The following is a 144,179-nucleotide window of genomic DNA, read 5'->3' as shown; positions in this document are numbered from 1 at the left end:
GGCATTGTTCTGCAAATTCAGACTTCCATAATAAAAAATCACCCTCTGATAAACAGGCTCGAGCTATCTGCTTCCAATCAGAAGGACACAAAGCCTTCATAGAGAGAGATTCTAACATGGCTTGAGTAAAAGTTGCCATTGGCCCATATTGAGCACAAGCCGTTTTTATGACTATTCCCTTGACCCATTGTATATTACAACTTCGACGTTACTCACCACCACCACAAGTCTTCGAGCGCACTCTCTTTCTATTCAGTGGTGTCCTTCACTGGATCCTCAGTTTCAGAATCTCCCCATACGGGCCACCACCTGCCGGAGCCAGCCAGCAAGAGTATGGGTTCTGAAGAGAGGAGTGAGGATGAAAGAATATAACTCTAAGAATTTAATTCAAATAATATTTATTTTAACATGGAAGGATCGCCAGTCCACTCCAGGGTCGATATCTCTACTGGCCGATCATGGGGCTTATTCTCTTGTGGTATTTATAGTTTTTAGCTTCAGGTTACCCTGAGAAAAAATCCAAAGTCCAGGCAGGTCAAACAATACCCTGGTGCAACACAAACAACAATAAATCTAATCTTAACTTAGACAGAACAGTAGTATCATTAGTTCTGAGAGAATCTTAATTACTTTGAAACCTCCATGACCCCAAACCTTGTTGACTCTGGATGGAAGGACAGTCAGAAGTATACTTTTAGTAAAGATAAGGGGAAGACCTTAATGGCTCCCCACAGTTATACCACTAAGCCAAGCATGGGAAGAAGGGATGGGGAAGGAGTGGGGTGGGAATTGGGTAGTGACTAAATGGGCAAAGTGTACATGTTTGTCCACACAAGTTTCTTACCCCATTATGATGTATGAATACAATGCACCAATAAAAAAATTAAAGAAATAAAAAGGTAAAGTTATAACTATCAAGCAAATATAAAGTTAGTACATAATTTACTGATTAATACGGTAACCAGTAAGATGTTACAAGTGATTCAAAAAGAATCAAATAAACATACATATAGCTGGGCATGGTGCCACACAATTGTAATCCCAGTACTTGGTAGGCTGAGACAGGAGGATTGTAGGTTTGAGGCCAGCAACTTAGCAGGACATCCTGTTTCAAAATAAAATAAGGCTAAGGGTGTAGCTCTGTGGTAGATTACTCTTGGGTGCAATCCCCAGTGCCACAAAATTAAATAAATAACTAAAATAATGAGTTTATCTTCTATTTATCTTCTATTTTAATATTTGAAATATTTAGTTTATTCTTCCAGAACTTATCATTAATCTCTGATTCAACAGTCAGACATAAAGTTGCTACAAATCCTGAGAGACAAGTCCTCGTGAATTCCATTGAAAGGAAAATATATTCAATTAGTAACTATAAAGAGGATTAATTTAAGCTGAGCATGGTGGTGCACACTTGCAATCCCAGCATTCAGGAGGCTGAGACGCAGAGGATCATGGTTTGCAGACAGCCTCAGCTACTTAGTGAAGCCCCTTGCAACTCAGTGAGAGCTGGTTTCAAAATGAAGAATAAAAAATAGGGCAGGGGCTATAGCTCAGAGGTTGAATGCCCCGGGGTTTCATCCCCAGCCCCACTTAAAATAAAATAAAATAAAATAAAAATAAAATAAATAAATAAATAGGATTAATTTGAAAGACTGATTCGTTTTTTTCTCCTGAAAATATTAGAAATTGTGTTTTGAGCCTCCAGGAATTCTCTTTCAGATTCTATGTGCACTCTTCATGGCAGAAACTGAGCCTTTCAATCTGGAGGAAAATGCAGTTTAACCTAAAACATCAAAAGAAATATTTTGTTAGTCATTTTGGAAACAGTTATGTTCTAAAAAAATTCTTTATAGAGAGAATGAAAATCTTAAAATTCACAAACCCCACAATATTTCCCCAGTGCACTAATATATTCAAATAGTACAACTCTGACACCCAGTGGTGGGGGGAAAAAAAGCATAACCAATTTGATTTAAAAACATACTGTAGCCGGACATGGTGGCACACCCTTGTAATCCCCGTGCTTGGGAAGCTGAGACAGGAGGATCGCACGGGTTCGAAGCCAGCCTCAGCTACTTAGTGAGGCTCTCAGCAACTTAGTGAGACCCTGTTTCCAAATAAAATATTTTTTAAAAAAGGTCTGGAAGTATAGCCCGGAGGTAGAAAGCCTCTGGATTCTACCCCCAGTACCACTAAAAACATACTGTAAACTGGGCGTGGCGGTGCACGCTTGTAATCCCAGGATTTGAGAGGCTGAGACCAGAGGACCACATTTCTCGGACAGCCTCAACTACTTAGTGAGGCCCTCTACAACTTAGTGAGACCCTGTTCTAAAATAAAGAATAATAAAAAAAAAATAAAATAGGGCAGAGGAGGTAGCTCAGAGGTCAAATGCCTTTGGATTCCATCCCCAGACCCGCAAAATAAAATGAAATAAATGAAAATTATTTTAATACAGAATATTTGGTAAATAAATTTATAGCCTTTCAGTCTGTGTTTGCATTATCATAAGACTCATTATCAATACTGTTTCATATCTAATCTTTTTTTTTTTTTTTTTTGGCGATACTGAGGATGGAACTCAGGGGCATTCTACCTCCAAGTTATACCCCCAGCCCAATTTTTTATTCTTTATTTTGAAACAGGGTCTCATTGAGTTGCAAAAGGGCCTCACTAAATAGCTGAGGCTGTCCCCAAACCGCAATCCTTCTGTCTCAGCCTCCCAAATGCTGGGATTACAAGCAAGAACCACCACGCCCAGCTTTCAGTTGCCCATTTCTTGATTGGGTTATTTGTTTTGCTAGTGTAGAGTCTTTTGAGCTCTTTGTATATTCTGGATATTAGCCCTCTATCTGAGTGGTGGATGGTAAAGATCTTTTCCCATTTTGTAGGCTTTCTGTTTAGGTTCTTTATGGTTTCCTTTGATGAGAAGGAACTTTTTAGTTTGATGCCATCCTACTTGTTAATTATTGCTTTAATTTTGTATGCTTTGGAGGTCTTGTTGAAGTTACTGCCTGTGCCTATATGTTGGAGTGTTGAGCCTATGCCCTCCTCTAATAACTTCACAGTCTCTGGAATAATTTCTAAGTCTTTGATCCATTTCAAGTTGATTGCTGTGCGTGGTGAGAGGTAAGGATTTAGTTCCATCTTTCTTTCTTTCTTTCTTTCTTTCTTTCTTTCTTTCTTTCTTTCTTTCTTATTTCCTTTTTTTTTTGTGGTACTGGGGTAGAACACAGGGGCTTTTCTACCTTTGGGCTATACTCCCAGACCTATTTTATACTTTATTTGTCTCACTAAGTAGCTGAGGCTGTCTTCAAACCTGTGTGATCCTCCTGTCTCAGCATCCCAAAGTGCTGGGATTACAAGCATGTGTCACCACGCCCAGCTAGTTCCATCTTTCTACAAATGGATAGCCAGTTTTCCCAGCACCATTTGTTGAAAAGGCTGTCTTTTTCCCAGTGTACAAGTTTGGGCCCTTTGTCAAAGATCAATTGACTATAGATGCATGGGTTTGTTTCTGTATCTTCTAGCCTATTCCACTGGTCAGCCTGCCTGTTGTTGTGCCAATACCATGCTGTTTTTTTTTTTTTTTTTTACTACTATTGCTCTATAGTATAATTTGAAGTCTGGGATTGTGATGTCTACTGCCTGGTTTTTATTGCTGAGGATTGCTTTGGCTTTTCTGAGTCTTTTCTTTCTCCATATAAAATTCATGACTGATTTTTCTAGGTCTATGAAGAATATTGTTGGTATTTTGATAGGAATTGCATTGAATCTATAGATCACTTTTGGCAGAATGGCCATTTTGATGATATTTATTCTGCCTATCCATGAGCAAGGGAGATATTTCCATCTTCCAAGATCTTCATCAATTTCTTTCTTTAATGTTTTATATTTTACTGGTTTTGAGGTTATAGTGAATGGCATTATTTTCTTTATTTCCTTCATTGTGGATTCATTGTTGGCATAAAGAAAAGCAACTGATTTCTTTAAATTGATTTTTTTTTTTTTTTTTTTTTGGTGGTACTGGGGTAGAAAGGCCAGAGTGGGGTAGAAAGGCCAGAGGCTTTCTACCTCCAGGCTATACTCCCAAACCTATCTTATATTTTATTTGGAAACAGGGTCTCACTAAGTTGCTGAGAGCCTCACTAAGTATCTGAGGCTGGCTTCGAACCTTGTGTGATCCTCCTGTCTCAGCCTCCCAAGCACAGGGAGTACAAGCATACGCCACCATGCCCAGCCTTTTAGATTGATTTTGTATCCTGCTACTTTGCTGAATTGGTTAATCAGCTCCAGTAGTCTTTTAGTTGAGTTAGTTGAGTTAGTTGTTATCTATCTTATAGATAAAGGATCATGTCATCTTCCAAATATGGATAGTTTTAATTCTTCTCTTCCAATTCAAATTCCTTTGATTTCCTACTCTTGTCTTATTGCTCTGGCAAGTGTCTTGAAGATTATATTGAAAAGGAGTGGTGATAATGGGCATCCTTGTCTTGTTCTGATTTTTTTTTTTTTTTTTTTTGGTGGTATTGGGGTTTCTGGAAGCCCTTCTACCTCTGGGCTACTCTCCCAGACCTATTTTATGCTTTTTTATTTTTGGAAACAGGGTCTCTTAAGTCAGCACGGCTGGCTTCCAATCAGCGGGATCCTCCTGTCTCTGCCTCCCAAGCGCAGGGATTACAAGCGTGCGCCACCATGCCCGGCGTCTTGTTCTGATTTTAGAGGAAATTTTTGCAGTTATTCCCCATTCAGTATGATATTGGCTTTGAGTTTATTGTATATTGCCTTGATATTGAAATACATTCATTCTATTTCAATTTTCTGCAGTGTTTTAACATAAATGGGTGTTGGATTTTGTCAAATGCTTTTTCAGCATCTATTGATACAATAATGTGGCTTTTGTTCTCAGTTCTACTTATGTGGTGTATAATGTGTATTGATTTGCATATGTTGAAACAGCCTTGTTTTTCTGGGATGAAACCAACTTGGTCGTGGTGTCCAATTCTCTTGATATGGTTTTGAATGTGTATAGCTAGAATTTTGTTTAGAATTTTTGCATCTATGTTCATCAAGGATATTTGTCTGTAGTTTTACTTTTTTGAGGTATCTTTATTTGGTTTGGGGAGTAATGTGATACTGGCCTCAAAAGAAATTTGAAAAAATTCCACCTCTTTCAATTTCCCAGAACAATTTGTGAAGTATTTGGATTAGTTCTTCACTGAAGGTTGCAGAAATCAGCTAGAAACCCATCAGGGAGTGGGGTTTTCTTTGATGGCAGAATTTTTATTGCTGTTTCTATTTTATTGCTTGCTATTGGTTGGTTTAAGCTACCTATGTCCTCTTGGTTCACTTTAGGTACACTATATGTGCTTAGAAATTTATCGATTTCTTCCATGTTTTTCAGTCTATTGGAGTATAAATTTTCAAAATAGTTTCTGAAAATCCTTTGAATTTTCTCACTGTCTATGATGTTGTCTCCTTTTTCATTTCTGATTTTAATAATTTGAGTTGATTCTTTCTTTCTTTCTTTCTTTCTTTCCTTCTTTCTTTCTTTCTTTCTTTCTTTTTTTTTTTTTTTTTTTTTTTGTGGCACTGGGGTGGAACCCAGGGGCTTTCTACCTCCGGACTATACTCCCAGACCTATTTTATATTTTATTTGGAAACAGGGTCTCACTAAGTTTCTGAGAGCCTCGCTCAGTAGCTGAGGCTGGCTTTGAACCTGTGTGATCCTCCTGTCTCAGCCTCCCAAGCATGGAATTACAAGCATGCGCCACCACGCCCAGCAATTCTCTTTCATTTGGTTAGGTTGGCAGGAGGTTTGTTAATCTTATTAATTTTTTCAAAGAACCAGCTTTTTGTTTTGTTGATTCTTTGAATTTTTTGTTTTATATTTCCTTTATTTCTCCTCTAATTTTAATAATTTTCTGCCTTCTGCTGGCTTTGGAATTACACTGTTACAGTCTTCCTAGGTCTTTGAGATGTGTCATTAGGTTGTTTACTTGGCAACTCTCTGTTCTTCTTCTTTTTCTTTTTCTTTTTTGGTGGTACTGGGGGTGGAACCCAGAGGCTTTCTACCTCTGGGTTATACTCCCAGACCTTCTATTTTATATTTTATTTGGAAACAGGGCCTCACTAAGTTGCTGAAAGCCTCACTAAGTAGCTGAGACTGGCTTCAAAACCATGCAATCCAACTGTCTCAGCCTCCCAAGTGTGGGGATTACAAGCATGCGCCACCACGCCTGGCCTATTTTTTATTCTTTATTTTGAAACAGGGTCTCACTAAGTTGCAGAGAGCCTCACTGAGTATCTGAGGCTGTCTGCGAACCTCAATCCTCCTGTCTCAGCCTCCTGAATGCTGGGATTACAAGCATGCACCACCACGCCCAGCTTTTTTTTTTTTAATATTTTATTTATTTATTTATTTATTTTGTGGGTCTGGTGATGGAACCCAGAGGCATTTGACTTCTGAGCTACACCCTCTGCCTAATTTTTTATTCTTTATTTATTTTTTTTTTTTTGTTTTTTTTTTTTTTGTTTTTGTTTTGGTGGTACTGGGGTTCCTGGAAGCCCTTCTACCTCCGGGCTACACTCCCAGACCTATTTTTACATTTTCATTTTTGGAAACAGGGTCTCCTAAGCCAGCGCACGGCTGGCTTCGAACCTGCGCCATCCTCCTGTCTCCGCCTCCCAAGCGCGGGGATTACGAGCGAGCGTGCGCCACCATGCCCAGCCATTATTCTTTATTTTGAAACAGGGTCTCACTGAGTTGCAGAGGGCCTCACTAAGTAGCTGAGGCTGTCTGCGAACCATGATCCTCCTTTCTCAGCCTCCCAAATGCTGGGATTACAAGCATGCACCACCATGCCCGGTTTCTTCTCCCCTAATTTCTGATCTTACCCACTCATCGTTCAATAGTGTATCATTCAATCTCCATGCTCTTATGTAGCTTCTTTTGGGTTTCCTGTTATTGATTTTTACTTTCGTTCCATTATGGCCTAAAAAGATGCAGTGAATTATAATACATCTTTTGAATTTGCTTTTGCTTGCTTTGTGGCCCAGGATGTACTCTATTTTGGAAAGGGTTCCGTGGGCTGCTGAGAAGAATGTGTATTCTGTTGCTTTTGGTTGAAATATTCCGTATATGTCTATTAGGTCCATTTGGTTTATAGTTTTCTTTAATTATGAAGAGCCTTTACTCATCTTTTGCCTTGAAGATTGACCTAGTGGTGTGAGAAGTGTGTTAAATTCTTCCAATATTATTGTATTTAGGTCTATTTGAGATCTGATTCCAGAAGCGTTTGTTTTACAAATGTGGCTGCCCCCACATTTGGGGCATAAACATTTATTATCATTCTATCTTCTTGGTGGATTGTTCCTTTTAACAAAAGGAAGTGCACTGCTTTGTCTCTTCTGACTTGTTTTAGCTTAAAGTCTGTTTTATTGGATAGCAGCGTTGCTACCCCTGCCTGTTTTTGGTCTCCATATATCTTTTTCCATCCTTTCACTTTCAGTCTGTAAATGTCTTTGGCTATAAAGTGAGTTTCTTGCAAAGAGCATACATTTGGATTATGTTTTTTAATCCATATGCCAGTCAGTGTCTTTTGATTGGTGAGTTAAGTCCTTTGATGTCCGGAGTTATTATTGAAATATGATTTTTGTTTCCTGTCATTTTGTGTTCTGTCTTGTGTTTATATCCTGTTATTTCTTCTTTACTTAGATGTCCTGCTGATCATCTTCATCTCAAGTCTGCTTCCTTTTTCTTCTTTATGGTTTATTTCTTTAAGTATTTTCTCTAGTGTTGGCTTTAAATTCATGATTTTTTTTAGATTTTGCTTATCTTGAAACACTTGTTTCTCCATTAGTTTTGAATAATAGTTTTGCTGGATATAGCCATTTTGGCTGGAAGTTGTTTTCTTCCAGGGTCTGAATCACATCATACCAGTCTCTCCTGGCATTCATGATTTGGGTTGTATAGTCTGGGGTGATTTTTATTGTTTTGCCCTTATATGTCACCCATCCTTTTGTTGTCACTGCTTTTAAGATTCTTTCCTTAGCCTCTATGTTGGTCATTTTGATTATTATATGGTGTGGGGAGGTCCTTCTTTGAGCTTGTCTTATGGTGTTCTGTATGTCTCCTGGAGATGTAGGTCCAAGTCTCTTTCCATGCTTCGAAAATTCTCCGAAGTTATTTCTCTGAAGAGATTATGAATTCCCTTGGTCTGTACCTCTATGCCTTTTATCCATAAGTTAGGACATTTCATATTGTCCCATAGTTGTTGGATGTTTAGGTTTTGTTGCTGTCATGACTCCTGTATGCTGTTTACTATGTTTTCATGTTTTGTTTTGGTTTTTTTCAGGTCTGGGGATGGAACTCAGGGGCATTCAACATCCAAGCTACAGCCCCTGCCCTATTTTTTCTTTTTATTCTTTATTTTGAAACTGGGTCTCACTGAGTTGCAGAGGGCCTCACTAAGTAGCTGCGGTTGTCCGTGAACCGCGATCCTCCAGTCTCAGCCTCCTGAATGCTGGAATTACAAGCATACCCCACCACACCAGGCTTGTTTTCAGTTTTGGATGAACTGTCTTCCAACAGTGATATTCTACTTTCCATTTCATCTAATCTTCCAGAATATCTTTTTATTGCTGTCTTCATTTCATTTATTGACTCTCATTTCATTCCAGACCTCTTTCTGATTCTTTCCTAGTGTCTCCATTTCATCTTTCATTTTCTGTAGATGTTTTAAAGCCTTTAATCATATTGTAGATCAGGATTCAGAATTGTCCTTCTTGCATTTCTTGTAGGTCAGTATTCATGGTTTCTGTTGTCTCTTCACTATTCCTAGTTCTCTTATTTTGAAGGCTCTCAGGCCTGTTTTTCTGATGTCTTCACATCGTTTATGGGTATTATGTAACCCAATCTTAGTAGTACAAATTTAGAGGTGTCAGCAGGTAAGCAGTGATTTTTCCAATGGTGAGGGTTGGGTAATGGGGAAGGAGCTAGGGTGATGGGTACAGGATTTGGGTAAGGTAGAGGATATGATTAGGTTGAGTAAGATTTAAGTATAATTAGGTAGTATCTGGATGAGAATGAGATAATGTTAGATAGTAGGACTCTTGTAGTTAGTAGAGTAAGTATGGAGATATGAAATACCTTGAATATTAAACATGGAGATACAAAAAGGGAAAGTAAAGTTTTGAGAGAAGAAAGTAAACTAGTGTGAGGAAGTTTGTAAAAGGAATGGGGGGGGAAGGAGCAAACAAACATGAGTAAAGTAACAAAACAAGACACAAAAGCTAACAATTATACTTCGAAGACAAAAAAGAAAAGAAAAAAATGAATAAGAAAGAGAAAAGAAAAATAAATAAAGGACAAAAAAAATTAAAAAGAACTAGTGACAGTGTGAGACAACATAGCAAAACAACCAAAACAACAAAAAAACCAAATAAAAGAAAGAAAAGAAAAAAAGCAGAACAAAATACAAAACAAACAAACAAAAAAGTCCTACTAATTTACAAATATGGTGCTGAGCCCATATTATATCTATATATATGATCCCTGGTAGATTCTGGCATATATTCCAGTGTCTCTTATTTGCTCTGTACCCTATTGTCAGCTTTTGAACCCAGTCTCTGCATGATCCCTTCTCTCACCTCTGACAGCTTTGTGCAGAGGGCATCTAATATAGACTTGGCACTCCCCACTGTGATTTTTGTGCGAGTAAACACACTGTGAGCACCTTTCCTGTGTCTCTGTGAGGTTTTAACTGGTCTAGCCCACCTGGTCCCTTCTCTGGGCACACATGATTACCTGACTGCCCTGGTCCAGGTCACTGGAAGGCTTGCTGTGCTGCTGGATCCCAAGGCTTTTCTGGGTGCGCACAATTACCTGGTCCTCCTCTGGGTCTCTGGAGGACTGTGCCACCGCGGGTGCCACCTTTGGTGAGAACATGGGATTTAGGCTCAGCACAGTTCACCACTTAAGATGTTGGAGAGCTGGGCGTGCTGGTGAACGCTTGTAATCCCCGCACTTGGGAGGTGAAGATAGGAGGATCGTGCAGGTTTGAAACTTAAGGGACCCTGTTTCCAAATAAAAATAATATAAAATAGGTCTGGGAGTGTAGCCCGGAGGTAGCAGGGTTTCCAGAAACCCCAGTACCACCAAAAGATTTTTAAAAATTAAAAAAAATAAAGATGTTGGAGGTCTGTGGCTGCTTTCAAGCACTCAGATTATTTATCTGGATTTCTTGGGGCTGCCGCACTGGGGCTTGTTCTTCGGCCCGAGGCCCGCAGCCCGCAATGACACCAGCAGCCGTTCTGTAGCAGGTCAGTCATGTGCTCGGGCTTTTTGCAGTGGATCTCGCAGTTCAGAGTTATTGAATTCCTTCTGCCATGGTTCCTGTTTCTGTTTTGGTTTGCAAACTGTATTTATTTTGCTTGTCTAGACGCTGTCTTCTTGATAGATGAGCTTTATTTGTTTCAACTACTGAGATGTGCTGTGTCCCACAGTCACCATTTTGAATCCCCTCCTCATCTAATCATTTTTAAATAAAGAACATTAGTATTGTTCTATACATAGCATTTTGTAAGAAATAAATGAATAATGTCTGGCACTCAGTGAGTGATAAATGTTAATTCCTTCTGCCTCTTCTTTTCTCCTTCCCCCTCCTTTCTTCCTTTTAATGGTACTGGGGATGAACCCAAGGGTATTCTATCTCTGAGCTTTACCCCGATACTCCCAGCTCCCCCCTTTTTTTGAGACAGGGTCTTTCTACAGTCTCACAATATTGCTAAGGCTGTTCTCGAACCTATGATCCTCCTGTCTCAGCCTCCCAAATACTGCACCCCTCTATGTCAACTCTCCTTACTGCCTACTTTCATTTCTGCTAGGTGATAGGAACACAGAGCAAGCTGGTCCTTGTCCTCCTAATGCAGGAGTAGAGAAGGTTGAAAAAAATCCTAAATAATACAAAATGTTAACAGATATTATGAAAGACATTGCTTAGTAGGTACAGGGAATGCACTAAAAGGGGAAAAGTCAGTTCTTTCTGAGTGCTCTTTAAGAATTTCTCCTTGCCGGGCATGGTGGCACACACTTGTAATTCCAGCATTTGGGAGGCTAAGACCAGAGGATCGTGGTTTGCAGACAGCCTCAGTTATTTAGTGAGGCCCTTTGTGACTCAGTGAGACCTGGTTTCAAAATAAAGAATAAAAAATAGGGCTGGGGGTGTAGTTTAGAGGTAGAATGTCCCTGGGTTTCATCCCCACCCATACACACACACACACACACACACAAAAAAAAAAAAAAAAAAAAAAAAAAAAAAAAAAAAAAAAAAAAAAAAAACAGGCTTGGGAGTATAGCTCAGAAGTAGAATGCCCCTGGGCTCACTACCACAAACATAAATAAAATAAAAATTTGTATGTGTGTGATATGGGAGATTGAACCCTGGGGTATTCTACCTTTGAGCTGCACTCCCAGCCCTATTTTATTTTTTGGGTTGAAACAGGGTCTCGCTAAGTTGTTGAGGGCCTAAGTTGCTGAGGCTGACCTTAAGTATGTGCTCCTCCTATCTCAGCCTCCTAAGTATTGGGATTACAGTTATGTACCACCACTCCTGGTACACATACAAATTAAAAAATAATAATAAGTCAGGCATGGTGGTGCATGCTTTTATTCCCAATACTTGGGAGGCTGAGACAGGAGGATCGCAGGTTCTTGGCCAGCCTCAGCTACTTAGTGAGGCCCTGTTTCTAAATAATGAATAAAAAATAAGGCTGGGAATGTAGTTCAGAGATAGAATGTCAATGGCTTCAATCCCTGGTACTGCAAAAAAAAAAAAAAAAAACAATTAAATAAAGCTGGGAGCGGTGGTGCACGCTTGTAATCCCAGCATTTGGGAGGCTGAAGCTGGAGGACCGCTGTTCACAGACAGCCTCAGCTACTTAGTGAGGTCCTTTGCAACTCAGTGAGACCCTGTTTCAAAGTAAAGAATAAAAAATTGGACAGGGAGTGTAGCTCAGAGGTCAAATGCCTCTGGGTTCCATCCCCAGACCCGCAAAAGAAAAAAATCAATTAAATAAAAAATAATTTAAAAACATTTTACTTGTATTAAAATTATTCAGAAAATACAAAAGGCAATGTAACCGGGTGTGGTGGCACACAGTTGTAACCCCAGCATTTAAAAGGCTGAGACAGGAGGATCTTGGGTTGTGGACACCCTCAGCTACTTAATGAGGCTCTTTGCAACTCAATGAGAACCTGTTTCAAAATAAAGAATAAACAATAGGGCTGGGGGTGTATCTCAGAGGTAGAATGCCCTTGGGTTCCATCCCCAGTACTGCAAAAAAAAAAAAAAAAAAAAAAAAAGGGCAATGTAAACACATGGCTTCAGTGTATATGTAATACACACACACACACACACACACACACACACACACACACATACACACACATGTCAGACATGGTGGTGCATGCTTTTATTCCCAATACTTGGGAGGTCACAGGTTCAAGGCCAACCTCAGCAATTTAGGGAGGCTCTCAGCAACTTAGTGAGACCTTGTTTCAAAATTTAAAAAAAAAAAAATAAGCTGGGCATGGTGGTGTACTTTTCTAATCCCTTCATTGCTAAGACTGAGGATCTCTGAGAGCCCTGGAGAAGTACAGCTTCCCTCCTTCCTGTCCCTTCAACCCCTTCCACAGAGTTCTCAGGTATTTCCTACTTCGCACCTTAAGAGTGGAAAGACCTAATGCAGTCTGCAGCCGGCTGTAACCACTTGTTTCTGGGTATAAGTGGCACCAGGTTCAGAAGCTGGGAGGAGAGGCAGCAATCAAGGGACAAAGAATATGTTATTAGGGTGAGAAGTAGAAGATTTCTGAGACTTTCCAAAGTACTCAGATAGGAACGGAGAGAAGGTTTTAATTCAAATTTCCATGAGCTTGTTAATTGAATTCCTTTATACCTATACCTTTTCTTTTTTCTTTTTTCTTTTCTTTTTTTTTTTTTTTTTTTTTTTTTGGTGGTACTGGGGGTGGAACTCAGAGGCTTTCTACCTCCAGGCTATACTCCCAGACCTATTTTATATTTTATTTGAAAACAGGGTCTCACTAAGTTGCTGAGAGCCTCACTAAGTAGCTGAGGCTGGCTTTGAAACTGTAAGGGCCTCCTGTCTAAGCCTCCCAAGCACAGGGATTACAAGTGTGCACCACCACGCCCAGCTAAAGCCCTGTTTTTAATCCCCAATATAAAAAAAAATTGGAATATCTTTTGCAGTTGTATTTTAAATTAATTTTCTTTTCTGGTACTGGGGATTGAACCCAGGGGCATTATATCTCCAAGCTACACCACCAGCCTTCCATTTATTTATTTATTTATTTATTTATTTATTTATTTATTTATTTATTTATTTGAGGTACTGAGGATTGAGCCCAGGGGCATTCTACCTCCAAGCTACCTCCAAGTCCAGCCCTATTTTATTTTTCACTTTGAAACAGGGTTTCACTAAGTGATGGAAGGCCTCACTAAGTTGCTGAGGCTGGACTCAAACCTGTGATCCTTCTGTTTCAGCCTCCCAAGTACTGGATTACAAGCATACACCATCACACCTGGCTTTTATTATTTATTTACTTATTGATTTTTTTTTTTTTTTTGGTGGTACTAGGGGTGGAACCCAGAGGCTTTCTACCTCCGGGCTACACTCCCAGACCTATTTTATTTTTTATTTGGAAACAGGGTCTCACTAAGTAGCCGAGGCTGGCTTCGAACCTGTGCGATCCTCCTGTCTCAGCCTCCCAAGCACAGGGATTACAAGCGTGCGCCACCATGCCCAGCTTTACTTATTGATTTATTTAGGTACTGGGGGTGGAAAGGAGGAGCTTTTCTACCTCTGGGCTATACTCCCAGATATATTTTATACTTTATTTGGAAACAGGGTCTCAATAAGTTGCTGAGAGCCTCACTAAGTAGCTGAGACTGGCTTTGAACCTCTAAGATCCTCCTGTCTCAGCCTCCCAAGCGCTGAGATTACAAGCGTGTGCTACCATGCCTGGCTTTTATTTTTTATTTTGAAACAGGTTTTCACTAAGTTGCTGAGGACCTCACGAAATTGTCAAATCTGGCCTTGAACCCATGATCCTCCTGTCTTACCCTCCAAAATATTGGGATTATAGATGTGTGTCACATGCCTTTCACAAAGATACCATTTTAATTATTTAATTATTTAATTATTTATTTTGTTACTAGGGGTGGAACCCAGGGGAATTCTACCTTCCAGTTACACCCCCAGCCCTATTATTTATTCTTTATTTTGAAACAGAGTCTCACTGACTTGCAAAGGACTTCACTAAGTAGCTGAGGCTGTCCTTAAACTTTGATCCTCCTGTTTCTGCATCCCAAATGCTGTCAAAGATATCTTTTAAATAAAATACCATTTCCAGCCAGGCGTGGTGGTGCACACTTGTAATCCCATCACTTGGGAGGCTGAGACAGGAGGATCTTACAGGTGTGAAGCCAGCCTCGGCTACTTAGTGAGGATCTCAGCAACTTAGTCCTTGTTTCCAAATAAATTATAAAATAGGGCTGGGGGTATAGCCCAGAGGTAGAAAGCCCGTGGGTTCCATCCCCAGTACCACACACACACACACACACACACACACACACACACACACAAATGCTATTCTCATGTTAAGCCACATGGACCTTCTTTTGTTTCACTATTATTATAAAACGTATCTTAAATTCTGAATTAGTAGTGTCACTGAGTTTATAAAAATATGTATACTGAAGCTGGGTGTGGTGGCACACACTTGTTATTGGGAAGCTGGAACAGGAAGATCTTGTTTCAGGAACAACCTCAGCTACTTAGTGAGGCCCTCTGCAACTGAATGAGACCCTGTTTCAAAATAAAGAATAAAAAATTGGGCAGGGGGTGTAGCTCAGAGGTCAAATGCGTCTGGGTTCCATCCCCAGACCCGCAAAAAAAAAAAAAAAGAGAGAGAATAAAATATAGGGCTGGGGGTATAGCTCAGAGGTAGAATGCCCCTGTGTTCCATTCCCTGTTACGGTGAAATATGTTACGGTGTGGAAATGTTATGGTTTGGGGGAAACTGCCCCTGAGGACCCCTGTTAGGGTTCTGGACACAATTTCCCTCAAAACACACACACACACACACACACACACACAAAACAGAAAAACCGCGGGTGCTTGTCCTGAGCTAAGGATAAGTATACATAGCTCAAACATTTGAAGATTTAAAGAAGTTTATTAAAAACATAGAAATACAGAAAATAGTTACAGCCCCATGCAAATGGCATGGGGGGGAGTGGTTCAAGCCAATTCACCACCCACAGATACAGTGCCTGGACCAGACTTTTTATACCCATGACCTCCATCTTGTTTTTGACCTCCATCTACGTAATTCTGACGTAGTAAACGTTCCTGTAAGGTTCCTCCCCCAGCCAGGTGTGGCAAGGTGTCTCCTTTCACAAAGGTTGACCCCTCCTACCTCCCTGGCTAGATTGTATAGATCTGTCTTTTAGAAAGAGGAAGTCCTAGCTCCCCTTTCCTATTGACTTGTTAATTACTTTTACATTGGAATAGTTGCCTGCTTTTAGGCAGAAACCAAGTCCTTTCTTTCCCCAGGTCTGCCGCCATCTTGACACAATTATTTTTGAAATCTATCTATTAATAATCAGAGCTTTCTCAAATCTTCCTAGGCCATTCCCAATACTGGTACATTCCCAATACCACCCCCCCCAAAAAAAAAAGAATAAAAAATAGGGCTGGGGATGTAGCTTGAAGGTAGTATCCCCTGAGTTTCATCCCCAGTACTGAAAAAAGGGAAAAAATAATTATATATATATATATATCATACTGAAATCAGGGGTGTGTGTGTGTGTGTGTGTGTGTGTGTGTGTGTGTATGCAAACTGAAAATATAAAGGAAAAGCAAAACTAACTGCATTCTTATCTAGTATTTATAGAATGAGAAATCCTGTGCATGGTATTTTTTAGTATATTGACTGGAAAGAGAAATAATGTCCATTGTCTGGAGCTACCATAACCTGGATAAAAAGTCTCTCCAACCAATAACCTCCCTTTAAATGGGTTTCTATACTTAACTAAATAACATTATTTGGTTTCTTAGTTACTTCAGAATCAACAAATGGGTACTAGATAACCAATGTACATAATCTAGCTAATGTATTACTTTAGCCTGCATTTTCAGTGATGGTAATATTGTTCTTAAAATTATTAGGACATTGAGCCAAGTGTGGTGGCCCACGCTTGTAATCCCAGTACTTGGGAGGCTGAGACAGGAGGATCGCATAGGTTTGAAGCCAGCCTCAGCTATGTAGTGAGGCTCTCAGCAATTTAGTGAGACCCTGTTTCCAAATAAAGTATATAAAAAGTTCTGGGAGTACAGCCCAGAGGTAGAAACGCCCCTGGGTTCCACCCCAGTACCACACACACACACACACACACACACACACACACACACACAATTATTAGGACTTTAGCCGGGCATGTGCTTGTAATCCCAGCATTTGGGAAGCTGGGACAGGAGAATCACGGACAGCCTCAGCTACTTAATGATGCCCTTTGCAACTCAGTGAGATCCTGTTTCAAAATAAAGACTAGGGCTGGGGGTGTAGCTTGGCGTTGAATACCCCTGGGTTTAATCCCCAGGGCCAGGAAACTGTCTTATAAGATCTTTATTAAGCCAGGCATGGTGGCACGTGCTTGTAATTCCAGCATTTGGGAGGCTGAGACAGGAGGATCAGCTACTTAGTGAGGCCCTCCGCAACTTAGTGAGACCTTGTTTCAAATAAAGAATAAAAAATAGGGCAGGAGGTGTAGCTCAGAGGTCAAATGCCCCTGGCTTCCATCCTCAGACCCTCAAAAAGAAAAAAAAAATTCTTATTGATTCCCTTTTTTGGGGGGGAGGAGTTTGAGAAATAGAATGCAGAGGCATTCTACCTTTCAGCTACACCCTTAGTCCTATTTACTTACTTTTTTTGGGGGGGGTACTGAGGATGAAACCCAGGGGCATTCTACTTTCAAGCTACACCCCCTAGCCCTATATTTTATTCTTGATTTTGAAACAGGGTCTCACTGAGTTGCAAAGGACATCACTAAGTAGCTGAGGCTGGCTGTGAACCACGATCCTCCTGTCTCAGCCTCCCAAATGCTGGGATTACAAGTATGTGCCACCACACGAGGCTCACTTACTTACTGGTACTGAGGATTGAACCCAGTGGTGTTCTACCTCTGAGCCATACCCTCAACTCTATGTCAGTTTTTATTTTGAAACAGGGTCCCATTAAGTTGCTGAGGAGCTTGTTAAACTGCTGAGGCTGGCCTCGAACTGTCATCCTCCTGTCACAGCTTCCCAAATACTGGACATGTAACACCATGCCTGGCTGGCTGGCTGATTTATTTACTTACTTATTTTACTGGAATTGAACCCAGGGGCATTTCACCTCTGAGCTAGAACCCCAGTCCTATTTTCTGATAAGCTGGGTCCCTCCCCCACGTGATCTTGCAGCGGAACCCCGGAAGCCAGAAGCGGTCGTGAGACTCCAGGTGCCTCGAGACTCCAAACATCGCGAGACTCAGGATGTCCCAAGAGGATCGGCATGCCTATAAAACATCGGAGCCTCCAATCCGCCATGTGACTCAGCCGGCCAATCAGGACTATGCGCAACTCTCCAGATGTGTGGCCCATCGGTCCCTTCCCCCACGGCCGGCTGACTCTCTGGAGCGTGCCGGGTTCCGAATAAAACAGCAGTTTCTGATAACCCAGTTCGTATTTTTGCCTCCCTCCTAACCCCCCTAACTCTATTTTCAACTATTCATTATCTTTTTTATTTTTAAATAGGGTTGCACTAACTTGCTGAGAATCTCATTAAGTTGCTAAGGTTGGCTTTTTTTTTTTTTTTTTTTTTTTTTTAGTGGTGGTACTAGGGGTAGAACCCAGGGGCTTTTCTACCTCCGGGCTATACTCCCAGACCTATTTTATACTTTATTTGGAAACAGAGTCACACTAAGTTGCTGAGAGCCTCACTAAGTAGCTGAGGCTGGCTTTGAACCTGTGTGATCCTCCTGTCTCAGCCTCCCAAGCGAGGGGATTACAAGTTTACGCCACCACGCCTGGCTTATACTTTTTTATTTTGAAACAGGGTCTCTTAAGCCAGCACAGCTGGCTTCGAACCTGCGCAATCCTCCCGTTTCAGCCTCCCAAGAGTGGGGATTACAAGCGTGTGCCACCACGCCCGGCTAGCGCCTCATTTGGATGTCTCTGGAGTCTTGGAAGATTGACTACCCTATGTTCTCCTACAAATGGACCTTGAGAGTTTGTTTTGAGGTTCTAGCAGGGGAGTGCAGCTACTCGTACACCTTTGACCAAAGACCGGTCCTCCTCTATTCAGGGAAGGTCATCCTCTTTGACCAAATATGCAGCTTCCAGAGAGACGCATATGGAGTGGTGAGGGCAGAAGGGGACACCCGCCTAGGCAGCCAGATCAGCCAAATCAACCCTGGCAATCAGTGGGGTGACAGATGTAGCCGCTAAATTGCCCTCACAGCCTCTTTTCTTCCTTCCTTCCTCTTTTGAATTTCTTTCTGTACTGGGGTGTGAACCTAGGGTGTTCTGCTCCACCACCAGCCCTTCTTATGTTATTTATTTATTTATTTATTTATTTATTTATTTATTTATTTGAGGTACTCTGGGGTTTGAACCCAGGAGCAGTCTGCCTCACACCCAGTTCTATTTTTTTGGGGGGGTAGTACTGGGGATAGAACGCAGGGGCATTCTACCTCTGAGCTACACCCTCAGTCCTATTTTTTAGTCTTTATTTTATTTTTATTTTTCATTTCTTTTTCAGGTCTGGGGATGGAATCCAGAGGCATTTGACCTCCGAGCTACACCCCCTGCCCAATTTTTTAGTCTTTTTATTTTGAAACAGGGTCTCACTGAGTTGCAAAGGGCCTCACTAAGTAGCTGAGGCTGTCTGCAAAATGCAATCGTCTGTTCTCAGCCTCCCAAATGCTGAGATTACAAGTGTTAGCCACCATGCCTGGCTTAGTCTTTATATTTTTTTAAACAGGGTCTGAGTTGCAAAGGGCCTCATTAAGTAGCTGAGGCTATCCTTGAACTGTGATCCTCCTGTTTCAACCTCCCAAATGCTAGGATTACAAGCTTGTGCCATCATGTCAGGCTCCTACTTTTTATTTTTTATGTTGAAACAGGGTCTCATGGAGTTGCAAAGGGCTTCACTAAGTAGCTGAGGCTAGCCGCAAACAGCGATCCTCCTGTTTCAGCCTCCCAAATGCTGAGATTATAAATGTTCATCACCATGCCCAGCTCCTTTTATTTTGTATTTTAAACAAAATATCTCAAATACTGAGACTGGCTTCAAAATTGTGATCCTCCTGTCTCAACCTCCCAAATCCTGAGATTACAGGTGTGCATCACCATGTTTGGCTAGAAAAGATATGTTTAAAGAATCAACAATCTAGGTGTGAATTACGCTCTAAAAATTACAGTGCTGAGCCTGGGCATGGTGTGTGCCTATAATCCCAGTACTTGGGAGGTTGAGACAGGAGGATCGTAGGTTCAAAGCCAACCTTAGCAACTTAATGAGGTTCTCAGCAAGTTAGTGCAGGTTCGAAGCCAGCCTCAGCTACTTAGTGAGGCTCTCAGCAACTTAGTGAGACCCTGTTTCCAAATAAAATATAAAATAGGTCTGGAGTATAGCCTGGAGGTAGAAAGCCTCTGGGTTCTACCCCCAGTACCACAAAATAAATAAATTAATAAATTAATTAATTAATTAATTAAGAATCCAGGAGGATCACAAGTTCTGGGCCAGGCTCAACAATTTAGTAAGGCCCTCCACAACTTAGAAAGACCTTGTTTCAGAACAAAAAATAAAAAACGCTAGTTGGACCTGGTTGTGCACATCTGTAATCTCAGAATTTGAGAGGGTGAGACAAGAGAATCACAGGTTCAAGGCTAGCCTCAGCAACTTAGTGAGACCCTGTTTCCAAATAAAAAATCAAATAGGGCTGGAGGGGTATGTGGCTCAGAGGTAGAATAAATAAATAATAAAGAAAGAAAGAAAGAAAGAAAGAAAGAAAGAAAGAAAGAAAGAATAAAAAATAGGGCAGGGGGTATAGCTTGGAGGTCAAATGCCTCTGGGTTCCATCTCTAGACCCGCAAAAAATATAAACTAAAAAAAAAAAAATAAGTAGGGCAGGGGGTGTAGCTTGGAGGTTGAATGCCACTGGGTTCCATTCCCAGACTTGCAAGAAAAAAAAAAAAGGTAGGAAATGTAAAAAATGTAAAACAGAAGAGCTGGGTATAGATATGCAGTATTTTTTTTTCCAGTACCCAGGGGCATTCTACCTCTGAGCTACACCACCAGCCCTATTTTTTTATTCTTTATTTAGAAACAGGCTATGAGTTGTAAAGGGCTTCACTAAGTAGTAGCTGAGGCTGGCCGCAAACCACGCTCCTCCTGTCAGCCTCTCAAATGCTGGGATTATAAGCATGCATCACCACGTCCAGCTTCAGTTTTAGTACTCTAAGGTAATGCTTATCTTGTAGCACATATTTTTTTCTGAAATAAGAAGCAAAGACTTCTGCTGAGAGTGGTGGGGAAACAGTTGAAGTTTGAAATCATACTAGACATCTGAAGAGCATGTCAATTTGAGAAACTGTAGGAAGGCCAGCAGGACAGAGCTCCCTGTGAGGTGGCAGCCATGATGTTTAAATATGACTGAGGTAGGATAGAAGAAATAAAAGAAATAGGTAGAAAGGAAAAGGAAAAAACTGGATTACAGGCAGTGGTGCATGCCTGTAATCCCAGTACTTGTGTGGCTAAAATGGGAGGATGGTAGGTTCATGGCCAGTCTGCATAACTTAGAGAGGCTTTTTTTTTTTTTTTTTTTTTTTTGGTGTTGGTACTGGGGTACCTGGAAACCCTTCTACCTCTGAGCTACACTCCCAGACCTATTTTTTATATTTTTATTTAGAAACAGGGTCTCTTAAACCAGCAGGGCTGGTTTGAACATGTGTAATCCTCCTTTCTCCGCCTCCCAAGCCCGGGGAATACAAGCCTGCACCACCACGCCCGGCTTAGAGAGGCTTTTAGCAACCTAGTAAGAATCTGCTTCAAAATAAATAAAATAAGGCCAGGGATGTATCTCAGAGGTAGAATACCCTTGGGTTCCATCCCCAGTAGCACAAAAAAGGTAAAAAAAAAAAAAAAAAAAAAAAAAAAAAAAAAGACGAAAATAAAATTTAACACAGAAGTTCCACAGACTTTTAGACTTTTCCAGGCCTGTCATTCCCTAAGTCAGTCTCTCTCCCAGGCTGGTCACTCCCAAATTCCTGAGAAATCTATAAATCTTAAAGAGAACCAAAAATTCACTCACCTATGATAATTACCTTGTGTACTGTTAATTAGCACACCAATGCAGACATAAGCTATTTTGAGAAGCCCATAATTTAGAGAACTTTTCAGCATCATCTACTACTGATCAGATAATGAAGACCGGGTCATCTTGAGGATCCTAAAAATGACCAGGCCAGCGGGGCATGGTGGTGTACAACCATAATTCCAGTACTTGGGAGGCTGAGATAGTGGGATCACAGATTGGAGACCAGTCTCAGCAACTTGGTGAGACTCTCAGAAATCTAGAGAGACCCTGTTTCAGAATAAAAAATAAAGCCGGGTGTGGTGGCACACGCTTGTAATCCTAGCATTTGGGAGGCTGAGACAGGAAGATTGCAGTTCGTAGACAGCCTCAGCTACTTAGTGAGGCCCTCCACAACTTAGTGAGATCCTGTTTCAAAATAAAGAATAAGCCGGGAGTTGTGGTGCAGGCTTGTAATCCCCGCGCTTGGGAGGTGGAGACAGGAGGATCGCACAGGTTCGAAGCCAGCCGTGCTGGCTTAAGAGACCCTGTTTCCAAATAAAAGATATAAAATAGGTCTGGGAGTGTAGCCCGGAGGTAGAAGGGCTTCCAGGAACCCCAGTACCACCAAAAAATAAAAAAAATAAAAATAAATAAAGAATAAAAAAAAAATAGGGCAGGGGGTATAGCTCTGAGGTCAAATGCCCCTAGGTTCTATCCCCAGACCCATAAATAAATAAGTAAGTAAATAAATAAATAAATAAATAAGTAAATAAATAAAATAGGACTGATGGCGTAGCTCAGTAGTAAAATGCCTATGGGTTCAATTCCTAGTACCAAAAAGGAAAGACAACAACAAAAAAACTACCAGGTCACTATCAACCATGTTAAGATCACCAGAGTGATGTCATTTTTACATACTTTCCTGAATCCATCCATCAAACAGGAGCTGCGGTCTGGGGATTGTGGCATACATCTGTAATCCCAGTACTTGGGAGACTGAGACGAGGATCTCAGGTTTGAAACCAGCCTCAGCAATTTAGCAGGGCTTTTAGCAACTTTGTGAGACCTTGTTTCAAATAAAAAATAAAAATAGGTTGGGAGCTAGGCATAGTAGTGCATGCTGCAATCTCAGTACTAAAGAGGTTAAGTTAGGAGGGTTGTAGGTTCCAGGCCAGGCTCAGCAATTTGGCAAGACCTTGCTTCCAAATAAAGAATAAATTAGTGAGGCCCTTTGCAGCTCAGTGAAACCCTGTTTCAAAATAAAGAATAAAAAGCCAGGCGTGGTGACGCACACTTGTAATCCCAGCATTCAGGAGGCTGAAACCGGAGGATTGCAGTTCACGGACAGCCTCAGCTACTTAGTAAGGCCCTCCGCAATTTAGTGAGACCCTGTTTCAGAATAAAGAATAAAAAATAGGGCAGGGGATGTGGCTCGGAGGTCAAATGCCCCTGCGTTCTATCCCCAGACCCGGGGGGGGGGGGGATAAAAAATAAAAAAATAGGGCTGGAGGTGTCGCTTGGAGGTAGAATGCTTCGGGGTTCCTTCTGCATTACTGCAGAAAAAAAATTGTAAAAAAGAAAAAGTAAAAAAGAAAAGTAAAGAGAAAAAGAAAAGAAAAAGAAAAAAATAAAAAGATGGGCATGGAAGTTCACCTTTGTTATCTCAGGTTTGAGGACAGCCTGAGCGATATAGCAAGACTCAGCAAGCCAGTGAGATCCTTTAAAAAAGGGGGAGGGTTGGGGGTGTAGCTCAGAGGTAGTAAGCCTCTGGGTTTACTCTCCATTACCTTACCCCCCCAAAAAAAGAGAATCTGGGAACCCCCCCAAACTCATCTCTCTTGAGACATTCTACATTCTCCCTTAAATGCGTATCTGCTTTCCTAAATAAATCATTGTCTATGCCTCTGACTGGTTACATACTAAAATTATTTTGTGTGTGCATGTGAGTGTACTGAGGATGGAATCCAGGAGCATCTACCTCTGAGATTTATCTGTTATGTCTCCATTCATTTTTTTCTGAAACAGTCTCACTAGGTTGCTGAGACTCTCGCTACATTGCTGAGGCTGGTGTTGAACCTGTGATCCTCCCATCTCAGCCTCCTCCCAAGTACTAAGATTACAGGCATAACTAGATAAATTCTTTTTTTTTTTTTTCCACGTAAGCCAAGGACCTCTCTGGTCCTGAGTCAAGTGTCATCCTCCTAGGGAACTCATTGAGACCTTCTCTGAAGACATCTCTTGATCTCTTTTGCCATTCAGGACCACTAATCTCAACTGGATAACCTCCTTCAGCTGTGCTCGCCCCCTTATGACCTAGCAAGGGAGGCAGGCAATAGGGTGTATTCAGGGTAAGAGTTTAAAGGGAGGTGAGCCAGGGAAGGACAGTGAAGTAAGGCAGTGGACATATAATCAAGAAAGAGTAAATGAAATAATTCACCATGGAGTCTAAATTAGTAAAAAGTGAAAGTAAGTGAGAAGAGAAATCAATGGGTTTACATGAGATTGAAAATGTCATGAATGAGCCGGGCGTGGTGTCCCACGCTTGTAATCCCAACATTTGGGAGGCTGAGACCAGAGGATCGCGGACAGCCTCAGCTACTTAGTGAGGCCCTCTGCAACTCAGTGAGACCTGGTTTCAAAATAAAGAAAAATAGGGGAGGGGGTATAGCTCAGAGGTTGAATGCCCTCGGGTTCCATCCCCAGACCCGCAGGAAAAAAAAAAATGTCATGAATGAAATATCACAGTGGTTGCTGATATAGATGAGGTGTTTTTTTAATTTTAATTTTTTTGTGTGTGGTACTGGAGGTGAAACCCAGGGGCTTTTTCTACCTCCAGCTATACTCCCAGACCTATTTTTTATTTTTATTTGGAAACAGGGTCTCACTAAGTTGCTGAAAGCCTAAGTAGCTGAGGCTGGCTTTGAACCTGTGCGATCTTCATGTGCCACCACACCCACCTATATGAGATGTTTAATTTGAAAGAGTTAGCAAGGTCCTTTGCAACTCAGTGAAATCTTGTTTCAAAAAAAAAAAAAAAAAAAAGACTAGCCAGCCATGGTGGTGTAGGCTTGTAATCCCAGCGCTTGGGAGGTAGAGACAGGAGGATCGCACAGGTTCGAAGCCAGCCTCAGCTATTTAGTAAGGCTCTCAGCAACTTAGTGAGACCCTGTTTTCAGTTTTCATCCCCAGTACTACAATAAATAAATAAATAAATAAATGAAAGAAAGAGAAGCAGGCCCAGTGTGTGACAAGGGAATAAATGATCAGAGTGAGGTAGGAGCCTGGCTGGATCTTTGGAGCCACTTTTGGCTAGAAGCCTACAATTAAAAGGATAAGGCTTCTTCATAGCCCCTTCCCCTCAGATGTTCACAAGCAGACAGCTCCAGAGATAAGACACAGAACAGGCTCCTTCGGATATAAACAAAGCCAGGTTTCCCTAGACAGTTCAAGAGGTATGATCCAGTACCAGCTCCCTCAGATAGAAACAAAGCAGAGTCTCCCTAGGCTGCCTGCAGATAAGATGCAGAACTGAATGATATGCCACTAACCCCCATTCTGCTTCTGTCTCTCACTTACGCTAAGTAAAATAAGTTTCATGGATACCCTTCCCTTCCAAACCTTAGGTGAATGAATGTATAAAGGGACTTGTATGTTTAGTGTTCAGGGCTCAGACCCAAAGTCTGCTTACTGAACCTTCACTAGTGAATAAAGTAACCTGTTTCCCACCCCAGTCTCCATCTCCTGTCTTCAGTGACCTAGTTTCCTACAAGAGTAAGTGTATTTCCTACAACAAGCTGGGCATGGCGCCATATCCTCGTAATCCCAGCATTTGGGAGGCTGAGACAGGAGGCTTGCGGTTAACAGATACCCTCAGCTACTTAGTGAGGTCCTTTGCAACTTAGTGAGACCCTGTTTCAAAATAAAGAATAAAATATAGTGCTGGCATGTTGCTCAGAGGTAGAATACCCCTGAGCTCCATCCCCACTACTGAAAAAACAAAAACAAAAAAAGAGTATTAACAAAAAGACAGTCTAGTACTGGGCGTGGTGGCACATGCTTGTAATCCCAGCATTTGGGAGGCTGAGACTGGAGGGTTGAGGTTCGCGGACAGCCTCAGCTACTTAGTGAGGCCCTCTGCAACTCAGTGACACCCGGTTTCAAAATAAAGAATAAAAATAGGGCAGGAGGTGTAGCTCAGAAGTCGAATGCCCCTGGGTTCCATCCCCAGACCCGCAAAAAAAAAAAAAAAAAAAGAATAAAAAATAGGGCTGGTAGAGTAGCTTGGAGGTAGAATGCCCCTGGGTTCCATTGCCAGTACTGCCAAAAAAAAAAAAAAAAAAAAAAAGACATTAAAGAAGATATACTAGGGTTAATTTTTAAATTATTATTATTATTATTATTATTATTATTATTATTATTATTATTATTGTGGTACTGGGGGTGGAGCCCAGGGGCATTCTACCTCCGGGCTATACTCCCAGACCTATTTTTTATATTTTATATTTTATTTAAAAACAGAGTCTCACTAAGTTGCTGAGAGCCTCACTAAGTAGCAGGGGCTGGCTTCGAACCTCTGCAATCTTCCTGTCTCAGCCTCCCATAAACTGGGATTACAAGCATGCGCCACCATGCCCGGCAAAATTAAAATTTTTGAGTTGCAAGATCCTGTTTTGTTTTTCCTTTTTGCCAAATTTTCTTTAATGAGCCGGGCATGGTGGCGCATGCTTGTAATCCCTGCTCTTGGGAGGCTGAGACAGGAGGATCGCACAGGTTCGAAGCCAGCCTCAGCTACTGAGTGAGGCTCTCAGCAACTTAGTGAGTCCCTTTTTCCAAATAAAAAATATATATTAAAAAAAGGGTCTGGGAGTATAGCCTGGAGGTAGAAAGCCTCTGGGTTCCACCCCAGTACCACCAAAAAAACAAAAAAACCCCCAAAAAACAAAAAAAAATATTTTCTTTTTTTTTAATTTTTTTTAAATTTTTTATTGGTGCACTGTATTCATACATCATAGTGGGATACAAAGAAAACTTTTGTTGACATACACGCACACATCGCCAGTCAACCCCCACCTGATCCCCACCCCATTTCCTCCCCATCCCTCCTTCCCATGCTTGGCTTAGTGGTTGACATCTAGTATTATAGAAATTTATCCAAAATTAAAAATGATAATCTCACATAACAGTTTCATTTGTCTGATACTAAGCTTTTGATAACATAAAGATAATATTTCAATATATCTTTTTGCTTTCTTTCTTACCAGAGAATACTTTTTTTCTTTTTTTTTTTTAGGTGAAACTATCATATATTTATATATTTATTTTTCAGAAAAAAGTCTATCCTAATATGGAATATGGATTCTAGAATCCCAAAACGATCTCAAAAAAGAACAAAGTTAGGAGATGTATATTTTCTGATTTCAAACCATATAAAGCTACAATAATTGAAACAGTGTAGTACTGTTCTAAAGGCAGATATATAAACTATTGGAGCTAAATAAAAGCCTAGAGCTAAATTCTTCCATATATTGTCAAGTTATATTTGACAAGGTTTCCACGAACATTTGGTGGAGGAAATAATAATCTTTTAACTAAATAATGTTGAAAAATTAAAATTACATGAAAACATTTCAATATTTCTCTTTGCTTTCTTTCTTACCAGAGAACATTTTTTTCTATTTTTTTAGGTGAAACTATCATATATTTATATATTTATTTTTCAGAAAAAAAATCTATCCTAATATGGAATATGGACTCTAGATACCCAAAACGATCTTGAAAAAGAACAAAGCTAGAAGATATATATTTTCTGATTTCAAACCTTATAAAGCTACAATAATTGAAACAGTGTAGTACTGTTCTAAAGGCAGATATATAAACCATTGGAGTTAAATACAAGCCTAGAGTTAAATTCTTCCCTATATTGTCAAGTTATTTTTGACAAGGTTTCCACGAACATTTGGTGGTGGAAATAATAATCTTTTAACTAAATATTGTTGAAAAATAATACTTACATGGAAAAGAATAAGATTGGACCCTTACCTAATCCCATATACAAATATTAACTCAAAATAGATAAAAGACCTAAATATAAATCTTAAGACTATAAACTTTTAGGAGAAAATCTGGGTCATAAAACCTCACAACATTGAAATTGGCAGTGATTTCTTGGATATGATTTCAATGGCACAGGCAACAGAAGAGTATACAAACTCCCTAAAAAATGAAAAAATATTGTATATCCAAAGACAATGTAAACAGAGTTAAAAGTTACTGATAGAATGGGATAAAATATTTCCAAATGCTATATCTGAAGGTATATTAATATTCCAACTAGAAATCCTAAAAATTAACAACAATAAAGGCAAACAATACAATTTAGAGATAGGTAAAAGACTAACATAAATAATGAATCTCCACGGATAACCAATCTTAGTTGTCTGTTGGATGGAAAATCTTGTTTCTCTGGTTCTGGTGTGTGTTACCTATTTCTTCTTTGTAGTTAATCTCTTTGAGTATTTTCTCTAGCGCTGGTTTTGAAGACATAAATTCCTTCAGTTTCTGTTTGTCATGGAAGCTTTGTTTTTGTTGCCTTTAAGATTCTCTGCTTGGCTTCCACATTGGTCATTTTGACAATTATGTGGCGTGGGGATCCTCTTCTCCGATCCTGTCTAAAGGGAGTTCTATAAGTTTCCTGGACCTGTGTATCGACCTCTTGCTCTATGTTTGGAAAATTTTCTGCTATTACTTCCTTGAAGAGATTGTTGATCCCTTTGGTTTCACTTTCTTTTCCCTCCTCTATTCCAATTATTCTTAGGTTAGCTCTCTTAAAATGGGCCCATATTTCTTCAATGTCAGATTCCTGCTGTCAGATATTTTTTTCTAGATTAGAAACTATGCGTTCATTTTTGGAATGATCATCTTCTAAGAGCGAGATTCTGTTCTCCATGTGGTCTAATCGGTTGTTCATGCTTTGAATTGAGGCCTTTACTTCATTAATTGCATCCTTTATCTCTTTTTGGCTCTCTCTGAATTCTTTTCGAAGCACCTCTATTATTTCTACAGTTATTTTCCTGATTTGATCTTCTACAAATCTCTGATTTTCTGTTTTATCGGGTTTTGATGTTGTGGGGTTGTGGGCATTCATTGCTCCAGTATTATTCCTCTTTCCCATGATTTTGGAAGTTTGTGCCTTCTCTGGGTTCTTCCCTTGGGTCACTATGACTTCACTTAAGGTGCTCTGGATCTCGAGTCTGTAGTATTTCAGACCCCACTACTCCTTTACTGGGTTGTATCACAGAGTCTCCGACCCAGGGAGTCGATAGAGGCTGCTTTAGACTATGGGGGGTGCCAGGTTGCACGTTCTCCTATGGTGTGATATCTCTGCCACCGCCCCTCCCCCACTGGGTCAAGTCCCAGGGAGTACAGTACTGGGATTTCTCCTCTGTGGCCCGCAATTTGACTCACTGTTCTTGAGTACGCAGATATAGCTGTACTGGACTCGGTGAATTCACTGCTGCTGCCGCCGGTGGCAATATGGAGCCGCTGCCACGCCCTCGGCAGTGAGGCTGGCATATTTTTTCTTCTCTGGTTTTGAGTTCCACTCTGAGTCCCTGCAGCGTGTGCTGATCTCAGCCACTGGGAGCTTTAGATGCTCCCTGCGCAGAAAGATCCCGCCTGGCTGTTCCGTAGCGGCTCACCTCGGCTTGCTGTGGCCCTCCGGTGAATTCGCCGCTGTCGCCAGCAGTATGGCTCTGCTGCCGCGTCCTCGGGTGTGAGGCCGGTGTATCTCCTCTGTGGCTCTGAGCTCTGTTCTCAGTCCACTTTCTCTCTGGAGCCTGGTGATTTTTTTTTTTTTCCCTCTGGTGATGGTGTTTTCTGGCTATGAAAGGCGCTGATTTTGTGGTAATGGAGATTGGTTGTTAGCGGGGCTCTTAAGCCCCGCTTTTCTCGGTCGCCATCTTCCCGGAAGTCTTCAAAAAATATTTTAATGAAATAATTAGAAAAAATAAAATATCTTATTATCCACTGTAATTGCCCATCCAGTCAAACCTAAAGTAGTCTAACTTTTCCCCATTATGTTTATCTTTTTTTTTTTTTTTTTTTTTTGGTGGTGGTACTGGGGTGGAACCTAGAGGCTTTCTACCTCTGGGCTATACTCCCCGACCTATTTTATATTTTATTTGGAAACAGGGTCTCACTAAGTTGCTGAGAGCCTCACTAAGTAGCTGAGGCTGGCTTCGAACCCATGCGTTCCTCCTGTCTCAGCCTCCTAAGCGCAGGGAATACAAGCATGCACCACCACGCCCGGCTTATGTTTATCTTCTATGCCATGTTAACTTTTGTTTAATATGAAAATTAATAAGCTAGCTAACAGGTGAATGAAATTTGATAAATTTACATGTTAAAGATGTAAAGACATTGTAGATTTTTAATAAAATTTTACTGTATAATGGAGATAACTGGTTTTGTAATTACTTTTTTTTTTTTTAAACTGGGGATTGTACCCAGGGCCAATTCTACCTCCAAGCTATATATCCTGCCTTTTTTAATTTTTATTTTTGAAACAAGGTATCACTAAATTGCTGAAGTTAGCTTTGAACTCATGATTCTTCTGTTTTATCCTAGTAGATCTTGGCATTACAGGTGTGCACCACCATACCTGGCAATTAAGTCATATTTCTTTTTTCTTTTCTTTTTCTTTTTTTTTTTTTTTTGAGGTACTGTGGTTGGAACTCGGGGCATTCTACCTCCAAGCTACACCCTCAGTTCTGTTTTTTATTCTTTATTTTGAAACAGGGTCTCATTGAGTTGCAAAGGGCCTCTAAGTAGTAGGTGAGGCTGGCTGCGAACTGTGATCCTCCAGTCTCAGCCTCCAAAATGCTGGGATTACAAACATGTGCCACCATGCCCGGCTCAATTAAGTCATATTTCTGATATTCAAAGGCATTTTTTGTAATCTGAGCTTCAAAAATGTATATATAAAAACGAAGAGCTGTTAATTGAGAATTTGTAAAAATAATATATACTAAATTGCAAGAAAATGTGGTAGATTTGAAAACTTCTAGGCCCTCAATCCTGGATAATAAAACAAATATTATTAGTTCTTAGTTGAGCACACTCACCTAAAAAATAATAATTTTAGAAAATATCTTTAATGTATACTTGAATATGGGAACAGATAATTTCACTTATAATTATATATTCATAAAATCAGAATAACTGCTGGGCATGGTGGGGCATGCCTGTAATGCCAGAACCTGGGAGGCTGAGACAGGATGTTCATAGGTTTGCAGCCAGCCTCAGCTACTTATAGTAAGAGCCTATACTTACAACATGGTCTTACTTACAATGGTTATACTTACTTACATGGTTAAGTATGATGATCTTACAATGATCTCACAACTCAGTAAGACCATTTTAAACTAAAAAAATAGGGCTGGGGGTATAGATCAGAGGCAGAATGCCCCAGGTTCAACCCCAAATACCACATACATACACATACACACAAACAAATGAGAATAACTGTACTGAAAAGAAATTTGGGAATTGCTGAATTTTGTGGTTCTCAAAGTATGGCTTGAGATCAGCAGTGTCTGGATGATTTGGGAACTTGTTAGAAAGTTTCTCTGGTCCTACTCCAGGCACCTGACTCTAGAGGTTGGGTAATCTGTTTTAACAAGCCCTTCAGGTGATTGTTATGTGTGCTAGTTTGACAATCAGCTGGGGTGGGGGGGTGCACACTTTTAATCTCAGTACTTGAGAGGCTGAAACAGAAGATTCACAGGTTTGAGGGCAATCTCAGCAATTTAGCAAGGGCCTCAGTAACTTAGTAAAACCTTGTTTCAAAATTAAAAAAAAATAAATGATAGGGTTAGAGATGTAGTTCAGAGGCAGAATTCTATTGGTTCAATCACAGCACCACCACACATATACAAGTTTAAGAATCACTGGTTTAATCCATATCTTTTTTTTTTTTTTTGCAGGTCTGGAGATGGAACCCAGGGGCATTTGACCTCTGAGCTACACACCCTGCCCTATTTTTTATTTTGAAACCGGGTCTCACTGAGTTGCAGAGGGCCTAAGTAGCTGAGGCTCTCCGTGAACTGCGATCCTCCAGTCTCAACCAGTCTCAACCTCCCAAATGCTGGGATTACAAGCATGAGCCACCACGCCCAGCTTCCATACTTCTTTTTTAAAGTTGGAATTAGGGAGCCCCACAGATATTAGCTGAAATTAAAAATATTTAAAAATAAAACAGAGCCGGGCGTGGTGGTGCACGCTTGTAATCCCCGCGCTTGGGAGGCTGAGACAGGAGGATCGCATGGGTTCGAAGCCAGCCTCAGCTACTTAGTGAGGCTCTCAGCAACTTAGTGAGACCCTGTCTCAAAATAAAATATAAAATAGGTCTGGGAGTATAGCCCGGAGGTAGAAAGCCTCTGGGTTCCACCCCTAGTACCACCAAAATAAATAACTAAAATAAAATAAAACAGTGGACTTCATCTGAAAGAACCTAACTCAGCTTGCTTTTTGTGTGTATGTGTATGTTATTGGGGATTGAATCCAGGGGTATTCTACCCCCAAGCCACACCCCCAAGCTCTAGTTCATTTTTTATTTTCAAAGAGAGTCTAAATTTCAGAGGGCCTAAATAGATGAAGCTGGCCGTGAACCTGGGATCCTCCTGTCTCTGCCTCCCAAGTACTGGGCTTACAGGTGTGGGGCACCATACTCAGCTTAGTTTGCTTTAAAAGCATGTTTTATACAACTCTACATTGTTTCTCATTCCATGCATAGTAATTTTCCATGGCTACTATAGCAAGTATACAGGGAGTTTGGAAATTTACCAGACATCTATTATCTTACAGTTCTGTGAAGGCCAGGAATCCAGTATCTGTCTCATTGGTTCAAAATCAAGTTGCAGAAGCCGGGCGTGGTGTCACAGGCTCGTAATCCCAGCATTTTGGGAGGCTGAGACAGGAAGATTGCAGTTCAAGGACAGCCTCAGCTACTACTTAGTGAGGCCCTTTGACACTCAGTGAGATACTGTTTCAAAATACAGAATAAAAGCCGGGTGTGGTGGCGCACGCTTGTAATCCCCCCCCCCCTTGGGAGGCGGAGACAGGAGGATCGCGCTGGTTCGAAGCCAGAAGCCAGCAGCGCTGGTTTAAGAGACCCTGTTTCCAAATAAGTATAAAAATGGGTGTTTGGGAGTGTAGCCCGGAGGTAGAAGGGCTTCCAGGAACCCCAGTACCACCAAAAAAAACAAAACAAAACAAAAAAAAACCAGAATAAAAAGTAGGGCTGGAGTGTAGCTCCAAGGTAGAATGTCCCTGGATTTCAAGCCCAGTGCCAAAAAAAAAAAAAGATAAAACCAAGTGCTTTTTTGCCAAGTGCTTTCTTACAAGCGTGTGCCACCATGCCAGCCTTAAAATGTACTATTTTATAACATAAAAATGAAACAGCTGGGCATGGTGGCACACGTTTGTAATCCCAGCGCTTGGGAGGCTGAGATAGGATCACACAAATTTGAGGCCAGCCTCAGCTACTTAGTGAGGCTCTCTGCAACTTATTGAGCCCGTTTCCAAATAAAGTATAAAATAGGTCTGGGAGTATAGCCCAGAGGTAGAAAAGCCCCTGGGTTCCACCCCCAGGACCACACACACACACAAAAAAAAATGCAAAATACAATATAAAAAATAGGTCTGGAGTCAGTCGTGGTGGCGCTCGCTTGAAATCCCAGCGTTTGGGAGGCTGAGACCCTAGCATCACGGTTCGTGGACAGCCTCAGCTACTTAGTGTGACCCTCAGCAACTCAGTGAGACCCTGTTTTAAAATAAAGAATAAAAAATAGGGCAGGGGGTGTAGTTTGGAGGTCTAATGCTTCTGGGTTCCATCCCAACACCCCCTCCCCCCAAAAAGAAGCTGGGTGTGGTGGCGCATGTCTACTCCAGGAATTGGGAGGCTGAGACCAGAGGATCGCAGGTTCAAGGACAGCTTTAGTAAGTTAGAGATTCAGCAACCTAAGAGAAGTTTTCAAGTTAAAAAAAAAAAAATAGGGGTGGGGGTGTAGTTCAGAGGTAGAACGCCCTAAGGTTCAACCCCCAGTACCCCCAGCCCTACACACACAAAGAAAGAGAAAAAAGAAGAGAACCCACAGGATGGAGTTTCCGAATTTACTATCGCCTGACTGGTGTACGGACTGTTTTCCGAGGGTCAAGCACAGAAAAGTCAAAGCTCTTTTTTCCAGCACGGGTATCCAAAGGGCATGGGTGGCACGTCCTCGCATTACTGTTACCCTCAGGGCCCTGGGAACTGAACTTTCCCTGGTGCTTTCCGGTGTCAGCACGATGCGGTTCTGGTGGTCGTGACAGCCAGGCCCGGGCCCTGGGGGGCTCCCCCGGGCGCGCTCGGGTTCCCGGGGCGATGCCCTCAGCGACCCGCCCTCTGCGCCCCGAAACTTCTTCCAAACGAGTGTGCAGGCGACCCCCTTTCTAAACGTGTGTCCGCTCTCTTTTTCCTCACTTGGCAAATTCTAAGGCCTCCGCTCCGAAGGGAACTTGCAACATTTCTAGCGCCCGGGCGGGCCGGGGCGGGCGCGCTGGGCGGCCATGGCGGGCGGCGGCGGCGCGGGTCCGCGGCGGGCCGGGCCGGGCCGGGGCGGCGGGCGGCGGGCGGGGCGGCGGCGGCTCGGAGCCGGGGGAGGAGCGGCGGCGGCTGCTGTGGCGACCGACGCGAGGCGCGGCCGGCCGGGAGACCCACCCCTGTCCACAGGGGCAGTGGCGAGCGCCGCGGCTGGAGCGCCCGCCGGGCGGGGAGGCGGGACGCGGCGGCGGCGGGGAGCGAGGCGGCGGGGCGCCCGGCGGCCGCGGAGACGAGCGCCCGGCGGCGCGGCCATCTTACGGCCTGGGACGGAGGAGGCGTGTTCGAGCGCTCGCCCGGCCCTTCCTGCCCGGGCCCGCGGCGGAGGGGCGTCTGCGGCGGCCGCGGCGGGCGGTGGATGGGGAGTCGTGGGCCGCGGGGAAGCGCCGGGAAGCGCCGCCGCCGCCGCCGCCGCCCGCGCCGCCCCCGAGCCGCCCGCGGAGGAGCGCAGGCCGCGGGCCTCGCCGCCGCGCCCGGGCCCCGGCGCGCCTTTGTGTAGGCCCGCGTGGGCGCCGACGGCCGCGCCGCGCCCGCCACCCTGCGGCGGCCGCCCCGCGGCGGCGCGGCCCCTCTTCCCGGCGAGCGCGGCGGCCGTGCGGGCCATGGACTAAGGAGGCGGCGGCGCGGGCGGAGGAAGATGGCGGCCGGCAAGAGCGGCGGCGGCGGCGCCGGGGAGATGACTTTTCTGGAAGGTAGGCCGGCTTCTCCCCGGCGGGGAGCAGGCCCCGGAGCCTCGGGCTTTCCTGCGGCGGCGGCCGGGGCCGGGGGCGGCGGGCCCGGGGGCGGCCGTGCTGCGGGCGCCGGGGCTCGGGGCGGGCCCGGGCTCGCGGCGGCGCTCGGGCCGGCGGCGTCCGCGGCAGAGTCGGCGCCCCGGCCCGGGACGTTTCCGATCGAACGCGGAGGCCGGCGCGGCGGCGGCGGGAGGCTGGCGGTGCGGCCCCGCGCCCGGCCTCGCCGGCCTCGGCCTCCAGCCGCCGGCGCTCGGATGTTCTCCACTGAAGTGCTTTGCCGCCCGTATTTTCTAAAATGTATCTGAGGGGGGAAAAGTAAACAGAGATGAGGGTCGCTGTGACAGTTTTGGGACACTCGCCGAGGCCGGTGGAGAAAGTTTGGCCGTTTTCATTCCTGTGACTCGGGAGGGAGAGTTAAACCTTGCCCGCCCCAGGCCTGGCCGTGTTTTTGTTGGGATGGAGGTGTTTAAACTGCATTGGCTTTTTGCCGGAGCCTTCGTGCGGACCCCGGACGGACAACTACATTTCACTGTAGTTGTGGACCAAGAACTTAAATGTTCACACTGTATCTAGTTTGACTTTGGGGTCAGTGTTTGTACTGGTAATTGAGTTTATAAATAGGTTTAGGAAGACGAGTCTTTCTGCTAAACAGTGTTTTTTGTTTTTTTTTTGGTTAAAGGTAATTACTCTTTGAATAAAAGGTTTTTTTTTGCATACAGACATGTTTAAATGATAACTTTAAAATTATTTAGAAGATTTACTGAGTTTAGAAAGTAAAATTTAATTCAAAATAAAGTACCTCGGAGCGAGGCGTGGTGGCTCTCGCCTGTAATCCCAGTATTTGGGAAGCTGAGACAGGAAGATCGCATGTTCAGAGCCAGCCTCGGCAATTTAGCGAGACTTCTTATTTCGAAATAAAAAAATAAAATAGGGCTGGGGATGTAGCTCAGAGAATCCTCTGGGTTCAATTCCTGGCACATGCACACCCCAAAAAGAACTCAATTATAGGAACAGTGTAGGTAGTCCTCCATTAGCAGAGGCGGAGAAAAATAATTTAAATTTTTCCTACTTGTGTACAGTGAAGTGGAAAAAAAACCCCTCTTAACCTTTCTGTGCAAACCAACCTTAGACATTCCTAGTAAGAAGATAAACCTTGTGGTTCTTAGTTCATTACATATTGCCTCTGTTCTAATTTGGGCAGAATGAGACCTGGCAGTTTTTGTTACAGGCCATGCTATTTGTGATGTTTTTTTGTTTTGACTTTGGAAATTGAAAAGGCGGCTTGCTGGTGCTTGTTATATTCAGTGTGCAGATGACTTACTATTATACTTCAGTCTTACTGTGGTAAGATTGTGGCTTCCATAACCATCTGACTCAGGTTAAGTTCTGATTGGATGTACATAGGTTAAAAAGCACAAATAAGGCTCATGTGAATTTCAGACTGTTTTAGTTTATTCTAATTTAAGGTCTATGAATGTATAGGTGTAAGGAATTTGAGTTTCACCTTATCTCATGTAATTTTTTTATTTTTTTGCGGGTCTGGAGGTGGAACCCAGGGGCCTTCGACCTCAGAGTTACACCCCCTGCCCTATTTTTTTATTCTTTATTTTGAAACAGGATCTCACTAAGTAGCTGAGGCTGTCCGGTTTCAGCTTCCCAAATGCTGGGATTACAAGTGTGTGCAGCCACGCCCGGCTTATTCAGTATTTTTATGAAGAAAGTGAATGGTTGTTTATTTAGAACCTGAGCATAAGGGAAAGATTTTAGTTCCTCCTAATCAATTTTTATATACTGTATTGAATCTTTCTAAATAAATGATTTTCGGGGGAGGTACTGGGGCTTGAACCCTGAGGCATTCTACCTCCAAACTACAGCACCATTCCAATTTCATATTTTATTTTGAAACAGGGTCTTATAGGTTGCTGAAAGTCTTGCTATGTTGCTGAGTTTTTCCTTGAGCCTGTGATCCTCCTGTCTCAGCCTCCCAAGTACTGGGATTACAGGCATGTGCCACTATGACTGGCTTCCTTACACTTTTTTTTTCCCCCCCAGTACTGGGGATGGGACCCAGGGGCATTCTACCTCTGAGTTACATCTCCAGCCCTATTTTTTATTCTTTATTTGGAAACAGGTTCTCACTGAGTTGCAAAGAGCCTCACCAAGTAGTTTGCCTGAGAACCTTGATCCTCTGGTCTCAAGACTGCCTCCCTAATGCTGGGATTACAAGAGTGCACCACCATGCTTGGCTTTCCTTACACTGTTAATAATAAAATATTCCAACTATAATTTGCCAAACATTTTGTATTACTATGTTTTTATTTTATTTTATTCATTTTATTTTTTTGTGGTACTGAAAGTGGAACCCAGGGGCTTTTCTACCTCCAGGCTATACTCCCAGACCTTTTGTGTGTGGAGGGGTGGGGGGTGGGGGTGGGGGTACTGGGGGTGGAACCCAGAGTCTTTCTACCTCCGGGCTATACTCCCAGACCCATTTTATATTTTATTTGGAAACAGGGTCTCACTAAATTGCTGAGAGCCTCACTAAGTAGCTGAGGCTGGCTTCAAACCTGCGTGATCCTCCTGTCTCAGCCTCCCAAGCTCGGGGATTACAAGTGTGCATGCACACACACACACACACACACACACACACACACACACTCTCTCTCTCTCTCCCTCTCTCTCTCTCTCTCTCTCTCTCTCTCTCAGACCTATTTTTATACTTTATTTGGAAACAGGGTCTCACTAAGTTGCTGAGAGCCTCACTCAGTAGCTGAGGCTGGCTTCGAGCCAGTGCGATCCTCCTGTCTCAGCATCTCAAGGGCTGGGATTACAAGTGTACTCCACCATGCCCAGTTTATTACTATATAACTTTCTAAAATGCTTTCCCCATAGGTTTTTAGGATTTAATATTAAAACATCTAACATATAACACTTTCAGTCTCTCCAGCAGAGTTTTGGAAAAAAAAACTGGAGGTTTTCATTCACTCATCAAATATTTACAGCAGCCTACTCTGCTAGACACTGTAGCAAGGTACAACAGTGCAGAAAAGATCCCTGTCTTCATAAAACTTTTTTTTTTTTTTTGGTGATACTGGGGTTCCTGGAAACCCTTCTACCTCCAGGCTACACTCCCAGACCTATTTTTATACTTTATTTGGAAACAGGGTCTCTTAAACCAGCGTGGCTGGCTTCGAACCTGCGCGATCCTCCTGTCTCCGCCTCCCAAGTAAGGGGATTACAAGCGTGCACCACCATGCCCAGCATAAAACTTGTATTTTAGTGGGTGAAACTGTTAAAAATAAGTAAAAAGAAGCTGGGTGTGGTGGCGGCCGCACGCTTGTAATCCCAACATTTGGTAGGCTGAGGCTGGAGGATTGTGGTTTGTGGACAGCCTCAGCTACTTAGTGAAGCCCTTTGCAACTCAGTGAGACCCTGCTTCAAAATCAAGAATAAAAAATAGGGCTGGGGGTGTAGGTTGGAGGTAGAATGCCTCTGGTTCCATGCTAGTACCGCAAAAAACAAAAACTAAGAAAAACAAGTCAATTTAGAATAGTCTTACCCCAAATTTTCATATAGTTTCCTTCATTTTATTCTAGTCTACTCAGACATGACTGCCTACTTCAAATGTCAAAGTGTTTCTTGTGTTCATGCACACACAAACACATCACGTTACTTCTTTTTTGGTACTGGAGATTGAACCCAAGGTTGTTCTACCTTGGAGCTACACCCTCCAGCCCCCTTTTTATTTTTTTAATTTTTTAATTTTTTGTGGGTCTGCACCACCACACCCGGCTCTCCAGCCCCCTTTTTAAATGTTTTGAAACAAGTTTTTTTGCTGAGAGTCTCACTAAGTAGTGGAGGCCGATTTCCAACATGTGATCCTGTCTCAGCTTTTCAAGTACTGGGATTATAGGCCACACCACAACCAGCTTTTATGACATTACTTTTTTTTTTCCCCCTCGGGTCTGGGGAAGGAACCGAAAGACATTTGACCTCCGAGCTACACCCTCTGCCCTATTTTTTATTCTTTATTTTTTGAAACAGGGTCTAAGTTGCAGAGGGCCTCACTAAGGAGCTGAGGCTGTCTGCGAACCTCGATCCTCCTGTTTCAGCCTCCTGAATGCTAGGATTACAAGCGTGCGCCACCACGCCAGGCTATGACATTACTTTTACTGTGTTTTTTTTTTTTTTGTTTTTGTTTTTTGTGGTTCTGGGGATGGAACCCAGGGACATTCTACCTCTGAGGTACACCCCTAGTCCTGTTTTTTTCTTTATTTTTTTATATCAGTACTTTTCATATGATAAATTTATTTCTTCCTTTTTTTAACCCTACTAAAATATAAACTCTATGGAAGTAATGAATTTTTCTCTTCGCTATCCTGTTTTTTGAATCTGGAATGTATTTTTTGTTAATAAACCAGATTATGATTATGATAAAGGCAGTGGAAGAAATATACAAATTAAAAAAAAGATGGAAAGGCCATTTTGTAGTGTTCTGGTTAGGAAAGGCATCCTTGAAGTGATACCGAGTTAACACCTATAAGAGACTTGAGAGTGGGTAATAGGTATAGAGGGTTCAGAGCTGACAAATGGTGTGCATTAGAGAGTTTCCCTCTTCCCCCCTCCCATCCCCTCAGTGAGGTCACCTTATTTGCTCCTCTATAGGATCTCCTTTATCTGAGTTCCTCCTGTTACCCATATTAGAGAAAGCATCCGATTTCTTATTTCTTGTGGCTGACTAATCTCACTTAGCATAATGTCCTCTAGTTCCATCCATTTTCCTGTAAATGATGTATGATTTATCTTAATCATTTTTGCTGCTCTGGGTGGACTATATTAGAAAAGAGCAAATGTTAGAGTAGGAAGTTAGAGAACGTTGGAGCGGGCTCAGTGTGGTTTGGATTAGGATGGTGGCAGTGGAGATAGGAGAGAGAAGTAGTTAGAACATAGGTACATTTGAATGAAGAATTCCCGAGACTCATGGATGGCTTTGAGGGTCAGTAAGGGAGGAGTCATAGATGACTCCTTGGTTTGGGCTTGAGGTGTTGGGAGGTAGTGCTGTTTACTAAGGTGGAGTGGACTGGCCAAGGAATGAGAAGGAAGTTAGTAGCACTGCTTGGTCATATTAAATTTTGAGATGCCTGTTTGACATCTTTCTTCTAAAAGATGTTTTATATCCTTATAACTACTAAATGAAATTCAAATTCTTTTTCCTTTTATGACTTCTCTAGGGTAAAGGAAATTTACTGGCTACTGCTGTGCCTCATTTTGTATATTGTCACACAAAAATCGTATGAATTTCATTAGGCAATAGTTTGTGATTTTTTTTCTTTGATTCATTTCCTTTCCATCTGTTCACTTACTGTTGTCTCATATCTCTTTCCATTTGTGACAGCTTGGCAGGTTTCTCTTTGTTCATTCAACAGATATTTATTGAGCACCTGCTACATTATAGGCCCTGAGGCACAATGGTGAGGGGAAAAATGTAGTTTCTCCATAGATTCTTCAGAATAGTAAGAAGAGTCAAAAATCCAGCAATCAACTAATTAAATAAAAATTGTCAGCCGGGCTTGGTGGTGCACGCTTGTAGGGAGGCTGAGACGGGAGTGTTGTGATTCGTGGACAGCCTCAGCTACTTAGTGAGGCCCTCTGCAACTTAGTGAGACCCTGTTTCAAATTAAAGAATAAAAAATAGGGCAGGGGGTGTAGCTCGGAGGTTGAATGCCCCTGGGTTCCATCCCAGACCCCCCACACACACACAAATTAAAATTGTCATATATAAGTCGAGCGTGATGGCACAGGCTTGTAAGCCCAGCATTCCGGAGGCTGAGACTGGAGGATCGCGGTTCGTGGACAGCCTCAGCTATTTAGTGAGGCTCTCTGCAACTTTGTCATGTATAACAGAGGACAGCCATCTATGAGAATTTGATCTAATCAGAGTGGTGTGAAAGGTGGAGAGAAGCTGAGGAGAGACAGCTTTACATGCAGAGGGAATAAAAATAGGAGTGGGGTGTTTGGGGAACTAAAACAGGATGATGTGATGCCAGCAAGGACGCTGGTGCTACGGGAGGCTAGAGGGGACGGCATCAACCTCACTTGAAAAAAGGTCACTGGCTGCCACATGGAGAAGTCTTTAGAGGGTCTAGAGATTATCAGGGAAACCAGTTAGGAGAGCTGTTGCTATATAGTACAAAAATGGTGCACGCTTATTCTTATAACTTCAATATTCTTCCCCATTCTTTCTCCTCTGTGGGAGATCTAACAAATCTGATTATTCTCACATGTTTTTTCTTTTTGTCCTTGTTTATGGCTGGCTGGCTGGTCAGCCTGCCTTCCCCTCTCCTTCCCTTTCTTCTCTATTGGGGATTGAACTCATGGGTGTTCTTACTTCTGACCTACACTTCCTGCCCTTTTGTACTTTTTTTGTGTGTGTGTGGTACTAGGGGTGGAACCCAGAGGCTTTCTACCTCCGGGCTATACTCCCAGACCTTTTTTATATTTTTTTTTGGAAACAGGGTCTCGCTAAGTTGCTGAAAGCCTCACTTTAGGTAGCTGAGGCTGGCTTTGAACCTATGCGATCCTCCTGTCTCAGCCTCCCGAGCACGGGGATTACAAGCGTGCACCACCACGCCCGGCATGCGTTTTTGTTTTGAAATAGGGTCTTGTTAGATTGCTGAGTCTGTCTGTGTTGTAGACTGACCTCAAACCTGCAGTTCTCTTGTCTTGCCTCCCACGGTACTGCAATTGTCTGTGTGCAGCACTACACCTCGACCTCTACCTTTTTTTTTCTTTGCCCTTTTTTTTTTTTTTTTGGTGGTACTGGGGATGGAACCCTTCTACCTCCAGGCTACACTCCCAGACCTATTTTATATTTTATTTGGAAACAGGGTCCCTAAGCCAGCTAAGCTGGCTTCTCCGCCTCCCAAGCTGGGGATTACAGGCGTGCGCCACCACGCCTGGCTTCTTTGCCTTTTTTTCTATAATTTGTATTACTTTATTTATGCCCCCTCTTTTTGTGGGCCTGGGGATTGAACCCACGGACATTCTACTTTTGATCCGTACCCCCAGCCCCATTTTTTTTTTTTTTTTTTTTTGGTGTGTGGGTCTGGGGATGGAACCCGGGGCATTCGACCTCTGAGCTACACCCCTGCCCTATTTTTTATTATTTTGAAACAGGGTCTCACTAAGTTGTGGAGGGCGTCACTAAGTAACACTAAGATCCTTCCTGAATGCTGGGATTACAAGAATGCTGGGATTACAGTGCGCCACCATGCCTGGCTTTTTTTTTTTTTTTTTTAACAGGGGCTCACTAAATTGCAGATGGTCTTGCTAAATTGCTGAGGCTGGCTGTAAACCTGTGATCTTCCTGTCTCAGTCTCAAGTACAGGAATTACAAGCCTGCACCACCACGCCTGGTTCTTTTTCTTTTGATGCTTTACTTTGGAAATAACATCCTAGTATCATTCCTTATTTATTCCTTCGGTAAGTATGTTTATTTCCTGGTTTCATCCCAGTTGAAGTGGTAAATCTTATTTGATTTCATGTCCTTTCATGAAACAGGAGAGTAGAACCTCACTTAGAAATGAAAGTGAGCCGGGCGTGGTGGCGCATGCTTATAATCCCCTCGCTTGGGAGGTGGAGACAGGAGGATTGCGCTGGTTCGAAGCCAGCCTCACTAGTTTAAGACACCCTGTTTCCGAATAAAAAAAATATAAAATGGGTCTGGGAGTGTAGCCCGGAAGTTGAAGGGTTTCCAGGAACCCCAGTACCACCAAAAAAAATAAAATAAAAAATAAAGAAATGAAAGTGATTTTTAGTAGAAATGCAATAAGAGCATAAACTTAAGAGGCAGAATTCTGAGTTTGAACATCTGTTAGTATGTGATTTTGGACAGGTTTTTTATGCTGTCTTTGTTTTCTTACCTGTAAAGTAAGGATAATAATAATTGTAGTATTGTGTTAGGCAGCTACCCCTCACCATGACAAAATGTCCAAGAAACAACTTTAAAAAAAAAAAAAGGTTTAGCCAGGTATAGTGGTACGTGCCTGGGAGGCTGAGACAGGAGGATTGCAGGTTTGAGGATAGCCTTAGTAGCATAGTGAGACCCTGTTTCAAGATAAAAAATAAAAGGGCTAGAGGTATAGCTTGGTTACCATAGGTCAATTTCCAGTGTCCTCCCCCAAAAAAGAAGGATTTATTTTGGCATATGCTTGGTTGACCTGTTTCTTTTGGGATCATCGTGGAGGACATGATGGAGGAAGCTGCTCACCTCATGGTAGTTGGGGCATGAAAGAGGGAAAGAAAGGATAAGGTTCCTAATACTCCTGTCAGGGTCATGCCCCTAATGACCTCATTTGCTTCCACTAGGTTCTACCTGAAGGGTCTACCTCCTTGTAGTGCCACAGACTAGCAATCCTATCTTTAACACAGGAGCATTTGGGTGATGCTTATCCAAACTATAGCTTTTGCCTCATAAAATTGCTGTGGAGAGCCGGACGTGATGGTGCACACTTGTAATTCTAGTACTTAGGAGGCTGAGACAGGAGGATCTCGGGTTCGAGGCCAGCCTTAGCCACTTAGGCCCTCTGCAATTTAATTTAGCAAGACCTGTTTCAAAATACAGGATAAAAGAAAGCCAGGCATGGTGGTGCACATGCTTGTAATTCCAGCATTTGGGAGGCTGAGACAGGAGGATTGTGGTTCCCGGACAGCCTCAGCTACTTAGTGAGGCCCTCAGCAACTTAGTGAGACCCTGTTTCAAAAAAAAAGAAAAGAAAAAAAAATATATATATATATATATATGTCTGGGAGTATAGCCAGAAGGTAGAAAGCCTCTGGGTTCTATCCCTAGCAACACACACACACACACACACACACACACACACACACACACACACACAGAATAGGGCTGGAGGTGTGGCTCGGGTTGAATGCCCTTGGGTTCCATTCCAGGCATATTCAGGCAATAATAAGCAGTAGTATTGATGGGTATTGCTATCATTTTATTTAATTTCTCAGCAGGTAGAGAAGAACCTTTCCTTGCTCTCCCTTCTCTTCTAGCATGCCTTCTCTTGTTTGAATTTCAGTTTTCTTTCATTTACTGTATTTTCTTCTAGATAGTTACTGATCTTGATATTCTTGATTGGTATACTCAAAAATTAGTATTCTACATGTCTGATCTTATGTAAATTAATTGTTCCTCTTGCCATTATAAAATTATGCTGAAGCCAGGTGTAGTGTTGTCCTGTAATCCCCATATTGGGATACAGATACAGGAGGAGGTGGCAGGTTTGCAGCCAGCCTCAGAAATTTACTTAGACTCTGTTTCAAAATAAAAAATAAAGTAGGAGTATAGCTCAGTGGTAGAGCATTTGACTGCACAATAAAAAATAAAACAGGGCTGGGGATGTGGCTCAAGTAGAACATTCTTGGATTCAATCCCCCCACCACACAAAAAGATTGCTGAACACTGAGGAATTCAAAAGGCATAGAAGGGCCTGGCTTGGTGGCTCATACTTGTAATACCCCCTACCCCCCCAAGCTGAGACAGGAGGATCTCACAGGTTCGAAACCAGCCTCAGCTACTAAGTGAGGCCCTCTGCAACTTAGTGAGACCCTGTTTCAAAATAAAGAATAAAAAATTGGGCAAGGGGTGTAGTTCAGAGGTTGAATGCCTTTGGGTTTCATCCCCAGGCCCACAAAATAAAAATAAAAACAAAAACAAAAAATCAAAGTCCGCCCATATTCAAGGTGAGAAGAAATAGACCCCAACATTTAGGGAAGAAGAATGCAAGAATTTGCAGCTGTTTTAAATCTATACAGCCATCTTTTCTTTTCCTTACTACTTGCCATACTTTCCAGAAAATTGTAGTGCAGTAGTACCCTCTTACCATTAGCTTTCCTTGGTTTTGTACATCTACAGCCTGAAAATATTAAAAAATATTAAATGGAAAAGGTCAGGAGTAAGCAAATTTTAAATTGTGTTGTCTTCTGAATAGCATGATAAAACATTGTCTCTCTCCATCCCACCTGGAGTGTGAATTACTTTTCTTTCCCCTTTTTTTTGTAGTACTGAGGATTGAACCCAGGAATATTCTGCCTCTCAACTATACCTCCAGCTGTATCTTATTTTTTTCAATTTTTAAATTTTTTATGTGGACCACATTGAATGTATCTTATTTTTTAAAAATTTTGAAACAGTGTCTTACTAAGTTGCCTAAGTTGCGGAGGGCCTCACTAAGTTCCAGAGGCTGGCCTTGAACCTGTTATCTTTCTATCTCAGCCTCCTAAATAGAGATCACAAACTTCTGCCACCATGCCTAGTCCCCTGCTCATTAGTCAGTAAGTAGCCCTCTTGAATGTAAGATTTGTCACTGCACAGTAGACATGTGTTCAATATTAGTGATTCCAAAGTACTAAAAGAGTAGTGATGTTGGCAATTTAAGTATGCCAAAGAGAAGCCATAAAGTACTTCCTTTAAGTGAAAGGGTGAAAGTTCTTGACTTAACAAGGAAAGAAAAAAAATTATACTGAGTTTCCTAAAGTCTACCAGTAAGACTAAATGTCTGTTAAAAAGAAAAAAGAAAACTTTATGCTGGGTGCAGTAGCAGGCACCTATAATCCCAGTACTTGGGAGGCTAAGACAGGAGAATCGTAGGTTAGAGGCAAAGTCTTAGCAGTTTAGCAAAGCTGATTGGCAACTTAGTTAAGACCTAGCTTCAGAAATTAAGTAAGAGCTGAGTGTGGTGGTGTATGCTTGTAATCTCCATACTTGGGAGCTCAGACAGGAGGATCATAGCTCACAGCCAGCCTCAGTGACTTAGTGAGGCCTTTGCAGCTTTGTGAGACCCTGCACTCTTGTAATCCCTGCTCTTGGTATGCGGAGACAGGAGGATCGGGCAGGTTAATAGTCAGCCTCCCTGGCTTCAGAGACCCTGTTTCCAAATAAAAATACATAAAAAAAAATAGGTCTGGGAGTGTAGCCCGGAGGTAGAAGGGCTTCCAGGAACCCCTGTACCACCAAAAAATAAAAAAATTTAAAAAAGAATAAAAATAGGACTGCAGGTATATCTTGGAGGTACAATGCCCCTGGGTTCCATCCTCAGTACTGAAAAATAAATAAAAGAAGGCTAGGGGTGTAGCTCAGTAGTAGATTGCTCCTATGGTCAATTCCCAGTCCCCCCCCCTCGAAAATATCTAATGTTACATGTCAGACTACAAAAGTCAGAGCAGCAGTGTATATATAACAGATGCTTAATTAAAAGGGCAAGCCCGGTGTGGTGGCCGCACCCTTGTAATCCCAGCATTGAGAGGCTGGGACCAGAGGATCGCAATTCAAGGACAGCCTCAGCTACTTAGTGAGGCCCTCTGCAACTCAGTGAGACCTGGTTTCAAAATAAGGAATAAAAAAATAGGGCAGGGGGTGTAGTTCGGAGGTCGAATGCCCCTGGGTTCCATCCCCAGACCCATAAATAAATAAATAAATAAATAAATAAATAAATAAATAAATAAATAAATAAATAAGACTTAGATGGGTGTGGTGGCATGAGTTTGTAATCCCAACATTTGGGGAGACTGAGACCAGAGGATCACAGTTCAAGGACAGCCTCAGGTACTTTGGCCCTTTACAACTCACTGAGACCCTGTTTCAAAATAAAGAATAAAAAATAGGGCTGGAGGTGTAGCACAAAGGTAGAATGCCCCTAGGTTCCACCCCAGTACCGCAAAAAAAGGTGGGAGAGTAGGTCCTCAAATTACAGGGTTTGGTACTTTGCATTGTATCTACTGAGGGTCTAGGAACAGTCCTTGTGGATGTGCGGGTGGATACTTCCTTTCTCAGACTTGAAAATGACAGTTCTTGTGAAATAAAAAATTTGTAAATTCTGGTTTAGAAAACAAAAGTAGACAACACAGTTTGTAAATTCGTTTCAAAGGGATAAATAGTAGCATAAACATTCTTTAGTTTTACTTTTATTTAATCAGGACCTGATTGGCATTTCTGAAAGCTGGTAGGCATAAGTAAGAAGAAAAGAGAAAGTCTAGCAGAAACTTCCTGGCCTTTTTTTTTCTCCTTTCCTGCCCTTTTTTCATTCAGTGATGTTTAGAGTTGTTAATCTCTTTCTAGTTTTTATTACCTAAACTCTAGAAAACAATTATATAATTTGCAACATAGAAATTAGCCTGGTGTGGGTGCCCATGCTTCTAATCCCAGTATTTGGGAGGCTGAGACAGAGGATTGCACACTGTGAAACCTGTTTCCAAACAAAAAAGATATAAAGGGCTGGGGGCAGGGGTGTAATTTAGAGGTAGAATGTCCCTTGACACAATCCCTAGTACCATATACTCACAAAATTAAATAATTTAATTAAACAATTTTAATAGAAAACACAACAGTTAATGCACAAAGGCAAAGACAAACTATTAAATACCCACAATTACAACATGTAAGTTATATATTTAAGTCACATTTGGAGAGATGCAATAATAGATGGTCCATTGTGAACTACAAATTAAGGTTATCAGCTGTATTGGTTTTCCATTGCTATAATAGAAGTATCTGAGGCAGACTACTTATGAAAGAAAAGAGGTTTATTTAGCTAACAATTTTGGAGGCTACAATTACAAATAGCATGACACTGGCTTTGGCAAGGGCCCTGTAGCATACCGCAGAGCATGTGTAGGAGGAGGGATCAACTTAAAGCCAGGAAGCATGAGAGTCTGGGTTATCCCACCATTTCTTTGGAGGGCATGCCCCAACCACCAAAGAACATCTTACTAGGGTCCACCTCTTAAAAGGCCTACACCATGCTGAACAAATGGGTACAGGCCTATAATCTTAGTACTTGGAAGGCTGAGATAGGATTACAGGTTCAAGGCTAGCACACAGCAGTTTAGGAGACCCTGTTTCAAAATAAATAAAGCTGGGTCGAGGTTCATGGACAGCCTCAGCTTCCTAGTGAGGCCCTTCTCAAGTCAGTGAGACCCTGTTTCAAAAAATATAAAGACTAAAAATAGGACTGGGGGTGAAGCTTGGAGGTAGAGTGCCCCTGGCTTCCATCCCTAGTACTGCAAAAAATAAAAAAAATAAAAAGTTTATTCTTCATTGTTATAAAATCTTACTTGTGATAGTTTGAACCCTTCTTGCATTCTCCTCCTCTCCAGAGGCATTCTTTAATTTGGTAGTTTTCATTCCCATACATTATACTTTGCTTTTTTTTTTTTTTTTTGTACTGGGGATCAAACCAACAGGCATTCTACCTCTGAGATACACCACAGCCTTAGTTTATTCTTTATTTTGAAACAGTCTAACTTGCGGATGGCCTCACTGAGGCTGGTAGTGAACCTGTGATCCTCCTGTTTTCTTCTCAAGTAATGGGATTACAAGTATGCGCCACCACGCCCAGTTTATGCTTTACTCTGTATGTATCTCTGAACTATAAATATATATACTATATGTACCCAATACATGAATTTACATATATTTACAGTATACATAATTATATAGTCTTACATGTCATACTGTATTTGTTCTTCCATAGCTTGCTTCACTTTACAGCCTTGCTTAAGGGCTTCATCATATATTCTTTCTCCTTTGGATATATTATTTACATAAGCATACAGAAATTTTTTGAACCATTTGAACTTAAATTTCAGACATACCCATTTGCCCCTATTTAATTTTTTATCTCATCACCTAATCATTTTTTCCATTAAGGGGCCACATATTCTTTTAAATCACTACAAATTAATTATCAAATTAGAAAAGTAACATTGACATAATCTACAAACCTTTTCCTTCAACTTTTACCATGTGACTTAAATATTTCTTACTAGCGCGTGCACACATGTGCGCGCGCACACACAAATTCTGGTTCAGGATCCAGTGTAGAATTATGCACTCTAGTAGGGGTGTCACACACTTAAAATCTCAGTATTTGGGAGACTGAGACAAGAGGATCACAGGTCTCAGCCAGCCTCAGCTACTTACTGAGGCCATCAGCAAATTAGTGAGACCTTGTTTCAAAATAAAAGAGCAAAAAAAAAGGATAGAGAGGTGTAGCTAAGAGGCAGAAAGCCCCTGGGCTCAATCCCCAGTATCACAAAATAAGTAAAAATAAATAATTAAAAAGATGGGTGAGGAGCCAGGCGTGGTGGCGCACACTTGTAATCCCAGCATTTGGAAGGCTGACACCAGAAGATCACGATTTGCAGACAGCCTCGGTTACTTAGTGAGACACTCCACAATTTAGTGAGACCCTGTTTCAAAATAAAGAATTAAAAAAAAAATAGGGCAGGGGATATAGCTTAGGTCAAATGCCCTTGGGTTCCATCCCCAAACCCGTGAGGGGGGGAGAGATGGGTGAGTAGCATCTTAGTATAATTTTGATTTACATTTTCCTGATAGCTAGTAATGTTAAAAATCTTTTTATGTGAGCTTTTATTCTTTCTTTTTTTTTTTTTTTGGTGGGTCTGGGGATGGAACCCAGAGGCATTTGACCTCAGAGATACACCCCCTGCCCAATTTTTTCTTCTATATTTTGAAACCGGGTCTCACTGAGTTGCAGAGGGCCTCACTAAGTAGCTGAGGCTGTCTGCAAACTGTGATCCTCCGGTCTCAGCCTCCCAAATGCTGGGATTACAAGCGTGCACCATCATGCTTGGCGCGCGCACGCGTGTGTGCGCTCTCTCTCTCTCTCTCTCTCTCTCTCTCTATATATATATATATATATATATTTTTTTTTTTTTTTAATTTTTATTTTTTTTTGTGGTACTGGGGATGGAACCCTTCTACACTCTCAGACCTATTTTTATATTTTTTATTTGGAAACAGGGTCTCTTAAGCCAGCGAGGCTGGCTTTGAACCTGCACGATCCTCCTGTCTCTGCCTCCCAAGCTTGGGAATTACAAGTGTGTGCCACCACTCCCGGCTTTTTGGTATTTTTTTTAAAACCAGAGCATTTATTGCTTGATTAATTGTTGAAATTCTAAACATCGAACTGGATCCTCCAGTAGCAGCCCTCTTGGGTTTAGGTGTTGTTCCTTCATGGAATCTATGCTTGAATCTGCGATATACAAGTTTTAGGTGTAGATGTGCCTCCTCAGAATAGCCTCAGTAGCATTTCATCTTTTAGCCTACGTGCTCATTTTTTTCCTGTGCATGGTCAAGTAACCACATTTGCTACAGGTAACTAACTTCTGAATGTGATAGGCCTTAGAGCAATACCAGTGGCACAGTGTGGGTAACTTAACTGCAGCACTTGTGTGTGTGTGTGTGTGTGTGTGTGTGTGTGTGTGTGTGTGTTACTGGGGGTGGAACCCAGAGGCTTTCTACCTCTGGGCTATACTCCCAGACCCTTTTTATATTTTATTTGGAAACAGGGTCTCACTAAGTTGCTGAAAGCCTCACTAAGTAGCTGAGGCTGGTTTCGAAGCCATGCCTTCCTCCTGTCCCAGCCTCCCAAGCGCAGGGATTACAAGCGTGCACCACCACGTCCGGCTAACTGCAGCACTTTCTAAGTGATGACATTCCCTTTGTCTTCTTGCTTTGGCATCTGAGACCAAAGAGGAGGTGATTTTAATCATAGTTTTTTTTTTTTTTCCTTGTCAGGGGATGGAACCCAGGGGCATTTGACCTCCGAGCCACATCCCCTGCCCTATTTTTATTTATTTTGAAACAGGGTCTCACTAAGTTGCGGAGGGCCTCACTAAGTAGCTAGACTGTCCGTGAACCACAAACCTCTGGTTTCAGCCTCCCATATGCTGGGATTACAAGTGTGCGCCACCACGTCTGGCTCAATTATAGATTTTTCTAGGCTGTGTCAGTTGTGAAAATTCTGGTCTCAATCCTTAGTAATTAGGGGCTGATGGTTAGGAATTCCCTCATGTTCTTAGTCCATTTAGGCTTGTGTAACAATAACATAGACTGGGAACCTTTTTATTTTTAATACTTGTATCTGTTCATTGTTACATATCATAGTGAGGTTCTAAGTGATAACAGACATATGCACACAGCGCTTGGTGTGTTTTCTTGCCTTCAGATTTCATCCTACTCCCCCTTCCTTTCCACACATGTTAGTGAGTTTGGTATTGAAACCTTCATTTGCTTTATCATTTCTTTTTTTTCCATTCCTCACCTCCCTCTCTCAATCCCCTTCGGCTATTCTGCTGGTCTCTCTCATTTATCTGAAGTCCCTTTTGTTTCTTGTTTTGTCTCCAGCTTCCACATATGAAGAAAATATATGACCCTTAGCTTTCTGAGACTGGCCGATCTCAGCACAATATTCTCTATTTCTGTCCTTTTCATGAAAATGACATGTAATTTTGTTCTTTGTAAAGGCTGAGTAAAACTCCATTGTATATATATACACCATAATTTGTTTATCCATTCATCTGTTGACATACCTAGGTTGGTTCCTGATATGGTTTGGTGCCCTTAGAAAGAGGTAAAGCTAGAGCTTAGAGCAAAGCACCACGCCACAGAGTGACATAGTGGGATGACCCAAAACAAAGCCCCGCGTGGGCGCCAAATATGTTGCAGATTGGGAGAGTATGGTTGTGGGAAAACTGTTCCCTGGGACCTCTGTTAGGGTCCCGAACACACTTTCCCTTAAACCACAACAAAACCCAAAACAACCTAAAACAGAAAAAAAAAAAACATGGGTTCTTGTCCTAAGCTAAGAATAAATATGCATAGCTTGGACAGTTGCTGAAGATTTAAAGTTTATTAGAAAGATAGAAATACAGAGGATAGGTACAGCTCTATACCAGACTGGCATGGAGGGGTGACTCGAATGAATACACCAAAGGGATCACACATGGACTGGACTTTTTATACCCATGACCTCCATCTTGTTTGCGTAATTCTGACTAGTGAACATCCCTGTAAGGTACCTCCCCCAGCAAGATGTGGCAAGTTGTCTCCTTTCATGAAGGTTGACCCCTCCCACCATCTTAGCTAGCTTATCCAATCATGTAGATCTGTCTTTAGATAAAGGTCTAGTTCTCTTCTCCTAAGATCTGTCTTTAGATAGAGAAAGGCCTAATTCTCTCCTATTGTTAATTACTTTTAGCTAGGTTTATTTCCATTGGAATAGTTGCCTGATTTTAGGCAGAAACCAAGTCCTTGCACAGATTTGCCCCTCACCCAATTTTTAAATTATATTAATAATCATAGCTTTCTCAAATCTTCCTAGGCCATTCCCAATACTGGTACAGTTGTAAATTGTGTTGATTTAAACATGGGTATGCACGTATCACTGTAGTATTCTAATTTTAATTCTTTTGTAAAGATATTTGTTGTGGCGTATTCGGGCGAGAATAACTGTCCATAACCAATTATTAGTCCGTCAAGCCACACTTTATTACAGGTTCGAACCTGGACCCAAGCGCATGTGTCTCCACATAAAGCGGCAAGGGCCAGGACCGCCATTTGGGGGGGATTTTTATACAGTTGTACATCTTTCGAGTCATTCTGTTACATCATTGATGACGCTTTTTGAATTTGCAGCTTCCATCCAATAAGGTAACTTGTACAGACCTTTTTGGGATAATAGGGTAGGGTTAGGGGGTATCTTATCTACTATTTTTTGCAAAGTCATTCTTACTACATCAGCCTTGACTTTTTTTTTTTTTTTTTTTTTGGTGGTACTGGGGTTCCTGGAAGCCCTTCTACCTCCAGGCTACACTCCCAGACCTATTTTTACATTTTTTTATTTGGAAACAGGGTCTCCTAAGCCAGCGCGCGCGGCTGGCTTCGAACCTGCGCGATCCTCCTGTCTCTGCCTCCCAAGCGCCACCACGCCCGGCCAGCCTTGACTTTTAACATTTACCACTCTATACCTTAAAGCAGTTACACAAAGTGCACAGATGTTACCGAAGATAACAGGGTCACTTGAGAGAAGGTCACTTGAGAGAGAGGGTCTCTTATCTAAGGTATGCGACCTTGGGTTGGGCAGATGCTCTCAGGTAGGGTGGATGCCCTTAGTTTTTCCAGGAATTCTCCTGTAAGCCTTTTCCAGCTTAGATGCCTGCCCGCTACTTATAATTTATTACACACAATATTATTGATCAACATTATTCGTTTGAGCAATTTTTTAGCAACTACACCGCACCACACTCTCATAGCACTTTGTAAAGCTTTAACCTAAAACTTTAAACACAATATATTGAGGAGTGGTATAGCTAGGTCATTTTTTGGTCTCATTCCTAGTCTTTTGAAGAACGACAATATGATATAAGATCTCCATAGTGGTTGTACTAATTAACAATCCCACTAACAGTGTATTTCCCTACATATTTGCCAGCATTCATTGTTTGTATTTTTTTTTTATATTTTATTTGGAAACAGGGTCTCACTAAGTTGCTGAGAGCCTCACTAGGTAGCTGAGGCTGGCTTTGAACCTGTGCCATCCTCCTGTCTCAGCCTCCCAAGTTTAGGGATTACAAGTTTGTGCCACCACGCTCTGCTGAAACTGGGTCTCATTTAGTTGCAAAGGGCCTCACTAAGTATCTGAGGCTGTCCTTGAACCTCAGCCTCCCAAGTGCTGGTATTACAAGCATGCACCACCACGCCCTGCTTAGTCTTTTCATTTTTGAAACAAGGTCTTCCTGAATTGTCTGGCCACCTTAAGTAGCTGAGGCTGTCTGTGAACAATCCTTCTGAACTGCAATCCTCCAGGTCTCAGCCTCCCCAAGGATTTGTTTTAAAGTTGCTTATATATTATTATATATTCTAGATATTCCTTCATCAGAGGAGAAGCTGACAAAGGTCTTTTCTCCCATTCTGTAGGCTCTCTTCAGAAACTTATTAATTTGATGCTATCCCGTTTATTCCAGTGTTGGTTTTATTTCCTGCTTTTCTGGGGTCTTATTGAGGAAGTCTCTACCAGTTTCAAGAATGTTAAAGCATTGGTCGTATGTTTTCTTCTAGTAACTGCAAAATTTCTGGTTTAATTTCTAGATCTTTGATCTATCTTGAGTTGACTGTGGGTGAGAGATAGCTGTCTAGTTTTGTTCTTCTACATAATGCTGTTCAGTTTTCTCAGCACCATGTGTTGAAAAGGCTGTCTTCTCCAGTGTTTGCCTTGGCTCTTTTGTCAAAAATCAGTGAAGTCCTCCACAACTTAGTGAAATCCTGTTTCAAAATAAACAGTACCACTGGGCGTGGTGACACAGGCATATAATCCCCACGCTTGGGAGGCAGAGACAGGAGGATCGCTCAGGTTCAAAGCCAGCCTTCTGGCTTAAGAGACCCTGTTTCCAAATAAAAAAAATATAAAATAGGTATGGGAGTGTATCCCGGAGGCAGAAGGGATCCATCCCCAGTACCACCAAAAAAAAAGAAAAAAGAACAGTACTTGGCAGGCTGAGACAGGAAGACCACAGTTCGAGGCCAGCCTCATCTACTTAGTGAGGCCCTCTGTAATTTAGTGAGACCCTGTTTCAAAATAAAGAATAAAAATTAGGGCTGGGGATGTACTGCAGAGGTCGAATGACCTTGGGTTCCATCCCCAGTTTAAAAAAAAAATTATAAGGCTGCTGGGGGTATAGGTCAGAGGTAGAGTATCCTTATGTTCATTCCCCAGTAACACACACACACACACACACACACACACACACACACACACACACACACTGACTATAGCTGTGAGGGATTTGCTTCTGTATCATTTTTGTTGAAGTGTATCATTTTTGTTGAAGTGACTTATGGTTTTGTATTTGTTACTATAGCTCTGTAGTGTAATTTGAAATCAGGGATTGTTATGCCTCCAGCATGGTTTTCACTGCTCAGAATTGCTTGGCTATTCTGAGTCTTTTGTTCTTCCATATGAATTTTAGGACTCTAGCTGGGTTTGGTGGCACATGCTTGTAATCCAAGCATTTGGGAGATTGAGACAGGAGGATCGCGGTTCTCAGACAGCCTCAGCTACTTAGTGAGGCCCTTTGCAACTCAGTGAGACCCGGTTTCAAAATAAAAAATAAAAAATAGGGCAGGGGTGTAGCTCGGAGGTCAAATGCCCCTGGGTTCCATCCCCAGACATGCAAAAAAATAAAAAGAAAAAAAAATTTAGGACTCTTTTTTTGGCACCTCTGTGAAGAATGAGGTTGGTATTTTAATAGGGATTATACTGAATCTGTAGATCCACTTTTGATAGTCTGAGAACATTTTATTTATTTATTTATTTATTTATTTATTTATTATTTATTTATTTTTGGTACTGGGGGTTGAACTCCAGCCCCAATTTATTTTTTACTTTAAAATGGGTATCAGCCAGCTGTGTGGTAGCACATGTTCGGGAGGCAGAGACAGGAGGATCACACACGGATTGTGGACAGCTTCAGCTACTTAGCGAGGATCTTTACAACTCGATGAAACCCTGTTTAAAAAAAAATAAGACTAAAAAATATGACTGGGGAGTAGCTTAGAGGTAGAATGCCCCTGGGTTCCAACCTCAGTACCGTGAAAACAAAAAAACTGTCTCACTAAGTTGCTGAGGGCCTTGTTAAATTGCTAAGGCTGGCCTTGAACCTGTGATCCTCTTATTTTACAGGTATGGGCCATCAGGCCCAGTTTTTTCTGGGAAGTGTGTGTGTGTGTGTGTGTGTGTGTGTGTGTGTGTGTGTGTGTGTGTTTTACTGGAGGTTGAAACATGGGACATTTTACCTCTGAGCCACATCCTTGGCCCTATTTTATTTTTTTATTTTGAAACAGGGTCTCACTAAATTGCTGATTCTGACTGTGAACCTTTGATTCTCCTATCTCAGCCTCCCAAGTACTAGGATTACAAGCATGTGTCACCATGCCCAGCTGTCTGGGGATCTTTTAACCAACAAATTTCTCACAGTTATGGTAGCTGGGAAATCAGATCAAGGTATCCAATGTCTGCATCTGTTAAGATCCTGCTTTGTCATGGATGGCACCTTTTGATTGTGTTCTTCTGTGGTGGAAGGGTAGCAAACTCCCCTAGCTCTCTTTTATAAGGGATATTAATCTCATAAGAACTCTGCCTTGTGTCTCCCAAATACCCCCACCCCTTAATGCCACCAGCTTGGGGCTTGGGATTTTTTTTTTTTTTTTTTTTTTGGTGGTACTGGGGGAACCCAGGGGCGTTTCTACCTCCGGGCTATACTCCCAGACCTATTTTTTACTTTATTTGGAAACAGGGTCTCACTAAGTTGCTGAGAGCCTCACTAAGTAGCTGAGGCTGGCTTCGAACCTGTGCTATCCTCCTGTGTCAGGCCCAAGCGCTGGGATTACAAGCATGCAGCACCATTCCCAGGCAGGGCTTGGGATTTCAACATTTAAAATTTGAGGGGGACACAAACAGACCATAGCATTACCCTGAGGTAGATTCACTTTGTAGCTTAGTTCAAAACCCAGCACCACGGGTAAGACATCATGAGTATCCCTGCTGTCTTTATTTTAGTGAGTTCCTCCCTACCCTCACTCTGACTTACCTAATCAGACTATTGCCCTTTGTGTTGTCTGCTTTTTAACCTGGCCTTTTATCCTGCTAGCTCTAGGAAGGACATCAGGCTTTTGTCATGTGTTTAAGGTAGATGCAAGCTTTGAAATTTCATTTGTCTCTCTGGGTTTCTACTTTGTAGTTATTTATTACTTCGGGGGCGTTCAGCCATGTACTTAGTGGTTTTTTATACTCAGAATGAGCATCCTTGGTGTTCTGATATAGGGATTTTTTTGGTCATCAAATTAACTGTATTATCAACACAGAAGACCTTGTTTTGTTTTTCTTCTGTTAAAAGGCAGAGGTAACTGAATTTAAAGAAGAGGCTAGTAGTCTGGATATAATCCTGATAAGAAAAGCAAGCCATATAAATTAAGTTAATAATTTCTGGAATTATGAATCAGAGGTTGAGACTTAGGGCTGATTTTTATAAACTTCATATACCACATTTTTTTCTTGCTAATTAGAGCTTTTACTAGGAGAGACACACATATGCACATACACATGGATGACTGACTGTAAATTAGATGGAAAAACAGATTACAATGTGGTCTTCTCTTCGGAAGAAATAAGATACAAGAAAATAAAAGAGCAAGCAAGTTTTTAAAATCTAGAATAATGAAAGAGCTTGGGAAATGCTCAAATTTGTTTTATATTTAATAGCTCTATTAATGGATACTTATCTCAGTTTGTTTTTATTTCAGCTTTGGCTAGAACAGAGTCTAAGAGAGATGGAGGTTTTAAAAATAATTGGAGCTTTGATCATGAAGAAGAAAGTGAAGGAGATACAGATAAAGAGTAAGGAACTTTTTCCCTCAGATATTTTATAAGAATGAAACTTTTCATTAGAAGAACAGTATTTCATGGAAAGACTTTAAGTACGGTATTCTTTACTTAAAACTTTTTTTTTTTTTTTTTGTAGCAAAGGAACCCAGAGACATTCTACCTATGAGCTACACTCCTAGTCCCCCTCCCCCCTTTATTTTGAAACAGGGTCTCACAAAATTGCTAAATTGCTGAGGCAGGCCTTGAAGCAGCAATTTTCTGTCTGGCTTCCCAAGTACTGGGATTACAGGGTTGTACCACCACATGCTTCCAATACATGTAACCTTACGATTAAAAATTGATCATACAGCAGGGCATATTGGCATATGCTTCTGATCCCAGCTTCTTGGGAGGCTGCTGGAAGAGGCTATCAAGCTAAAGGCCAGCCTGGGCAACTTGGCTAGACCCTGTCTCAAAGTAAAAACAAAGAGCAGGGTGTGGTGGCGCATGCTTGTAATCCCAGCATTTGGGAGGCTGAGACAGGAGGATCTCAGTTCGCGGAGAGCCTCAGCGGCTTAGTGAGGCCCTCTGCAACTCAGTGAGACCCAGTTGCAAAATAAAGAATAAAAAATAGGGCAGGGGGTGTAGCTCGGAGGTCAAATGCCCCTGGGTTCCATCCCCAGACCCACATAAAATAAAATAAAATAAATAAAAACAAAAATAGCTGGGGTTGTAGTTTAGAGACTCTGGGTTTAATTCCCAGTCTCCTTACCCCCAAACTGACCAAACAACAGAAGATTTCAAATAAAGGAAAATATTCTTTTAAAAGGAGAAGAACATTCTATTTGGGCAGCAATTTGAAACACTATCATTTTCCAAATTAAGGCACTTAATTTTATATGAAAGTTTAAGTCCCATAGTATCTTTCTTTTCCAAGTATGACCTTCCTACCACCATTTTCATCTTAGATTAGATTCCCATCAGAGAAAGCGGCACTACTATAAATGATAAGCGTTAATGTTTTCCCAGGTAGAAGTTAAACAAAGCACTTATTATACCTTGTTAATGTCCTTGGAATGAATGCTGTGTATAAATTTTAATTAGTAGTTTTAATAGTGAAGGGTTGATATATCTGATTGATGGATGTATAACTATTTTACTATGGTGGTACCATTGGAATTACTTTCTTTTAATTAGCTAATTTTTTCCCTTTTAACAGTATGTTTCTTCTGTATTTTATTTTTCTGTTCTTCCCTAAATGTCAGTCTAAGACAGAAAGGAAAAATGAATGAGAACATATAAAATTCATAGCTTAAAAAAAATCATATGTTCATTTATAGTAGGATTCAATAAACTATGGCATATGGTCTCAAACTTGCCACCCATCTGATTTTGTATAATAATACTTTATGATAAAGAGTGGTTGTTACAGAAGTCATATGGCTTATAAAGCCAGATATATTTTATTATCTCATTCTTTACAGAAAAAGTTTGCTGATTTTCTGAATTAGGAGAGTATAAAGGATAAAACTTGTGAATTTAATGTATGCATTGTTAATGTTACTTAAGTTTTTTTTTCCCTTATTTTCTGTGTAGTGGGGCAAATCTACTCAGTATAGAAGATGAGGATTCTGAAACCTCAAAAGGAAAAAAGGCAAGTGTTGCTTTTTAAGTGTTTTTTTATTTTAAATTATATACTAAAATTATTACTTTAAAAGACTGTTTTAATTGTAAGCCCCAACTCCCCACCTCCCACCCCAGAGGCAAATATCACTTTGTTGTTTATGCATATGGGAATGTGTATTAGTCAATTTTTTTGTTATTGAACATATCTGTGTTAATCAGCTTAATCAGGAAAAGGTTTATTTTGGCTCCTTGCAGAAGCGTCCATGGTTGTGGAGCTCTGTTGCTTTGGGCCTGTGGCAGCACAATACCTCATGGCAGTGGGGAGTGGTGGGGAAAGCTGCTCACCTCTGGGCAGCTGGGAAACATGTGCCCTGCGAAGGCATTCCCTCAGAGACCTTACTCCCACCATGCCCCTCCACCTGAGGGCTCCACTGCACTCTGGTGCCAAAGTGGTCAGTACCTAGGCCTTTGGAGGGCACTGAACAAACAGTAGCACAAGATGTTAGGCAGTGTAAGACACAATTGTAATATACTGTACAGTTTTTTTTACATTTAATATACTTGGAGTCTGTAAAAACACTGATTCTTTTCAGTGGGTGTATAGTATTCTACTGTATTATGTGCTATTATTATGTGTGTTAGGCTGGTGCTGGGGCCAGTGGCCAGATGCTGTGAGGCAAGGCCGGTGCTGGGGCCTCTGAGGCCTGGATTGGAGCCTGCCGAGGGGTTAGGCCGGTGTTGGGGCCAGCGGCTGGCATCGGAGCCTTCCATGAGGCAAGGCTGCTACTGAGGCCAGCGAGGCCAGGATCAGAGCCTGCCAAAGGATTAGGCCGGTGCCGGGGCCAGCAAGGTCGGGATTGGAGCCTGCCGTGAGGCAAGGCCGGTGCTGGGGCCTTCAAGGCTGGTGCCGGGGTTGGCATCGGAGCCTGCCTTGTGGCAAGGCCGTTACTGAGGCCTCCAAGGCTGGGATCTGAGCCTGCCGAGGGGTTAGGCCAGTGCCGGGGCCAGCGAGGCCAGGATTGGAGCCTACCATGAGGCACGGCTACTACTAAGGCCTCCGAGGCCGAGATCGGAGCCTGCTGAGAGGGTAGGCCGGTGCCGGGGCCAGCGAGGCCGGGATCAGAGCCTGCCATGAGGCAAGGCCGGTGCTGTAGTCTTTTTATTTTTAAAACAGGGTCTCATTGAGTTGTGAAAGGCTTTGCTATGTAGCTGAGGCTGTCTGTGAACCGCAATCCTCCTGTCTTGGCGCCCTGAATGTTGGGATTATAGCGTGTGCCGCCATGCTTGGCTCTGTGCTATACTTTTATTTGACTGGCAGTGGAGGTTTTTTATAATATTATCAAACACATTATGATGGCTGTGCTGTCACTAAGTGATAGGTTTCAACCCTTATGTAACTTATGTGTATATGCATCTTATATGCAGACTGTCATTGATAAAAATGTTATTATGTAGCACATAGCATATGTGTGTGTGTGTGTGTGTGTGTGTGTGTGTGTGTGTGTGTGTGTTTTTCAGGGGCATTAGACCTCTGAGTTACATCCCCTGTCCTGTTCTATATTCTTTATTTTGAAACAGGGTCTCACTAAGTTGTAGAGGGCCTCACTAAGTAGCTGAGGCTGTCCATGAACCACGATCCTCCAGGCTCAGCCTCCCAAATGATGGGATTACAAGCGTGTGATTATATCTATCTATCTATCTATCTATATAATTTTATTTTTTTTAATCTTTTTTATTTTTTTTATTTTTGGTGGTACTGGAGTTCCTGGAAGCCCTTCTACTTTCGGGCTACACTCCCAGACCTATTTTATACTTTTTAGTTGGAAACAGGGTCTCTTAAGCACGGCTGGCTTCGGACCAGCGCAATCCTCCTGTCTCTGCCTCCCAAGCACGGGGATTACAAGCCTGCACCACCACGCCCGGCTATAGCTATATTTTAACCTAGTTTTTCCACTAGAATTTTTTTGTTTGTTTTTCTTTTGTTCTTTGCTTTAGTAGTTATTGCCTTGGAAAAAATATATTTTCTTATGTCAACAAATATATCTGTCACCTACTGGTCTTCTTTGTATTTCTTTTGGTTGTTTTCTTTGATACTGGAAATCTAAGCCAGGGCACTCTACCAGTGATCTACATTACTGGCCCTCTTGTTATTTTTTTATTTTTGTAGGTTTGGGGAGGGAACCCAGAGGCATTTGACCTTCTGGCTACATCCCTTGCCCAATTTTTTTTTTTTTTTATTCATTTTTGAAACAGGGTCTCACTGAGTTGCGGAGGGCCTCACTAAGTAGTAGCTGAGGCTGTCCACAAACCCCGATCCTCCGGTCTCAGCCTCCCAAATGCTGGGATTACAAACATGTGCCACCACGCTCGGCTTATTTTTATTTTGAGATTGACTCTGGCTAAGTTGTTTACACTGCCCTGAGACCTGACATCCTCCTGTCTCAGCCTTCTGAGTAGCATGAGCCATCACACTGTGCTGAATATATCATCTTGATTTTATTAATAGGAGTGCTCTAATCTGTGATATAATCTGCCATAAATTGCTCAATTTTTACTTATATCCTATTTGTTCCCATTAATTTGATATAGATTATTAAATAAAAACTATGAGGAGGAGAGAATTGGATGTGCCATGTGTTCTAAAATTTTTTTTATTATTGTGTGGGAAGGTTTTTTGTTTTTTGTTGTACTGGGGATTGAACCTAGAGTGATCTATCTTTGAGTTATACTCCAACTCTTTTTTTTTTTTTTTAATTTGGAACAGGGTCTCACTACTTACTTATGATCCTCCTGTCTTAGCCACCATGCTTTTTTTTTTCCTCCCCCTCTCAGTACTAGAGATTGAACACAAAGGCATCCTACTTCTGAGCCACACTCCCAGCCCTTTTTATTATTTATTTTGAAACAGGGTCTCACTAAATTGCTGAGCTGGGCTTGAGCATTCAATCCTTCTGTCTTGGCAGTACCCCAGCATGCCTGGCTGCAGCTTCTTTGCTTTTAAAATATAGGAATAGAGAGTTGTTAGCAAGTTTAAATAATATATGTTGGAGAGATTATGTTGAGAATAAAAATAGAAACTGGATGTGGTGGTGCATACTTACAATCCCAGCATTGGGCGGTTAATCACAGGTTGGAGATGAGCTTTAGCAACTTCACCAGGCATTGTTTCAAAGTAAAAAATAACAAGGATTGGAGGTACAGCACACAGGTATGATGTCCTTGGGTTCAATCCCGAGTATTCCTCTCCAAAGAAAAACAATAATCAAAAAATGAATAGAAGTAGGAAATTTGAGCGTTTTCTGGGTTGTCAGTACCTAGGGTCATATATTTGGCCTGGTGTTTTAGGTACAATTATTGTGTCTCAATCTGAAAAACCACTGGAATATGTAAAATACGAAAACTGATTTGGGCATGGTGTCACATGCCTATAATCCCAGCACTTGGGAGACTGAGACAGGAGGATTGCAGGTTTGAGGCTAGCTTCATCAATTTAGTGTGGCTGTCCACAACTTAGACCCTGTTTAAGAATTTAAAAATAAAAGCCGGGCGTGGTGGTGCACACTTGTAATCTCAGCATTTGGGAGGCGGAGACAGGAGGATTGCGGTTTGCAGCCAGCTTCAGCTACTTAGGCCCTTTGCAACTCAGCAAGAACCTGTCTCAGCGAGACCCTGTTTCAAAATAAAGAAAAAATAGGGCTGGGGGTTTACCTCAGAGGTAGAATGTTCTTGGGTTCAGTCTTCAGTACCTCAATCAATCAATCAATGGTCTCTGGATGTAGTTCAGAAACAGAATGCTCCTGGCCTTAATCCCAATACCCCCCCCCCAAAAAAAAAAAACCACGGAGATTGAATGAGATACTTCCTATAATGTAATTAGCATAATGGCACTTCATAGTAAGTACCTAAGAAATATTAGTTGTTGTAATAATATAGGGAGAAATAATATATGATCAGTATTTAATTGCAATCTTTTGCTTTTGGCATTCTTAGCAGATTGTATAGCAATATCAACTAAGAGAATAGTTCTCAAACATGGTGTATATCAGAATCAATTGGAGGATGGTGCGCGCCTGTTATCCCAGTACTTGGATGGCTAAGACAGCATCAGAAACACAGGGACCCTCACCAGACCCTATTTTCAGACCCTGTTTCAAAATAAAAAAAGGCTGAAGCCGGGTGTGGTGGCGCACGCTTGTAATGCGCACGCTTGTAATCCCCGCGCTTGGGAGGCGGAGACAGGAGGATCGCACAGGTTCGAAGCCAGCCTCAGCTACTGAGTGAGGCTCTCAGCAACTTAGTGAGACCCTGTTTCCAAATAAAATAGAAAATAGGTCTGAGAGTATAGCCTGGAGTAGAAAGCCTCTGGGTTCCACCCTCAGTACCATACACACACATAAATAAATAAAAATGTTCATAAGTGATCTAATATTGTTAGAGACTACACTTTGAGAATCACACTTTGATCTAGGGTACTTTTTTTAGAATAACCTGGGTATATTTATGGACCACAGTGTCTGGACAGGCCTAACTTTTCTCAACAAAATGCAGGTTAACTAATTATTCATGATAAAATAATTTGAAGAAATATGTTTTGCTAATTGTTACTGAATTCCTATTCCTGGGCTAGCTAGTGGATTGGGAGGGAGGGAGGGAGGGAGGGAAGGAGGGAAGGAGAGAGAGAGAGAGAAAGAGAGAGAGAGAGAGAGAGAGAGAGAGAGTGTGTGTGTGTGTGTGTGTGTGTGTGTGTGTGTGTGTGTGTGTACTAGGGATTGAATTCAGGGGGATTCTACTCTGAGCTACATCTCCAGGCCTATTTTTCATTTTGAAACATTGTCTCACTAAAGTTGCAAAGGGCCTCACTAGATTGCTGAGTCTGTATGGGAAAGTGTGACCATCAGGTCTCAGCATTCTAAATACTGGGATTAGAGCCCTGTGCCACCAGGCATGGTGGTTTATATCTTTATTTTTTTTTTTCTTTTGAGGTACTGGGGATGGAACCTAGGGCTTTCTGCCTCTAGTCTATACTCCCAGACCTATTTTATATTTTATTTGTAAACAGGGTCTCACTAAGTTGCTGAGAGCCTCATTCAGTAGCTGAGGCTGGCCTTGAACTTACATGATTCTCCTGTCTGAGCCTCCCAAGTACTGGGATTACAAGCTTATGCCACCACAACCAGCTTTATTAATTAGTATTTAATTACCCCAAGATTACAAGTAAAGGTACTTGACAAGAAAGACCAATTCCTAAGTCATTATATTTTCATGGTAATAATAGTACATTTTCTATATAAAAAGGTCACCAAAGCTGGTATGGCGTGCATGTAATTCCAGCAATTTGGGAAACTGGACAAGTTTGAGGTCAGGCTGGACAGTTTAGCAAAACCCTGTCTCAATATAAATTAAAATGAGCTGGGGATGTAGCTCAGTAGTAGAGTGCTTGCATAAGGCCCTAGGTTTGATCCAAACGCAGAAGTGATTGTATTCTCTTACTCAGAGAAATGAAAGAATGTTGATAACCTCATTATCTTTCCTCTGTAGTTCTGTTTCTATTGTCAGTTGTTTCTCTTGATTTTTGGTTATATATTGTGAGCTTGGTTGAACAATTGGTAGTGCATATGAAAGGTACCCATTAATTTGTGGCCTAGGATAATCTCTAGAGAAGATGTACATTTACTGGCAGGGTTAAACAGTTTGAATCATCTAGTTAATTCTAGTATACTCTAGAATTTGAGAACTACTGCTTTAATCAATCTGGAAGTTGACATGATTAGAAAGGATCTGGATTCCCATCTCTGAGGGCTATAATAGTTCTAATCACATGTGGTGGTAAGCTATAACACTATATTTTGAGGTATTTTGAGGTCCTTTGTGCCTGACAGAGTAACAACTCCAGTTTTTATCCCCCTGGCTATGGAAGTCTGTTAGAAGTTGGTTTCAGCTTCTCTGTATCTCCTGGAATCAATAGAAGCCTTGTAGGAAACAGTTCAAATATCAGCCCACTACTCTAGGTTTCTTGTATCCTAATAGTCTGACAACCCAAAAGAGAGTAGGTAATAAGGAAATGTCTTAGGAAGAGAGTGATGAGCAGTGTGTCTAAAATAGGTACTTTTAAGTTTTGGAATATAGTTATGCCAGAAAACAAGCAGTGCTGGCACAGAGAACTCTCTCCTCAGGAGGACTTTTTCATGGGAAATATTTCTTAAGGTACTATAGGGTATCTATAGAAATAATTAGGAGTCGGGCATGTGGCACACACTTTTAATCCCAGCATTTGGGAGGCTGAGGCAGGAGGATTGCAGTTTGTGGACAGCCTCAACTACTTAGCGAAGCCCTTTGCAACTCAGTGAGACCCTTTAAAAAAAAATAAAAAGACTGAAAAATAGGGCTGAGGGTATAGCTTGGAGGTATGCTCATGGGTTTCATCACCAGTACCACAAAAGAAAGAAAGAAAGAAAGAAAGAGGGATGTCAAGTGATTATCTTACAGGTTTTTTTTTTTTTAAAAACAAAAGAGTGATAAACATGCTTCAAGAATGAATTTAAAGTCCAGTGTGGTGGCGCACGCTGGTAATCCTAGCATTCAGGAGACTGAGACAGGAGGATCGCAGTTTGCGGTCAGCTTCAGGTATTTAGTGAGGCCCTTTGCAACTCAGAATGACCCTGTTTCAAAATAAAGAATAAAAAAATAGGGCTGGGGGTGTAGCTTGGAAGTAGAATGCCCCTGAGTTCCATGCACAGTACCACAAAAACAAAACAAAACAAAACAAAAGGATGAATTTAAGCTGGGTACAGTGGCACTTAGCTCTAGCTCTAGCTACTCAGGAGGCTAGGGCCAGCCTGGGCAACATAGTGAGACCCTGTCACTATGCAGTCACAACAACAAAAATGAAATAAAAGCAGTTGAAAATCATTGTTTAAATGTTGTGTGTGTGTGGGGGGGGGTACTGGGGATGGAACCCAGGGGCATTCTACTTTCAAGCTACACCCCCAGCCCTATTTTTTATTCTTTATTTTGAAATAGGGTCTCACTGAATCACAAAGGGCATCATTAAGTAGCTGAGGCTGTCTGTGAACCGTCATCCTCCAGTCTCAGCCTCCTGAATGCTGGGATTACAAGGGTGTGCCACCATGCCTGGCTTTAAATGTTGCTTTGAGGAAATTATTACTAAGAACTGAGGACCTTGTTTTTTGTTTGTTTTTGTTTTGTTTTGTTTGTTTTGTTTGGTGATACTGGGGTTCCTGGAAGCCCTTCTACCTCCGGGCTACACTCCCAGACCTATTTTTTTAAAATATATATATTTTTATTTGGAAACAGGGTTTTTTAAGCCAGTGCAGCTGGCTTCGAATCTGCGCAATCCTCCTGTCTCCGCCTCCCAAGTGCGGGGATTACAAGCGTGTGCCACCACGCCCGGCTGTTTTTGTTTTTGTTTGTTTTATTTTTGGTGGTACTGGTGTTCCTCGAAACCCTTCTACCGCCGGGCTACACTCCCAGATCTAATTTATATATATTTTTTGGAAACAGGGTCTCTTAAGCCAGCTGAGGCTGGCTTCGAACCTGCGTGATCTTCCTGTCTCAGCCTCCCAAGCGTGGGGATACAAGCGTGCGTGCGCCAGTAGCCCGGCTAGAGGTTTTTTTTTTTGTCCCTTTGGAAGCGGGGATTGAACCCAGACTGCCACACCTATGAAGCAGAGCCTTTGCCACTGAGCTACATCCTGGCCCCTGAAAGTTTTTGGTTTTTTTTTTTTTTTACTATCTTATGCAATGCGTGCACCAAATACAGTTTTCTTTGGTAAGGAAATCAAGGAGGAATTTATCCTGTTATGTTGTGATTTCTTCCAGGTGATTAATACTTTTATGTTAACATTTGTACCTGTGATGAAATAAAGACATTTTCTTATTTTTCCTTTGGTTTTTTTTTTTTTTTTTTTTTTTTTTTGGTACTGGGGTTGGAACCCAGGGGCATTGTACCTCTGAGCTACACCCCCAGTCCCAGTTTTTGTCTTTTTTTTTTTTTTTTTTTTCTGAAACAGGATCTCACTGAGTTGTGAAGGGTCTAGCTAAGTAACTGAGGCTGTCCGCAAACCTCAATTCTCCAGACTCCGCCACCGAATGCTATGATTACAAGCGTGCTCCACAACGCCTGACCTCATTTTTCCACTTTTATATAGAAACGTTTATGCTAGGGCAAAAATTCTTACAGAAAGATAAAAGTTGAAGCGAGAACTGATTGCCACATTTGGCAGTGCTGTCCTACTGAGGAAATGAATTTTTTTACTTTCTGAAGAAAACTGTCCTAATATCCACTACCCTCATTTCTTTTTAGTACTTTAGAGAGATTTAAATGGGAAAAATAAAATGCCCTGATGTTCCTTCAAATTTGCATTCTTGTTAGAAAATAAAAGCACCATTATTGAATTACTCCAAGGTCCATGCCACTGTTAATCACCTTCATTCATCTGTCCCTAGTAGCTGTACATTTTTGTTTTTTCAAATAGTTGATGATAAATAACATTATGGTACTTACTGACTCTTTAATATTTATGGATTTTTTTTACAGTTAAGTCGTCGATCTGAAATTGTTCCTACTAGTTCTGGTGATTTCATCTTGAAGACATATGTAAGACGAAACAAGAGTGAAAGTTTTAAAACTTTGAAAGGCAACCCAATTGGACTTAACATGTTGAGCAACAATAAGAAATTAAGGTATAGGTGCTTTATCACAATATTCTACAGAAAAGATAAAAGGTCTAGTAGGAAAAGATAACCACCTTGGTAGCCAGCAGGCTCACTGTATACCTTTTCTTTTGAATTTGTCAGGCCAACAGGTAGGATGGTTCCAGTATATGAATTCTTTATTTCAGTCTTGGGAGTAGGATTGATTATAATGATTTCTTGATTCTGAATAAAAAGATATTGCAAGAAATTTCAGTAGGCTGTCATCTTATGCATTTACTTTATAGATAGCAAATGTACTAGAAGTAGTAGAAGGCACCATAGGGTGGGATGGTCACATGCCATGTAGGAGATTCTAATTAAGATTGTCTCAACAAGGGAATGTAAGCCTGCCCCTCCAACATTACTTATTCTTCCTCTTGCTTTCCTAATAATTACCATATTGAGCCACTGTTACTAGTACAATTGTGCTATAAGTAATAGCCTATAAAATCACTAATTTCAACTATGTCAGTTTATAGATAGATGGCTAAGATCCATAAAGACTGAATAACTTTCAGGTTAGTGCAGAATCAGAAGTAGAGTTTAGGACTCTTAATTTCTATTCTGGTGATGTACATTATTTTTTTTTTCCCCCTTGACCTGGTTCGGAAACCTTTGAAAAACAATTCAGGAAATAGAAAACACCTACAGAGCAAGTTACATGATTGATTGGGTTTATCTATAATTTTTTACTTTTAAGTGGGAAAGGTTTTTGTTGTGTGTGTATGCTCATATTTAAAAGGGTTTGTTTTGTCAAGTATATTTAGTTTTTCCCTGTTAAATATTCTTTATTTCTTGAATTTTGCAGTGAAAATACACAAAATGCATCATTATGTTCTGGAACTGTAGTTCACGGTAGACGTTTTCATCATGCTCATGCTCAGATAGCAGTAGTAAAAACAGCAGCCCAAAGGTAAGGATTTAAATTCTTTGCGTTACACATATTAAACACACACACACACACACACACACACACACACACACACACACACACACACAAACCTCTTTAATAGGAGTTTACTTAAAATAAACACAAAAACTGGGCGTGGTAGTGCATGCTTGTATGGAGGCAGAGACCTGAGGATCGCCCTTCGTGGACAGCAGCTACTTAGTGAGGCCCTTTGCAACTCAATGAGACCGTTTCAAAAAATAAAAAAGAATAAAAAATAGGGCTGGGGGTGTAGCTCAGAGATAGAATGCCACTGGGTTCCATCCCTGGTACCTCAAAAAAATTAAATAAAAACAATTTTTTTGTGGAACTTTACTGTTTTCACTATCTGTGAAGAACTATAGCTTTGTAATAATTTGTGACCTGAAGTTTTATTTTTTTATCTGCTTTTGAAATAATCACATTCTAGCCGGGCATGGCGGCACATGCTTGTAATCCCAGCATTCGGGAGGCTGAGATAGGAGGATTGCGGTTTGAAGACAGCCTCAGCTACAACATAGTGAGGCCCTTTGCAACTCAGTGAGAACCTATTTCAAACTAAAGAATAAATGTAGCTTGGAGGTTGAATGCCCTTGTGTTACATCCCCAGATCTGCAAAAAGAAAAGAGAAGAAAAGAAAAAGATAATCACATTCTATAAGAGACTTTTAAAATACGAGCCATTGTATTGCATTATAACCCAGGAGATCTAAGAAAATACATAAATTGAGCTGATTTATACAATTTAACCTTACAGTGTTTGACTGATTTATCCTCAAGTTGGTAGTTGAGCACTAAAGAGTAAAAACTATAGCTCTTACTTCACATGATTTATAAGAATTCATACTCTCAAACTGGTATAGTACTTGAGAGACTGAGACGGGAGAAGCAAATGTTCAGAGTCATCCTCAGCAATCTGTTGAGGCTGTGAGCAACTTAGCAAAACCTTGTTGCAAAATAAAATCTTAAAGATAGGGCTGGGGGTGTAGCACATAGGGAGAGTGCCCCTGAGTTCAATTCCCAGTAGACCCCCCACCACCACCACCAGACACACACAAAGAATTCATAGTGTCAAAACCACATTCTACCTCCAAGCTATACCTCCAGCCCTACATTTTTAGTCTTTTTATTTTATTTTTACTTTTTTTTTTTTTTTTTTGGTGGTACTAGGGGTGGAACCCAGGGGTTTTTCTACCTCCGGGCTGTACTCCCAGACCTATTTTTATTTGGATACAGGGTCTAACTAAGTTGCTGAGAGCCTCACTTGGTAGCTGAGGCTAACTTCGAATATGTGCGGTCCTCCTGTTTCAGCCTCCCAAGTGCTGGGATTACAAGCATGTGCCACCATGCTGGCTCTAGTCTTTTTATTTTTTAATTAATTAATTGATTAAAAGATTTTTGATATTGAGGTTGGAACCCAGGGGCTTTTCTGCCTCCAAGCTATACTCCTAGATCTATTTTTTTTATACTTTATTTGAAAACAGGGTCTCACTAAGTTGCTGAGAGCCTCATTAAATAGCTGAGGCTGGCTTCAAACCTGTGCAATCCTCCTGTCTCAGCCTCCCAAGTGCTGGGATTACAAGCGTGTGCTGCCACTCGCCACTCCCAGGCTAGTCTTTATTCTTTGAAACAGAGTCTCAGTGAGTTGTGAAGGGCCTCCATAAGTAGCTGAGGCTGTCCTTGAACCATGATCCTCCAGTCTCAGCATCCCAACAAGTTGTGTGCCCTTATTCTTTATTTTGAAACAAAGTCTCAAAGGGAGGCACAGGGCCTTATTAAGTAGCTGAGGCTGTTCAGGAAGTACCATCCTCCTGTCTCCAAATGCTGGGATTAAAAGTGTGTGCAACCAAACCTGGCTCTAGTATATTTATTTTTCCAAGGATAAGAAAAATAAATACCATTGAGCTTCAGCCCCAGACCTTAGAGCTTATATTTTAATAAAAGCTTATTAACAGTACAGCACAATATTTTATTTGGGTAGTAGTTCAGCATAATTCATAATATACTTTTTTCCATAAATGATTATTACCTACATACCTCTCTCTTTTGTTTTCCCTTTTTAACTTCCTAATTTTTTTTTTTTTAAAAAAACCAAACCCCTTTCTTTTACCTCTATTCTGTATTCTCTCTTTCCTTTGCTCTGTACAAATGAGTTTTCAAAACAACAAAGTGGCCGGGTGTAGTGGCGCACGCTTGTAATCCCAGCCCTTGGGAGGCTGAGACAGGAGGATCGCACAGGTTCGAAGTCAGCCTTAGCTGCTTAGTGAGGCTCTCAGCAATTTAGTGAGACCTTGTTTCCAAATAAAGTATAAAATAAGTCTGGGAGTATAGCCTGGAGGTAGAAAAGTCTCTGAGTTTCATTCCCAGAACCATAAAAAAATGTGAAAGTATTAAACTTTTTTCACTTCTTAGGCTCAACAGTGATTAGTTTTTTTTTGTTTTTTTTTTTTTTTTTTCCTTTTTTGGTGGTACTGGCGTTCCTGGAAGCCCTTCTACCTCTGGGCTACACTCCCAGACCTATTTTTACATTTTTATTTGGAAACAGGGTCTCCTAAGCCAGCGCACGCGGCTGACTTCGAACCTGCGCGATCCTCCTGTCTCTGCCTCCCAAGTGCAGGGATTACAAGCGTGCGCCACCACGCCCGGCCCAACAGTGATTAGCTTTTAATGCTTAACTTTTGATTTTAGTTTTACTTTTCCAGGAAATATAGCTCCATAAAAAAATGAATACATAGAATAAGATAGCTCATATTTTAAACTTTGATGTTTATATTTTGCTTCACTGACTTTAATGAGTATGATGATATTGCATCATTTTTTGTCATTTACTCAATATAGATTTATTTTATTTGTTTATTTTTTTTGTGGTGCTGGGGATGGAACCCAGAGGCTTCCTATCTTCGGGCTACACTCCCAGACCTATTTTGTATTTTATTTGGAAACAGGGTCTAACTAAGTTGCTGAAAGCCTCACTAAACTGCTGAGGCTGGTTTCGAACCTGTGCGATCCTCCTGTCTCAGCCTCTCAAGCGCGGGGATTACAAGCGTGCGCCACCACGTCAAGCTCAATATAGATTTATTTCATATAATTTTTAATAGCAGAATTTCAGATAGATTAACATAAGCTTGTAATGATTCTCTTCCTAGCTGTTGAAAAAGTGTTAACTGTGTGTTTTCTTTTGAATATTTATATAAAGACAAGTTATATTTCTTTTAAAATTTGCTGGGACTAAATTATTTTTAAATGTATTCCACATGATAGAAATATAAGAGTTAGTATAGAGATTTGAAGAGTTTTGTAAACTATGTTTACAGACAGCTCTTAATATCTAGCTTCTCTTTAATGACAAATAATTTCAGAATGTGAATTTTGTTTTCTCCTTGAGTAAATGATATTAATAGTTTTTTGAAGTTTCATGAACTGTGGAAAATATAGACTTATACATCTTATTTATGATAATTGACTATAATTTTTAATCCTAGCCCTTTCCTTGTTTCTGAAATAATATGTGATATTTATCCTAAGGCTTTTATGGAAAAGTTTAAACTTGAAATATCTTTGTTTACTCAAAAGCAAATAATCACATCTGAACCACTAAAAATTTTATAACTTTCAGGAAATGTCATTGTTCTGAAAGATTATAAAGCTGTCCTAAAATAAAATGTATCTTCGAATGTTTGATACATAAGTGCTTTCAAGAATTTACCTTTTTATATATCCATCTTTCTTTCTGTTAAGTATATATGATTTATCAAATTAAATTTAGATTTAATTAGATTAAATTTTGTGTCTTGCCAAAAATTGAAAAACAATTCAGACAAGACTTAAAATATACTATAGAATATACATAAAACATCTTTAAAACAAGTCAATCATATTATAGTTTTGCCTTATTGACTACAGTTAATACAACTACGATGTTATATCAATAGTGAGGTCTTGCCTCTTACATTTTTTTCTTTTTTATGTTTTAAGCAATCCGGACCGAAAAGAAAGGTAAGCTTAATATTGATGAAATTAGAGCATGACTATAGCAGTAAAATACAAGATTATTTATATGTTGGAAAAATATTTATTGAATTAGAGTTCATCATTAAAGTGTATTATCTTTTCCTGCTTGTGGTGCCAGGAATCAGACCTAGGACTTTGTGCATTCTAAGCAAGCGTTCTACCACTGGGCTACATCCACATCCCTTAAAGCTTTTTATTTTAATAAAAGGAAACATAATAAACAGTTACAACATGATGTTTGGGCTTATGAATGTGGTGGTTCAGCATATTTCATAGTTTTGATCAGTGTTTATTATGTATTTTTGCTGATGCGTGGCTACTTTCCTTTAAAAATGTAATGTTTCAGTCACTTGATAATAAAGTTACTTTCATTTATATCATTAGTGCTACTCCTATTTTTCATTTTACTCAGGTAGAGTGTGTTGGGGAATAGAAATTAGAACATCTTAAGTTTGGAGTTTAAACATCAAGCTGGATGTAGTGGCACATGCTTGGACGTAGTGGCATTTGGACGTAGTGGCATTTGGAAGGCTGAGAGCAGAGGATGACAGTTCCCGGACAGCCTCAGCTACTTAGTGAGGCCCTCTGCAACTCAGTGAGACCTGGTTTCAAAATAAAGAATAAAAAAAAAGTAGGGCTGGGAGTGTAGCTCAGAGGCAGAATGCCCCTGGCTCCCATCCCCAGAACTACAAAACAATAAAAACAACCCCCCCACACACACTTTAAACATCAAATGTTTTCTAGTCTGACCCCTAAATTTGTAACAGTTTCATGGTCAACTTTCTAATTTTTGAATAATGTAAATATATAGAATAAAACTTTTACTAATACATATTTCTTTGAATAGTGAAATGATTATAATGGTTCTAAAGCAAGTGTTTGCAAAAGTAGCTTCTCCAGTTGATAAGTATGAAGATATTTTTCTTTGTGTGTGTGTGTATCTTTTCATGCTTTTATGAGATTCTCAGAAATTTTTTGTGAACTCTGCCTTTCCGCCTCCTAACCAAGTTAAGAGCCCTTGTATTAAAACATTACTTTCATATAATTGGTGTTAAAAAGGGACATATCATCATTTTATTTAGGTTTTTTTTTTTTTTTTTTTTTTTACGGATCTGGGGATGGAACCCAGGGGCATTTGACCTTTGAGCTATACCCCCTGCCCTATTTTCTATTCTTTAATTTGAAACAGGGTCTCACTAAGTTGCAGAGGGCCTCACTGAGTAGCTGAGGCTGCCTGGGAACCACGATCCTCTAGTCTCAGCCTCTCAAATGCTGGCTTACAAGTGTGTGCCACCACACACAGCTTTTATTTAATTCTATAATTTCAGCTCTTTAATTTTGTTTAAAGATGTTTAGGATGTAAAGAGAAATGTTATTTTTTGTAAAAATTTTTCCATCTTCATGAACACCAAGTTTCAGTAGATTTAAAAATGATTTTTAAACAAAAATTTTAAATGCATTTTATAATTGTGAACATATTTTACTACCTATTTCCTGAAAGATGTATTTTCCCATCGTATCAGTCTTTTTCTTTGAGTCAATCATTATTTGTCATATATAGGTGAATAATTTTATATCTTAACTTTTTACTCATTAGTGACTACTTTTTGTTTTATTTATTTATTTATTTATTTATTATTTATTTATTTGCAGTACTGGGGATGGAACCAAGGGGCATTTTACCTCCGATAGATGCCATATCCCTATTTTTCATTCTTTATTTTGAAACAGGGTCTTACTGAGTTGCAAAGGGCCTCACTAAGTAGCTGAGGCTGTCTGTGAACCGCCATCCTTCCTGTCTCAGCTTCCCAAATACTGGGATTACAAGAGTGTGCCACCAGGCTAAGTGACTACTTTTTAATAAGGTTATTATTTTATTAAACTGTTAAAATATGTTAAATAAGTTTATAATTATATATAGAACAGTCTCTTGTTGTATCCAAATAAATACATTCTTTTCATGTGTTGTATAGTAATTAAAATGTAGCCACTCTTATGAACAAAATATGAAGGATCTTAGATTTTTTTCACAATACTGTGGAAGGTTTATGATTCTTTTTCATTGCTTTGGCTTATGTATATTTCTGTAGTAGGAATTTATTCACTGATAAAATTCAGCAAATATTTAAATGCTAGTATACAGTGGGCCCTCTTTTAGGAACAGACAGAGGTTCCTATCTTTTTGTAGCTTAGATTCTTTTTGGAGTAATGCTGGAATAGGAATCAGAAAATTGACAAATTATAGCCCAGCCTAGTGGGGCACACTTGTAACGCCAGGACTTGGGAGGCTGAGACAGGAGGATTGCACAGCCTCAGGCACTTCGTGAGAAGACTTATTTCATGGTATAAAATGTGGATAATATTTGCCCAATTTTAAAGGAGTTCTTTGAGGAACAGGTGAGATAATTATTTAAAACTGACATATACATTAAGTGGAAAAGTTCTAAACAGTAATAGATATTGAAAAATTTTCAGTCTTTTGTGCTAAGATTACCTCAGCCTGCTAAAGGTTTTGGAAACTAGATGTAAAGAAGCAAGTATTTATAAAAGTACACAAGTGCTTTCCTTGGGAGTTTAGTTGTTGTTAGGCTGAATTTAGTTTGTAAACTCTGGGATCTTTAACATAGGGCCAGGCGTGGTGGCTTGTAATTCCAGCATTTGGGAGGCCAAATTGCAGTTCACGGACAGCCTCAGCTACATAGCGAGGAAAACTATAAAAAAAAAAAAATATATATATATATATATTTTTTTTTTGTATGTGTGTATGTATATATATATATGTATGTGTGTATGTATGTATGTATATTTTATGTTAATCAGAGATGAAGTAGGAAGAACTTGGTATTATCACTAGATTTTAGCTTGTAAATTATTCAAGTAAGCCACTTCTTCCCTCTTGTGAATAGTAAACCACTCCCACTTGTGAATAATAATACATCTACTATCTTTACTCTTTACCGTATAAGGAACTATAAATCTCTAAAAGAATGATTTATTCTTAAGACAGTGGTTTATCTAATAAAAGCTAGGTAGTTGTAAAAGCTTGCTGTCTTTGTTTCTCTACCACTTTTACCATATACTGAGCACATCGAAATATGTTGTAAACTTACAACCCAGATAGAATGAACAATAAATAACAAGCTCCAGAGCTTGTTATCTTTTTTTTTTTTTTTAATTGCTTCCAGTTCTTTATATTTTGGGTGACTTTGACAGCTTGAATAGGTCAAATTCTTTTCTGCTTGATGCCAGATAGGTTGTGCATACAGTTTATGTGATAGTACCAGCAACCTAGAGTATGTTGTAGTTTGGTATATGAACTCTTTTGTTTTCCTCTCCCTAGATAAAGAATCTAAGCTGAGTGTGGTGGCACATACCTGTATTCCCAGTACTTGGGAGGCTGATACTGGAGAGTCGCAGGTTTGAGATCAGCTTTAGCAATTCAGCAAGACTTTTAGTAACCTAGGACCTGATTAAAAACAAAACAAAAAAAGTAAAAAAGAATGAGGGATATAGCCTGGACATAGAATGCCCCTGGGTTCAATCACCGGTACTACCATTAAAAAAAATAAGAGCCGGGCGTGGTGGTGCATGCATTTGGGAGGCGGAGACAGGAGCATTGCTGTACCAGACAGCCTCGGCTACTTAGTAGGCTCTCTGCAACTTAATGAGACCCTGTTTCAAGATAAAAAATAAAAAAAAGAAAATAGAGCTTGGGGGTGTTGTTCAAAGGTAGAATATAATACCACTGGGTTCCATTTCCAGTACCACAAAAAAAGAAGAAAAATCTACTGACATTTTAAAACTGAAACACATAGTGGTTGATTTTTTTTATTTAGAATTTATTTCATATTATTACAATGTGTCAATATTTTGAAACAAAAAAGGTACAAAAATGAAAAGAATAAGATTAAGGCATAGGAAGTAATAAATGTTTACTTATAGGGTGTGTAAGTAAGTAAGTAAGTAAATAAATAGGTCTGGGAGTATACCCTGGAGGTAGAAGCCCCCCCCCACCCCAGTACCATACACACAAAAAAAGTTTTCAGAATAGAAAATTGTTCAGATTTTGATGTACTTCTTTCTGATTTTTTCCTTATGTACTTTTTAATATACTTAACATAATAGTGGTAAGTTATCTAAGAGTATGTCCTTAACCTTTACCAGTGTTTATTTTTTTCTTTTCTTTTTTGATACTGGGGATGGAACCCAGGGACATTCTACCTTCAAACTCTACTCCTGTCCCTATTTTATTTTTGTTTTGGTACTAGAGATCAAACTCAGAGCCATTCTACCTGTGAGCTATACCCTCAGCCCTATTTTTATTTTATTTTACTTTTTTGTGTGGTACTGGGGGTGAAACCTAAGGGCTTTTCTACCTCTTGGGTATACTTCTAGACATATTTATACTTTTATAGAAACAGGGTCTCACTAAGTTGCTGAGAGCCTCAGTAGCTGAGGCTGGCTTTGAATCTGCGTGATCCTCCTGTCTCAGCCTCCCAAGTGCTGAGATTACAAGCATGCGCCACCATGCCAGGCTCAGCCCTATTTTTTTAAACTGGGGATGGAACCCAGGGTCCATTATTTTGAAACAGGGTCTCACTGAGTTGCAAAGGACCTCACTGAGTAGCTGAGGTTGTTTACAAACTGGGATTCTTTGTCTAAGCCTCCAAAATACTGGCATTACAGGCATGCGTTGCCATGCCTGGCTTTTTGTTTTTTGGTTTTTTTTTTAACAGTGTCTTGCTAAGTTGATGGAGAGTCTCACTGCTTGCTGAGGCTGTCTTTAAACCTGCCATTCTCCTGTCTCAGCCTCCCAAGTACTGGGATTACAGGCCTGTATAACCATGCTCAGCTTTTTTCACTATTATTAAGTTGGTTTCTAGAAGGTAATTTTGTGTGTGTGTGTATGTGTGATTGAGGGATTGAACCTAGGTGCATTCTACTTCTGAGCTACACTCCCAGCCCTATATTTTTATTCTTTATTATGAAACAAGGTCTCACTAAGTAATGGAGGGCATCACTATAGCTGAGTATCCACAGACTGGGTTTCTCCTGTCTCAGCTTCCCAAGGACTGGGATTACAAACATGCAACATCATGCTCGGCTTAAAAGGTAACTTTTAAAGAGTGAATAATAACTTGTCTTCCAAATGTTCATATTTTATTTACCTAATTGGCCATTTCTAGTTGTTTTTCACTTTTTTTTTTTTTTTTTCTTTTTGAGGGTCTGGGGATGGAACCCAGGGGCATTCGACCTCCGAGTTATACCCCCTGCCCTATTTTTTATTCTTTATTTTGAAACTGGGTCTCACTGAGTTGCAGAGGCCCTCACTAAATAGCTGAGGCTGTCCGCGAACTGCGATCCTCTGGACTCAGCCTCCTGATTGCTGGGATTACAAGCGTGCGCCACCGTGCCTGGCTTGTTTTTCACTAATAATAAAACAAATTGATTATCAACTTTGCATATAACTCTTTAACAGCACTTCTTAGAATAAATCTCTGAAAAAAGATTCTTTGGACCAAGCTAATGCTTTTAATGCTTCCTAATGTTTTTAATACTGCCTGATCATTTTAGATATATGCAACCAATTTATAGTAACACTAAGTTTTTGCCTCAAGGTGTATAAAAATAAAATGACATGCAGATAATACTTTTCCCCCTAGGGTTATAAGAGGGTCACCTGAGACTTTAGAACTAGTGAAAATTGGTCAAGTTGATAGGCTACAAGACTAGTATTAATTTTATTTCTAATTAATTGATGTATATGTTGAAAAGGCAAAAATCTTATTCACAGTAGCACCTACAGTTATATTTCTGGTAATAAAATTGGTAATACATAATCATATATATATATAATCTAATTTGAGGCATAGATTATGTTCCTATTTGGTAGGAATTTATGCTCTATGAGCCATTACTCTTTAAAAATAAAGTGATATCAATACTATTTGATTAAAAATCTCAGTGAGTTTAAGAAATTTGACTGATTCTAAAGTTTATTACTAGACTAAATATTTGAGAAGAGTGAATTAAAGACTCTTATTTATTATTCTTGTGGTGCTGGGGATCAAACACAGGGCCTTGGATGTGCTAGGTAAGTATTCTGCCACTGAGCTACATCTCTGAAAGACTTTTTTTTGGTGATACTGGGCATGGAACCCACTGAGCTACACTCCCAGCTTTATTTTTTATTCTTTTTTGGGGGGGTGGGGTTTACTTCTCCTTCCGGGCTATACTCCCAGACCTATTTTTTATATTTTTTTATTTGGAAACAGGGTCTCCTAAGCCAGCAAGGCTGGCTTCGAACCTGTGCAATCCTCCTGTCTTATCCTCCTGTCTCCACCTCCCAAGCGTGGGGATTACCATCGTGCGCCACGATGCCTGTCTATTCTTTATTTTGAAATAGAGTCTCACTGAGTTGCAAAGGGCAACTTTTGTTTTGTTTTGTTTTGGGTGGTACTGGGCATGGAACCCAGAGGCTTTCTACCTCTGGGCTATACTCCCAGACCTGTTTTATAGTTTATTTGAAAACAGGGTCTCACTAAGTTGCTGTGAGCCTCACTAAGTAGCTGAGGCTGGCTTCAGTCCTCCTGTCTCAGCCTCCTAAATGCTGGGATTACAAGTGTGTGCCACCTCGCCTGGGCTGACTTTTTTTTTTTTTTTAAGAAGAATAAACAGGGTTAAGAAAGAATGACTTGACTTTTTTGGGGGGAGGGCAGTACTGATGATTGAACATGAGGATACTCAACTACTGAGCTACATCCCCAGCCATATGTATGAATGTATGAATGTATGTAAGTACATATGTATGTACTGGGAATTGAACCCATTATCTCTTAAACACTAGGCGAGCACTTAGCTATACCTCCCAGCCTTTTTATTTTTTTATTTTAGTCAGTCTTGTTAAGTTCATACATTCATTCATCCGAAACTTGCAGTCTTCCTGTGTCAGCTTCCCAAGTTGCTGGGATTACAAGCATGTACCACCCAGCCCAACTTTGACTGTATCATACTGTAAAGAAAATAGGTAGCCGGGCATGGTGGCACATGCTTGTAATCCCAGCATTTGGGAGGCTGAGACCAGAGGATCACGGTTTGTGGATAGCCTCAGCTACTTAGTGAGGCTCTCTGCAACCTAGTGAGACCCTGTTTCAAAATAAAAAATAAAAAATAGGGCAGGGGGTATGTTTTGGAGGTCAAATGCCCCTCGGTTCCATCCCCAAACCCGCCAAAAAAAAAGAAGAAAATAGGTAACTGGGAAGTTGACAGGCAGAATCACAGGCTTGAGACCAGCCTCAGCAATTTAGCGAGACCCTGTTTCAAAATAAAAAGTAAAATAAGAGCTGGGTGTGGTGTGGTGGTGCACATTTGTAATCTCAGCAGTTTGTGAGGCTGAGACAGGAGGATCTAGGTTCATGGAGAACCTCAGCTACTTAGTGAGGCCCTCTGCAACTCAGACCCTATTTCAAAATAAAGAATAAAAAATAGGCTGGGGATGTAGCTTGGAGGTAGAATGCCCCTGGGTTCAATCCCCAGTACCGCAAAAAAAATAAGATAGGGCTGAGTGGTAGCTCAGAGGTAGAATACCCCTGGATTTTATCTGCAGTGGGAGGGAGAGAGGGAATATGTTAGTACTAGGAAAAGACTAGGTACAGTAAGCAGACAAGAGAATCTGAGCATATTCAGCTTTTAGCCAACCTTTTCAGATTCTTGAATTATATTTATCACCTGGCATTATTTTTGAATTAATACAGTGACTCCACATAATAACCTGTAATTGATTTTTACAACATTGCCATCCTTGTATAACTATTTGTAAAATTGTTTGATCTGATAAATATAATTCTAATTACATATGACACCTTTTATATATGTCCTTTCATTAATTTCATGTATTTATGGAGTACCTAGTAATAATGGTATAGCCATAAGAATATAATGATGAACAAAACATACAAGATCTCTGCTTTTCTGTAGTTGACATTCAGATACATAAAAACTGATAATGTACAAGTAAAACTTGAAATACGTTTCATATAGAAAAAAATGGATGATGGTGTTATAAGTTGACAATATAGTTTCGTTAGATTGCATGTTCAGGAATACTCTTTACTACTGTTCAGCTAACATTTAACTGAGAGCTAAGTGTGAAAAGATGATACTATTGTAGGAATGAGTTTAGCATGTTCAAAGAACAGAAAAAAGGTCCATTACAGTTAGAAGCTAGAAAAGTGAAAGATTATTACTAAATGGACTGGGACCTAGGTCCTGAAAGGCCTTTATAAACTGATTTGAAGAGTTTGGATTTTATATTAGCAGAATAAAAGCTTTGGCATTTTAGGTAGGGAAATGTTTGAGCTTTTTAAGCACAATCTTCTGTATTTTTGTAATTAGCACAATTTAAAGATTAAGTAGATGACAGTTCAAGTAAAGCCAAACATGTGACATTTTCTAGAGATGAGCTACAAAGGAAAATTAGTAATAATGTGTAACCTCTCAAAGTTATCTAAGCAAGATTTAGGGATTGGGGAGGTAGAAAAGCAAAACTGGTCTTTTCTGAAGAGGTCGGAAAATAAAGGCTTCATTTTGGGAGGGGCCTTTTTGGTGGGGTTAGGTGGGAAAATATAAGATCTCATTCCATTTGAGAAATAACAGGATATTGTTTGTGATAATATTAGGAAATTTTTTTTGTGTGTGGTAATGATGATTGAACCCTGGGCCTTTCACATACATGCTCTACTACTGAATTATACCTCCAGCCTCTGGAATCTTGATAACATGTTAATGAAAAATTGATAATGCAATTGCACTAAGAATTGAAAGAGAAAGTAGTTATTCCCTTGTTAAGTGGAAAGTGTGGTGGAGGGATAAATGAATAGTAAATTTTATAAAAATAGAAAAGAATCAAATAGTACAAATTGAAAAACTAATAAAATGAAAGGAAAACATGAAGTTTGTTAGCTGTTTTAATTGTAATTATAATCAGGTTGACTATTTTTGGGTTTGGGGTTGTTTATTTTGTTTGCGGTACTGAAAATTGAACCCAGGGCCACTCTGCCTCCGAGTTATACCCCCAGCCCTATTTTATTCTTTATTTTGAAGCAGTCTCCACGATCTTCCTATCTCAGCCTCCTAAGTACTAGAATTAAAAGTTTATGCCACCATGCCCAGCTGTGTGTGTGTGTGTGTGTGTGTGTGTGTGTGTGTGTGTGTGTGAGAGAGAGAGAGAGAGAGAGAGAGATAGAGATAGAGATAGATAGAGAGATAGATATTGGCAGTTGAACTCAGAGGCACTCTACCACTGAGTTTATGTCTTGTTAAGTTTCTCAGGCTAGCCTTAAACTTTCTATCCTACCTTTAGCCCCTCAAGTAGCTAGGACTACAGGTATGTGCCTCCTGGCTGGCTGAATATATTTAATGAGACATTTGGAATCGAAATTAAAGCCCAGTTTACTATGTTGATTATAAGAATCAGATTATAAAATAACAGTTTGCAAGTGAAGGTGTGTTTAGAGCCACAAGATAAATGAGGGAGGAAAATGATTCAAGAATAGATTTTAGGATTTTTTTGTTTTTGTACAGATTAAACCCAGGAATGTTCTTCCTCCGAGCTACACCTCCAGCCCTTATTATTTTGTATTTTGAAACAGTCACATTCAGTTGCTTAGGATTTGCTAAATTGCTGAGACTGGCTTTGAATCTGTGATCTTTCTGTCTCTGCTTCTCCAAGTACTGGTAGTACAGGTTTGGATCACTATTCCTGGTAAATAACAAATAAGATAGGATTAATGATTAGAAAGACAGAATAAAGGCTAAATAAAAGGCTGAATAAAAGCACAAGATAGCTGGGCGTGGTGGCACATGCTTGTAATCCCCGTGCTTGGGACAGCCGCTGGCTTAAGAGACCCTGTTTCCAAAAAAAAAAAAAAAAAAAAAATAGTCTGGGATTGTAGCCCGGAGGTAGAAGGGCTTCCAGGAACCCCAGTACCACCAAAAAAAAAAAAAAAAAAGCACAAGATAAAGACATAGACATAATTTATAAAAGTAGCAAGTAGATGTGTGAGCTATCCCAAAGTATTTCACATGCAAGAAGTTCTTGGTTAGAATAAATATTGGGAGATTTTGTGTGTGTGTGTGTGTGTGTGTGTGTGTGTGTGTTTGTGTAGTACTGAAGGAACCCAGGAGCTTTCTACTTCTGGGAAACACTCCCAGATCTATTTTACATTTTATTTGGAAACAGGGTCTCACTAAATTGCTGGGAGCCTCACTAAGTAGCTGAGGCTGGTTTTGAACCTTCACTATTCTCCTGTGGTGCACCACCACACCTGGCTTTAAATTGGGAGATTTCTTTTGTTTTTTGTTTTTTTTTTTTTAAATTAAACTGGCCGGGCGTGGTGGTGTATGCTTGTAATTCCCATGCTTGGGAGGCGGAGACAGGAGGATTGCGCAGGTTCGAAGCCAGCCTTGCTGGCTTAAGAGACCCTGTTTCAAAAATATAAAAATAGGTCTGGGAGTGTAGCCCGGAGGTAGAAGGCTTGCAGGAACACCAGTACCACCAAAAGAAAAAAAAAAAAGATTAAACTGTTGTAGCCGGGCGTAGTGGCAGGCTTGTAATCCCAGTACTTGGTTGGGAGGCTGAGACAGTAGGATCATGGTTCACGGACAGCTTCAGCTACTTAGGGCCACCGCAGCTTAGACCCTGTTTCAAAATAAAGAATAAAAAAAAAAAAAATAGGGCAGGAGTGTAGCTCAGAAGTCGAATGCCCCTGGGTTCTATCTCCAGACCAGCAAAAACAAAAACAAAAAAAACCCTGCCCAGGTCTTGGTTTATAAATTGTACTCTACGATAAAAGAAACATGGACAGTTGACTTATTCTAGGGCTGTGTTAGAGAAAACGCAAAATCCAATCAATGTGGTATCAGAACCCAAGCTGTAACTATAATTAAGTAAATAAATAAAAAGGTGCTTTCTTGAGTATTACATATACTAAAACTAGACTGTATGGAGATAGGTAGCATGGGTGACAAAAAGTAGTAAACTGTCACATATTTTTGTAAATTTCATGGTATATGTATTTTACCATAGTGAATGACAGGAGGGGTAACAATTGGAATACAACCCTAAGGCTAAAATGAGCACTGCTGAATCATACTAATGTAAATAAATCTGGTTTGTTTTTTTTCTTCTTCAGTGCTGGGGATTGAACCCAGGAGCATTCTACCTCATAACTGTACCCTAGCCCTATTTTTTTCATCCTTTATTTTGAAACAGGGTCTCACTGAGTTGCAGAGGGCTTCACTAAGTAGCTGAAACAGGCCATGAAGCTGTGATCCTCCTGCCTCGGTACCAAGTACCACCATACCTGGCATACAAATGTAAATAAATCTTGTGTTTATTGAAGCATTTCAGCAATTTTTAAAATTTTTATTGTAGTGCTACTAGAACCCAGAGACATTCTACTTCTGAGCTACAGCCCCAGCCCTATTTTTTATCCTTTATTTTGAAACAGAGTCTCACTAAGTGTGGAGGGCCTTGCTAAGTAGCTGAGGCTGGCTGTGAACCTGTAATCCTCCTGTCTCAGTCTCCCATCTCTTGGAATTGCAAATGTACGCTACAGGTCCAGCTGTATTTCAATAATGCCCAGCTGTATTTCAGCAATTTTGAAATAAATACTTTTCCCAATCAGTGCTGGACAACTTTCTAGTCAGATTTTATAAGTTGCATAAAATTATCTGTTTTTTGCAGAAGAATTCCAGGTAATATTGTAGATACTCCCTTTTCAGAAAGTGGAGTTTAATCACCCTCACTCTCTTCCTGGCAGACAGGTCTTTGGTTTAACCCCAGCACTGATAGGCGGGGAAGTAATATCCTCACTGCTTTTTTTTTTTTTTTTTTTTTTTTTTTTTTGTGGTACTGGAACCCAGGGGCCTTCTACCTCTGGGCTGTACTCCCAGACCTATTTTATGTTTTATTTGGAAACAGGGTCTCTTAAGCCAGCCGAGGCTGGCTTCGAACCTGCGTGATCCTCCTGTCTCAGCCTCCCAAGCATGGGGATTACAAGCGTGCGTCACCACACCTGGCTCTCTCGCTGCTTTTGAGTATGGGCTAAACTTACTGTCTTGCTTCCAAATGGAGTATGGAAGTAAAAAGAGTAGAAAATCCCAGTAAAGACAATAAGATTAGGCAATAGACCAAGGTTATCACCAATAAGAAGTCATATTGATACCATCTTCCCTGATATGTGATGAGAAGGGCACTTAGTGTCTGATATGTCTCCATCTCAGACATATCTAATCATTAGGAAACATCACACAACTGTAGATTGGGGGGCATTCTGTAAATTATTTGACCAGTTTTCTTCTTGGGTATCCAGGTCATAAAAAACAGTGGATGGCTAAGAAGCACAGAGAGCAGACTAGGAGACGTGATGACTTACCTCAGAGTACCTTCGGATCCTGGAACAAAATAAAGGATGTCAATGGAATAGCTGGAAAGAGCCAAAGTTGGGAGTTTAAGTGAATAATAGTGTACCACTATTGATTTCTGGGTTTTGACACAAGTGTGATAGTGATGTAGGTCATAAGGGAATACCATTTTATCTTCCCAACTTTTCTACATCTAAAGGATTTCAAAATTATGTTTGAATAGTTATGGATAGAGGAATTGTATAGTTCACTTTATGTAACTTGTAAAATTTTTTGATTTATAAAGTGGGGCTTCTAAAATGTATAAACAAAACAAACACTAAGAAGCAAAAATCTGCTTACCTACACAGGAAGACACCAGATGACAAGCTTTGCTGCTCCTGCTTGGTATTGAGCAGAAAAAACAATCTACTGAAAAGTTAAAGTCTAGGCCTGAGCTGCACACCAGTTTGGAATTTGAATTTGTTTCTACAGTGGGGCATAGTGGCTCATGCCTGTAATCCCAGCTGCTCAAGAAGCTGAAGCGGGAGGATTGCAAATTTGAGATCAGCCTGAGCAATTTAGAAGAATCCTGTCTGAAAATAAAAAGGGTTTGGGATGTATGTCAGTGTAGAGCACTCCTGGATCTTCTTCCTAGCAGGTGTGGTGGCACATGCTTGTAATCCCAGTATTTGGGAGGCTGAGACAGGAGGATCCAGGTTCATTGACAGCCTCAGCTACTTATGCCCTTTGGAACATATTGTGACCTTGTTTCAAAATAAAGAATATAGAACTGGGGGTATAGCTCAGAGGTAGAATGCCCCTTGGCTCAATCCCCAGTACCACGAAAAAGAAGGAACCCTCAGATTATGAAATTAATGTTCATTTATAGTTTAGATCATTTAGCCAGAAGAATCTTTCCTCCCTCCAATTTTTCTTTTCCTTCCTTCCTGTTTCTCTCTTTTCCTTCTTTCCTCCCTCTCTTGCCCTCCTTCTCTCTCTCTTTCCCTCCCTCCCTCTCTCCCCAAGGGGGATTTTCTTTTTAATTTAAACAGTTTTAAAGGAAATAAGATAGTTTTTGACTAGGGAATTGTATCTTAAGTTTTATATTTCTGTATTAAACTCAATGTATACTTTTATTTTTGTGATTTATCCATTATGTTTTTAAAAACAAAACTTTGTTTTTGTATAGGGAAGTATAACAAAGATTGAGAACAGGGAGGATACCAAGCCTGAAAACAGAGGTGGATATATTTAACTATTAATGTCACAGTTCATTATAAAACTGAGGATATCACATGGTTTATTCAGTGTTGGCCCTTTTTAGCCATGCACAGCTCACTGCATTCTGTCAAACTGCAAAGACCATTGTTTCTCAAAGCCAGATTTTCATTTATCACTATACATGCATGTGTGATTTGCTGCTTCATATGACTTATGTCAGTTATTTTCACTGTGCTTTGGCATACCCAAGTATAAGTAATCAAGCACGTTCAAACTGAAAAAAGAAATCTTTACTTCTAGATTTCATGACCACCCTGTAACCATCAAATTGTTTTTCTAATGATTGTTAGTTTTTCTAAATGGCTACTGTTTTTATTTCCTACAACTTAAAATATATATGAGGCACTCAAAGTTCCTGGAGAGCTCACCGTAATATTATACCATATTTGCTTTGGATTTATTGCTTTTGTGTTACATTTTATTACATTTTTTGGAAGATGTGATGTCTTTTATGACCTAAGCTCAGAAAGTCACCTACCATCATTTCCAATATAGCATATTGGTTAAGGAGATCAGCGCTATAGTGTGGGAAGAAACTGCACACTGGCACAAATACCGATAGATAAAGGATCATTGGGGCCACCTTGAAGCCTCTCTATCACAGTCTGCCAATAATCTCCCCAATAATCTCTCAAGTGTCATCAGTCCAGAGTCTTGTCGTCTTACTTGGGTCCAGGTGTGGATGAATGTCTCTAAGGTAGAGGAATGCAACTCCTCTAGTTCTTCATCTTAATTCTTCTGCCTCTGGTAATCCTAAAACACAGTGGTGGTGCAGGCTTAAGATTCCTGGATAGATATTCTTGTTCAAAAAGGAGGAATGTTAGGAGGCCCTGAATAATTTACTGAGCTGTAGATTCTTCACTTCATCCTTCTTATTCTTGATTGTGCTCTCTAAGTCATTCTTTTTCCTCTAAAGCAGCCATGTTTGCATCTGTAGAATATCGTCAGCTTACTTTTTTCCAGCAGAACTTAAAGAGCCCAGAGGTCACTTTAATTTTGCACTATTCTTTGTATCAGTGCTGGTGGTTATTTTTGCCAATATGATTCTTTTGTGTCACTTTTTAAAGTTGGTATTTTTAATTTTCCCAAGTATAGAGTTATAAAAATTAAGGGTTAAAAGCAATTATTTTAAAGATAAGGTTGTATTATATTTTTTAGTGTGAAAGTATATAGACTACAGAAGCATACATTTTATTTTAATTCTAATATAGTTTAGTTAGGAGATTAAAACATACCCTTTTGTAGCACCATTACTACCATGACATCTAAGCCAAATTTCTTTCTGTTTTTTGGGGGGGGGGTGGTACTGGGGGTGGAACCCAGAGGCTTTCTACCTCTGGGCTATACTCCCAGACCTTTTTTTTATTTAAATATATTTTATTTGGAAACAGGGTCTCACTAAGTTGCTGAGAGCCTCACTATATAGCTGAGGCTGGCTTTGAACCCATGCGATCCTCTTGTCTCAGCTTCCCAAGTGTGGGGATTACAAGCTTGCGCCACCAGGCCCGGCCGAAATTTCTGTCTTCACTACTTATATCCTCACAAATCTTAAAAAAAAAATTCCATTATAAAATAACCGTTTACCATAGGGAAGTTAATTAACCTTGAGCCTCAGTTTCCTTATTTACAAAGTGTCAATAATGTATACTTTATAAGGTTACTGGGGGGAATAAAGGAATTAATAGATACAAAGCAGTCAGAACAGTACCTGGCAGGTATGCTCAGTACATGCTAACTGCTATTTTAAATACACTACTACCTCCACTCCTAATGTTTTTTGTTCTGTTTTTTTGTCATTTTCATATTTTTGTTTTCATTTTTACTGCTTTGATTTTTACAATGTAGGAATATAAAAAAAATTTCTTACAAGAAAATGAATGCCTTCGGGACTTTGTGTGTGTGTGTGTGGTACTGGGGGTGGAACCCAGGGGTTTTTCTACCTCCGGGCTATACTCCCAGACCTATTTTATACTTTATTTAGAAACAGGGTCTCACTAAGTAGCTGAGGCTGGCTTCGAACCTGTGCAATCCTCCTGTCTCAGCCTCCCAAGTGTGGGGATTACAAGCACCACCACGCCCAGCTGCCTTTAGGACTTTTGTTTAATTAAAGTAATTACATTATGTGTAATGAGTAGAAAATACTGTGTGAACTTATAAATACATAGAAAAGCCTCCTTTGATGCAGAGTTAAATAAAACAGGAATTTTAATTTTTTTTTTTTTTTACCGTGTGGGGATGGAACCCAGGGGCATTCAACCTCTGAGCTACACCTCCTGCCCTATTTTTTATTCTTTATTTTAAAACAAGATCTCACTATAAATTGCAGAGGGCCTCACTAAGTAGCTGAGGCTGTCCATGAAACACGATCCTCTGGTCTCAGCCTCCCAAATGCTGAGATTACAAGCCTGCACCACCACGCCCAGCTAAAACAGGAATTTTTAATAGCTTTTATTTAGGATAGGAATCTAAAAACTATTAAGAGTTTCCTGGACTATTATACTTTTTGCGATTCTGCTTATATAATTCTTTTATTCCACAACTAGCTCCAGGACTTTTGTTTTTCCCCAGAATCAGCATAATTTGGACGTACGTGGATGTATTTAGGGCATGCAGTTCCAGATTATGTTTATAATTGGTTATATATGAAGCCTGATAAAGCAGTTTAATATTTTAGACAAGTGTACTTATATCTCCTACTACAATATAATCAGTCATGTTACAAAACTAAAATACTTGTTTCATAATTGCTGATTTTGTACATAACATTTTGTACTGTTTTTAGAATTATTCTCAAGTATTTTATTCAGCATTTATTTCTTTGCTCATTGATTTTTAAAATTTATTTAAATTTATTTTTTGTGTGTGTGATACTGGGAGTGGAACCCAGGGACTTTTCTACCTCCAGGCTACACTCCCAGACCTATTTTATACTTTATTTAGAAAGAGGTTCTCATTAAGTTGCTGAAAGCCTCACTAAGTAGCTGAGGCTAGCTTTGAACCTGTGCGGTCCTCCTGTCTCACCCTCCCAAGTGCGGGGATTACAAGCGTGCACCACCACGCCTGGCCCTCTCATTGATTTGTTTTAAGTAACTAAAAATATTTACAGCTAAATTGGGCAAATTGAGTAGTATTAAGCTAGGTAATTCTTTATTCAAAATAGACTTTAAGTACTAGGATATTTTTTTTTTTTTTTTTTTTGGTGGTACTGGGGGTGGAACCCAGAGGCTTTCTACTTCTAGACTGTACTCTCAGACCTATTTTATATTTTATTTGGAAACAGGGTCTCACTAAGTTGCTGAGCCTCACTCAGTAGCTGAGGCTGGCTTCGAACCTGTGTGATCCTCCTGTCTCAGCCTCCCAAGTGCGGGGATTACAAGCGTGCGCCACCACGCCCAGCTTAAGTACTACAAATTTTTAAATGTGATTTTAATAAACTGATTATAGACTGTTCTATAAGAAAAATTCTAAAGGTTTATAAATTTGAGTAAATGTATAGAGTTTTCCAAAGTGACTCCTTGGAAAGCTTGCCATGCTAGTGTGTCTGTAATCCCAGTTATTTGAGAGGTTGAAGCAGAAGGATCACTTGAGCCCAGGAGTTCAAGACCAGCCCAGGCAACACAGTAAGGCCCTGTCTTTAAATAAAATAAAAAGGAATAAAGAGTTTAAGATAGAAAATAAAGTGATTACTTTGAAAGAATAACAATCTAAATTTATTATTATATATCCTGTAGTCTGCCTTTAGTGGGCGCTGACAGAAGTCTAAGTGAAATAGTTGCTACCTTTGGGAATCTTTTGCTTTAAACTTAAGTACAGTTTTATTCTTTTATAATATATTTCATATAACAAGCTCTTAATAAATGTAAATATCCCCTTAGCTTATTATTTTGAAAACTATATTTCTCATTTGAGTAAAACTATATAAATTTCCTTTTCTAGGAAAGAATACCCACCTCATGTACAAAAAGTTGAAATTACTCCTATAAGGTTAAGTCGGCCCCAAGGTATTGGTAAGTTTACAGTTTTGTTTGTTATATCTGTGAAGAGTTTTCAGTTGCTGTATAAAGAATAAAACTAGAGAAGAGATACTGGCTTTAGAATATTTCCAGATAAGCTGGGTATGGTGGCACATGCCTATAATTCCAGCTGTCCAGAAAACTGAAGTAGGAGGATTAAAAGTTTCAGATAAGCTTGAGCAACTCTTCAAGAATAGTTCTTCATCTTCATATGGCTGCCTCCTATAATCCCAAACACAATGGTGGGGCAGGTTTAAGGTTCCTGGATAGACATTCTTGTTCAAAAAGGAGGCTCTGAATAATTTACTGAGCCATACATAGAATGACTCTCCATGGTTCTTGACCTCATACCTTTTTTTTTTTTAAAGCAAGACCTTGTCTCAAAATAGAAATTTAAAAAAAGGGCAGGGGATGTAGATCAATAGTAAAGTACTTACCTTGCTAGCATGTGTGAGGCCTGCCTGCCCCGGCTTCAATCCTGAATACCACAAGGGAAAAAAATGAAGAAATAAAGATAATTCCCAGGTATAATAGAAATACAGAGAAAATCATTTTTGTAACTGATTTGACAATTTCAACTTTAATGTGATAACTTCAGGATGGTTGCAGAGTCAGGTGATTACTGTATGAAATCTTTTCATTAGAAAAATCCAAACATTAACTATAGATGAGGTATAATAGCTTTGAAACTATTTCATTGAACTGTGTTAAAGTATTTATTAAACCTTCAACATTCTTTTTTACTTTGGATGAACTCTTTTGTTGATGTATTGAACATAAATCTATTTCACTAAGAATTTTCCAAACTTAGTTTCATCTTCTCTTAATTATGAATGTGCATACCTAAGTTTACAATGTATTAAGGTTAGGAATGGTACCTACTTTTTTCAACATTCATTCTGTTACACCATCCATCTTTTTTAAATGTATCCTGGGGATTGATCCCAGGAGTGTCTACCGCTGAGCTACCCTTGCAGCCTTTTTTATTTTGAAATGGTCTTGCTGAATTGTCAAGGCTGACCTTGAGCCTGTGATCCTCGTATGTCAGCCTCCCAAGTACTGGTGTTGTAGGCATGTACCACCATGTCCATCTTATATCTTCAATTTTATGGAACCCTCAATCTATAGTAGATGCTAAGTCATATGTTTTATATTTATTATTTACTGTTATCTTCAAAAATCTCTTAGAGTTCAGCTTTTACTAGTTTTTTTTTTTTTTTTTTTTTTTGTGGTACTGGGGTTCCTGGAAGCCCTTCTACCTCCGGGCTACACTCCCAGACCCATTTTTACATTTTTATTTGGAAACAGGGTCTCCTAAGCCAGCGCGCGCGGCTGGCTTCGAACCTGCGCGATCCTCCTGTCTCTGCCTCCCCAGCGCGGGGATTACAAGCGTGCGCCACCACGCCCGGTTTACTAGTATTTTTATGTAGAGGAATGGAGGGATTACATATCTTACTGAGATACATAGAGCTAGCAAATGGCAGAGCTGGCATTTGATGCATACCTCATGCTGTTAACAACTGTACTTGATCATTTTCTTATTATTTGTTTGTTTGTTTGTTTGTTTGTTTGTTTGTTTGTTTTGGTGGTACTGGGGGTGGAACCCAGAGGCCTTTTACCTCTGGGCTATACTCTCAGACCTATTTTATATTTTATTTGGAAACAGGGTCTCACTAGGTTGAGAGCCTCACTAAGTAGCTGAGGCTGGCTTCGAATCTGTGTGATCCTCCTGCCTTAGCCTCCCAAGCACAGGGATTACAAGCGTGCGCCACCACGCCCGCCTGATCATTTTCTTATTTAATCACAAAGTTATTTTCCATCATCTGAGAAGGAATAGGCAAGTATAATTATTTTCATTTGACAAATTAACATCAGAGAGGTTAAGTGATTTCGTTCATTAATATGCTTTTAGATGCCAGATAGTCTTGTTACAAGTAATTTTTAAAAATTTGGCTCAGCAATATTTGTTAAATATATAAAATGATTTTTCTTTTTATAGTTTATTTTGAAATAATTGTAGACTAACAGAAAAGTTATGAAACTAGTTCAGAGAGAGACTTGTTTATCCTTTGCCCAGTTTCCCTAATGTTAGGAGCTTTCTAATTATAGTACACTTTTCAAAACTGAGAAATCAGTATCAGGCTGAGCATGGTGGTACACGCTTGTAATAGTACTTAAGAGGCTGAGAAGGAGGCTCACAGGTTGGAGGCCAGCCTCAGCAACTTAACAAGATTCTCAGTATCCTAGTAAGACCTTGTTTCAAAACTAAATAAAAGGGGCTGGAGCTCTATCTCAGGAATAGAATGCCCCTGGATTCAATCCCCAGTAAAATACACACGCGTGCACGTGTGCGTGCGCGCGCGAGACACACACACACACACCAAAAGAAGTTGATATCAATATAAGATTAACCCAATGACCTTGTTCAAATTTCACTAGTTTTTAGCAGGGCGTGGTAGCACACTCTCATAATCCTAGCATTTGGGAAGCTGAGACAGGAAGATCAAGGTTTAAGGACAGCCTCAGCTACTTAGGCTCTTTGCAGCTTAGTGAGAGGTTATTACAAAATAAAGAATAAAAAATAGGGGTGGGAAGCCTGGCATGGTGGCATAGGCTTGTAATCCCAGTATTGAGGAGGCTGAAAATGAAGGATCCCGGTTCACAGATAGCCTCAGCTACATAGGGAGACCCTAAGGAAAACCTAGGGCAGGGGGTGCAGCTTGGAGGTAAAATGCCCCTGGGTACCATCCCCAGACCTGCAAAAAAAAAAAAAAAAAAAAAAAGGGCTGGGGTTGTAGCTCAGAGGTGGGATGGAACCCAGGGGCCTTCTACCTATCTTATATTTTATTTGGAGACAGGGTCTCTTAAGCCAGCTGAAGCTGGCTTCGAACCTGCGTGATCCTCCTGTCTCAGCCTCCCAAGTGTGGGGATTACAAGCACACCCGGCTTGTCTGCTTTCTTTTTACTTTTTAATTATACAGAATAATGTTTCATTGTGGCCTATTTGTGTGTGTGTGTAAAACATAATTTGATCAGTTTTATTCCCATTATTTCTCTTTCCCACCCTCTTTCCTTTCCTTGATTTCTTTTCCCTCTACCCTAACCCCTAACCCCTAACCCTAACCTTTGAGATGCCTTTGATTTTTCCTTTTATTGCTCTGGTGTCCTTGAAAAGGATAAAAGATATGGAACGTGTCCTTTTTTTCCCCCTCTTTGTTTTGTTTTTTTAATTTTGTACTGGAGGTTGAACCCAGGGACATTCTACCTCCAAGCTGTATCCCCAGCCCTTCTTATTTTTGTTTTGAAACAGGATCTCACTAAGTTGCTGAGAATCCCCTTGAATTCTGAAATCCTCCTGTCCTAGCCTCTCAAGTACTGGGATTACAAAGGTCTACACCACATCAGGCTTTTTTTTTTTTTCCCCTCTCGTTACTGGGGATGGAACCCAGGGGCATTCTACCTCCTAGCTACACCCCCAGTCCTATTTTTTTTTTATTCTTTATTTTGAAACATGATCTCATTGAGTTGCAAAGGGCCTCATAAAGTAGTAGCTGAGGCTGTCCTTGAACCAAGATCCTCCTGTCTCAGCCTCCCAAATGCTTGGATTCTAAGCATGTGCCGCCACGCAGAACTAGAATAGCTCATTCTTTATGCCTGAATTAAACACTGTTTTTTTTATATAGCAAAATTTTAAACTATCTTTTATTGGTACATTATATATTATACATAAGTAGTGAAATTCATTTGTGACCTATTCATACACGCATAACATAATTTTGCTAGTCTTATTCCCCAGTACCTCCTCCCCTTGCCCTTTCTTCTCACTACCATCCCCCTCTCTTACTCAACTCATCTCCATTGTATTTTCATGATGTCCACTTTGTTTTACTTTTTCTCTCTAGCTTTCACATAAGATAGAAAACATATGGCTCTCAGCTTTCCAAGTCTAGCTTATTCCACTTAACATGATACTCTACAGTTTCATCCATTTTCCTACAAGTGACAAAATTTCATCCTTTATAGCTAAATAAAACTTTATATATTGTTTTATATGTATGCATATAAATATATATGTATGTGTATGTGTATATATATATATATATATATATATATATATATATATATATATATCCCATTTTCTTTATCCATTGATGAACACCTAGGTTAGTTCCATAATTTGGCTGTCATAAATTCAGTGCTGCTATAAACATGGGGATGTATGTATCTCTAATGGATAGATCCTATAGTCGGTGATACCACTCCCGAGTGAGGATGCTGACGGGTAGTAGTAGCCTTTAGGAGCAAATGGAAGCTACTGAATAAAATAGGGGCAGTGGAAGCACTTAGGGGGAGAACTGAGTAATTTTCCTTCTGAAAAGAAGACAATAAGCTTGGGAATCTTTACTCCAAAGTATACTTACTATCTTGAATTCCTTTGACTGTATACAGAGGAATGGTATAGCTGGATCATATGATAGCATCCCCAATTTATTTATTTGTTTTGAAGAATCTCCATACTGATTTCCATAGTGGCTATACTGGTTGAGATTCCCACCAGCAATGCATAAGGGTTCCCTTTTCTTTGAATCCTAGTCAGCATTAATTGTTATTTGAATTCTTGAAGATTATCATCTGACTGGAGATGGAATTTCAGTGTAATTTTGATTTGCATTTCCCTGATAGCCAGAGGTGTTGAATTTTTTTATATAATTGTTGGCCATTTATACTGATTTGTTCAGAAGTGTCTGTTTAGTTCATTCATCTACTTGCTGATTGGGATATTCGGTTGTTGTTGTTTTGGTGTTGAAGTTTTTGGGAGATTTATTTTTTGGCCAGGAGGGAGGTACTGGAGATTGAACCCAAGGGATTTCTTCCTCCAAGCTTCACCCTGAGCCTTTTTTTAATTTCTTAATTTAATTATTTTATTTGGAAACAGGGTCTCACTAAGCTGCTGAAAGAGCCTCACTAAGTAGCTGAGGCTGGCTTCAAACCTGTGCAATCCTCTAGTCTCAGCCTCCCAAGTTCTGGGATTACAAGCATGTGCCACCATGCCCGGCTATTTTTTAACTTTAAATTAGATTATTGCTGAGTGGCTCCCTAAGTTGCAAAGCGGCCTTGAAGTAACGATCCCTTTGTCTCAGAGTTCTTTAATATTCTACATACTGATCTTCTGTCAGAAAGAGTAGCTGGCAAAAAGTTACATCCATTTTATAGGTTTTTTCTTCATCCCATAGTTTACTTTGTGGTGCTATTTATTTATTTATTTATTTATTTATTTATTTATTTATTTATACTAGGGATGGAACCCAGGAGCGATACCCCCAGCCCTATTTTTTATTCTTTTTTTGAAACAGGGTTTCACTGAATTGCATAGGGCCTCACTAAGTAGTAGCTGGGGCTGTCCTTGAATCCTGATCCTCCTGTCTCAGCCTCCCAAATGTTGGGATTACAAGCATGTGCCACTATACCTGGCTATTTTTCTTTTTAAATGGTGCTACAGATTGAGCCAGGAGCATTCTACCTCCTAGCCACATCCATAGACCTATTTTATTATTTTTTAAATTTGGAAACTGTCACAGTTTTGGGGAGAGTATGGTTTGGGGAAATTGTTCCCCAGGAACCTCTGTGAGGGTCCCAGGATACACTTTCCCTCAACCCATTAACAAAACCCACAACGACCAAAACCAGAAATAAACCGCGGGTTCTTGTCCTAAGCTTAGAATAAATATGCATAGCTTGGTCAGTTGCTGAAGAATTAAAGAAGTTTATTAGAAAGATAGAAATACAGAAAATAGAAATACAGCTCCATACCAGACTGGCATGGAGGGGTGACTCGAAATGGGATCACACGTGGACCGGACTTTTTATACCCACGACCTCCATCTTGTTTATGTGATTCAGACATTGTGAAAGTCCCTGTAAGGTACCTCCCCTTACCCTGTAAGGTACCTCCCCCAATGAAGGTCAGCCCCTCCTACCATCTCAGCTGGCTTATCATGTAGATGTGTCTTTAGATAAAGGCCTGGTTCTCCTCTCCTATTGACTTGCTAATTACATGTAGCTAAGTCAATCTTAAGTTTCAATAGCTGTTTGCTTCCTGACCAAAGCCAAGCCTTTCTCTCTCTGCCGCCATTTTGACAGATTATTTTTGAAATATATTAATAATCAGAGCTTTCTCAAATCTTCCTAGGTCATTCTCAATACTGGCACAGAAACAGTCTCCCTATTTTTAAAATTTTCTTCAGCATTTTGTAATTTTTCTTGTAAAGGTTTTTTTACCTCTATGGTTTTCTTTAAGTTAGTGTGAATTGAATTGTTTTCATTATTTCCTTTTCAGCAAATTCATTATTAGTGTATGGAAAACATTATTTCTTTTTTATGGTACTGGGGGTTGAAACTGGGGCATTCTCCCTCTGAGCTATACCCCCAACCCTATTTTATTTTATTATTTTATTATTTTTTATTTTGAAAGAGTCTTGCTAAGTTGCTCAGGCTGGCCTCGAACCTACAATCCTCCTGAAACGGGGGGGGGGGGGTTTCTTGAGAGGAAACCCGGCGAGTTTCCTCTCAAGAGTTGTCTACGGTGAGCGAAGAATGACACCCTGACACCCGCAGACCTCAGGAAGGGGAGTAAAAGGTTTATTGGAAGCAGCAGGGAATGGGGGAAAGGGTGGCTGAACACCCCAAAGGGGCTGGAACTCTGGGTCCAGCAGCTGCCTTCAGGACAATACTTGAGAGTAGCCCAAGCTGAATTGCCTTCAGGTGCAGGCTGCTTTCTTCCGGAGTCCACGGGATCTGCCAAAAGGGAATAGAGAAAAGTGGCAGAACACCCCAAAGGGGCGGTAGGAACTGCGGGGTCCAGTAGCTGCCTTCAGGGTCAGCCCGAGCCAAGTGCCCATCAGTTGCAAACTACTTTCTCCCAGAGTCCATGCAATCTGCCAGAAAAGAGGTACAGGTCACCCCTAGGGGCCTGGCCAGCCTTGATGTCCAGCAGAGGCCTTCAGGTCACTACTTGAGAGTCGCCAGAGCCACGTGCTCTCAGATGCACTCTGCCTTCTCTCAGGGCCAACACGACCTGCGAGAGAGAGAGAGAAAACAGCTCCCCAAAAGGGGAGGGGGTCCCGAGGGGGAAAGTCCCCCATTTTTCTTCCAGTCAGGCCTTTGGTTAGGGTGACTTTGGGATTCCAAGGAGAATTTGCATAGGGTATTTGCAAGTCCTTTGAAGGATCAGATGGCTTTGTGAAGCTCTGGCCTTCTTATCTCTGAGCCTTTGGAATTTCAGGTATTTGTCTCCCCTAAGGAAACTCGGGGAAACTCAGGAAATTAGCTTTTTTCTAGGAGGCCTTTTCCCTATCTGCCTATTTCCTTTCTATCTCCTCACTCCTTTCTCAACTTCCCAAGCTTTAGGATTACAGGCATGTACCATCATCCTCAGCTAAAAAGCTGGTTGTTGTTTTTTTGTTTTGTTTTGTTTGGGTTTTTGTTTTGTTTTGTTTTGTGGGTCTGGAACCCAGGGGCATTCGACCTCTGAGCTATACCCCTCCCCTCTTTTTTATTCTTTATTTTGATATGGTCTCACTAAGTTGAGGAGGGCTTCACTAAGTAGCTGAGGCTGAAAAAGCATTATTTATTTATTTATTTATTTATTTATTTTTGCAGAGCTGGGATGGAAACCAAGGACATTGTTCCTCCAGGCTACACTGCCCTATTTTTTAGTCATATATGTATGGTTTTTTTATTTTTTATTTTTGGCGGGTCTGGGGATGGAACCCAGGGGCATACAACCTCCGAGCTACACCTCCTGCCCTATTTTTTATTCTTTATTTTGGTTTTTTATTCTTTATTTGGGTTTCACTAAGTTGCGGAGGGCCTCACTAAGTAGCTGAGGGTGTCTGCGAACTGCGATCCTACAATCTCAGCCTCCCAAATGCTGAGATTACAAAGCGTGTGCCACATCTGGCTTATTATTATTTTTTTTTGGTGGTACTGGGGGTGGAACCCAGAGGCTTTCTACCTCCGGGCTATACTCCCAGACCTTTTTTTATATTTTATTTGGAAACAGGGTCTCAATAAGTTGCTGAGAGCCTCACTAAGTAGCTGAGGCTGGCTTATTATTATTATTATTATTATTATTATTATTATTATTATTATTATTATTATTATTTGGTGGTACTGGGGGTGGAACCCAGAGGCTTTCTACCTCCGGGCTATACTCCCAGACCTTTTTTTTTATATTTTATTTGGAAACAGGGTCTCACTAAGTTGCTGAGAGCCTCACTAAGTAGCTGAGGCTGGCTGTGAACCCATGCGATCCTCCTGTCTCAGCTTCCCAAACGCCCAAACGCGGGGATTACAAACCTGAGCCACCATACCCGGCTCTTTTTTTTTTTTTTTTTTTTTTTTTTTTTTTTTTTGGGTGGTACTGGGGGTGGAACCCAGAGGCTTTCTACCTCTGGGCTATACTCCCAGACCTTTTTTATATTTTATTTGGAAACAGGGTCTCACTAGGGTGCTGAGAGCCTCACTAAGTAGCTGAGGCTGGCTTCGAACCCGTGCAATCCTCCTGTCTCAGCCTCCTAAGCGCGGGGATTACAAGCGTGTGCCACCACGCCTGGTCTGGCTTATATTTTTTTGAAACAGGGTCTCACTGAGTTGCAAAGGGCCTCACTAAGTAGCTGAAGCTGTCCTCGAACCACAAACCTCTGGTCTCAGCCTCCCGAATGCTGGGATTACAAGCGCCACCACACCTGACTCTGTGTTGATTTTTGTATCCTGTTACTTTACTGAATTATTTATCATAAGCTTTAGAAGTCTTCTGGCAGAGTTTTTAGGATCTTATCTGTAAATAAGGATTTGACTCCTTATTTTTCTACTTGTATCTCTTCTCTTGCTTAATTGATTTGGCTAATGTTTTAAATACTGTATGGAATGAGAGTGGTGAGAATAGACATCTTTGTCTTAATGCTGATTTTAGAGGAAATATTTTTTTTTTCCTATTTGGTATGATGTTTGTTTGGATTTTGTCATATATAGCATTTACGATGTTGAGTCAAGGTTCTTTTATCCCTAGTTTTTTTTTTAATCAAAAGCTTTTTATGCATTCATGAAAATGATGCTGTGTTTTTTGTCCTTGATTCTATTTAAGTGGTGTATTTATTGATTTGTACATTTGGAACTATTCTTGGAATTTAACCACCTTGATCATGGTGTATAATCATTTTAATGTTTTCTTTTATTTGGTTTGGTGATATTTAAGGATTTTTGCACCTGTGCTTACAGTTTTCTTGATGATGTCCTTCTAGTTTTGGTATCAGTGATATTGGTTTATATTAAAATAAGGAATAGACTGGCAACACCAGGCTTATAGTGGTTCAGTGGGGGAAGGAAAGCTCCCCTCTAACAACCTAAGAGAAACTTTCCCAACAAGTTTATAAAAACAGTTCCTGGACTGCTTGGCTTTCCTGTCTCAGGTGTGAAATAAAGAAAGCAAAACAAGAAAAAGGATAAAAACAATGGAAAAACTGCAGGGTTTTCTAATCTGCAGTAATCTTAAGGAATGAGGCTATTTAAGCTGTTACCGCTTTTCCACTTTCACTAAATCTGCCAGGAAGTGCTGGGCCCGCTCTTGTGCCACCTCACTTTGCAGTATCTGAGCATCTGTTCTGATTAGATTGTGGCTTTGCTAGGCAGGGAAGCCTCAGTTTTCTTAAACTTATTGGGAAACTTTGAGCTTATTAGAAGAATTTTCTTTTCTACTGAGATGCTGCTCACCCAGAACTGGTATAGTTCATTCTTTTTATTTTCTTTGCTATTCCAAAAACAATGTTCTGAGACATTCTGATGTTTTCCCATAGCCTTCTTACCTTATCATGAAGCCACATAACTGTTTTTATTCAGGCTGGTTAAACAACTATGATAATGGGTTCCATGAATCCACCATGGTGGATGCCATGTTCTTCTGCTTACTAATGCCCTTCTTCTGTTCTAGGATCCAGTTTGGAACCCCACATTGCATCTAGTTGTCATATTCTTTGTTTTTTACAATTTGAAATTACTTGCTGTAGCCGGGCATGGTGCCACATGCTTGTAGTCCCAGTGTTTGGGAGGCTGAGACCAGAGGATTGCACAGGTTTGAAGCCAGCCTCAGCTACTTAGTGAGGCTCACAGGAGACCCTGTTTCCAAATAAAGTATAAAATAGGCCTAGGAGTATAGCCCAGAGGTAGAAAGCCCCTGGGTTCCACCCCCAGTACCACCCCCCACACACACACACAAATTAATTGCTGTATATAATGCCTCTCAGTTTGGGTGTGATGATACTGTCTTATGATGATATTAAATCTATGTGCTTTAAACAAGGCTTGTGTCTTCTCATGCATCGTATTAGGAATTACATAATACTGATATGTTATATTTCTGGTGATATTAACTGTGATCACTTGGTTAAGGTAGAATTATTGAACAAAATTGTGATTCTACAGGTAGGTTTTTTTTATTTTTGTTTTCCTCTTTTTTTTTTTTTTTTTTTGCGGTTCTGGGGATGGAACCCACGGTCATTTTACCTCCAAGGTACACCTCCAGCCCTATTTTTTATTCTTTTATTTTGAAACAGGGTTTCACTAAGTTATGGAGGGCCTCACTAAGTAGCTGAGGCTGACTGTGAACCTCTGATGCTCCTATCTCAGCCTCCCAAGTACTAGGATTACAAGTGTGCGTCACCACCCCCAGCTACAGGTAGGGTATTTAAATTTTCATTGAAAGACTACAAGGAAAATTCTCCCTGTCTTTCTTGAACTTAAAAAGCCATTACTTTGAGTCTTAGTCATATTTTATTTAAACAGTTGTAGCTGTTGTTTGAATTTAGATTTTTTTCTCATTATTAATCTAATAGTAGTAATTATCATGGGGGAATATATGTTGGGGTCAGTGCCCAAAGTGCTTCTATTTCTTTATTAACTCAGAATAAGCTGAAGAGAACATTGGCATGCTTGTTGAGATGTCTACAGAGTGGAGATCTTATGGAGGAGTAAAAATATATAGATGAGAATAATAGCTAAATATAGATAGAATAATAGCTAAATATAGATAAGAATAATTACTACTGGGCTGAGTCTTAAAAGTTCTGATTATTCCTTATTGTACATATGGAAACACTGAATAATTTTAGCTAAAACTTGTTTGAGAATTTAGTGGTTTTTCATAGCAAAGATTATGAGAAATTTATTTAATTCAGTACTTATGTTTTTTTTTCCTCTTCTTTTTAGAACGTATAATGAAGAAACCTGAAGAGCCTGAATCACAAGTGGAGTCTGAAATTAAGAGGAAAGTACAACAGAAACGGCAGTGTAGTACATTCCAGCCCACTCCTCCTTTGTCTCCTGTTTCAAAAAAATGTCTAACCCATTTGGAGGTATGTGATTACACTTTATTACTAATTAGATAGGTTTTTTTTTTTTTTTTTTTTTTAATGGTACAGGGGATGAAACCCAGGGGCTTTCTACCTCTGGGCTATACTCCCAGACCTATTTTATATTTAATTTGAAACAGGTCTCACTAAGTTGCTGAGAGCCTTACTAAGTAACTGAGGCTGGCTTTGAACCTGCATGATCCTCCTTTCTCAGCCTCCCAAGTACTGGGATTACAAGCGTGCGCCACCACGCCCAGCTCTAGATAGTATTTTTGTTAATACTATTTCAGTGCTTATGAAATACTAGATCTTTTATCATAAGACTAGAACAGACCTAGAAAAGTTATAAGACAAATTTTTCTTCCTTCAATATACCATTTTTTATTTGTTCAGAATACAAAGTTTTGGGTTTTTTTCCTGGAAAGATTTAATTAGTAGATCCCTGTAACACATTCCAGATAATTGCTTTCAGTCAGAAGCATATCCACGTACTCTTTTCCCAGATCTCCCATGTTTTTCCACATTTGCTTTATTATCTTTTCTCCATGTACTTTCCTTCATTCTTTATTCTTGATCCCCCCATATACATACATTCTATGTTGTATGAGTATTTTATGTCTGATGCCCATTCACTACCTAACACTTTAGTAATGTGTTTTTTTGTTTTGTTTTATAAGAGGGGTGGGATTCTATATAACCAGAATATACCTCTCAAAATTTAAAAATTAGCATTGATCCCAGATAACTGTCTATCCCACAGATCTATTCATATTTCACCTAAATAATGTCATGTGTTTGGGGAGCAGGTTACTGAGGATTGAATTCAAGGATGTTCTATCTCCAAGCTTGAGCTCTGAGCTCAATATGTCCTAGACTCAGACCATAATGTCAACTTCCATTGCTGGGGGAGTGGAGGATGACTTTGTTTTTTTATTTTGAAACAGGGTCTTACTAGGATGCTGAAGGTCTTGCTAATGTGTTGAAGCTGCCCTCGAGAATCATGATCCTCTTGTTTTAGCCTCCCAAGTACTAGGATTACAAGCATATGCCACCACACCCAGCTCTGAATAATGTTTGTTATGGGTCTAGGCTCTGATTCAGGATTAAATGTGAAGTTTAATTGCTGTGACTCTTTATTTTTTTTATTTTTAATTTTTTTGGTGGTACTGGGGTTCCTGGAAGCCCTTCTACCTCTGGGCTACACTCCCAGACCTATTTTTACATTTTTATTTGGAAACAGGGTCTCCTAAGCCAGCGCACTCAGCTGGCTTCGAACCTGCGCGATCCTCCTGTCTGCCTCCCAAGCGCGGGGATTACAAGCGTGCGCCACCACGCCCGGCGTGCTGTGACTCTTTAGATTCTTTCAGTCTGACACAATTGCAATACATTCTTGCCTTTCATAACCATGATATGGGTGCTTATAATCCCAGTACTTGGGAGCTGAGATAGGAGGATTGCAGTTCACGGACAGCTTCAGTTACTTAGTAAGGCCATTCACAACTTAGTGAGAACTTGCTTCAAAATAAATAATAAATAAATATCGCTGGGGGTGTAGCTTGGCGGTAGAATGCCCCTTGCCCCTGGGTTCAATTCGCATTTCTGAAAGAAAAAAAAAGAAACCTTGATAACCTTGATAGTGTTAAATTGGGTCTTCTGCTGTTTCATAATGGTTTATCTGATCTTTCTGCATTATCTCTACATTTTTCAAGAATGCTTCAGAAATGATGCTTTGATTTTCTGATTGTATAATATTAATGATGGTATTAACTTTTATCCTAATTTACTTATATCTCCATGGACACATGGGATTCTTATTTTACTCAAAAGAGTTAGAATCTTTTAATCTCCATTACTTATTTCAATACTTGTCCCAGACTTAGTTACATGGACATCCTTGATCTCCTATTCTTTTGTGTGTGAGGGGTACTGGGGATTGAACCCAGAGGTGTTCTACCGCTGAGCTACACCCCAGCACTTTTTGTTTGTTTGTTTGTTTGTTTATTAATTTATGGTGCTACTGGGGATGGAACCCAGGGATATTCTACCTCTGGGCTACATCCCCAGACCTATTTTATACTTTATTTGGAAAGAGGGTCTCACTAGGTTGCTGAGAGCCTCACTGAGTAGCTTCCCATCCTAAGCTTGACTCAGGGCATATTGTCATCTCCCAGGTAAAGAAGGAAAGGTCCTCAAAACAAAATCCTTCCTCCTCTGGGCATGCCAGCTGAGGAATGCCTTAGGTTTTGTTTTGTTTGTTTTAATGCCTAAAATATATCTTTTTTTCTCTTACTCCTTACTTCCATGCTAATTGTTCTTATTTTCTTAGTGGAGGTAAAAAAAAAATTGTAGCTAGCCTCTGTGTAATCTTTAATTCATGAACAGGGTTAGTGGCGTTTCTTTCTATTTATAGTCTGTGAAACTCCACACTGTGTACTCTCTGTATGAAAATAAGATCTGTGAGTTCAACGAAATTAAACATCTTCAAGATATGTTAGGAAAATTAAATTGTCCCAGTGATGTCTCATCAAAGAAGTTCATTCCTATTAAGTACAGTTCAATTGTTTGTGTATAGACTTGCAAATAATATGTGATATATAGCTTGTTGCTTTTTATTTTTATGCAATGCTCTGTATCAAACCTAGGGATTTTCATATCCTGTGCAAGTACTCTCCCATTGAGCTAGAGACCCAGCCCTGAAATCTGAAATTATTTAATTTTGTAAAAGATTTCCACTGGTCAAAGGGAGGCTTGCTTGCTCAACCCTCCCTTCCTCCCCTCCCTCCCTCCCTTCCAGAAATTTTAACTTACGTCTGTCTGTGCGTCCTGTGGTACTCAGGATTGCACCTAGCAGCATTCTATCTCTGAGCTATCCCAAAACCTGTTTTATTTTCTTAATTTGAATAGGGTCTTGCTTAAGTTGCGAAAGCTAGCCATGAGCCTGTGATCCTTCTATCTCAGTGTCCCAAGTACTGAAATTGCAGATACATTCCACCATGTTTGGTTTGGAAATTGTATTTAATGTGAAATTTGCTACTTTATATTTACTTAAACAATAAATTGTTGGAATTCTTTTAGATTAGATTAGTATTTCAGTAAATTCTTCAATAAAAATGTCATAAAAATGTTTCTTTAAACTCTTTTTTTGGTACTGACTAGGGATTGAACCCAGGGGCATTCTACCTTCGAGCTATACTCTCAGACTGTTTCATTTTTTATTTTGAAGTAGGATCTTGCTAAGTTGTCAAAGGCCTTGTTAAGTTGCTATTTATTTATTTATTTATTTATTTATTTATTTATTTATTTATTTATTTTGCAGGTCTTAGGATGGAGCCCAGGGGCATTCCACCTCCGAGCTACACCCCCTGCCCTTTTATTTATTCTTTAATTTGAAACAGGGTCTCATTAAATTGCGGAAGGCCTCACTAAATAGCTGAGGCTGTTCACGAACCATGATCCTCCAGTCTCAGCTATCCAAATGCTGAGATTACAAGTGTGCGCCACCACGCCCGGCTAAGTCGCTCTTTTTTAATCATGAAAAATTTAGTATCTAATTCAGTTCAGCTGATCTATATTTTGCTCCTAATTGCTGCAAACATTTCCAAGATTTGTGTTTCTTAGCTGATGAAAGTTGTGTCTTAATTTGGGGAGTTGTGGTAGTAGAGATGTGCTTTTTTAAATTTTGGTGTCAATTTTATAAGAGGATAATACTGCTTTTTCATGAAGTTCTTTAATTTAAATGTCTTATTTAAGCCGGGCATGGTGGCACATGCTTGTAATACTAGTACTTATGAGGCTGAGACAGGATCGTGCAGGTTTGAAGCCATCCTCAAGTTACTTAGTGAGGCTCTCAGCAACATAGTAAGACCTTGTTTTCAAACAAAATATAAAATAGGTCTGGGAGTATAGCCTGGAGGTAGAAGGCCCCTGGGTTCCATCATAGTCACACACACACACACACACACACACACACACACACACAAAATACATTTCTTATTTATTTGCTTTTCTTCTAGGCATTAAGTTTTAGAGCCACTCAATACCTAGCTTTATTAAATCTTCAAATTCCTTTTTTCCCCCAGTGCTGAGGCTTGAACTTCAAGGCCTCCCATAAATGATGCAGATACTTTACCACTGAGCTATGTCCCCAGCCCCTTCAGATCTTTAAAGGCAGAATTGGCATATACATAGTTAACTGCTGAGCTAGATGGTCTTAAAACTCTTTATAGCATTCTTATGCAGCCATTAGTGATATAATAATGGGAAGAGAAGAGCTTAATTTTTGAGATTTTTTTTTTTAAAGATGGTTTCTTTATTTTAGAGTAAAATATTGAAATCTTTTCTTTCTTTTGTTATTTTTGGAACTTAGGTTTCTGAACAGCGTGAATGTTGCCCAAAATGTGGGAAAGAAAAAGAAAATCAGACCAAATGCCAAAGTTGTGGTATTATGTTTCGTAATGATTTACAGAGAAATTGCAGACAAGCTATAACTTTAAATGAATCTACTGGACCATTATTAAGAACATCAATTCATCAGAATTCTGGAGGACAGAAGTCACAAAACACAGGATTAACAACTAAGAAGTTTTATGGTAACAGTGTGGAAAAGGTTCCAATTGATATTATTGTGAATTGTGACAATAATAGAAATAGTTATTTACAGACTAATGGAAAAGTCATTCTACCTGGGGCAAAAATACCCAGAATCACAAACTTCAAAGAAAGAAAATCAAGCCTGTCAGACCTAAATGATCCAAGTAAGTATTTTACTTTATTTAAGACTCAAACTCTGGGCTTAAGCAGTCCTACCACAGCCTCGTGAGTAAATAAGACTGCAGTTGCAATGCCGCCACAACTGCTTAGCTTTACTCTGTTTAATAATACTGAGTTGCAAAGGACCTCACTAAGTAACTAAGGCTGTTCAAGAACCAGGATTCTCCTGTCTCAGGCTCTCAAATGCTGGATTACAAGTGTGCCACCACGCCCAGCTACAGTTTTTAAACAAATGATCTTGATTATTTATTTAGTTGATGGCTTGAACACACAGAGTTGTTTCAAATAAATTTAAATTAAAATCATACTGTGTACATTCCTACATTCCTGTGCTATATGTGATATGGAGATACACACACATTTATTTTGTGTGTGGAGAGTAAGGCATACTGGGGATTGAACCCAGGAGTGCTCTACTTGGGAGCCATTCCCCCAGCTCTAGTGTTTGTTTTTTTGTTTGGGGTTTGGTTGATACTGGGTGTTGAACTCAGGGGCATTCTACTTCTGAGCAGTACCAGTCCTATTTTGTGTGTGTGTGTGGGGGGTGTACTGGGGATAGAACCCCCAGGTGCATTCTACCTCCGAGCTACAACCCCAGCCCTATTTTTTATTTATTTTTGAAACAGGGTCTCACTAAGTAAAGTAGCCAAGGCTGTCTGCAATCCTGTCTCAGCCTCCAGAATGCTGGGACTATATGTATGAGTCACCATGCCCGGTTTTTTTTTTTTTTTTTGGAAACAGTCTCATTCTTTTTATGAAAGGCCTCACCTAAGTTGCTGAGGCTGGCCTTGAACCTGAGATCTTGCCTCATAAAGGCATGCACTACCATACCTAGCTCAGTATTTTTTTCTTTTTAACTTTTGAAACAAGGTCTTGCTAAGTTGCTGAGGATCTTGCCAAATTGCTAGGTTGGCTGCGATCCTCCTGTCTCAGCCTCCTAAGTACTGGAATTATAGGCACAAACTACCAAACCCTGGCCCTTACGTTACATGATTTAAGGTTATACAAATCTGTAAAGAAATTCCAAGTGTATTCAGTAATTTTTTTATATTTATTTATTTATATTTATTTATTTATTTATTTATTTGGTGGTACAGAGGGTGGAACCCATGGGCTTTTCTACTTCTGGGCTATACTCCCAGACCTATTTTATATTTTATTTGGAAACAGGGTCTCACTAAGTTGCTGAGAGCCTCACTAAGTAGCTGAGGCTGGCTTCGAACCTGTGTGATCCTCCTGTCTCAGCCTCCCAAGTGCTGGGATTACAAGCATGTACCACCACGCCTGGCTTCAGTAATATTTTTATTAACAATGTTGGTGGTGTTACTTTTAAACACATACATATTGATAAAGCAAATAAGTGTATTATTGTCTCAGTGTTAGTGAAAAGGAATATAAAAACAAAGTCAACAAAGTAAAAATCCTATAACATTAAATTTGAGTTGGAGATAATATGGAAATTTATTATGTATTTTATCTTAAATATAAAATACTAGCCAAGTGTGGTAGAATACCATGGTAATCCCAGTACTTGGGATGCTGATACAGGAGGGTTGCAAGTCTGCGGCCATTCTCAGATATTTAGTGAGGCCCTCCGAAACCTAGTGAGACCCTGTTTCAAAATAAAGAATAAAGAGCCGAGTGTGGTGGCGCACGCTTGTAATCCCAGTGCTTGGAAGGCTGAGACAAGAGGCTAACACAGGTTCTAAGCCAGCCTCAGCTACTTAGTGAGGCTCTCAGCAATGTAATGAGACCCTATTTCCAAATAAAATATAAAATAGGGCTGGTGGTGTAGCCGAGATATAGAAAGGTCCTGGGTTCCACACCCTAGTATCACAATAAATAATAAATAAATAAATAATAAAAAGTAGGGCTGGGGGTATAGCTCAGAGGTAGAATGCCCCTGGGTTCAATACCCAGTACTGCAAAAAAAAAAAAAAAAATATATATATATATATATTTTCTAACTTCACATATACAAAATGTCTACAATAGTAAAGAACCCTAATATAGAAATGAACAACCCTCTTATGAGAAAGAAAGAAATGAACAAGTCTAGTTCCCATATTTGTTTTTTGTGGTACTGGGGATTGAAGCGACGGATGCTCTACCACTGACTTACATCCCTAGCCTTGTTTTGTTTTGTTTTGTTTTGTACTGGAGATTGAATTCAGGGTCATTCTGCCTCCAAGCTATATCCCCAATCCCCCCCCCCTTATTTTGAAGTATTTTTTCTTTTTTGTTTTTTGTTTTTGCAGTACAGGGATAGAACCCAGGAGCATTCTAGCTCTAAGCCTCACCCCCAGCACTGTTTTTTATTGTTTATTTTTAAACGGGTCTCACTGAGTTGCAAAGGGCCTCACTAAGTAGCTGAGGCTGTCTGCAATCCAGGATCAGTTTCTGAGTGAGACTGGTTTTGAACCTGCAATCCTCCTTTCTTCGTTTTCCAAGTGCTGAGATTACAGGTGTGCTCATCGCCCATGTTTGTATTTTGAAGTACCATTTCCCAGCCAGGTAAGGTCGCTCTTAGGAATGAAAATAAATTCTTCTGACCAGTAACGGAAATATAATATCTCTTTGCTAGGTACCTTTGGAGGTTGCTTAGGGTTCCAGAGCATTATTCCAAACTCTAGTAAATAAAAGGGGAAATAGTAATATTTTTCCTATACTTCATAAATATGTCACATTTTATTTTATTTAGTATTTTTATGGTATTGGGAATTGAACTTTGGGTCATCCTTCCCTCTGAGCTATACCTCCAGCCTAATTTATTTATTTACTTATACTTACCTACTTACTGTTCTGGGGATTGCATCCAGGGCCATGCTGCATTTGAGCCATACTCTCACCCCTTTTATTTTGAAATAGGGTCTCTCTAGATTGTTGAGAGTTGCTGTGTTGCTTAGGTTGTCCTTGAACCTGCAATCCTGTTTTGGGAAATTGTGTCACCACAGCCAGCTTTTTAAAATATCATTTTAAACAGGGAGCCAGGCATAGTGGTGCATGCTTGTAATCCCAGTACTCGGGATTACAAGAGGATTTCCAGGTTGGAAGGCAGCATGTTGTAAATAGTGACACCCTGTGTGAAAACAAAAAGGGCTGGGAGAGTAATCGAGAGGTAGCATGCACCTGAGTTCAGTCCCTAGTACCACAAAAGATAAGAAAATAACCTCAGCCCATATCAATGCATTAGTTTATTTTTCCAAAAGACAAGAATTTTAACAGCCTCAGCTTTATTATTTGAAAAGTGTTTTATGATACTTTTTAGTGGTATATATATCTATACAATATTAAATATTGTAACATCATTTAATTTTTTGTGTGTTTGTGTGTGGTACCAGGGGTGGAACCCAGAGGCTTTCTACCTTAGGGCTATACTCCCAGACCTATTTATATGTTTTATTTGGAAACAGGGGCTCACTAAGTTGCTGAGATACTAAGTTAGTAGGAAGCTGAGGCTGGCTTTAAACCTGAACAATCCTCCTGTCTCAGCCTCCCAAGTGCGGGGATTATAAGTGTGCGCCACCATACCTGGCTCCTGAATTTTTTTAATGGTACTTTTTTTAATGGGAAACCATGAAGAGAACTCTTACTTATTAGACAATTACTGGATATTATTACTGAGCCAAATTTTATACAGGAAACTTTAGATCCTGAGGAGATTTCCGGGATGGGGGGAACCTGGAAGTTGTAAGGTTGGTAATTGTTTAAAAAAAATGTATATTGAATATAAGGAAATAAATTTATGTGGTTCCACAGACAATATAAACCATAATTTTAAACCATATTTGCTCTACTCCTATGCTTTAAACAAAAGAGTTAAAAGCTAAGTATTGCAGGATATGGCAGACATTTGTAATCCCAGTAATTGGGAGGTTGAGATAGAAGGATTTTAAGTTTGAGGACAGTCTCAGCAATTTAGGGAGACTGTTTAAAAATAAAAGATAAAATAGGTCTGGGGGTTTAACTCAGAGGTAGAATGCCACTGTATTCAACCCATATTGAGAAACACATACATACATAAGTATTTTCTATTAAACTATAGAAAAATATGTCCCATTATAAGAGCATATTATAAAAGATGTCATTTATTGTACACTTATGTACTCTGATTTGTCAAAAAGATTTATATACCAGCCAGTTTTAATTTAGTTTTTACAATTATATGAGTTGATACTAACTTGTTAACATTTAAAAATTAGGCTTAAGGAGAATAACTTCTCAATGTTATAAACATGTGGATTATTGGGGCTTGGTTAACAAAACTAGAAATTTCAGATTTCAAAGTCTGTTTTTTTAATTAAGTTAAACTGTTCTTAAATTTGTATTCCTAAGCCGGGCATGGTGGATCATGCTTGTAATCCCAGCATTTGGGAGGCTGAGATGGAGGATCCAGGTTTGAGGACAACCTCAGCTACTTAGTGAGGCCCATTGCAACTCATGAGACCCTTTTCAAAATAAAGAAAAAATAGGGCTGGGGGTGTAACTCAGAGGTAGAATGCCCCTCGGTTCCATCCCCAGTACTGGAAAAAAAATATGTATTCCCATTAAAATAATTTATCATGAAACTTTTGTTGTAGTGTAGATAGTCCATAATTAAAATGTAAATGTCTCAGGTAGTAATAAATAACATAAGAAAATAAAGCAGAAGCCTGGTGTGGTCGCACATGCCTATAATACCAGTACTTGGGAGGCTGAGATAGGAGGATTGCAGGTTTGAAGTCAGCCTCAGATTCTTAGTGTGCAACTGTTTCAAAATAATATAGTGAGTGCTGGAGGTATAGCTTGGAGATAGAAAGCTCCTATGTTTAATCCAAAGTACCACAAAACAAATAGGAAAGCAGAGGCTGGGAGGTATAGTACAGTGGTATAGAGTGCTTGCCTAGTCTCTAGGCCCCAGTCCCACCCCTCTCCCCCAAAAAGAAGCTAGTCCAGGAAACAAAGAATGACAAGTGTCAGGTTTTAAGAAGAGCAAGGGTGGTATTTTAGGTAGGTGACAAAATGGGCATCTTTGAGGGTTTGTTTCTAGGGTTTGGATCCAGGGACTAAAATATAGGGGCATCTTTGATAAGTAACTTTTAAGCAAAGTCCAGAATGAAGGGAAAAGAAAAAAGGCATGTATGTTTATAATTACAAACAAGTTAAGACTATAAGGACAAAGGACTCTTAGTGTGCGTACAGAATATCACAGACTAGGTGACTTAAATATTCTGCTCAGAGTTCTGGGGAGGGGAAGTCCAAGATCAAGGGTGGTTTCTTTTTCTTTCTTTTCTTTTTTTTTGCAGGTCTGGGGATGGAACCCAGGGGCATTTGACCTCCGAGTTACACCCCCTGCTCTATTTTTTATTCTTTATTTTGAAATCGGGTCTCACTGAGTTGCAGAGGGCCTCACTAAGTAGCTGAGGCTGTCCGTGAACCGCGATCCTCCAGGTCTCAGCCTCCTGAATGCTGTGATTACAAGCGTGTGCCACCACGCCCGGCTCAAGGGTGGTTTCTAATGTGTCCTCTTCCTAGTTCATCTTCTGGCTGTGTCCACACATGGCCTGTATGTGAGCAGACAAAGAGCTCTTTGGTGTTGCTTCCTTTATTAGGACACTAGTTCTATTTGATCAGGCCTTGACTTTATATACTTGTTTAGCCTTATTTCTTTAGCACCTTAGCAAGGCCCTCAGCAATTTAGTGAAACCTCATTTCAAAATTAAAAATAAAGTAGAGGTATGGTTTAACTCAGAGGTACAATGCTTCTGGCTTTAATCCCTGGTTCCAAAAACTTTGTTATAGCCAGATGTGGTGGCACAAGCTTGTGATCCCAGCATTTGGGAGGCTGAGACAGGAGGATCACAGTTCATAGCCCGCCTCAGCTACTTAGTTAAGTCTCTTAACTAAGTAACTCAGTGTAACTCAGTGAGAACCTGTTTCAAAATAAAGAATTAAGAAAAAAATAGGACTAAGGATGTAACCCCAGTACCTCAAAAAAAAAAAGATATATTCCCTTTCCTACCTGTATTTGTGTGTGGGGGGTGCTGGGGTTGGAACCCAGGGGCATTCTATCTCCGAGCAACACCCTCAGTCAGCCCAATTTTTTATCCTTTCTTTGAAACGGCCTCACTAAGTAGCTGAGGCTGTCCGCAAACCCAAGTCCTCCTTTCTCAGCCTCCCAAGTACTAGGATTACAAGCGTACACCACCATGCCTGGCTTCCACATGTACTTTATTTACATTTTTAAGTGACAAGTGAAATAGAAGTATAGTATCATTTTAATGTAAATATGTGAATTCAGTATCACTCTAATTATGACTTAATAAGTTATGAATTTCCTTATTCTTTTAGTCATCTTGTCCAGTGATGACGACGATGAGAGCGACAGGACTAACAGAAGAGAGAGTGGCTCTCCTCTGCCCGCTGACTCAGCGTGCTCTTCTCCTGCACCTTCCACGGGGAAGGTGGAAGCAGCAATAAACGAAAACACCTGTAGAACAGAGCAGGACCTAAGAAGCACTCCAGCAGATTCAGAGCTAAGTGCAGCCACACTGCCGAGGAAAGCAAGAATGAAAGACCAGGTACTTTTCATGTTGCTAACATTTGTTTAAAGTCTCACATTTCTGGTGTAAATATTTTCTGGAGGACAATTTGATAGTTACAATAGGAGAAAAAGAGGAATTATTTATTAGTTGGTGCTTAAATGCTACCTGAAGGATTATTTTTGAAGAACATTAAACTGTATATAAAAAAATTCTATTGCCTAAAGGCCTCAGTGTCAAAATCAACAAGAAAAATATTGTCCTTACACCAAAATGTCAATATAGGTTGAATAACACTTGTCTAAAATGTCACAGACCAGAGTGTTCTGCATTTCAGAAATGTTTTGGATTTTGGAATGTTTGCATATGTATAATGAGATTTCTTGTGATGGAAGCCAAGTATAAAGAGGAGAAATGAGCCTGGCGTGGTGGCGCACGCTAGTAGTCCCAGCATTTGGGAGGCTTTGACAGGAGGATCTCAGTTCCCAGACAGCCTTAGCTACTTAGTGAGGCCCTCTGCAACTTAGTGAAACCCTGTTTCAAAATAAAGAATAAAAAATAGGGCAGGAGGTGTAGCTCAGAGGTCGAATGCCCCTGGGTTATATCTTCAGACCCACAAATAAAGAGAGAGATAGAGAAATCTATTCCTGTATTATATACACACATCATCTTATGCGTAGATTTACACAGTATTGTCATTGTACCTCATTTTCATTCTAACACATCACTGGAGGTCAGGTGTGGAATCTTCCACTTAAAGCATTATGTTGATGTTAAAAAAAATTCAGATTTTGGAGCATTTAAGATTTCAAATTAGGAATGCTGACCTTGTGTAAATTAGGTGGTTTCTTATAAAATCTAGTAGACCAGTAGATTAGTGAGGCCCTCTGCAACTCAGTGAGACCCGGTTTCAAAATAAAGAATAAAAAATAGGGCAGGGGGTGTAGCCCGGAGGTCAAATGCCCCTGGGTTCCATCCCCAGACCCGCCAAAAAAAAAAAAAAAAAAAAAAAAAAAAAAAAATCTAGTAGACTAGTAGAAATTATTTTAACTTGTATTTTATAATTTGGTTATATTTTATCTTATATTTTACTATTTGAAAATTTCAAAGTGTTCACATGTAAAAAAGCTAACATAAATAACAAATTTATAAACAAAAGGTCTAAAGGGAAATATATGTATTGCAGATGATAAAATAATGTCTATAATAGACTACTTTTAAAAGTGGGTAGCCGGGCGTGGTGGCGCACGCTTGTAATCCCCGCGCTTGAGAGGCAGAGACAGGAGGATTGCGCAGGTTCGAAGCCAGCCGCGCGCGCTGGCTTAGGAGACCCTGTTTCCAAATATAAAATGTAAAAAGAGGTCTGGGAGTGTAGCCCGGAGGTAGAAGGGCTTCCAGGAACCCCAGTACCACCAAAAAAAAAAAAAAAAGTGGGTAAAAAAATAATGAACAATTGATAAGAATAAAGGGGACAAGATCCAGATAGTAAACTATGAGATGAAAATGATAAATTAGTAAGTAAAAATTAAGAACAACAAAATGTGAATATATATTAAATAGACATGGAAATTTAGTACAGAATCAGTATATAATAGTATATACTTCAGGCAAGAATCCATGATTTCAAAGCTCTCAGCAACTTAGGAAGACCAAGAATGCCCCTGGTTGAATTTGGGAATATATTAATGAAAATTATAATAGTAAATATTATTAAACCCGAAAAAGCAATTTGCAAAATAATATATTTGATAATCGCATTTTGTTTTATTCCCTTTTATTTATTTCTTAACTGATACAAAAAACATAAAAATTATACATAGTAATAAGGCACTATCTGATACTTTACTACTTTTGTACATTGTACATTTGTACAATGTTTAAGTCAGGTAAGCATATCTATCCCCTCCAACATTTATTATTTTTTATGGTGAAAACTTGAGTTACTACTAGCTTTTTGAAATGTGCAATACTTTATCATTTTTTGTACTTACTCTACTATACAATATCACACCTGACCTTTTCTTTTTTGTAAGTATAACATAGTACCCATTATCCAACCTTCCCCCACCCCAGTCGCTCCTTTTTTAAAATTTTTTATTGGTGCATTGTAGTCATACATCTTGATGAGTTAAAAGATGGTGGAGACATACATGCACCTCCCCAGTTTCTAGTAACTATCAGTTTATTCTCATCTTTTGTGAGATTAATTTTTTTATGTTCCACCTGAGTGAGATTCTTTGGTACTTGTCTTTATGTGCCTGGCCTGTTTTATTTAACATACTGATAGCCAGTTCCATCCATGTTCTTGTAAATGGCAGAATTTTGTTCTTTTATTGTGGCTGGATAATTGTTCATTATGTATGTCTACCTTATTTTCATTATCTGCACATCAGTTGATAGACACTGATTAGATTGTTTCCATTTTTTGACTATTGTGAATAATACTACAGTGCATATGGGGATGTAGATGTCTCTTCAACATACTGATTTTATTTCCTTTGGATATGTACCTGATGGTGAGATTTCCTAGAGAATTGGTAGTTCTATTTTTAGTGTTTTGAGAATCTGCCACAATATTTCCATAATGACTGTACTAATTTATATTCCTACTAGCAGTGTACAGGGTTCCCTTTTCTCCACATGTTCACTAGCATTTATTGTGTGTGTGTGTGTGTGTGTGTGTGTGTGTGTGTGTGTGGTACTAAGGAATGAACCCAGGGTCACTCTACCTCTGAGCTATACCCTGAGCCCTATTGTATTTTTTTCTTTTGAATCAGAGTCTTGCTAAGTTACTGAGGCTGGCCTTGAATCTACATCTTCCTGTCTCAGACTCCCAAGTACTGGGATTAGATTATAGGCATATGCCATTGTGCCTGGCATACTTATTACCTTTTAAGTCTTTTTGATCATTTTCACTCATACTGCACTGAGGGTAGTATCTAATGGTTTTGATCTGGTTTTCCCCAATGACTAGTAATGTTGTACATATTTTCATGTACCTGTTAGCCATTCATGTCTCCTTTGAGAAATATCTAGTTTCATAGTTTAAAGCCTTATATTTAGGCTATAAGCTAGTTTCATAGATTAAAGCCTTTTATTTAAGTCTCTAGTACATTTCAGTTGATTTTTGTATATGATGAGACAGAGAGAAAGGTGTGTGTATGTGTCTGTGTGTGTCTGTGTGTTTTGTTAAGAATTGTACCCAGGGGCCCTCTGAGCTATACCCCGACCCAGTTGTTTTTTATTTTGAAGCCAAGGTCTTACTAAGTTGGTGAAGACCCACTCTTAAGTTCTTGGGGCTGGCCTCAAACCTGTGATCCTCTAGTCTCAGCCTCCCAAGTTCCAGAATTACAGGTGTGTGCCACCACACCCAGCTGTATATATTGAGAAATGGCAGTCTAGTCTCATTCTTCTGCAAGTAGATATTCAATTTCTCTAGCACCATTTATTGAAAAGATTGTCCTTCTTCCATTGTGTGTTCTTAGAATTTTTCTCAAAAATCAGTTGCCAGTAATTAGAAGCATGAGTTTGTTCATAAGCTCTGGATTCTGTCACATTGGTCCATGTATCTGTATTCATGCCAATACCATGCTGTCTAATTACTATAGCTTTGAAGTCAGATAGTATAAGGCCTCTTTTTTTCCTTGCATACTTTTTTGCTTAAATTGATTTGACTCTTCATAGGTTTTTATAGCTTCATAAAAATTTTATGATTTTTTTCCTAACTCTATGAAGAATGTTTATACTTTGATAGTTATTCCATTGAATCTATACATCACTTTGGTTAGCATGAACGCTAACAATATTGATTCTTCCAATTCATGAATAGTCTGTGTGTGTGTTGTCTTTTTTTTTTTTTTTTTTTTTTGGTGGTACTGGGGTTCCTGGAAGCCCTTCTACCTCCGGGCTACACTCCCAGACCTATTTTATATTTTTGAAACAGGGTCTCTTACGCCAGCACGGCTGGCTTCGAACCTGCGCGATCCTCCTGTCTCCGCCTCCCAAGTGCGGGGATTACAAGCGTGCGCCACCACGCCCGGCCTTGTCTTTTTTTTGTTGTTAGTTTTTTTTTAATTTTTTTTATTGGTGCACTATATTCATACATCATAATGGGATAAAAAATCTTTTGTAGACATACATGCACACATTGCCCAGTTAGCCCCTACCCGATTCCCACCCTGTTTCCTCCCCATCCCTCCTTCCCATGCTTGGCTTAGTGGTTGACATCTAGTATTATAGCAATTTATCCAAAATTAACAATGATAATTTCACATAACAGTTTCATTTGTCTGATACCAAGCTTTTGATGACTTAAAGATAACATTTCAATATTTCTTTTTGCTTTCTTTCTTACCAGAGAATATTTTTTCTTTCTTTTTTATTAGGTGAAACTATCATACATTTATTTATTTATTTTTCAGAAAAAAATATTTCCTAATATGGCATATGGACTCTAGATACCCAAAATGATCTTGGAAAAAAACAAAGCTAGAAGATGTATATTTTCTGATTTCAAACCTTATAAAGCTACAATGATTGAAACAGTGTAGTACTGTTCTAAAGGCAGATATATAAACCATTGGAGTTAAATAAAAGCCTAGAGATAAATTCTTCCCTATATTGTCAAGTTATTTTTGACAAGGTTTCCACGAACATTTGGTGGAAGAAATAATAATCCTTTAACTAAATATTGTTGAAAGATAATAATTGCATGAAAAAGAATAAAATTGGACCCTTACCTAACACCATATACAAATATTAACTCAAAATAGATAAGACACCTAAATATAAATCTTAAGACTATAAATGTTTAGAAGAAAATCTGGGTCATAAAACCTCACAACATTAAAATTGGCAGTGATTTCTTGGATATGATTTCAATGGCACAGGCAATAAAAGGGTAAACAAACTCCCTAAAAAATAAAAAAATATTGTATATCCAAAGACAATGTAAACAGAGTTAAAAGTTACTGATAGAATGGGATAAAATATTTCCAAATGCTATATCTGAAGGTATATTAATATTCCAACTAGAAATCCTAAAAATTACCAACAATGAAAGCAAACAATACGATTTATAAATAGGTAAAAGACTAACATAAATAATGAATCTCCACAGACAACCAATCTTAGTTGTCTGTTGGATGCAAAATCTTGTTTCTCTGGTTCTGGTGTGTATTACCTATTTCTTTGTAGTTAATCTCTGAGTGTTTTCTCTAGCACTGGTTTTGAAGACACAAATTCCTTCAGTTTCTGTTTGTCATGGAAGCTTCTTATTTCTCCATCTAATTTGATAGAAAGTTTTGCTGGGTAGGAAATTTTTGGCTGGAAGTTGTTTTTTTTCAAAATTGGGAATATGTTACTCCAAGCCCTTCTGGCTCTCATAACTTGGTTTGGGAAGTCTGCAGTGATTCTAATTGGTTTGCCTCTGAATGTCACTTGGCCCTTTGCTTTTGTTGCCTTTAAGATTCTCTGCTTGGCTTCCACATTGGTCATTTTGACAATTATGTGGCGTGGGGATCCTCTTCTCTGATCCTGTCTAAAGGGAGTTCTATTAGTTTCCTGGGCCTGTGTTTTGACCTCTTGCTCTGTGTTTGGAAAATTTTCTGCTATTACTTCCTTGAAGAGATTGTTGATCCCTTTGGTTTCACTTTCTTTTCCCTCCTCTATTCCATTTATTCTTAGGTTAGCTCTCTTAAAATGGGCCCATATTTCTTCAATGTCAGATTCCTGCTGTCAGATATTTTTTTCTAGATTAGAAACTATGCGTTCATTTTTGGATTGCTCATCTTCTAAGAGCGAGATTCTATTCTCCATGTGGTCTAATCGGTTGTCTGTACTTTGAATTGAGCCCTTTACTTCATTAATTGTATCCTTTATCTCTTTTTGGCTCTCTCTGAATTCTTTTCGAAACACCTCTATTATTTCTACAGTTATTTTCCTGATTTGATCTTCTAGAAATCTCTGAATTTCTGTTTTATCAGGTTCTGAAGTTGTGGGGTTGTGGGCATCCATTGCTCCATTGTTATTCCTCTTTCCCATGATTTCGGAAGTTTGTGCCTTCTCTAGGTTCTTCTCTGGGTCACTACGACTTCACTTAAGGTGCTCTGGATCTCGAGTCTGTGGTATCTCAGTCACCATGACTCCTTTACTGGGTTGTATCACAAAGTCTCAGACCCAGGGAATCAATCGAGGCTGCTTTAGACCATGGGGGGTGCCAGGCTGGGCGTTCTCCTGTGGGGAGTTGTGACAATGGTGTGATATCTCTGCCACCGCTACTCCCCCACTGGGTCAAGTCCCTGGGAGTGCAATGCTGGGATTTCTCATCCAGGGGCTGCAATTTGACTCACTGTTGTTGAGTGCGCTGATAGAGCTGTTGTGGACTCGATGACTTCGCTGCTGCTGACGCTGGTGACAATATGGCGCTGCTGTTATGCCCTCGGCCATGAGGCTGGCGGATTTTTTCTCTGTCTTTGAGCTCCGCTATGAGTCCCTGCAGGGTTTGCTGAGCCCAGCCCCTGGGAGCTTTAGACGCTCCTTGCACAGAAAAATCTGCCGAATTTCGCCGCTCCTCTCTGAAGCCTGGTGGGCTGTTGAGTGCGTTGGTCTGGTGCTGTCCGGTGAACTTGTTGCTGCCGGCAGTAAGGTGCTGCTGCTGCGTCCTCGGGTGTGAGGCCGGCGTATCTCCTCTGTGGCTCTCAGCTCCGTCCTGAGTTCCCCTCCTCCCTGGAGCCTGGTGCTGCGAGGGAAGATGGAGCACGCGGCACTCTGCGCCGTGGCTCCGGCCGCAGCACTGCGGTCTGGTTTCTTTCTGGTGTCTCATTTTTCCAGGCCTCTTTTTCTCTGTCCTTTGTATTTGCATTTTTTGTTTCTCTGCTGATGGTGTTTTCTGGCTATGAAAGGCACTAATTTTGTGGTAATAGAGATTGGTTGTTAGCGGGGCTTGTAAGCCCCGCTTTTCTCGTCGCCATCTTCCCGGAAGTCGTGTGTTGTCTTTTTTATATTAGTGTTTTTTTGTTTGCTGAGTGACAGCTTAGAAGCTGTGATCCTCCTGTCTCAGCCTCCCAAGTGGGGAGATTACAGGTGTGCATCACCATGCCCAGCTCACCAGTGTTTTTGAGTTTTCAGCACAGCAATTTTTCACCTCTTTAAGTTTATTCTTGGGTTTGTTTATTTGCTACTATAGGTGAGATTGCTTTCTTGATTCCTATTTTAGATAATTCACTATTGGTATAATGTTTTATATATGTTGATTTTGTTTTTTGGGTTTTTTTTTTTTTTGGGTTGTTTTTTTTTTTTTTTTTTTTTTTTTTGGTGGTACTGGGCTTCCTGGAAGCCCTTCTACCTCCAGGTTACACTCCCAGACCTATTTTTATAGTTTATATTTGGAAGCAGGGTCTCTTAAGCCAGCGCGGCTGGTTTCAAACCTGCGTGATCCGGTATCTGCCTCCCAAGCGCGGGGATTACAAGCGTGTGCAACCATGCCCAGCTATATATGTTGATTTTGTATCCTGCAGTATCACTAAGCTTGCTTGTTAAGAGTTGTTTGGTAGAGTCTTTGGGGTTTCCTTGCCATTCTGTTATTTCTTACGACATAAATCATAAATCACCAGAAACATAATGGAAAGAGTACCTATCTCTATGCAGTAGATATTTTCCCCTCTCATTTTCTGTCAATATCATGTTTTATCTTTGTGATAAGAATAATAAAATTACTACAGATTGTAGGTCTGTAATCCATAACTCCCAAGTCTTAAATGTTCCAAAGTCTGAAACTTTTTGTGTGCTGTCATGATGCTCAAAAAGTTTTGGATTTTTGGATTAAAAATGTTCAATTAGTAATATCTATGCAATATTCCAAAATCCAAAAAAATCCTCAAATCTGAAACATTTCTCATCTCAAGCATTTTTGATAAGATACACTGAATTCACTTTTAATTAAAATTACAGACAGGCCGGGTGTGGTGGCGCATGTTTTTAATTCCAGTGCTTAAGAGGCTGAGACAGAAGGATCGCACAGGTTCAAAGCCAGCCTTACCTACTTAGTGAGGCTCTCAGCATTTAGTGAGACCCTGTTTCCAAATAAAATAGAAAGTAGGTCTGGGAGTATAGCCCAGAGGTAGAAAAGCCCCTGGGTTCCACCCTCAGTGCCATCACCAAAAAAAAAAAAAATTACAGACATTGAAAATGTTTTATTTATGTGCGTGATTTACATTGAGAAGGAACTGAAATTACAACTTGACAGATCAAGTAAAATATGTAAATATATAAAGCATTTTTTTATCGTTTTGAAATACAAAAAACTATTCCCTATTTACCTGTTTTCTTTTTTCTTTTCTTTTTTTCTTTTTTTTTTTTTTTTTTTTTTTTGGTGGTACTGGGGTTCCTGGAAGCCCTTCTACCTCCGGGCTACACTCCCAGACCTATTTTTACTTTTTTTTTTTTTTTTTTTTTTTTGAAACGGGGTCTCTTAAGCCAGCACGCGCAGCTGGCTTCGAACCTGCGCGATCCTCCTGTCTCTGCCTCCCAAGCGCGGGGATTACAAGCCTGTGCCACCACGCCCGGCTAATTACCTGTTTTCTAAGAATCAATTATTTAATTTGAGTATTAACTATTTCCACTATTACAAACTTAATTTTTTTTTTTTCATTACTGGGGATGGAACCCGAGGCATTCTGCCTACCAGAGCTATATCCCCAACCTGATTTTTTATTATTTTATTTTGAAAGAGGGTCCCACTGAGTTGCAAAGGGCCTCACTGAGTAGCTAAGGCTGGCTTCGAACTGCACGATCCTTCTGTCTCAGCCTCCAAAATACTGGGATTACAAGTGTGTGACACTATACCCAGCTTTACAAATTTAATTTTATTCAGCATTTTATTGTGCATGAAGCATTCTCCTAAGCTGCTTATATATATTAATTTTTGAGCAGATCTTTTTATGTTTAGGAAACAGAAACTTAAAGGAATTTACTAAGTTTTACAACACCAGATTATTAAAGTTGTTTGACTAATATATGAACCCAAGAACATTGATTCTCAGGTGCCATTTCTTATACAATACATGAATTTCAAATAGTGGATTAAGTGAAGCTAAAGTAGAGGGGATTTTTTTTAAAATTGTGTGTGTGTGTGTGTGTGTGTGTGTGTGTGTTGATGAGGATGGATTCCAGGGGCTTTCTACCTCAGGGCTACACTCCAGAACCTATTTTATGTTTTATTTGGAAACAGGGTCTCACTAAGTTGCTGAGAGCCTCACGAACTAAGTAGCTGAAGCTAGTTTCAAACGTGTGAGATCCTCCTGTCTCAGCCTCCTAAGTACTGGAATGACAAGCATGCACCACCACGCCCGGCTAGTAGAAGGGATTTGTATCTAAGCCGCAAATTTTTATTTTGTCTGCTACTGTTGAAAATAACATGTTTATGTTGTCAATAATTATATTTCCATCTTGGGTTTCCTTTGTGTATGTGTACATAGTTTATATCCTTGTTATGGCAACTTACTAAGTGAAAATTTTCTTTTCTTTTTCAGTTTGGCAATTCTATCATTAGTACACCTATAAAACGTCGTAAAATGAGTTCTCAAGAAACATTAGTTGATTCTGTATCTTTGAGCTGCCAAAATTCCTTTGAAAGTGTCATTTTAAATTGCCGAAGTATACGAGTAGGAACATTATTCCGACTACTAGTAGAGCCTGTAATTGTAAGTATATAAGCTATTCATTATTGCAGTTATAAGGCCCAAAATTCCATTGCCATGGCTAACCTAAAATAATTAAAATTTGTAGGTTAAACGAATAGAATATCAAAATTATTTCAAAATTGGTGTAGTGGTAGAATGCTTGCTTAGCATATGTGAGATTCTAGGTTCAATCCCCAGCACTGCAAAAGACAAAGGAGAAAAGAAAAAGGTATATAATAACTTCTCACCATTAAAAGTTAGTGGATAAAAATTTTATAACATAACATTCATAGTAGTGACAGATTCACTACAGGAAGATACATATAACTATCAAATTAGAAAATCTTTCGATATATAACTTTTATTATGCCAGCTCAGTGTATGAAAAAAGAATATATTAAAGAACTGTAGTGAACCAGACCCAGTAGCACATGCCTATGTTCTGACACTTGGCAGGCTAAGACAGGAGGATTTTTGTGGGTTCAAACCTGCATGTGGTAACTTAGTGAAACCTGTTTCAGAATTAAAAATAAAATAGTTGTGGTTAGCTGGGCATGGTGGCACATGTTTGTAATCCCAGCATTCGGGAGGTAGAGCTGAGGATCGAGGTTTGCAGACAGCCTCAGCTACTACTTAGTGAGGCCCTTTGCAACTCAGACCCTGTTTTAAAATGAAGAATAAAAAATAGGGCTGGGGGTTTGGCTCAGGGGTAGAATGCCCATGAGTTCCATTCCTAGTACCACACACAAAAAAGTTGGGGGTATAACTCAGCAGTAGAGTATCTCTAGGTCAATCACACATAACAAAATAAAACAACAACAAATGCCAGGCAAGGTGGCACACATTTGTAATCCCAGTACTTAGGAGGCTGAAACAGGAGAATCGCAGGTTCAAGGCCAGCCTCAGCTACTTAGTGAGGCCCTCTACAACTTAGTGAGACTCTTGCAAAATAAAGAATAAAAAATAGGACTGAAGTTATAGCTTAGAAGTAGAAGAAGAAATAAAAAACCCTGGGTATTGAGCCACAGTGGCCACATTATGCTTTTAGACTAATTCATTATCCTCAACGCCTGGCAGACTTTCTTCATTTTTCTTTTCCTTCCTTTTCTTTTCTTTCTTTCTTTTTTTTTTTTTTTTTTTTTTTTTTTTTGTGTGTGTGTGTGTGTGTGTACTGGTGGGTGGAACCCAGGGGCTTTCTACCTGTGGGCTACACCAGCCCTATTTTATACTTTATTTGGAAACAGGGTCTTACTAAGTTGCTGAGAGCCTCACTAAGTAGCTGAGGTTGGGTTCGAACCTGTGTGTTCCCACTATCTCAGCCTCCCAAGCTTGGGGATTACAAGGGTACACCACCACGCCTGGCAATGGCTGTGACAGACTTTCTGTAGTCTCTTTATCTTGCCTGTCATACCTGTCCATTTGTTATTTTACTGTAAACCATCACATTTTTTTCTTTTTTTTTACATTTAAGTATTTCCTATTTGAAATTTTTATATCATCTCCTTAATCAGCATTCTTAATCATTTTTCTTCTTTCTCATGTATTATAAACATTGTTGGTAGATTGAAATTCCTAAAGCTCTGTACTTACTATGTAAGACTATTTTATGATGATTTAACTTGGTATTTTTGACAATTCCCAAATCTCCTTTCAAACCCTGTCTCTTAATATTATCCTTTATTTGTAAAGCCATTTCTATAAGGGAACATATTTGATTATAATAGGAAAGTTCAAAGGTAGTTTTATTATTACTATTTATTGATTTTTGTGGTACTGGGGATGGAACCCACAGGCATTCTACCTCCAAACTACACCCCCAGCCCTAATTTTTATTCTTTATTTTTTTGAAACGGTCTGACTGAGTTGCAGAGGGCCTCTTTCACTAAATAGTAGCTGAGGTTGTCCGTGAACAGCAATCCTCCTGTCTCAGCATCCCAAATGCTAGGATTAACAAGTGTGTGCTACCACGCCCAGCTTTATTATTAGTATTTAACTTGTGATAAGTAATAGCTTTCTTTCCTGATAAAGTTCATGGTTCTAAGATACACTATGATTAAAAGAAAAAACTTTTTTTAAGTTTTACAGGTTAGTTTATAGGAACAAATGAAATGTGTGAATGTGATTTTTTTTTTTTTTTTTTTTTTGTCACAGCACTGAGACAGGAGGGTCATGGTTCATGGACAGCCTCTGCTACTTAGGCCCTCCGCAACTTAGTGACCCTGTTTCAAAATAAAGAATAAAAAAAAGGGCAGGGGCTGTAGCTCAGAGGTTGAATGTCCCTGAGTTTCATCCCCAGTCCTGCAAAAAAAAAAAAAAAGCATTTCGTATTTGTCTCTTTTATTCTCTTTTGTAAACATGCCTAGTGAGTTGTATCGGGCTCAGTGTTGTCTTTTCCACATAAAAATAAATTTAGAAAATTAGCATTTATAGTCCCCTCCCCCCAATACCTGTTTCTGGCAAGATTTTCAATGGATGCTAAAGAAAGAACTTTGGAAAATAGGATATTTCCATATCTTCAAGTATTTCTCCTCACATTATTTAATTGCAAAGAGAAAAGTAATCATTATGATGAAAACATACCATCACTTTAGTGATTAAGCTTGTATCTATAGTGAGAGTGCCTGAAGTGATATTTTAAAATTTAGGCTCTATGGTCTAAATTTTAAAATGAAGAAACACAAGTTCAGGGTGTTTGTTTTATAGAACTTAGCCTAGATTCCTTAAAGGACATGTCATGAAGAACAGACAGTTTCTGTCATTGAATGGAATAGACAGAACAGGAAAATGTAATATATCTTTAACAGAATCATGGATCGATGAGAAGTTAAAACAGGGATAAAAGCCAATTTTGAACAGTTAGGGAAATTTAACAAGAACTTATATTGAATGAAGTTACTTGATTTCTAAGGAATGCTAATGATTTGGTTGCCTAGGCAAAGTTTTTGTTCTTAGTAAGTACATTCACCAATAATTTTGGAATGAAATGTTAAAATATCTGCTGCCTGATTTAGGATGGTTTAACAAAAAGGAAGTTGAGTTTTTGTATAGAGTGATGCAGACAGACTTCGTGGCATACACCTATAATCCCAGTTCTTGGGAGGCTGAGACTAGATGATTGCTGGTTAGAGGTCAGGCTCAGCAATTTAGCAATACGTCAGCAACAGTAAAACTAGGTAAGGAGTATTCAGGTGTTCATTATAATACTGTGTCAACTTCTCTAGAGATAACTAACAATATAAAGTTTTAAGTGCTTAAAAAAAAGCAAAGCCTTACTTTATGCAAGATTTGGTGGTAGGGGGGAGTATTTCATCTTAATGAAATGTTAAATGGCTATATTTTTCTGCCTTCTATAAACTTAAGGTTTATATAAATTCTGTCATTTAAGGTGTAGTAAAAGTTTTAAGTCTAGCCGGGCATGGTGGCGCATGCTTGTAATCCCCTGGCTTGGGAGGCGAAGACAGGAGGATCGCGTAGGTTCGAAGCCAGCTGCACTGCCTTAAGAGACCCTGTTTCCAAATAAAATATAAAATAGGTCTGGGTGTGCAGTCCGGAGGTAGAAGGGCCACCAAAAAAAAAAGTTTAAGTCTATAATCAGTACTAATTTATCTTTTTTCTTTTTAGTTTTCTTTAAATTTTATCAAGATACATCTAGATGGTAAGTTGTTTTACATAATGTTTTCTCATTAAAGTATTGTTTATACTTTACAGGAATAAAAGATCAAAGGGGTTGCTGGGCTTGGTGGCACATGCTTGTTATTTTGTAATTCCCACAGTTGGAAGGCTGAGAAAAGAGGATGGCACAGGTTCCAATCCAGCCTCAGCTACTTAGTGAGGCTCTCAGCAACTTAGTGAAACCCTGTTTCCAAATAAAGTATAGAATAGGTTTGGGAGTATAGCCTGGAGGTAGAAGGTCCTTGGGTCCCACCCCCAGTACCACCAAAAAAAACCAAAAGGTATTTGTAGAATCATTAAGATGATTAGTACATATATCTCCTTTGTAAAAGACATGTATATCGGAATAGTTTTATTCTGCAACATAACAAAACCTAATATTTAAAGCCCCTTTATTTGGAAAAATGCAGAAACTTTAAATATTTATAATTTTAAGAGTTATTTATAGAACATAATATATGTTTAACTTTAACTTCTATTTCTTCCATTCATGATTTTGCTTTTACTAGCATGGATTCCTTTTCTATTTTCATCCAGAACCTGAAAGTGATCCTGTAGAGATTATTTTACATACCTCTGATCTAACTAAATGTGAATGGTGTAATGTCCGAAAATTACCAGTAGTGTTTCTTCAGGCAATTCCAGCAATTTATCAAAAGCTGAGCATGCAACTACAAATGAATAAGGAGGATAAAGTTCGGAATGACTGTAAAGGAATAAACAAGTTAACAAGTAAGTTATATAGAACAAATAATACAAATACATTATGCAGTTTCCTGAATTTTTTGAGTACAAGAAAGCAAAAGACTTCACTATTCCAGTTCATGGTAAAGGCCTGATGAAGGAGTATTAACTTAGGTCACTCATTTTCATTTGTTATAATGTATTACAGGTACATTGTAGAAAGTATTGCTTTTGTTTTGCAGAGAGAGAAAACACATAGAATATAAAAGAACTGAAGTTAAAAGCACTGTTTACATGCTTAGAAAGTTTTTAAAGAGGGTTAAAATTCAAAGAATCTTCACTCTTTAACACTGTCTTGAGTGTTCCAAACCTGTTAGGAATGCTGTGAGTCAGTTGTGTAACTGGAATTCTTGAAAGTAGGCTTGAGTAGGCAATTCTCAAGTTCATAGAAAGGGTCTTCATCCTTTACAGTAACTAGATATAGGTTTCCAATTTATTGTTCTTTACCATGAGCATTTATTGACATGGCATAATCGCTTATGAAATAAGTAATTTCAGCAGTATGGGCTATGTTAACTAAGTGTTCAATAAATGCTAGCTACTTTTCTTGTTGTGTGTGTCTAGTACTTGTGATTGAACCTAGGGGTATTCTACCTCTGAGCTACACCACATGCCTTTTATTTTTTGTTTTAAAACAGTCTCAGTCCAGCATGGTGGCGCACGCTTGTAATCCCAGTGCTTGGGAGGCTGAGACAGGAAGATCACAGTTTTGCAGCCAGCCTCAGCTACTTAGTGAGGCCTTCCACAACTTAGTGAGCCCCTGTTTCAAAATAAAGAATAAAAAATACTGCTGGGGTTGTAACTTAGAGGTAGAATGCCTCTGGGTTCATTCCCTGGTTTCTCAAAAAATAATTAAATAAATAAATGAAGTCGCTGGGCGTGGTGGCAAACGCTTATAATCCCAACATTCGTGGATGAAACAGGAGGATCGCGGTTCACAGACAGCCTCAGCTACTTAAGTGAGGCTCTTCGCAACTCAGTGAGACCCTTTTTTGTTTTTTTTTTTTTAACTAAAAAAAAAATTGGGGCTGGAGGTGTTCTGTCCCCAGTACCACTAAAAAATAAGAAATAAAAATGGAGTCTCACTAGGTTGCTGAGGCTGTTCTCAAATCTGCAATCTTCCTTTCTCAGCCTCCTAAGTAATGGGATTACAGCAAGCCCAGCAGTGCTAGCTACTATTAAAACCTCAAGGTTCACACATTAGTGACTAGTACCAGTATTTCAGCTAAATTCTATAAGCAGTAATACCAGTTTGTTTAGCAGTTTTCTCTTTGGATTTAACATAAATATTAACTGATAAATGTATGACTAAATAGACTTGGATCCAGTAGTTAGAAATAAATTAGCAACATTTATGAATAGATTTATTCTTGAGCTGCTGGTAGACTCGTGTCTTCTGGTTCCTGTCTCTTGATAACTTAGATGACATTATCTAGAAATACTGATCTTTAGTTCTGTGTTTATTGTATGTCAAATATTGTTTTGGGATCAGGGCATGGTGGCACATGCTTGTAATCCCAGCATTCGAGAGGCCAAGACAGGAAGATCACGGTTCACGGACAGCTATTGAGGCCCTTTGCAACTCAGACCCTGTTTCAAAATAAAGAATTAAAAATTGAGCTGGGGGTGTCTCTTTGAGGTAGAATGCCCCTGGGTTCCATCCCCAGTACCACAAAAAATAAAATATTTTATAAATATAAAATACATATATAGTTTTAGACATTTATTCCAGGACTTCTAGTTTTCTTGGAAATAAAAATTATCTTTTTTTTTATTTTGTTTGTTTAGCCTTATAGTTATATTTGTCTCTTTTCAGATTTGGAGGAACAGTACATAATTTTAATTTTTCAAAATGGCCTTGATCTTCAGGCAAACATGATATTTGAAAGCATCATTAATGAGATTGGTCTTAAGAATAATGTTTCCAATTTTTTTGCGAAAATTCCCTTTGAAGAAGCCAATAGCCGACTTGTTGCCTGTACAAGAAGCTATGAAGAGAGCATCAAAGGAAGTTGTGCACAGAAAGACAACAAAGTTAAAACTGTAATTGTTTAAATATTTTTAAAATAAATTTAATCACTGGATAATTATAAGGGGAAATGCTTTATTATATAATACTGCTCATTATTGTGGTCATTTTAGAATTTTTTTATGTGTAATACGTAAACTACCTTGATTCAACATGTTAATGGTGGATGGGTTGCCTATGACACAAATAGTACTTGACACAGGTGTCAGGAACATTTCTAGTTCCTCTCCATGCTGTTCTATTGTCATTTCATACTCTTCTTTTTTCTTTCATCCTCCCCTACCCCATTCTCCGTATACTCATACAGATGCTGCTTCGTTCAAATCGATTATTATCCTGTGGCTTAGGTTTAAATTTCAATGGAAAGCTCTTCCCTCTAAGGATACGGTTTCATTTTGGTCCCAGTGTACCATATTATACATTTAACATATGCATACATGGTTTAAAACTTGGGAAGTGAAGAATACATGTTGTTTGATGTTGATGTCAAAATATATATCCTTATTTAGAAACAACTCAGCTACACGGATTATATGCTAAAGTACTACTGTATCATTACTGTAGCAACTGAGGGTTTTTTTTTTTTTTTTTTTTTTTTTTTTTTTGGTACTGGGGTTCCTGGAAGCCCTTCTACCTCCGGGCTTCGCTCCCAGACCTATTTTTACATTTTTATTTGGAAACAGGGTCTCCTAAGCCAGCGCGGGCGACTGGCTTCAAACCTGCGTGATCCTCCTGTCTCTGCCTCCCAAGCGCAGGGATTACAAGCGTGCGCCACCACGCCCGGCAGCAACTGAGTTTTGGTTGCTTAATTTGCTGAGACCAAATCTCTCAGCCTGGCTACAGACTTAGAAATTTGACTATCCAAGGCACAATTTTGGTTATAGTTGAGTGAGGTCATAGTGTGTTGGGGTAAAGAGCAGAAGGAAGGGGAATTGGTCTCCTTCTTTTGCAGAGTTGGCTATGGGAGGTAATACCAGAGGAAGAAAAGAGCAGCATAAACCATAAAGCAATTTCAATGGAAGGCTCTTCCCTCTAAGGATACTCTGTTTCATTTAACTTTATGGAGGGTTGAAGCTCATTGAACTGTGTTCCCTACTTCCCATGGATTGCCTAGCCATTGAACATTGACCTCCGCTGCTAGATGAAAAAAAATCACTAGAAGAAAAGCACTTTTTTTTTTTTAAGGTTCTCTGAATCTTACTAACCTAATCTATTAGGGGCAGGAGAAATCTTACAGCAATTAGATGCTAGAAAACTATTATTAACATATATTGGGAAAATATAACTGCCTAGAAGCTACAGATAAAGAGACAGTCACTCTTTTCCTGTTTATGGGGGTTTGTTGTTTTGCAGTGTCGGGGATTGAACCCAGGATCTTGTGCATCCTAGGCAAGCACTCTACAGCTGTGCAATGTCCTCTACCCATTTAAAAATTTTTTTTCTGTGACAGGGTTTTTTTAAGCTTCCCAGGTTGGCCTCAAATTTACATCTTAGCCCCCCCAAGTAGCAAGTATTGCAGGGGTGTGTCACCACACCCAGATTGTTTATTATTTTTAATTTTTAAGTATCATATATACTTTCTAGATTCATACTCTTAGTCATTTTTAATTGAAAAGCTTTCTGTGCTTTGTAGTTTCTCTTTTTATAGAAAATGCCCAGTTGACTTTGCAAATTGATAATTCAGTTCTTTTTAAAATCAGGTGTCCTTCGAATCTAAAGTACAGCTGAGAAACAAACAGGAATTTCAGTTTTTTGATGATGAAGAAGAAACTGGGGAGAGCCACACCATCTTCATTGGACCTGTAGAAAAGTGAGAATTCTTTTACATTTATAATGCTCTAAATTTCTGTTTAATAATATCTCAGTTAAATGTAAAGCTTTGCTTACTTGCTTGTTTTATTACAGATTAATAGTGTATCCACCACCTCCAGCTAAGGGAGGCATCTCGGTTACTAATGAGGACCTGCATTGTCTAAGTGAAGGAGAATTTTTAAATGATGTTATTATAGACTTTTATTTGAAGTAAGTCAATTTTCTACTAACCTTTTTGTCATATCAGAACTACTTGAAAACTATTTCATTATGTAATCTTTTTGTTTCTAATTTTGTTGGGAGCAGGGTATACTGGCTATAAAAGTCCTCTACCCTGAGCTACATCTCCAACCCACTCCCCCTTTTTGTAACAGTGTCTCTTTAAATTGTTGTTGAGATCCTCTTGTCTCTGCTTCCCAAGTATTGGAATTATAGGCATTGACCACTGCACTCAGTTCATGTTTTAAAAATTAAAATACCTAGCTGGGTGTGGTGGCTCATGCTTGTAATCTCCGCGCTTGGGAGTTCCGAGACAGGACGATTATGCAGGTTTGAAGCCAGCCAGGCTGTCTTAAGAGACCCTGTTTCCAACTAAAAAAGTATAAAATAGGTCCGGGAGTGTCGCCCGGAGGTAGAAGGGTTTCCAGGAACCCCAGTACCACTAAAAAAATAATAAAAAAAAAAATTAAAATACCTAAAACATTGACGAGAATTCAATGAGATAATGCATGTTAATAGTAGGAAAAATGCCCAGCACATACAAAGTTTCCATCAGTAATAGTTTATTATGTATGTTTTTACTAGCTTGTGTTGTAAAATGGGCACATGTATGACACAAAATAGAATTTAACATTGAAATACCCTTTTTAGTATTTTCTAGTTTATTTCAGTGTATTTCATAAAACAAGACAAAATTTTTAAAACCTGGATGTTAAAATCCATTATGTTGCTATTATAGGGTACCACTTGTTTCACCCTCATAGTTTGAAGTGAAAAAAACATTCTTATAAACAGTAAAGTTGTGGGGCTAAGAACGTAATTCAGTGGTAGAGTACTTTCCTGGATTGTATAAGGCTCTGGGTTCAATCCTCTGTATTCACCTTGCCATTCATCGTTTTCCATTCATCGTTTTTGTTCTTTCTCTCCCTCTCCCTCTCCCTCTCCTTCTCCCTCACCCTCCCTCTCTCTCTCCTCTCTCCTCTCTCCCTCACCCTTCCTCTCTTTCTCCTCTCTCCTCTCTCCCTCTGTTTTGTGGTACTGGGGGGTGTGAACCCAGACACTTTCTACCTCCGAGCTATACTCTTAGACCTATTTTATATTTTATTTAGAAACAGGGTCTCACTAAGTTGCTGAGAGCCTCACTCAGTAGCTGAGGCTGGCTTTGAACCTGGGCAATCCTCCTGTCTCAGCCTCCCAAGTGCGGGGATTACAAGCGTGCGCCACTATGCCCGGCTGATTTTTTTTTTTTTTTTTTGGTGCTTGGGATTGAACCCAAGAGCATTCTGCCTCCAAGTTACAACTCAGCTCTATTTTGTTTTTTATTTGCAAACAAATCTGTCTAGGTTGCTATGAATCTCACTAAATTGCTGAGTCTAGCTTGAAGCCTTCAGTCTTTCTGTCACCACATTCAAATTGCTGGGATTACAGGAATATGCCATCAGAGAAGTATATCTTGATTGAATTTTCTTCAGGCCATTTTGGTAGGCGTATGCACTGTGGAAATTTAGATGAGAGGCAGTTTAAGGGGTTTTAATTAAGATGATTTAAGAAGCTTAATTAAAAATACTATTGAGGAAATGATGAGGTATTTCATAAGCAAGAGGTATACAAGATCCATGTTTGGTTGTGCTGGCCTGTAATCCCAATACTTGGGAAGCTGAGAGAGGAAGATTGCAGGTTCTCAGCCAGCCTCAGCAATTTGGCAAGACACTCTATGTAAATTTAAAAATAAGTACATAAAAAGGGCTAGGGCTATAGCTTTGAGGTAGAGTGCCTCTGAGTTCAATCCCTAGTACTCCACCAAAACAAGTGTGTTAGGATATATATTACAGGACACTAGAATTGATTAAATAGACAGTAAAGAGCATGGGTACCAGATGGCTCCTTGTTTTCTGATTCATAGGACCCACATCAACTATCGGGACAAAAGGAAACAGCAAGTACAGATGGAGAATAAGCTTGAGAGGGAAGAGGATGAGTTACTTTTTAGATGTTTGTGGTACAGCAGGCATCTAAAGGGACAGTGCCAATAAACTTAAATATATGATTGTAGAGGTTGGTTGAGTTCTGAACTAGAGATAAATAGATTTAGGAAGCTTACATTGTGAGTTTAATTATGAACCTGGAATTGCTTAGGTAGGGCTATAAGGTGAGGAAAAGAGCTGTAAGGTAAGACCTTGAAGAGATTTTTTTTTCCCTTTGTGGTACTAGGGCTGGAACCCAGGGGCTTTATACTCCAGGCCCAGACCTATTTTATATTTTATTTGGAAACAGGGTCTCACTAAGTTGCCGACAGCCTCATTAGGTAGCTGAGGCTGGCTTCCAGCCTTGTGCAATCCTCCTGTCTCAGCCTCCCAAGCTCAGGGATTACAAGCGTGCTACACCATGCCTGGCTCGAAGAGTAGATTTTAAAAGATAGAAAAGGAATAAAAAGGATCTTGTGAGTTATTTCCAAAGAAAGGAAATCTAGAGGCTGACGTCATAAAATATAAGGGAAGAGAGAACTTAAAGGAGGATATATTCATGGTAACAGTACAGCAGAAATCAAAGGCTAATAAGGGTTGAGACTAATTTTGCAGTCCCAGTAACCCTAAGGAGTAACAAGTACCTCTCTCTTTCAGTGAAGAAGTTATCAGTGGGAGTCTATTTAGGAGCCTTCCAACAGTAGTAGGGTATCTGTTAACCTCCAGTGTCAGTGGAGGCCTAGCAGGGAACCTGTACATCACTGCTAACTGGCATAATAAGATGGTACCCTGTTACACAATCTGGAGCCTGGTGTCAGAGGGAGCCTGCTAAAATGCAAGAATTAAATAAGATAAAGATCTTTAATACCCAAGATGTGTAAATTTCCATTTCTCAATCACTCTTCTCACCAAGAATTAGGAAGATCTCAAATTGAATAAGAAAAGAAAATCAATAGGCATTAATACCATGAAAACATAATTTATACTGTGTGTGTGTGTGTTACTGTGTTACTGGGGATTAAACCCAGGGGCATTCTAGGAGTCTCAGTAAATTACTGAGGCTGTCCTAGAATCTGTGATCCTCCTGGCTCAGTCTCCTAAATACTGGGATACAGGCATGTGTCACCACACTTGACGGATTTTAAAACATTCATCCTAACAATGCTTTATTGAACACCATGAAAAGTAAAGAAGCCAGGCATGGTGGTGCACACTTAATTTTTCATGTTTACTTTTCTGATTTAGCATGTATTCATGTTTTAAGTCATTAGATCTTTCAAGTCATACTTTTACTATAAAATAACCTGTTTCATTATCTGAATTAATCTGGTGATTATTATTGTCTAGAGTATGCAATAAGGTTTACCAATAATTTCTTTCATTTTTAAGGAATGAGATTGATGATGATATATCACTGCTTGACTGTTTTGACTGTTTTTTGTTTATTTGTTTATTTTTTTTTGCAGTACTGGGGATGGAACCCAGGGGCATTCTACCTCCAAGCTACTCCCCAAGCCCTATTTTCTTTATTCTTTATTTTGATGCAGGGTCTCACTGAGTTTGCCAAAGGCCTCACTAAGTAGATGAGGCTGTCCATGAAACACGATTCTCCAGTTTCAGCCTCTGGAATGCTGGTATTACCAGTGTGTGCCACCAAGCCTAGCTCTTGCCTGGCTTTATAATGCAAACTGTTAATTGAAATTCATTATGCTAAAATTATCTTTTCTTAAAATAGATACTTGGTGCTTGAAAAACTGAAGAAAGAAGAAGCTGACCGAATTCACATATTCAGTTCTTTTTTCTATAAACGCCTTAATCAGAGAGAGAGAAGAAATCATGAAACAACTAATCTGTCGTAAGTTAAACTCAGAAAATATTTAACAGATTTAGTAATGCACTCAAGTTTAACTTAGTAAAGAATAAGTTATCCCTCATTATCCAAGGGGGATTGATTCAACATTTTACCCTACCTCATATGCAGATACCTATATCTGTGGATGCTCTAGTTCCTTATATAAATTGGTACGATATTTGTATATAACCTATACACATTCTCTATATACTTAATCCTGTACTAGTTTTAGGGTTTATTTAAAAACAAACAAAAAGCCGGGCATGGTGGCACACGCTTATAATCCCCACGCTTGGGAGGCTGAGACAAGAGGATCGCGCGGGTTCGAAGCCAGCCTCAGCTACTTAGTGAGGCTCTCAGCAACTTAGTGAGACCCTGTTTCCAAATAAAATATAAAATGGGTCTGGGAGTATAGCCTGGAGGTAGAAAGCCTCTGGGTTCCACCCCCAGTACCACCAAAAAAAAGAAAAAAACATAACATAGATATTTATTAAATTCAAATTGCTCCTGTTTACTTTTCCATCTATAATATTTTTGGGTTTTGTGGTCCTGGAGATGGAACCCAGGGGTCTCTACCTCTGGGCTACACCCTGACCTATTTTATATTTTATTTTGAAACAGTCTCACTAAATTGCTGAGAGCCTCACTAAATAGCTGAGGCTGGCTTCGAACCTGTGCGATCCTCCTGTTTCAGCCTCTCAAGAACTAGGATTACAAGCGTGTGCCACCATGCCCAGCTTCCATCTATAATATTTAAGAGAGTGTCTTTCTCAACATTCTCACTGACCATACAAACCAACTGATCATACAATTTAGAGGAAAGTTTTATTTGCTCACATGTTTGGGGAGATAACAGAATTTGAGTCCATGTCAGACCAGTTTACATCTGTGGATCTCAGGCCATGGCAGAAGGAAGCAGAGAGAGGGAGAGAACAAGGGCTCTGCTCTCACATTATGGAGGCCAGAAGCAAGGGCGGGAGGAGAGCAATAGTTGGGGGAACCTTATATAATCCCAACATCACACTCCCAGGGACCCTTCTTTGCAAAAGCCCTGCTTCCAACATTGCTACCTCGTTTCTGTGAGGGATATGGCAATATTCTAAATTCAAGTCATTATTCTCTGCCCCTGTCCCCCTAAACCTCATAATACAAAATGCATTTAGTACATACCAAAAATTCCCATAGTCTTAAGATTTAGCATCCTTTAAAAGTCCAGTGTCCACCATCTCCTCTGATACTCAAGAGCTTGGCTTTTGAGCTCCTGTAAAGACAAAAAGGAAATTATATACATCTAATGTACAATAGCAGAGTAAACATTTACATTCCAAAAGGGGGAGAAATAGGGCCATAGAAAGAATGGGACCAAAACAGTATTGAAATCTATCAGGGCAGCTGGTTGTGGTGGCACAGCTTATAACCCCAGCATTTGGGAGACTGAGACTGGAGGATTACGGTTCGTGGACAGCCTCAGTTACTTAGGCCTTTTACAACTCAGTGAGACCCTGTTTCAATATAAAGAATAAAAAATAGGGCAGGGGGTGTAGCTCAGAGGTTGAATGCTCCTGGGTTCCATCCCCAGGCCTGCAAAAAAAAAAATTTTTTTTTCAGCAAGGCAAGCATTTGATTCTGTAGCTTCATTTTTGGCATCTGTGGCACATGGTGGTGGGATTTGATCTCCAAGGGGCTTTGGCAGTCCGGTCCCACCATTGCACCTGGATGTTACAATGAGCAGTATATTGGCTCATCTGGCCTCTCTCCATTTATTTCACCTTTGTGGTATCTCTAAATATCAGGGGTTTTCCTAGCAACCTGTGACTTTACCTTCACAGCTTCACAAACTGCCCTATTTGGGCCTGCTTGCAGGGATTTTGACTTAGCTTCTCTAGCCTTCCTTTCAAATCTGGGGAGAAGCCTCCATGATGCCTTTTTTCAGCAAAGTCCCTATTATGTGAGCCTTGAGATTGACAGCAGAAAAAGTAGTGACATCCTATTTCATCATTGCCACTGGTCCCACCTCCATTATAGCCATTGCTTTCTCCTTCCTTTCACCCAACTTAATTTCTTTCACACTGTCTTTCTGGGCCCTTTTTATACATGCCTTTCTGGCCAAGCTGAAAATTCGTAACATCTCTCTGCTTTACCTTCCACTCCCAAAATCAGGCATATTATTTTCTGAACACAAACATCAATATTTATAATACACTTTTAATTACTTTGCTGTTTTGAGATTTTCTCCACCCTTTTCTCTGCCTGTTTAATCAGTCTGTTGTCTTTTTTTTTTTTCTTTCTTTCTTTTAGTACTGAGGATTGAATTTGTGTGTGTGTGTGTGTGTGTGTGTGTGTGTGTGTGTGTGTGTAGAACTGGGAATTGAACCCAGTGGCATTCTGCCTCAAAGCTACACCCCCAGTCCCATGATTTATTTATTTGTGGTTTTTTTATTTTGGGGTTTTTTTTTTTGGTACTGGAGGTGGAACCCCAGAGGCTTTCTACCTCTGGCTATACTCCCAGCCCCATTTTTATACTTTATTTGGAAACAGAGTCTCACTAAGTAAGTACATTCCAAAATGTAACACATGTGACCTCAATTCCATTTTCCTATGGAATTCTCTTTGCCCTCTGAAATCTTCTGAACATAGTCTCTACCTTTCTAGCCACATTCTGGTTCTGGTTTTTCCAACTCCTGTCTCCACCTCCCAAGCACAGGGATTACAAGCATGCCCCACCACGCCCGGCTAACATTTTCTACTCTTTTAAAAGCAGTTCCTAATTTTTCATCTCAGAGTTAATAGTCATGATTTTAACATAATGCTTATGATTTATCCTCCTTCATCTACTTACAGTGTTTTCCTGTTCTCAGTTACCATAAATCATGCTCTGATAAATGCTTGAGTATAGTTCCTAGTACCAATTTTGTAATAACAAAAACAGTAGAGATGTCTAGGCAAGAAAAATACTGGAACCCCTAGGATATAGTAACAAGAATATTCATATTCCCCCCCCATCTCTCTCCCCCCTCTCTCCCTCTCTTCCTCCCCTCCCCCACTTCTGTGTTACTATGATGGAACCCAGGAGCTATGCCTCCAGCCCTTGATTGATTGATTTTTAAAATGGTCTAAGTTGTGGAGGCCCTTGATAAGTTGCTGAGACTGGCCACAAACCTGCCATCCTCCTTTCTCAGTCTCCCAAGTACTAGGATTACAAGCATGTACCACCACTCTGGTTTTCCCCAACTTCTTAATCTATCTTGTACATTTGTTCAAGCTATTATATCTGAATCTTCATAATTTATAAATCACTGGACATAAGCTGAAACTTACAGATGTTTTAGATGCTCATAGTTAATCTTTCTTACAGGATACAACAAAAACGACATGGGAGAGTAAAAACATGGACTCGGCACGTAGATATCTTTGAGAAGGATTTTATTTTTGTACCCCTTAATGAAGCGTAAGTAAAAATTTTATGTAAATATTTTTGTAGTTTTTTTAAAATGTGTTTATGAAATAAGGAATTTATTCATTTAAAATATCTTTGGAAATTTGTCATATATAATGAGTATTCTTCCCATTTTATGAAACTAATGCAGTTTCCTTGTGAGCCCTATAAAATAAATAGATCTTTGTGGTCTAAAAATATCCTATAGAATGATTACTTTATTCAAAAAGATGATTTAGTCACATAGAAGAATTTGAATATTTAGTTTAAAACACAATTTTGCTTCTAACCAGAGAGGAAGGTGTTATGCCATTAGATCACATTGAAAACCATGCTGACTACTTAAAGCAGTTTTTTTAAGTAAATGTAGATGTTCTAATACTTATCATCCCACCCCATCCATTACTGTATAGGCATTGATGTGTAGAGTAGACAAGTCCTGTAATTAAGATACAAAAGGGGTAGGTTTGTTTCTTTGTTTCTCATGGTAGATGAGGTTGAACTCAGAGCCTCACATACTATGCAAGAACTACCAATAAGCTATGTTCCAGCCTCTTTTTGTAATTTCATTTTGAAATGGGTCTCATTACATTGCCCAGGCTGGCCTTAAACTTGACAGTCCTTCTTTCTCAGCCTGAGAGCCTTTTATACCAAAAGCCAAAGACCACTAGGAATATACCTACAGTTGGACAATTGGGTTTTATATTTGCATCAAGTAAGAACATATACCATGAATAGCTCTGGGTTCTCTCAGTAAAAGAGTGATTAAAAGAACCTATGAAAGAACCTGGAGCTGGAATATAGCTCAGTGGCAAAGTGCTTGCCTGGCAAGTGCACCGCTCTGGGTTCAATCCCCAGTCCAAAAAGAAAATAGGAAAAAAAAAAAAAAAAGACCCCCAAAATTAAGCTGAGATAATCTGGGCTTTAGTTTGATGATTTGGGGTAGAGTAAGATAGTGGTTCTTTGCTTAGATAAAGAAGTAGCATAGCGTTCACGGATTTACCAAAAGAGGAAAATGTTTGGTATTTTGTGGGTTGTACTTTTACTTAGTATTTTCCTCTGCTTAGACAAATTATGGCTTAATATTGTCTCATTTTTATCATGGTTAAAATAACTTTGTCTGAAATTGATACCGTGTGAGATTATTTATGTTCACTAAGTCTATCTGCTCCAGGCTAGCTTCTGAATGAGCTCCTGTTGTTTTTGTTAATTACTCTATAATAGGCTAAACTCTTTAAAAGTTTGCTTAGTGGTGTACACCTATATTCCCAGCAAGTTGAGAAGTAGGGCAGTAGGCTCGCTAGAGCCCAGGCTGAGCAACACAGTGAGAATCTGTCTCAAAAAATAATACTTTTTTAGGGACAGAAGTATACCTCAGTGGTGAAATGCTTTCCTAGTATACGCAGGCCTTGAGTTTGATTTCTAGTTTAATTTTTTTTTAGTAAGAAAAAAATATAGTTTTATCATGAGACCTATGTTGTCTATTTAATCCAACCCAAGGCAGGTGACTGAAATCAGAATATTGCTTATAGCTATAGAGCACATATTTTTAAGCCATGATAGCATAATAAAATTTAAAACTAAGTTTAACACTGATTTTTTTTTATTTCTTCATTTTTCCCATGATACGGTTTCTTAGAACTTACTTGTTAAATAACATATATGTTCTCTAGTAGGTAAGAGGAAAGCTATTGAGAAATGAATTGTGGAAATTTAAAATAAAAATACAATTTGACATACACACAATTTAGGGGCTACTACCAATGCCTCCAGTCATCTGGGTAAGAAATGCAGGACCAAGAAGGGATTCTGCACAAAGGCTGAACCATTGTAGATTTAAAAGACAAAAAAAGCCAGGCATGGTGGTGCACCACTGTAATCCCCAGTACTTTGAAGGATGGGTCAGGAGGATCATGGGCTCAAAGTCAGCCTCAGCAACTTGGCGCAAGACCCTGTTTCCACATAAAAAGTAAAATAAGCCTGGGGGTATAGCTTGGAGATAGAATGCCCCTGAATTCAATTCCTAGTGTAAAAAAAAAAAAAAGCACAAATCAAACATTTTATACACTGAATATACTAGATAGGCTGCAATATATTTGTCATCTACTTTATTTCTCTGGTGTTATTTTAAGTTATAAGCTATGTGTTAGATATTGTCACAGTAATTTGCTAAGGAGTACAGATTTGATATTTAGGTAGAGTCTTCAGTGAAATTACTTAGTTGAGACTTTTCTCTCCCTGGTGATTTAAGATTATTGTAGCCAGGCATGGTGGCACACGTTTGTAATCCCAGTGTTTGAGAGGCTGAGGCAGAAGGATTGTGCAGGTTTGAAGCCAACCTCAGCTACTTAGTAAGGCTCTCAGGAACTTAGCGAGACTCTGTGTAACCTGGAGGTAGAAATCCCCTGGTTTCTATCCCCAAGTACCACACACACACACAAAAAAAATTTACTGTAGCTGCTGTTAAAATGGGTCACAATTGCCAGGTGCACGCCCATAATCCCAGTACTGGGAGGCTGAGGACATTGCAGGTTGAAGGCCAGCCTGAGTAATTTAGCAAGACTTAAGAAAAAAGCCGGGTGTTGGTGGTATACACTTGTAATCCCCACACTTGGGAGGCTGAGACAGGAGGATCGCACAGGTTCGAAGCCAGCCTCAGCTACTTAGTGAAACCCTGTTTCCAAATAAAATAGAATATAGGTCTGGGAGTAGCCCGGAGGTAGAAAGCCCCTGGGTTCCACTGCCAGTACCACCAAAAAGGGGGGAGGGGGAGGGTGTGGCTCGGAGGTAAAATCCCCCTGAGTTTAATCCTCAGTACCAAAAGAAAAGAAGTTAAAAACTGTTAGACCAAGGTTTTATCAGGAAGTTGAAAATTACCATATACCATAATTTGTCAACTTTTAAAACACTGACTAGATTAAACATGTTACTTTTTTAATGTCTTTACATTTACATTTTAATAAAGCATGAGACAAATGATGGCTTACATACATGTTTTCAATATTAACCCCTTCCTACCTTATTTTAATGAAATCCAGGCATGATAAAAGTTTATTGTTATTGTTTGTTTGTTTTTGCTTTTGCATTTTTGCAGTAGTAGGGATGGAACCCTGAGGCATTCTACCGACAAGCTACACCTCCAACCCTTTATTTTATTTTTTATTTTGAAACAGGGTCTCACTGACTTGCAAAGGGCCTCACTAAGTAGCTGAGGCTGGCCATGAACCATTAGTCCTCCTGTCTCACCCTCCCAAGTACTGGGATAACAAGAGTGCACCACCACGCCCAGCTGATAAAAGTTTTTATAAATGAATTTTTCATTCCAAAATAAGAAAGAATTCAAAGGGTGTTTGGTAAGAGTGAATACAGGTTACATAATTGTAACAAAAATTATCTTAAATAGACATTGTATCATGTTGATCAGTGATCATACAAACAAAAAAGAATAATTATAAACAATTTGAGAATTGAAAATTCATCATTAATACATTTGTTCTCCAAAGCTTTAGGAAAAAACATTTCAATTGATATTTACTGCCAAATATAATAACATTTCCTAATAATATATTTAGTAGTTTCATTTGTTTTTTACAGTGCACATTGGTTTTTGGCTGTTGTTTGTTTCCCTGGTTTGGAAAAACCAAAGTATGAGCCTAATCCTCATTACCATGAAAATGCAGTCATACAAAAAAGTTCAACCATAGAGGATAGCTGTATTTCTCCTCCTTCTGCCAGTGAAATGGACAGTTGTTCACAAAACTCTTCTGCCAAGCCTGTAATTAAGAAGATGCTAAACAAAAAACATTGCTTAGCTGTAACAGAATCAAATGTTGAACAGGAAGAGAGTGACCCTTATTATCGGAGAAACATATGCAGTGTGAAATGTAGTGTGAAAAAAATAAATCATACTGCAAGTGAAAATGAAGACTCAAATAAAGGAGATTCTGCATGCCAGAAAGTTGTTGATAGGACTAAAACTGAGAATGGCCTACAGAATGAATGCTTGAGTTCTATGCATCATCCAGGTATGTACCTACACGTTTTAAAAAATGAAGGAATTTAGAATAGGTATTTTAACAAGATTACAATTTTACTTTAAGTCAAATTTCATGAGGTATAACGTAAAATAACATTCTCTTATATTATGGGTACAACTTGAGCTTATTTTTATAGTCATATATCACTACCACAACCAAAATTTAGAATTGTTCCATCACTCCAAGAAATCTTTCTCTTATAATCAGTCTCTTCCATTCTCTTTTAGAAGTACAGTTCTGAAATTGTAGTACAGGCTGAGCCTGCCTAGTCTAAAATCTGAAGTGCTCCAAAATCTAAAACTTTTTGAGGGCCAACATTACTATGCTACAAGTGGAAAATTTTACACCTGACCTCATATGATGTGGGTTACAGTCAAAATGCAAGTGCATTAAAAATGCATAAAATTGCCTTCAGGGTATGTGTATAACGTGCATATAAAACACAAGTGGATTTTATTTTTAGACCTGGATCTCATCACCAAGATATTATAATATATGCATATATTCCAGAATTTAAAAATTGGGCCAGGCATGTTAAGGCATGCTTGTAATCCCACTATTTGGGAGGCTGAAACAGGATTGAAGGTTCAAGGACAGCCTCAGCAAGAATGAGACTGTCATCAACCTCGCAAGATTCTGTTTCAAAATAAGCTGGGCGTGGTGGCACACACTTGTAATTCCACCATTTGGGAGGCTGAGACGGGAGGATCGCACTTCATGGACTGCCTCAGCTACTTAGTGAGGCCCTTTGCAACTCAGTGAGACCCTGTTTCAAAATAAAGAATAAAAAAATAGGGCTGGGGGTGTTGCTCAGAGGTAGAATGTCCCTGGATTTCATCCCCAGTACCACAAAATAAATAAAATAAGGTTGAGGGTATAGTTCGGAGGTAGACCACCCCAGGGTTCGATCTCCATATCTCCCTCTCTCTCTCTCCCACGCACGCTTGAAATCCAAAATACTTCTTCTGGTTCTAAACATTTCAGATAAGGGATATTCAACCTATACAAGTATATATTTTCCACTTATAAGAATTTGCATTTATTTTTATTTTATAAGAAATATACCATATTCAAACCAAACATTAGTTGTACAGTCTTAGATCTGTAAGGCAAATAAATTTAGTCTTCTTTTTTTTTTGGGGGGGGATACTGGGGTTCCTGGAAGCCCTTCTACCTTAGGGCTACACTCCCACACGTATGTATGTATGTATGTATGTATGTATGTATGTATGTATGTATGTATGTATAGTTTTATTTGGAAACAGGGTCTCTTAAGCCAGTGCGGCTGGCTTTGAACCTGCGCGATCCTCCTGTCTCGCCTCCCAAGTGTGGAGATTACAAGCGTGCGCCACCATGCCCGGCTAGTCTTCTTCTTTTACATATTGGTAAATTGAGTTCAAGTGACCTGAGGCAGAAATTAAAGCTTTCTCCTATAAGCAAGTAAAGCTTGGTTCCTCATTTCTCACAGTCCTTCACTATTTTCGGTCAAAAGAGGGATAGATCTTGAACTTCTGCTTTTGTATATGTGTGTGTGGTTTTTGTTTGTTTTGTTTTGTTTTGTTTTGTTTTTTGATGCTGGGGATCAAACCCAAGGCCCTCCATATCCTAGGCAAGCACTCTACCACTGAGCTACATCCCCTGCCCAACTTTTGCCTTATATTTTTTTCAGCTATAAAAATTAGTTTTCTTTTCCTTGAAGCAGTTTCATATTTTTAGCATCTGTTACAGAAATCTAAAAGTTTTGTTCAACTTCTTTCTTGGGGGGGAGTACTGAGGATTGAACCCAGAAGCATTCTATCTCTGAGCTACACTCCCAGACTTTTTTTCTTCTTTTTTTTCTTTTTCCTTTCTTTCTTTCTTTCTTTCTTTCTTTCTTTCTTTCTTTCTTTCTTTCTTTCTTTTCTTTTCTTTTCTTTTCTTTTTTTTTTTGCAGGTCTGGGGATGGAACCCAGGGGCATTCGACTTCCGAGCTATAACCCCTGCCTTATTTTTTTATTCTTTATTTTGAAACTGGGTCTCATTGAGTTGCAGAGGGCCTCAC

At 39.7% G+C, this 144,179-nt stretch overlaps 1 protein-coding gene across 1 annotated transcript; it reads left to right on the top strand.

The window, feature by feature from the left end:
* Window positions 1–34,693: 34,693 nt before the first annotated feature.
* Window positions 34,694–130,844, top strand: SENP6 (SUMO specific peptidase 6; the record flags this gene model as incomplete). The annotated part of the gene is made up of 15 exons (XM_080700507.1): window positions 34,694–34,748; window positions 56,956–57,049; window positions 58,613–58,670; window positions 67,200–67,345; window positions 68,166–68,270; window positions 89,921–89,991; window positions 101,260–101,405; window positions 105,859–106,156; window positions 112,503–112,732; window positions 122,224–122,394; window positions 125,995–126,028; window positions 126,583–126,777; window positions 128,606–128,832; window positions 130,519–130,628; window positions 130,724–130,844. The coding sequence occupies 15 exons, from the start codon at window positions 34,694–34,696 to the stop codon at window positions 130,842–130,844; spliced, it is 2,061 nt and encodes a 686-aa protein (XP_080556633.1).
* Window positions 130,845–144,179: the final 13,335 nt, after the last annotated feature.

This window comes from Muscardinus avellanarius (genome assembly GCF_963383645.1).
Source record: "Muscardinus avellanarius genome assembly, chromosome: 8".
Lineage (NCBI taxonomy): Eukaryota > Metazoa > Chordata > Mammalia > Rodentia > Gliridae > Muscardinus > Muscardinus avellanarius.
This window is presented reverse-complemented; position numbering and strand designations above follow the sequence as displayed.